This window comes from Glandiceps talaboti, chromosome 22, assembly GCF_964340395.1.
Source record: "Glandiceps talaboti chromosome 22, keGlaTala1.1, whole genome shotgun sequence".
NCBI classification, from domain to species: Eukaryota; Metazoa; Hemichordata; class Enteropneusta; family Spengelidae; genus Glandiceps; species Glandiceps talaboti.
The window spans coordinates 7,474,609-7,618,787 of NC_135570.1; the positions used below are offsets into that span (position 1 = coordinate 7,474,609).

Genomic DNA, 144,179 nt, shown 5'->3' on the forward strand with positions numbered 1-144,179 from the left:
GCCCTCACACACCACTCACTCTAGACCCGTTTTATAAAATCCTCAAAAGGTTTATTCATGAGGCTACGAAACTCAAAATTACGGGTATCAGATAGCATCACAGACAAGATAGAAACATAACAAGAATTGCTATTAGGCCTAGGTGTTATTAGGGGGACTACAAGCTCGGTAATCGTCTCTGGTAGTTTGCAAGGATTTCTTTTGTGCAAACAAGGGCCGAAGGTTACCGAGAATTCCGTGATTTGCTCTTCGGGAATCATCGGCGTTGCATGCTGTGACAAAGCAAAGACCGATGGTTCCCGAAGAGCAAAAAGGAGCAAATCACGGAATTGTCGGTAACGTTCGGCCCTTGTTTGAACAAAAGAAACTTTTGCAAACTACTAAAGCTGATTACCGAGCTTGTAATGCCCCTGTTAACATTTCGACACCATACACGTTAATGTCTTGCTTCTCTCTTGCCTGTGGTGTTATCTGATACTCGAAATTTTGTGTTTCATAGCCTCATGAATAATTTTTTGGGAAATTTTTAAAGACTCCTCAGGATTAGAGATGATGTGTGACAGTGAGGGCGCCTGATCCTAGGTACTGAGTCAATATTTCAGATCGGCAGCTGATTGGGACTGTTTGTCGGGTAAAAACGATCGACTTATTACGTAAGAGATGAAAAAATGTCAGTTTCTTTTGTATTGTCAACAGCAACAGGTGTCCATGGCCCAAGTAAATCGTATTTTGAAAGTTTTTATTGCAGAAACATAAAATTTAGGAGGGATTTTTGATAAGTTAAGGATCACAGACAAGATAGAAACATAACAAGAATTGCTATTAGGCCTAGGTGTTATTATTAATTAAGGGGGACTACAAGCTCGATAATCGTCTCTAACTGATACCCGTAATTTTGAGTTTCATAGCTTCATGAATAATTTTTTTAATAAAATTTAAAACTAGTCTAGAATGAGTGATGTGTGAGAGCGCCACATCACGGCGTACCATACAAACAGCTGTCACTATCTCGCGATCTGACGTGATGCCACGATCAAACCATCTCAAGTATGGTGTATACCGTGCTGCAGTGTCTCGCACACATCACTCACTCGAGACACATTTTAAATTTTAAATTTTTTTATTCATGAGGCTATGAAACTCAAAATTATGGTTATCAGATAGCAACACAGGCACACACACACACATATATATACATGGAAATTCAAACTGACATAAACTTAGTAAAATTGACAAAAAAAAACTTTATTTCAATAACTTATCAATAGAAATAAGAATATGGCTATTAAAGAAAAACATAGTACAATTCCTATCTAATGCCAACTACAATAAAATAATATGTGTCTATAACTAATAGTTTAGATGTGAACTACACATAAAATCATTTCTTGCCTGCCTCCAAACCAAAGTAGAAAAATATACAATAATGGAAAGGAGAAAAGTAGGATTTCATGTCTAGTGTCATACTGTATTATTGATACAAGAGTGTCACATTCCTGTTTGCTATATTTCACCATGTGAGGGCGCTGTATAGGGGATGTAACCATCAAATTTCAGCGTGACAGAGAAACCTTATATACCTGGATATTCACTGTTTGTCAGTTCTGACCCCAGATGGAATACTAGCTCTGTTATGTCTGTATAATAAAAATGGATCTAGAAATCCTCTGTTTTATACAGAGAATGTAAGATATGTCCACACCCCTCACCTTACAGACTAACAGAGACAGAGAGAAAAGACTTTATAGTGTCTATAAATTGGGTTTCTGTTACAGTTACTACCTCTTGGAGGGAAGCCCTCATATGGCAAAATGTAGTGACAGCACTAGAGTATTGTTCATTTTGAAAAATTACTTTTATCACATGAACTTAAAAAGTCTGGCACAAAATAAAAGTGAGATAACCAAACTTTGACAGTTTCCTACTTGTTGTGTTTGGCAGACTGATAAATGGCGACTTAAAAATCTTGACACCCGGCAATATATACAATTCATTTTCCCGCTAATTTTCTAGCAGACTATCAAAACGATTTCTATACGTTTCATTTCCCGCTGATTTTCAGGCAGACTATCAAAACAATTTCAATGCATTTCATTTTCCTGCTAATTTTCTAGCAGACTATCAAAACAATGTCAATACGCTTCATTTTCCCACTAGCAGACAATCATGATAAAAAACATTTTTTGTGCAAATTTATACAAAGACCAATATTCAACATTTCTTTTTAAAAAAAAAAAATGTCCCGCCTTCTTCGAGAGACGGTTAATAAGGAGTTAAAATTGGACCCCCTATCACAGTTAATAAGGAGTTGAAATTGGACCCCCTATTTTCCTAATTATAAAACTACGACCTAATGGTTTAAATGTAATCACAGTGTGGGTTATGGTTTTTTGTTTGTTTTTTGAACACATCTTAAAAACAAATTGTAAAAGATTTTGATGAGGAACTTCAATATCTACTGAAAGGACCGAACCAAAATATCGCTATGAAAGGATTTTTTTCTTTAATGTGGGTGGTGTCCTCCTAAAGAAGTGGCACGGATATACAAGTTTATCTACTTTTTCCTCTAAAGCCAATTATTAAGTATTTATATATCTTGATACTCCTTTTTTCAAAATTTAATTTGGTAATTGTTGTTCAATATTATCTATGCTATCTGTTCAAATTTTCTACTGACCATTTGCAATATTGTGAAAACTAGTGACTTTTTTCCACTACATGTAAGTAGCACCCCCCCCCCCCCCATCATGATTGTGATTGCTTGTTTTATTAACACAATGGTGACATCAATGTATTACTAATCATGATTATGCAAAGTACATACATATACACAGGTCAAAGTTGAAAGGTCATGTGACAGGTATGGTTACTATGAATGAATTTTAACTTGACAACTGATTGTTATTCGAACAAAAAGGCAGGCAGTTAACTACAATTAAAACTGAGTCTGTCTGTGTATTACGATTTGGTACATACAGTGGTCAACAAACCTACTTTTGAAATGGCATAATTTTCTTTGTACCTGAAAATAAAATGCTTGGAGAGGAGCAGTATTATGCACATACACGTAAATTGTTATTGTACGAAATGATAACATCAGTGAGCATAAAAAGAACATACCGTTCACAATCCAAAAATAGCGCCAATGGCATTGTAGCACAACTGTATTTGACTGTTGCTAGGCATACCTCAGTTCAGTTGCGCTAAAAATTAATATTGTCATAAAATTCAACCAATTTTAAAATATAAAGACATGTCTTAAACAATTTGCAGGGGAAATTACACATTGTCAATTTTTTGTACAAAACAACACAGCTGATGTCCTAAAAAAATGTCATGATGAAATATCATAGAACTCGACACTATCACATCTATGCGTGATACTAACGCATGTCTTTATATGGCAGAAATCTACAAGATGTTTGTAGGAGTCTGAATGTGAGATACAGACATCAAGATGTCATTATGGAAATCAATATGTCTGTTTACCTGAAGCTGTAAAGTTCAGATGTATCAGTCAGGTAACAAAGAAAAATGCTACCTGAGCTTTCATAAAAATCAAAATACAAAAAGTCAAAGGTTATGAAAAAACTATGTCAAAGGTTACAGAACTGGGTCAAAGGAGGTTACAGAACTGGGTCAAAGGTTAAGAACAAGGTCAAAGGTTGCAAACTGGGTCAAAGGTTTAAAACAAGGTCAAAAGGGTTACGAAAACCATGGTCAAAGGTTAAGAACAAGGTCAAAGGTTATGAAAACATGGTCAAAGGTTATGTGGAACAAGGTCAAAGGGTTACAAAAACCATGGTCAAAGGTTAAGAACAAGGTCAAAGGTTATGAAAACATGGTCAAAGGTTATGTGGAACAAGGTCAAAGGTTGTGGAAAACAAGGTCAAAGGTTATCAAAAAAGACTTGACAATATGAGCATGTACTTTAACTGTCGGTGGATGACTTTGACATGAAATGTACAACAAAAGAAGAATTTGAATATTTCGTAATTTGAATATTTGGTAATTACCTACATTTTCAAAAGTCACATAAAAAATCTCTGAAAAGCTACTCAATTCACACAACTACAATGCTTCCAGTAAAATTATCTGGAATCCCAAGCAAAAGAGGGAACTCCAGTAAAATTTAAACAATTTCCTACATATTTTAACCTTAAATTTTGGAGGGGAACCTTGGTTGAACACCTTAGATCCATAATTAATTTCGACTTACCTACTAAGTTTGTAAAAAAAAACACTGGAAAAGTCCAAAAACACTGGTTGGCAAATCTTCAATAAATACAGTATTATGCAAATTTACATGCCTTATTTGTCAATTATTCGTCTCAGTAATTCATTCCAGACTACATTTTACACCAAGCCTACAATTATGCTCTCCACTTGTTCTGTGTGTGCAGTAGACTATGATCCAACTACAGGAATTTTAAAATTTCTATCTTCTGAGAATCTTGTAAAATCTTAACTTGTCTTATAAGAAGCTTATAGTCGAGTTATTCTTAATAAAACATTAAAGACATGTATTATAGTAAATTTGTAAATTGGTTACTGGGATTTTTTTAATGTACTTGAAAAAATCCCATTTTTTCCTCCAAACTGCCCTTAAATTGGTAATATTTACATCATCAATAAAGAAACAAAGGTCATGAACTTTTGTAGATTTGCTCAGTAAAAACACTAATTACAACATTTTACTAGCACAAACCTAGTTATTGGCAATCAGATATTAGTGACTATATCACTCAGCTGCCATCACAGTCAGCTTCGAGATATTGCTGTTTTTACTTTCATATACAGATACAGCAGTGGAAACCAAGCTATCAGCTAATTAAGATTGACACAAACTAAAAGTATTGTTACGACATGTTGATGTAATCTATGGATGGACACTGATGTAATTATACACTCACAATAGAGTGGTGCATCAGATAACAAAATTTCCTCAAATGATGGCACATTCAATCTCATTTAATGTTTACAGTGAATGCCACCCTACTGTAAGTGTAATTACATCAATGTCTATTTATAGTTTAATCAACATGTTTCAACAATAATTTAAGTCTATATTTATAGCCTTTAGCTTTATTACCATTGTAGTATTAATTTCAATCCGCTCTATCATTCAAATTATATTTAAATTATCCTTAGGACAGTACAATATAGTTACTTTGGAACGATAAATTGGAAACAACATACGCTTCGATCCGTCTATATTGCACTGTCCTATTGATTCTTGGAACCATGAACAATATATTCTCTAAAATATCCTTGTTACATTATCTAAAACCGATAATTGAGAATTACAGTTACAATAGCTGACAATAATTTCATCCACTTTAGTGAGTATTTTACAATCAAAGTGTTTTCTAAATATAACCAGTAAAAATTGTAAACCTTATATACACTAAGTAAGTCTGTCACAGACTTGTCTCAAGTTGTACAGCTTTTGAACCTGACAATAAGGCTACTAAAAATCTTGATATATTTTATAACTTTGAAAAGTTTACATACTATTGTAGAGACTCACTAGATGCTTACCCCTACGGCTACATAAATTAAATACTTTGTTTGCCATCCTTGAATTTCCCCAAAACCTACCAGGCTGACGAGGGGTGGGGGGGGGGGACAAATAGAAAAAAATACAATGCTATCATGTCATGTAAAATCCACTTTTCTGTTGATTCTTTTTCTGTTTGTACCTAAATCTACTACACTGGTGAAATAGAAATGTCAAAATTCAAAGTTGATTGTCTTAAACAACAATTTAGATATATGTGTAGTTATTTGAAGATATTTAGACGGTCTTTCCTTTTATAATAGTATGGAATGCGGTTTTGCGTGGAAATTTTGAGCAAAATGAAATGTGTTTGTTTTTTCTAAATCTACTGACAAACCTACCCACATGCAGATGACAAACAAAGAATTTAATTGGTGGTGCCTAATCAAAGATGTTCTTAGAATACCCGAGTTTATCACTTTCACTATTTCTGAGAATGTTTGTATTATGGTTAATATTTGTACAACCCATAACACCAAAGTAAAGCGTTTTCTGTATGTACCATAATCATTTATAGCATCCATATCAAGTGTAAAAGTATACTGTTTCATTTGCTAATTGACCACATTAGAAAGGCCACATGCTAGGCTTGTAAATAAACCAATTGAAACAGTATACTTTTACACTTAAGTGCTTTACTGAAGCATTCTAATAAAGGTCTTCTCTACTACTTCAGATACTGCCCATTTCATATTACCATTCACTGGCTTTGTTTGATGCAGAAACCAATACGAAACTACACATTCTGTTACGATGGCAAGATCAGAATTTCTTGCTACATTTTGTCTAAATGAAATAAACCATTTAAACGTAAGGCAACTATAGATGCAGACACGCCAGTGCGAATGTTTTGACGTCTATATTTGTATGGTGGCACATTAGTTCATTTCATTCACACAAAATGTCGCAAGAAACTATTTTCATACAACCTTGCTGTCTTAAGGTGCACCATGTGCAGTCTTTTACTGGTTTCTGCGTGGTTGTATCAAACAGAGCCAGTGAACAGTAATGTGAAAAGGGCAATATTTCTACAAAAGGTTTAAGCGAGAAATACCAAAGTTTATATCCATAGGAATGAGATCATTATACAGAATAACATATTCCCTCATCCAGTTAATTTGAATATTCAAATTAGTAGACCTCATAATCTAGCCAGTACTACTCTGGCTCTCTCTTTCTCTCTTTGCAGCTGTATGTAAACAGGCTTGTAGTTGGTTGATCTATACAGGTATATTATTGGTTGATCTAAAAAGGCTTGTTATTGGTTGATTCAAACAGGCTTGTTATTGGTTAATCTATACAGGTATGTTATTGGTTGATATAAAAAGGCTTGTTATTGGTTAATCTACTGTCACATGACTGTATAATTCAAACCTTATAGTTCCACCCTGTAGAGTCCAAATGTCCCGGAAATCTCTAAAAAAAAATTGGGGAGAACACAGAAACAGAAGTGGCTCCTCAATGATTTTTTTTGCTGGATGAATTAAGCAGGTATATTAGCTAGATTGTCATTGGTTCATAAACTTAAAGATTCTATCTCTATAACCTTGATTTTCATTAGATTATTTCTATCTATAACTAAGTTAATCTAGATAATTATTGGTTGAGTATCTGTACACAATACTTTGTGATCTTGCTCTTCATTGGTCTATTTTTAATAAGATACCAACTAACTTACAATCTCATTGGTTGATTTAATAAATTTTCTAACTAAACCTAACTTCTGATTGGCCAGTTTCTAAGACAGTATTTACATATCTAGACTCTCCTTCATAAATTTGATTTTAGTTGGAGTTGCTCCTCATTGGCTTATCTCTATGAATATTAAATCAATTAATTAAGACTCCCATTGGTTAATTTTCTGAAGACAGTAGAGTTGCTCCTCATTGGCTTGAGATTGGAACAAATATTGTTATCAAGAGTCTAATTGGTCAATGTGATCAATCTATCAGTTACACCTGTTATTGGTCAATTTTATGAACTTGTTCCTGAAAAATTCATTCCTCTATTGAGAAAGTAGTAGAGCTCTATGTTACTTATTAGATATCTACATCATTAACATTAGTATTTTTTTTTAGGTATAACATCATATTATTTCATTAACCAAAATTTTATTTTCTGATTCCCATCTGCCTCCTCAGAGTCCATCTTTCTTGATGGACATATTTTGATATCATAATTATGGGAGATTGATACAAAAATAGACTTATTCTTCACGATTTTAAGAGTTTCAATAAAAATGTGTATTGTACGTCTGTTTGCCTTGTACTTCGGGGAATCACGCTTTAATTCGGTTTGTCACCTGGAAGAACATCCCTCTGTACTGCACGTTGTGTCGTCTTTAGAAGTCGACGTCCCAGCCGGACAATTCGTCAGGTGGAATATCAGTATCCTTAGGATAACTGTCAAAATTACTGAAGTCAGCTGGACCTTTGATCTGCATGGAAACCGCAAATAAGATTATTGTAAACCAAATTAATATAGTGTAGATGGCTAAAGTTGTAGATAATAGGCCATTCCAGACTGCAAACAGGAAATTGAGAGTACAGCGCCCTTGCTCAAATTGGGGTATCATCACCTCAAGTCTGAACAATAAGGAAACATACTTGATTTACACTTCTACAGAATACTAATGGACAAAGTTTTTAAGAAACAGTATTAAGAGGTGATGATACCCCCAAATTGAGTGAGGGCGCTGTATTCTCAACTTCCTCTTTACAGTCTGGAATGGCCTACAGTCTAGTAACACTTTATAGCCTCTAAAACATTAACATACAGTTCTCTGCTGGAAGTGTCTCTTTGACTATTACAATAGGAACTGCTTTATCACATCCAATACATACGTTTTGTAGAGAGCTTGTATCAGTGAAATGTCACATGTATAACAGACTTAAGACAAATACTGGTCACACATGCTTGTACATTATGCACAGAACATTCAAGATAAATTCCAGAAGAAACCATTACTCACCTTAGGTTGAATGGGTACTCCCATAGTTTGTTTGGTAAGACCATCCCAGTCAAAGCCTTGAAACCACCTATAAAATAAATGGATTAGTCCATGTGATGACTTGATCAGAATTTCATTTGAATTAGTACCAGGATGAAATATTATTTTTTTCATTTTTTTTAAATTAATGGCTAAGAATAAAGTCAGGTTTAGTATACTGAAATAATTGGGTGAAATAACCTCCTCATAATACAGGTTTGGGTTGTACAAAGTGGACATTTTTTACATGTCTCACTGTACAATGTTTTACCACCAACTCTCTCTGATTTGTACTGTCGGACATCATCTCCTTGAAGTCAGACAAATCTCACCTGTGTACAGGATTTTGTAAAAACATTTCTGACATTTGCAAAGTGTAGAATTGCCGCTGGTGAGTTTCTGAATACCCATTTTCATCGGTTATGGTATCAATAATTTATTGTACAAGGAGATAGCAATTTTAGAAATTTGTCAACAGATTTTCTTGAAAGATATGCAGAATATTTGCAACAAAACTAAGGAAAATATATATGCACCTGTTATTCTACCAAAGATGTAGATTACTCTGAATAGGTGTAACAAAAGAAATGTGCATATTAAAACTCTTCATACAAACTGACTAACAAAGTTATACTTTGACATTGAAAAGTGTTTTATTTGGAGCGCATGTTTAATTTAGTTTTAGTACATTTTTATACAACATTTAGAACTTTATTTTTGATTGGAAAGCATGCTTGTGTTGCATTTTATTTCAATTTAATTATTATGCTTAAAATGTTGAAAAGTACCGGTTTTTGAAGACGTTATAAAATAAGGAACCTCCAAGAATACCAATCAGGAAGAGTTGTGGGTAAGATATTGTACAGTGTGTCTGATGTTTATATCGTTACATATATTTGGATACACAGACATTGCTTACTTGTGTTTCTTGATGTCCAAGATTCCGTTCTTCTGATACCCCAACCTTTCTGAGGGATTATCCCGACACAGTTTCTTGATCAGATTAGTGGCATTTTTGGAAATCTTCTTAGGGAATTCAACCATGTCAATCCCCTTCAGAATTATGTTGTAGGTCTTCATCGGATCTGATCCAGAGAATGGTGGGCTAAATAAAGTAAAAAAAAAATACATGATTTTATCAGAAGTCAGTTTTTTTGGTAAGATGCTAAGAGACAAAGTGAGAAATCTATTGAAAGTTAAAATTTCCTATATATGGAAAATGGGGTCAAAATTTGGTGAAATTTCCATGGTTACCCCATTTCCATGGTTACCTGCATTTCTTCGGCATGCAATTTACAGGGAAACTCACAAATACCTGTGCAACATCTGAAAGTCCTTTTGTTATCTCATTCCCAACTGGATAGATTCCTGAGTGATTATTTCCATCAGACAATTAGTCATGAATATTCAGTGTTCATCTAATGAATATTCACATCTACTAAGACCATGATGCAATGGCGTTCCATTGAAAGAACAATTGAAGTGAAAAAAAAAGTTTCAATTTTCATGTTTCTTGGTAACCGAGCAAACATTATGTGAAATCATGAAATGACTCTCCAGAACCCAAAGGTTAAGAAAATAACAGTGATGTTTCCCTTAAACACAAAACTAATACTTACTTTCCAGTCAACAACTCAAACATTAGAATTCCTAACGACCAGTAATCGGCTGAAAGGTCATGACCCTTATTGAGGATGATTTCTGGCGCAACATATTCTGGCGTGCCACAGAACGTCCACGTCTTACGGCCACTTCCAATCTTCTTGGCAAAGCCAAAGTCAACCTACGACAAACATACATAAAGTAAATAATTGGTTCATGTATATGGCGAGTTATTAAAGACCCACTTCGGATTGAGACCCATTAGTTTTGATTATAATATAATATCAAAGTCTTGCATGACAGTAGCCTGTGCGACATTCAACAAGTCAAATCTCTGGGATACAATTCCAGCTAAGATGAGTAGTACATTAACACAGAATTCCAGCTAAGTTGAGGGGTATGATCTGCTATGACATCACTGCTGATTTTGAATTCACAGCTTAGCTGTAGTTATTGTGAATTGGATAAGGATTAGAGAGAAGTATATAAGCCATGCACTCATACCAATCTGTATTACTTGTATCGGCCATGAAGATTTTCTTATTAGTATATACCTATAGGCAATCTATATCCTAGAAAATTGTATTTCACAATTTTTTTTGAAAAGGGAAAAGCAGCTTTTGTTGTATATTCACATAAAAATGTAGTATCTATTTTCTGACAAGTATAGTAGCAACATAACCTTGGCAACAGTAGAAATGAAACAGCGCCCCCACAGGCCAGTATTACAAATGAAAACACTCCACCCACAAGGCAGAATTAGAGTAGAACTCACCAGTTTCACAAATCCCCTGTTGTCAAGGAGCAGATTTTCTGGTTTCAAATCTCTGTACACAATACCCTTACCATGGAGGTAGCTGAAGGCTTCAACGACACACGCTGTGCAAAACCTTGTAGTATTGTCATCAAACGAACCCCTAGAAGTGAAATCGATGTGAACACAGTCAGTGACAATAACAGACTGACTTCAAACAGCACTGAGTATTTGATTTACTCAATTTTTAAAAAGGTATTTTCTGACGCCGCCATGATTGTCAATACAAATCCATAGTTGCTATGTTGTATGCCTTGTAGCAGTGGACTCAATACTTTCTCATTGACAGGATCTTTATTTGCTTTCATGACCTTGCTCAGGTTGTATTTAATAGCATTGAGCAATTATACTCCTGATCACAACATACAATAGAGTTTAATTACTGGTAGCTATGAAATGAATGAGAACACTTCCATCATTTTAAGAAATTAACACTAACTGTATAACACTTAGTGACGATATCTGTTTCAAAGTTATTGTTCATCTTAATTTTGTGGTTTTTAAAGCATCATGTGTAATCCTTAAGGTCTTTCATGGTTTGATATGACCTCTTTTACTGATTCACCTTTCTTCTGTCCCACATTGCTCAGTATAAAAGCTGTGATTAAAACACCGTGGATTTTTCAAGTCATGTTTAAATTTTAGTGTCAAATTCTTGTTTGTAGGTGCCCTAAAACATATGCACGGTGGAATAAAGATACACAGTGCACAACCACTGCACATTAAGGGCCATTTCTTCTCAATCCTGGGTTAGTGTCTTGACACTTCCCAACAAGTATCAAGCCAATATTTTCACAAATACTGTCCCCAAAATGCAAGTATTTAAAAAAATACAGTGACAGATTCCTTTCCTGTATATTCATAATACCATAGTAAAACATTATATTAGGAGATAAAAAATCTGCACTACTCTGTTTCTGTTGATCTTGTTGTTTTACTGATATAAAGTAAAACTAAACCTTAAAATGGTGGTTTCATAGGTGTTCTATAAATGAGCTCTTTAAGCGTGTTACATGGTCAAAGTCATAGCATAATGAATGTCATCTTAATTCGACCCCTATTTACATGCAGATTAGAAGTTTTACATAACAAGCTAAAATAGATTAATAAGAACCACATTTTGCTGCTAGATAATATATTACTGACAATTATAGCAATTATATTATATAGACTACTCACCTATCTCTAAGTATTGTCCACAATTCACCACCAAGGCAAACTTCTATTAACATATAGACATATTTCATATCTTTAAAAGTACGATACAATCTGAAAAAAAACCAGAGAAATTAATTTAAGTGTTAAAATTATACAGAATATGATTTTGAAAAAGTCTCAATCAAAAAACCAAGTGTAACTCTATAAAATTATTGAAATTATAATTTACGACATAAAGTTTATCATACCATGTGTAAACCAAGTTGAACGTCTTGAAACAAAAAGCATGGGTTTTATACTCTGGTCGTTTCACATCACGACAATGCGTGTCTATATAAGTTGTTCTGCAGGGCTCAACTACCAGTTCAATGTCAACATTGGGTAAAATGTTTCATTTTATTTAATTACGACCTATATTTGGTAAGACTCAGAGCTTCTTAATTTAGTAGCACTACATCATCATATGTACATGAGAGTGCCAAGTTCTATGCATGCTCCAATCACAGAAACTTTGCTTGCTGTTTCGACAACACATTTACCGATATCTGGCTGCAAAATGTTTCAAATTTGCTTGAAACACCAGCTAAGGTCACTAAGACTTTGCTCAACTTGTAGGAAACCAAACACTGGACATCAAGGTTTGAGTGGACGTTTTTTGTTCTTTAAAGATGTCAGATAAGATGTCAAATGAAGGCTGGTCCACCTTATACACGTCAGGCAATGAACACGAGGAAGCTAGTGATGTTACCACACACTTATCAGTCTGTATTGTCTTTATTACGTTTGAAATAGCATTTCCATCATTACATGATGAAAACACACATTGACTTTTTTAATTAGGAGTAATTTTATCAAACAAAGACTGGGAAGGATTTTACTGGTAAAACCAAGGGTATGACCAGGTGGCAACCAACCCCTTGAGTAGTGCATTATAACACCTGTGTGTGTACATACAGTACAAGAACACATGGCATAGTATGGGGACTGGCATGACAGTGCATCCTAGAACTGGTTCACTTACTTGGCTATAAATGGAGAATTGGCATCCATCATTATTCTCTTTTCTGAGAATATATGATCTTGTTGTCTTGTATCCACTATGTGTTTCTTCTTTAGGCACTTCAAAGCATACGTAGCCTTGGCATCACCAGCTACTTGCACCTGTCAACAACAAACAAACAAACAACCAATTTTACAAACAAACAAACTCCATCATATAGACTCATCTATCCAACTTCTTTGATTAGTAATAAAGTTTGATCTAGATAACTCTGGATAAAAAATACCGTATTTCATAACCTTTCAGACACAGCCAAGTCTCTGGTCACAATATGATTCACCGATGGCATAGATATTTTGCATTGTGAAAGCCAAAATTCTGGAGGTCAAGCCACAGCGTTATGAGAGAGGGCTGAAGGAGGATGTGACCGACCAACCAACCAACCAACCAACCAACCAACAAACCAACCAACCAACCAACCAACCAACCAACCAACCAACCAACCTTGAACAAGGTCAGAAGTCACTGTAAGAAACCTTTCACCGATCTGGACCCAGACACTCCACAGTAGAGCGAGATCAAATCCAGGACAGTCGATCATGACCTTCAACAGATATTCCTACATTATAAAAAGATCATGTGACCAGGGACTCAGTTGAGTTTGAAAGCTTATGAATAAGTATGGAAATATTATCCAGAGTTACCAAGGTCAAACTTTATCACTAAATCATATCTTATCAAATCAAATCTAATGATTAAACAGAATTTAATCAAGTGAAAAGTGTATAGAACTGACCAAGTCTGGCAGCATAATAGTGAAATAAACAAGATTAGATCAGTTCAAATCAAATCAAATAGAACTTATCAAATCATATCAAGTTAAAATGAAACAGTTCACTGTTGAATCAAATCAAATAAATGGAATACAAATGATCAAATCATATCATTTTGAAATCAACAGTTGTATATTCATTTCAATCAAATTAAATCAAATCAATTCAAAGTGAACTGAACTGATCCAATCACATCAAATCAGATGGAAGTGAGCAGCTGTCTTTTAGCCCTAACGTTCCTTGATATCTAATAGTAAGCTAGGGAGTTCATGATGACTCAAAAGAGTTAACACAGTAAAGGTCCCTCAGGAGATTAAAGATTCATAATGTGGCCTTAAATTATCAAGACAACATTAAACAAGACAGCAGCATATCATTTTCACAGTTGCATGGGTAAAAGTCACACCACAGTAATAAAGACAACTATCATGGGAAAACGAAACTGTGTAATGGTATGATTAGTTGACACAAAGAATCGTGAAAATGAAAGCATCATGAAAATTAAATAGATTGCGCTGACATATTCTTAATTAGAGGACAAACAAAATACAGTGTGTGATATGTCCCCTGTGAAATTTCCACGGAAAATTAGGCTTTTCACCAGCCTTAATCCATAATTGCATTTCCGGGATCTCCTTAAGTTAATTCCATGGTGAATTACTCTTACACTGATGGCAAGAATAGGTAATTGATCAAATTCTAACTGACTTTTAGTCTGTTTGCAGAAGGAAAAACACAGCGCAGGAATGATATAACATGCCTTCAAGGTGAAGGAGACACAGAAATTACTAGTAGAGACAAATTCCAAAAACAATTGCAGTACGAGAGAGCGAAACAATAATTGCAAAAACACTTGCCCACATAGTACAAGTAGGGTACACCATCGCAGTCTATCATACCTAACAAGTACCATTGTTTTTGCAAAGGTTGGGGAACCAAGTATAAACAGGAATGGGGATAGGAATAAAAGTTGCATAGTTTCCCATACAATCTACCATTATCTTGTTTGGGAACCCTGGTAAAATGACTGGGGAACCCCGGTAGATTTTACCTGTTTACCACCATTAACAAATAGACTGAATTATGTGAATTGTGGTCACTTTTGTTGTCAGCAGAATTGCCTGAGCAGCTAGACTACCCCAGCGTGTGCTTCAACCCAGACCACATCGGGAAGAGGGGAAGTGGTTTAACCACTCAACCACACTCTATATTGTATATTTCTTTGTGTTATATACATCAATATTGACACCCCTGATAATACTGATGAGACAGCAGCGAAATCTGGAATTCGCTACCAAAACATTTTTTGGTCCTGTGAGTAGACATCTTCATTTGTAACTACAAGCTCAGAGTCCATGAACATTCTTGTACCAGTATTACGTGAAAAATGTGTCTACAGGTTATATACTCACCAATTCTACCCTGCCAAAACCACCCATACCCAAAGTGGCCACAATATCAAGGTCTTCCAACTGTAGTCCAATAAATTCATCACGGATAGCATTCTTAATTGTTGCATCTTTGATATCCTGTCCAGAACCTTGACTTGTTCTACTTTAAGTTTTGAAAAAACAAACACTTCATTTGAAATACTGAATCAAATACACAACACTTTTTTCCTTTTTTTTTCCATGTGTTTTTCATTCTCAATTTAAAACATGTACTTGTCAAAATCGACCTCCAACCATGACAAGCACATGTTTGTCATCAACATTACGTTATTATCATTAATTTTAATTAAAGGAAAAATGTAATGCTCTATGCGCTATAATGATGATGCAATGAAAATATTGATAATTTCAAATACTATATTAAAAATTATGAAAAAATGTACTGTAAACGTATATATTTTGGTGAATGAAAATTTTGGCAGAATGGAGCTTTAGTATGGCCCGCTGTATTCGGCGCAACTATTGTTGACACCTTTCACTGTAAACCTGGAAATTTCCACTAAAGAGTTATATTTCACTGGAAAACAAACACGCAAAAATAAACCGACTAAAATGCCTTCTTGTACATGAAAACAATGTACAAGTCTGGTAATTAGTAAAAATTAGTCCTTGGAAACTAGCTGAAGACTGTAAAATTGCAAAATTTTGTAGTAGCAAGAATATCTAGGTTTACAGTATAGAACAACTCATGAAGTTTGTTAGTGGGACTTATTTCCATGGAGAAAACACATATTCAGCTAAAATAAATCGAGCACCGAAAAACATACGACTACAGTGTATAGATTTATGTAATGTTTGTGAAGATGTCAACCATTTACAGAATATGTACATTAATTATACGAATACAAACATACTTATCAAATATTGAAACAAAACACATGTCAATGGTCATTGGCTGAAAAGGTATGAATATGCAAATGTAGTATTCAAATTAAAATTGTAAGCCAAGCATTGAAGATTGGCTAGATTCAATTGATTGATAATCTAGTGCACAATGCAAGGCATATAATAAGTATGCAATTATGTTAATTAGATGAACGAGTCTGATTTCTAAATCTAAATTAAATAACTTTTTGAGAATATTGAACATCAATAGGCCCCAGAACATGTACTGTAAATATAGACATACATCTCTAAGCACTAGAACATGTATTGCAAATATCGATATACACCTAGTAAACAATCTGAGGTTAATTAGCATATATTAATATTCATAACTAGGGTTCTGGTATGCAAATTTGATAACTTAAGAATTGAAAATACTTCACTGTGTTTAATATGATCATTGGTGGGAGACATACATATGCAAATTTATGCATTATTCAAATTTCATTTCTGGCCAATCACCATTGACCGGAATGACTCCTTAGAGTGATTGAAATCAGCAACTGTGACAACTGCATACACCAACTAACATGAATACAAGAATATAGAGCTAGAAGAGATTGGACTATTTCAAAGTGAACTACACACAGTGAAGCTGGAACAGAAAAGAAAAAGTGATAAGTCCTACTCGACAAGAGCAGAAAAGACAGATACTTCAGTAGCTTCTGAAATAAAGTCACGAAATAGCACTGCTTGACAAATTACAGATTAAAAAGTATGAGGTAAAGTGCCTGAAGAAGAAGAATAGCTGTCGCAAAAATGAGCACGCATATTTAGTTGTTTCTTCTTGACAAATTACGATAATCAAATTGTTAACAGTTTTCTCATTATCATTAGTTTGGTGCCCAGATGCTTTAATCATAATATGTAAATGGTGACTCAAGGTTATTACAGATGATAGGTGGATGGGAGTCATATGATATTATTCTTAGCCAATGATAATGGACTTCAAGCATATGAACATCTTGTGATAGCTATTCCAGACAATTAATTATTGAATAGCACATTACTAGCATTAACTTGCACGTTAACATGTATGTACGTTATTCTCAAGGCAGTTGGCGAGAGATTTGGACTTACTTTGATGATCTGTTGGAAGTGCTGTTCTCATCACTGTACCTAAGTGGACCAAAAAGCAAGCAAGCAGTGAGTGTAAGTGTTTTTTATTTCTTGTGGGAACATCAGCTACAAGGTGGGATGTTATTTTGTTGTTGTTAACTACGAATTAAGTGCAGGTGTTAAGCGCGCAGGCAAATATTACACACACACAAAGTCAGAGGTGGCATTTTGAAGATATCACAACATCAGCAATGCTTAGGCTAGAGGAGAAAAATAGAGAAAGATTTGGTAACAGTAGACAGAATTTGTCGGTTCTACAGAGAGAAGAAATACTAAGTAAATTTCATACAGGGACGTACAACGCTATATTTTGGGGACTGATTTTGAATACATTATGTTATCATGCTACGCATCCAGGTTTACAGAATAAAATAGCGCCAATGGCATTGTAGCACAACTGTACAGTGCCTAAAAATGTTTACCCACATGCTGATCCATGCTAGGTATAGGTGTTCATTTGCTGAATAACTTTCCAGTTGCCTATCCAGCCCTGTTGTTATCTTTGCAACATACGCAATAATTTGGCTGTTGCTATGGGTGTGGTCATGTTGCTAGACATATTTGCATACATTTTTAGAATGTTCATATGAATCCCCGATGTTATCTTTGCAATATATGTGATCATTTGGCTGCTGCTATGGGTGTGATCTTGTTGCTAGGCACATTTACATACATTTTTTGAATGTTTATTCACTTGTCTATTAATCTCTGTTGTTTAATCTTTGTGAAATAAACCACCATTTGGCTGTTGCTGTGGCCGTGGTCATGGTTGCTAGGATATTTGCATACATCTTTTGAATGTTTATTCACTTGCCTACCAGATGATGTTATTTGATCAAAATATACTGCCATTCGGTTGTTGCTAGGGATATGGCCATGGTTGCTAAGGCCAATTGTGTCAAAATATTTTGAAGGAAATCTGCAGAATAACACTTCTAGAAACATTTCACCAAGTTTCAGTCTGATTGACCAAGTACTTTTTGAGATATGAGTTTTTTGACCAAAATTCAAAGTTTTGGAATTAAAGATTTGCATATCACTGATGGGGTCATCGTGTCGTGAACAATTCTTAATCTCAAATCCCTAAGAATGTTCCAACCAAATTTCAGACAGATCTGCTCAGTAGTTTCTGAGTTTAAGTTTCTTGACCAAAAATAACATTTTTTTGACCCAAATCACTCACTGGTGATGAGATCATTTTGATTTGAACAATTTCCCAACTAGACACTCAAGGTAATACATCCACCAAATATCATGGCAATCGGTCCAGCGGTTTTTGACTTTAAGTTGTTTACACACACACACACACACACACACACACACACACACACACATCCAGACAGACAGACACTTTGCCATGCCTACAGCACTACTGAACCTTATCAGTTCAGTTGTGCTAATAAAAGTTAAAATTTTATCATGAACATCAATAGCAAGTATTCTGTTAATTGAAACTTGCTGGAAGCAACTGTCAGAAAATGAAAAAAAAAGCAGGAAATTATTGTAGTTTTGTTTTTTGCTTTGCCTGTAACTATATCTGTTATCAGTTCTGTTGTACGTTTGCAATTTTGAATTTCACGAAAAGAGAACTCCACATACCTTGTAGCTCCCCTTTGTCGGTCTCCGTAATCTTTCTTTTGAAGTTCATCTAAGTCTCCAATTAATTCTTTAAATACTCTGAATTTTAAAGATAAATATAAAAATGTCCAGAATTAGAAATTTAAAGCCCCAGAAACTGTAAGTTACTATATTTTTCACAACTTGCTTTCTTATTTTTTATTTTTTTTAATTTTTTTTTGCATTCTAATTTTTTTACTTACATTTGTTATTGCAAATGGAACTTGAAATTCCTTTGTGAATGTTAAGAGGCCATAAAACTGTTAGTATTAAAATATGAATGTTTTCTTACTTCCAGCTAAAATAAAAATCATTTTGAATATTTTGTATTTATTAAAGAAACATAGCTGCATACATATTTAAATATTCTATGAACAGAACATTTTATGAAATGGGGTCAAAAAGGGATGCTATGCTTCACTGCATGGTAATTCTTCCATTATTACAAATAATAACGATAAAGACATACTTCTGAAAAGATTTACATGAATACAAAGCAAACATAGACATGTCAAATATTCACTGATGATGCAAAATTTTGCTACACCATTCATTTCTAGTCAACTCTATTTTCAACATTTACAGGGGCAAATTGATTATCAGCTTCAGTAAATGGCACTATGCCTTTCAAATCAGTACTGTGGTCTTTCTCCAATTCTTAACTCACTTCTATTGATTGAAAGTCAGACAAATGGCATCTTTTTGACGAGTTGCCAGAACGTGACAGATTGACTGGAAATCTTTCAAAGAAAACATGCCATTTTCAATTCTCCTGTCTCTTTCTCCCCATTACAATACATTTGATGTCAGTTCTTGCAAATTACCGTAAATTACAATGTGTGGGTGAAATCACTTTCGTTAATGAAAATTGCTGACATCATCATAAAAAGACGGTAAAACAGTAATTATACTTGTCAAGATTAATCAACAAGAATAACACAACTTTCAACGCAATATACGACTTATAAATCAAATATGGTAAAAGAAAGCTCTTAAGGTTTCCACATAAAAGCCACTAGATTGATGACACAAGAAACTTACATTCTATCAATTACAAGGCACTCACAGCCACCAGCTTCAGCAATAACATTAGCAGTTCGGACATCCTCACTGTAATGAAGTAGATGTCAAAAATATCTGTCAGTAACTTAGATTTCATTATCATGTGAAGTATAGTAAAGTCATGATGGTTGAATGGTTAGAGTGGCTGGCTTGTAATCTATACATTGCTGGTTGTGGAGTCATGACTATGACTGTGCCTCAGACAACTCAGCTGTATAATTGGGGAGCTGGTAGGACAACTGTTGCATTGTGATGCTTTAATCCTAAGTGCTTACAGAGGCAGAAATAGACTGCACATTCTCCAGGGAGTTGTACGGTCAGTTGTGCTATTATGGGTCCATGCCTGGGTAATAATCGTAAAGCACTTTGAGCAGAGTGTGGCAACACAGTGTTTTAGTCAAAACTTAAGATTAGTATAGTGTTGCTTCACAGATAAAACGACTCACCTAAGTAAAGCTCTTTCACCAAAGTAATCTCCTCTTTTGAGCTTCCGAACTTCTTGAGGTTCATCATGACCTTGAACTTGTTGTGTGACCTTTACCTATAAAGTTCCAATGAAAAATATAATATAAACTTGAACTGAGTGTTACCCTGACCCTTGCTAATACAGGTGACAGAAACATGGTACACTTGATCGTGCTGTATGACTTTGAACCACACAAATGTAATGAAAGCAACTGACAATTTGTGACCTTTTTGAACTTGAACTTAATGTAAACTTGCCTTATGCAAATACAATGAAAAGCCAATGTTAAACTAGAACTCCAGTGAGCTTCATCTAGACAAATGTGGTCAAAGGCCATTATGAACTTGTGTGATCGTATGCAAATATACATGTAGAAAGTTGCAATTAAGGTAGTATGTGCCTATAGGGACCAAGTTTCTTGAAGAACAAATTTTCTCCAAACTTTGCCATATTTGCATGTTCCTGGCCTTTTGAACTGATAAAAGAATTTTTGGGGTTTCATCATCTTGTTTTCAAGGATATCAATCTTTTATAATTGGCGGCCATATTGGATTCTAAGATGGCTTACCTTTGATATCATTTTGACCATGATTTAAATAATTTGTATGGTGACCCCTCTTTTTTTTCCTTGATTTGAACTGAGAATGAGTTTGAGTTTTCTTGAACAAAGTAACAGAAAAATATGACCACTTTATTTCTGAGGTGAGTGTAACTACTTATAATGAAATTTCAACTTGTTGTGTGACTTTCAAATATGCAAATACAGCAGGTGGCCTTGTGTATAAAATTGAACTTGATGTTAGACATTGATTTATGGTGAGCAAAACCCAACTGTAGTGATAAGATTTAATTAAGACATCGAAGTTCTCAGTCACGGACATGCAACGGACATGTACCTGATATAAATTTCAAACACAAACTTTGTGATTATAACCTCTCCGATATCTAGAATTTGCGCCCAAAATATACCCCTGTTTGTCAAGGTCTAAACTGTAGCAGGCCAAGAGAACTTACAGGTGTAACCAGCAATTATATGTAAGCTTGTGGAATCCGAATTATTATGTCAATGATGCACTAATACTGAGTCTTAACTTGTTTGAAAAGAGAAATGTTTCGGGTGTTTTTAAAATATCAATGGAATACATGTATCTCTTGAGATAGCTGAAGAGTTTAGCCATGCTACATTTGGCAAGTTGAACCTACAGTGTTTAAAACTAAGTTGTCACAGAAATACATCTCCTGTGAAAATCGTTCTCTTCCAATTAACCTAGTGTGTGACTGACTCTGTGGCATGAAGTCAAACACATTAATTTGTGCACAGTGCCCTCAGGGGTAAACACATAGACTTGCTGACTTGTCCCTAAGTATCAATTCCTGTCAAAGATACTCCTGAAATCCCAGTGGCATTGTCCAAAACGATATCTCATTAACTGGTTTAACCATCATGGGAATAACCTTAACATACATGTGTTATAACTGCCATTGGATAAGCCTTTTTTTTTCAATAACAACAATCCCTAGTCATGTGTTTAAATGTCACACATTGAACATTTTCAGTCTGATATCATTAAAAATAGATTCTAAATCTCTTCTGGGATTAAATTGTGCATTTTTGTTTATTTAGATGACTGAAATGGGAATTTACAGTAATTTTTCTGCTGCTACTACGTAGTTGAGTTGCACAAAAGTGTCTGTGGTGTCATGATGGTGCTAAAATGAGACAGCCAGCCGCTGCACTCTGAGTGACTAAACATCATGTTTTTCATCTGTTGTAATTCAAGGTGAATTTCTATTCGTACTGTAACATTAATCTTACACTTGTGTTGGACCACGAGGACCACATAGTCATTAAAAGCTACCACGAGAGAGTTCTATACACATTTATCCTTGTCAGAAAGGAGTATTAAAATCAACTCTGTTCGGGGGAAAAAAAAGGTCAAAATTGGCTCTGTTCAGTAAATTTTCGTGTCTGTAATGTTTGTGGACAACACAATCTCATTAACCTTAGCTTTGACAAATAACCCTTCGTATCTATTTTGTCTGCATACCGCCTACTGTTACACTTGCTAGATGCATAAATCACATGTTCAAGCACTGCACATGTAGATCGTGGCCAATAATTTCACCAAATGCCTGGGTTTTTTGTGTGCATGTGTATTTTGCTTAAATAATAATAACAGGTTTGGAATGAGAACACAATAATAGTCATGATTATAGAAATTGCTAAAACTTTTTTGTGTGTGTGTGAAAATATAGTACAGTGTTCCTAATCATAGTATGAATGATGAACCACTGCAATATACGGAACGATAGTATCATTACCAAAGTAGGTTTTTGTCTTTGTACAAAACTTAGTAAGGTACGTCGGATCAAAAGAGTGCCACAATTGCATGCATCATTAACTGAAAACTTCCAAATTTGGCTCATTTTACAGTGATCAATGTTTGTCGTTGTTAGATATCAGATTCCGTATACCTAGTTGTGATGATGTCATCCAATAAAGAAGCTTCATTTGCAACAATGACTAATGGCTCACCCACTTGGCACCACTATCAAAGTAAACTCAGTTATTCAACTTTGCAACTAAGCAGGCAATGTTTTGACTATATACTATAGCTAAATCTACATCAGTGCATCAGGATAATTTCAGTAAGGTATGAATATGTTACAGTACTTTATCATTCATACCTAGATTGGAAGCTATCGCTCGTGAAAATACGGTGGCAGAATAAACCAAATCACTCGTGAAAATAACTTCTGTACGCCCTACAATCCATTGCGCGATCATGGGGTTCTGTCATATTATTCTGTGGCCTTAATAACATAATTTCCAAATTTTTTAACAATTCTAGAATTTATACAGTTCAATATCCTAACTCAATACATTGCAAAAGATTAATAAATGTGTAAAATGTTTTGTTACTATACGTACAATAACAAATTTTTTATTCATTTTGTCAGCTTCTTGCAATGTATTGAGTTACAAACAGACTTAGTCAATGTTTCACATTAATTTTTCAAGTGGGATGCCATGATAAAATTATTTTATAAATTAAAAATCCAAAATAAATACCCAATCCTCATCCATATTACCACTTTACGATAATTCTCTTAATAAAATATATGATATAAATCATGAATTTAAAATCTACTTACAGTTCCCTTGGCAATGATGTCAAATGTATCTCCAGTTGTCCCTTCCCTGACAATGTACTCGCCTTCATGGAAGAAATCAATTTCCAAACTATCTGCCAACTTGGATAGATTCTCAGCAGACAGGTGTTTGAGAAGTGGAACACTGCCAAAAGAAATTAAGCATTCATTCTACATCAAATTCACTAAATCTTCATCTTTTTTTAGAAAGTATGGCACAAGCTTTTATGCTGTAATCATGGAATGATTGACAGGGATCTGTAAAACCAGGTATGACTCTAGTAATCCAGCCTTCAGTTTACTAAGATAGATGCAAACTAAATCTAAAGCTCTTCAATGTGGTAGATTACACAAGTGGGAGTTATCGGTTCCTCTGTAGTGCGATTCTAATCACCATGTGATCAAGATAGTGTAAACATTGGAAGTCCACACACAGTACACTGTAAGTTCATGGAACTCTGTCACTAAAACTCTGTGAGGCCACCCTACTGAGACTATACTGAAACCAACATCCATTCAATAGCTTATAAAATCACTGTTGTATCAATATTTTGCGACAATAGTTTTAGTTTGTGTCTATCTTAGTAAACCAAAGTCTCAATTAACAGAGTAGTAACAGAAATCTAATTACAGATCTGAAGAATGAATAAAATGCTGAAAACTACGTTCTCAGCATTTTGGTATACAATATGTTACAGTAATTTGTCATTTATACTTTGATTGGAAGAACTGTAATGTGAAAGGGCACAGAACTACTCTTCAAAAATTCAAAAAACTACACGATTGATAAGGACATGAGAAAAACCTATATTTACCCATTTTAAAATGCACTTTTGTTAACAGTATAAAAAAAATTCCCTGAGTGTACTGTCGCAAGTCTACCCTATATGCAGAATTGGCTTCGTTGAGGTAAACTCAGTACATCAGCTGCTGTGCTACCTGGTTCCAACAAAAACATCAGACACACTATAGAAATTGTATTACACCCACATTACCAACCAAGATTAGACCATGGCGCCGGTTTTCCACAACTGTAAATATGAGATGTACATCAATAAAGTCTACGTGACACAAACCTTTTAAGAAATCGTATGTTTTCTTCCTGTCTTTGTAGACCTGTCTTCATCATTACCATTTGGAATACTTTTCGATCTATCGCCCAGATCTTTGAATCTGTTACAGCTGTATTTAAAGATATATTGATATCATGAAATACAGACAGACTGAGTGTATATGACTAAATAAGTGATAGGGAGGGGAGAGGGGAAGGGAGAGGGAAAACATTTTAGCAGGCAAGAGGGTGAGAGCTATACATACACACAAATATGCAGACACAGAGAAAGTGATGCCCAAACAAAATGGATAGAAAGAGAAAATAAGAGCGAAAAGAGAGCGAGAAAGATTGACAGAGACAGAGATAGAGCGAGAGAGTGAGAGATTGACAGAGAAAGAGCAAGAGAGACAAAGTGAGTGAGATTGACAGTCTCAGAGAGAGAGAGAGAGAGAGAGAGAGAGAGAGAGAGAGAGAGAGAGAGAGAGAGAGAGAGAGAGAGAGAGAGAGAGAGAGAGAGAGAGAGAGAGAGAGAGAGAGAGAGAGATGGTGTATTGAAATGTTACTGTTATCTGACAAACTGGAAAATTTATCGGCAGCAGAAATGACAGATTTAGAATGACAAAAACAGGTACAAACTTTTCCATACACAAATAGTTGTACTGGAAATAAACAAGGTGATTATATCTGTGAAAATGTCACAAACTAAATAAGACTACGTTCAACAAAAAATTGATGATTTCAAATGTTACTCATGATGCCCAGAATTTGAAGAATCCATTCAATATAATTGGATATTCTTATTTTGATTTACATTCATACCAAACTCTTTCATTTTAACCTGTCATAAACAATACTGACCTTTCACAGAAGCTGTTCTGGTACAATTATAGAGAATGGCCAATTCTCCAAATACTTTCCCAGGTCCCATTAGTCCTAAGACCTTGGTTCCTTTACTCACCTCCAGTTTTCCCTCTAAATATTTGAAAACGAGTAATTAAAACACAGAAATAGTTATCACATATCAGTTTAACCACACTCATGTGATTTTGTAGTCGTCTTGGCATTTTCATCATTCCTGAGTGAAAACATGCACCTTTTTTGAAACATATGAAAATAAATATTAATGCATGTAATTCAAAAACCAAATCATGTTTCATTTATATCACCAAATATTATGAACGACTTGCATTTTATTTTTAAATTTTTTTTTTAATTTATGACTTATTTTTTGGTAAATATCCAACAGCATTATTATACTGAACTCTTTGTTATCAGTCAATTCTACAATTACATTATCTTCACACATTCTGTAAAACCACAAATGGAGAACAGATGGTCTCAACAAAACTCAGCTCAAAAGGTTATAAAAATTCTGACCAGGTTTGAACCTGTTAAAATTGCATCATCAGGTCTGAAAAAAATGGATTCCTGTAAAAAAAAGTTTCATCAGAGTTACTGGTTCATCATGATATATTACTGTATGGGAAACTACCAGTTTTACTATATTTTGCCCTTTCAGTTATCAGGTATCCCTGACCTTAAAGTGGCACAAACTGAGTTTATAAGCTTTTTACGTAAGTCAAAATATTTACAAAAAATCTTCCATTAAACTATTCTAGTATAATCATTATTATCAATGCGTGCTGATCTATGACATTCCAATTTGTGTTCTAGCATTGGTAGTACTGTTGATTACATAGTAGACAGTTTCCGTACATTTTTTGATATGTCAGAAATTATGTCATCATATCGTTTATGAGTTATATCTTAATACCAGGTTTGAGTTCAGTTAATTGTAAGTGGTGGTTTAGTGTGTTTCAGTAGGTACAATAATGCGAGTACCTTTTAAATATGTAGTGAAATCTATGCCTAAAAATTTATAAACTCAGCTTGTGCCCCTTTAAGACTGAAAAATTTGTCATTGTAGGCACTCCACATTGCTGTTGCTTGCACAAACAACACCAAATCTTTTGCAGAAACACTTTTCATGTATGATGTTTACATAATCAGAATAGCGCCCTCACCAGCTGCAACATAGAAATGTGCTCCAGCATCGCCTTCCTTGATAACAAGCTGTCCTTTCTGGAATGTCTTGGGATACATACAATCCACAATTTCCCGGATTTGAGAAGCATCGAGATTCTTTGTAAAGTCATTATCCAGGATTGCGTCCTTTATGAGCTGCTTTGACCTGTAACAAAGACACGACAATAAGGAGATTTCAGAAAATACGTATCATGTACTACTACCTGTCGGACAGAAACGCACTATCAGGAACATTTTGAATAAGTTATCAAATTATATCAATTTTTTTTCTCAAATAATGGTAAATCTAGTTAACCATATTATCAAATAAAAAAATTTAGTTGAACAAATTTATGTTTTCCTGGAGGGATGCACAAATTTGTGTTATGGTAACTTTAATACTTTTGATCAAATTATACAAATTGAAGGAATGGAATTAAGAGATTTTTTATCAAATAATAAAATTATGGACGATTTATGATTAAATTATAACAGTATAGGGCAAGCAAAGTGAACAGGGCATATCTATACTATTGTTGGAGAATAGACAAAATTTACAAACGTTTCCTGAGCTCGATTCAATTCTCAACATTTCAGAATTGATACTTTTACTAATGGAACATAATGTAGCAATACTGTAGCAATTATGTAGCAATAATGTAGCAATACTTTTTATAGAATTGATTTCGATATTATTCCCGATCGTTTTTCTTCTTCAGGCAGTCAAGAAAATTACAAGTGACATAAGGGGCCTTGTCACTTTGAGTCAGAGACACAATAAATCACAAAATCTCATTTTCTGGCTGGAATAGGTAAATAATGAAGATCTCTCGACTCATTATGAGCACAGCATAAACAATAATTTAGACATGCATTTTCAGTATAAATACCATGTTTTCTGTTTTAACGTGTACAACTTGGTTTGTGTATGGTATAATAGAGTATAAATAATGCTTAGCATTTTGAGAGTTAGTGACAGTTTTTGAGAATTTTTGAGACTGACAAAATAAATCACATATGGAGTCATGATGTGTTAATGGTTAGATTGACATGCTTGGAATCTACAGGTTCCTGGTTCGAGTCTTGCACTGCTTGCTGTTTCTTTTCTGAATGGCTAAAGTCATTGGTAAGATTTGAACCACGATTACATCCTAGTCAGCCCAGCTGTATAACTGGGGACCTGGTAGGACAGAAGTTGCAATGTGAACATTTGAATTTCATACGCTTTCAAATAAAATATTTTGAGAACTTGCAGTTTTGATAATTCTTTAAAGAATGGTGATGAGGTTAGCAACATTTTGAAATCCTCCCCAGGGAGTTCAGCCAGTTATATAGACCTTTGTGCCACTATAGGTCTGTGCCAATGGTAATAATTGTACAGTGCTATACCTATGATATTTATTGTGGAAGGCACTTTCACAGATAACTCTACCATTAACATTAAATCATCAACATTTTGAAGATTAATGGGAAAAATTATTAACATTCGCAGAGATTGACACAAGAGATCATTACTTGGACAATCACGGATTGAAGTTTAAATTAAAAGTCACTTTTCTATCACAAATAGGGTGATTACATTGACATCCCTATCACGTTCACGCAGTCAAAATGGTGCCAGTATGAGATCCGATTACTTTGATCCCTACCGCTTGAGAACACAAAAGTGTACTTTGTGACACTCTAATTAGTTATTGCCATGGTTACATATTGATTTGTGCTCTTGTGAATGTACCTCACCACGGTCACCGTTGCCATAGAAACAAAAGTTAACAGAATCCCTATATCAATTTTCAGCAATGAAATACTCATGTAGTCATCATGAGTTGCCATGGTAATGAAAACGATCAATGTAGCAATGTCTATTTTTGAGCATACTACATTTTGTTAAAGAATTATTTCAACAGACAATAATTTTGAACCTTTACTGTTTGAAAAACTAAATTTTGAAATACTTGCTTGAGCTTTAGGTTCGGCTGAATTTCTGAATTTCATTCCATTTCGATGTGGTTTTAAATTTAAGCACCCCAACCATACCACATCATAATATTTTGCAGTTAATGAAAGGGGTATGATTTCAACAAAGTATGTAATGACAATCTTTTATTTTAAGTTATTTACACACACACACACACACACACACACACACACACACACACACACACACACACACACACACAGAGTGAGCGAGTGAGCGAGAGCAAGAGAGAGTGAGAGACAGAGAGACAGAGGAGAGAGGGAGAGAGAAAAGAGAGGGCCAGACAGATAGACAGACAGAGAGACAGACAATAAACAGATAGACAGATGCCTTCTCATGCGATGCCCATGCCTATACCACTACTGAACGTCATAAGGTTTAGTTGTGATAAAACACCTCTTGGCAGAACATTTTGGACAGCTTGCGGTTTTATGACAATGACAACAAAAATATACCATACAGTTTAGTTCAATTTGGTCGATTTTGCTTTCCCTTTTGCAATAAAGCACAAAATTCCTGATACATAATGTACATATGGCTATGCTATATGTTTTTGATATTTTCAGTACTACATCAGAATTGACAATTTTTATCTGTGTGCGAATCACTGCACACACTACTTTTTATTTATTTATGAAATCAGTTTCCATTTCACATAACATTTAATCCATCTCAGAAGCGTTATCAGATGTACCAAACTGTAAAGTCTGGTTTCCTAGCAACCACTCTATAATATCATCTTCATCTTTTGTCCTTCATTATGTAATCTCTCCCATCCAAATATCACTTGTGTATTAATTTTTAAAAAAAGATTACAAAACCCCTTTCCAATCACCTTTGAAAGAAGAATATGATAAATAAATGAAAATATTATTACGATAATAGTACATTTTTCAACATTATTTTTAAATCATTTCAGCAAAAACAAAAACATTATAGAGAGACACTGATAGTCAATTTTATTTGTTATGTTTATTTGTTCTATTTAATAATATCAAACATTATAAATTGTTTATCTAAGTTTCTCGGCTATTTTACCAGATCTAGGCTCGTTTACACTCACAATACCGTTTCAAATGAAAAAGTAACTATTTTGTTGTGTTTGCACCTATCGTTTACACCGAGATGCCAAAAACTCATATGAAAACAAACCGATTTAAAAAATGCTGTTGGTGTGTCTTTGGACACGATATCTCAAAAAATGTTGCATCAATTCTAATGATACTGAATTGCTATACAACTTTCCTATGCTAATGGCAAGAACGGATCATTTCGATATAACAGTGTACATTACTAGAGTCTCTAGACGAACTGTCCTGTAATAATGATAAATGTTTCAATTTTCCTTTTATCTTTTGGCAATAACATAATATCTGTTTACGAGCCCATAACAATTTCATCTTGACGAAAATATGTGTTCAACAACTTTCTTGCAAAGCCTAGTACATAGGTGTGAAATTGATTCCTACAGCCACTGAGAAATGATTGAACTGTGAATTATTTTTTCAATATTTGTGACCTATTAGAGAGATGGAAATTACTAACATTTCTGTTTTTCAATCATCATCTGTCATACATTATAGACATGGATGGTTATATGAGACATCTAGCCTCGAGGGATGAAGTCTGTGAAAGACTAGACTAGACGCCTCTGATGTTTCCTATACATTACAGCCAGAAACCATATTTGAAAATACATAGATGGAAACTAATGTGTTTCAAACACATAATATTTTGCTTTCCCATATTCTGTTGATAATGCTACAGGCAAAACATTTTTTCATTAACTGAATCAGTCTAAATGATAGTGCTGAACATAATGGAGATTTTTTCCTTATTTATATTCAAATAATACAAGGATTTGACATATACACAAACACATTTTGTAACGCCTCTAGCCTTACCAAATTACTTTAGTATCCAGTTGTGATAAAGAATACTTTAAAAGGCTTTATATTTGTGGAAAAGAGATATGACTGACGAGTATGTTTTGAAGATTAATATTTTAGTCCATAGACTTTATTATACTGTCTCCTTATACTAGATAATATTACTAGCTTGCAGCAAATACATTTCCAACAATGTGCAAATCGGATTATCATTTCTGTCAATTTGTATGGAGTATATACAAATTGCAAACTTGTATAGCAAATAAAATCTTTTATAATCTCTAGAAATACTATCATAGTAATCTGATGACAAACCCTGATGATGTCATCTTTAACATAATTTGCATATTTAAATTAGCAGCTGAAGAAATGTTCACTGATTCTGACAATTACGTTTCACTTATATATTGATAAAATAGTCTACTTTTTGCTTTAATTGTCTGTGTGTGTTTTCTTTTTTTGATAATATATAGATTTGTAAATATTTTATGATTTTTCTGTTCAGTCCAGATTCTAGATGGTAAGATATATGTTGTAACGTTCCACCCTCGCCTGTCTGCAGCAGTGCTCTGTGAAAGGAATTGACCAATGTGTGAGGGTGCCACATCATGGTATACCTTTAACGCCCTTACAGACCATCCACAATCGTACATATTCAAATTGATCAGCTTGTCCACAATTTATTAATTTCTATGATTGTAAGGTGGGGGGGGGGGGGAGGGGAGGGGGGGGTTTGACTAGTTGCAAGACAACTAATTTTCCTTTCCATTCCCACAATGTAGAGTTAATGTGTTTCAACATTATAGTGTATCTCTAATATATCTCTTGGAATAAAAGCTGAATAGCATAAATATTATACTACGTACACTACACCACACCACACTATACTACGACATATACACTACACTACACTACACCACACTACACTGCACCACACTACACTGCACTACACTACATTACACTGCACTACACTACACTGTACTTCACTACCACTAGACTAGACAAGACTACACTACACTGAACTACACTTCACTACCACTAGACTAGATTAGACAAGACTAGACTAGACTAGACTAGACTACACTAGACTAGACTACACTAGACTACACTATATGATGATCAAAGCGCTCACTATGTGTGTTTTATCAAATAATTATCATTCACAGTTATACCATGACGATTTATAATGAAACTGACATTATTTTATATTAGGATATATATCAAATATTATTGATTTTCACGTCATGATAGCATTCTGGAGTAACAAAAGCATGGCTGATATTACCGGTAACAGAAAGGACTCTGAAAGGTGATAAAACTACAAAGAAAGCAGCAGATTATTATCAAATACAGTTAATACAGACCAAGTACCAGGATTTCTGAGTGTGGTAATCTGACTAAAAATACACCAGGATTTAACTTGAGGTTATTTGTTGCTACGACAACATGTATTTAGGCATATGATGATGTCATTTCTACTCTTAAATGTGTAGCTTAAAAGTAAATTGGCAGGCAGGCAAATAACTAGATTTCACTGTTGCCAAAGTTACAAACTACATGTAATGGTTCTCTTGTTCATTTACACTGTGATTTTGGACAAATTTCCAATCTAGTCCAACCAATCAAAATAACAAGTTTATATTATTACCAAGGTTACACATTGATGTGTTCTTGTTAGTTCACATTGTAGAATTCAGACAAATTTCAGACGGTTTACTTGGTCAAAGTGATCAAAATAACAAGTTTGTTTTGTTGCCATAGTTACAAACTCATGTGCCCTAGTTCATTAATTGTGATTTTAAGGATAATTTCCGATGAACCTAGTTTAAACTCGGGCTACAAAACTGTTTTATTGATATATAAATTTGTTCATTTATAACCATGTCTGTTGCAAACAGCCTGACCTACTAGGGAACGCCACTCTAGGAAATAGACATTTTTAGAAACGTATGAGTTCTGGAGATCGAGTCACTTTATGATTTTACATTACCTACAATTACTAGTACAAAGGTGTGTTTAGTTATACATTCAGAATGCAAACGTGAAAGACAGTGGAATGTGCACAGGAGCATTGGTATCTTCTGTCCAGTAGACAACACACACATGACTTTGTTTTCTAAACATGTTGGTATTTTTGCCATTTTTCTTGCAAATTTACCCAAACGAAAAACCGAACAATTAGTTTACAGTTATGCTTTCGAGCTTTGATATAAATAACACAACATTTAATAGAAGAAAAATGACAACACATATTTACAGATATGTGTAGACCACCATTTTGACATAGCATCACCTGATAGAGAACATGTGGGTTGCTTCAAATCATGACACTATGATGCTACACGTATAAAACACACGTACATATACATGTGCATCTAAACCTCTCTAATATGCTGTCATTCGATACTGGTAAGTTTTCCCAACAATATTAATCTCATAAAAAGGAATGTATATATATATCCTAGTGACACACCAAATATATTTCATCACTATGGTAACATAGATGGATGAAAACAAAAATAGCATGAGTCCTTATTTGCATAATCATATTCTCCTGACTGTTGATTGGTCCTTATTTGCATAATCATATTTTTCAGAGTGTTGACACGAATAATGGACAACTTTGAACCTTTTTTTTGGTATCAATGTGATAAAAATACTTCTGACTCATAATTCTGAAAAATACTCTAGAGTTTCACATCTACTACATTTCTGCAGTGCATTATTAGTCTAAACAGTTCAAAATATCAACAAAAATTGAAAACATGTTATACTGCTCTGAAAAATGTAAATAAATTTCAAAATTGTTGTCATTCATGAACTACGTGTCAAGAGCTGTCCATAATCTCTTCTCAAATAAGTCCCCCTCGCAATTGATGTGAAAATTCAGCAGTTTAACCCCAAAGTAGGAAAATTCTATGTGAGTTCACCATATATCCTACCAAAGTTCCCCACAAAACTACATGTTTGCATGGTCAGATTATAGAAATCTGTTCAAGGTTACCACTCCCATCCTCAACCCCATCCTCAACTCCAACCTCGGCAAAAATGCCAAACCTTCAGAAATATACAGCATTTGACTCACATACTCTATGAATTTGAACAACATCCAAAAATGAGACAAACTTACGAAACGGAAGATAAGAAATATAATTACATATTATTTCCACAATATTTTTTCTTTGTTCTGACAAGGAAAATAAGAGTGACCTAAGGGGCCTTATCACTACGAGTCGCTTTTTTTCTCTCTCTCGAATTTTTCACAAATTACGCTTGTAGAGGTATAACTTTATTATTTCTCAATATTTTTTCTCATATTTCAAACACTGCAGAACCAGGACGTTAAAGTAATAGGCACAGATTATCATGGTATAGAATGACCAGGGTATACAATCCATATTTTCTGTTCAAAGACAATAACTTGACTTGTGCACGGTATAATATGTACGATTTATAGTGTGTTCAAGAATCTGTCATCAAATTTAATATTATGTATATAGTCAAAATTCAATTTTTAATATTGTTAATTTTTAAGTCACACATACAAAATGTCATGACATTTGATGTCTTCTTATAGTATTCACAAAAGACATAACCACAAAACTGTCATTGTGAGACTGGCGTTCTCTATAGTATTATCCTGTTGTCATGGAAATGTTATTCACTGTAACAACAGTGAAATTAAATTGCTACTTTATGATCGACTTCATCTCTCATCATTATTGAAGTGGAAAAGTATCGTTATTTTCCGTTTGTGCTTGAAATTGGTAATTTTACGCTTATGATAGCTGACAATGAAATTATGCATTCTGTTAATGTGTACTACATGATAGTACAGCGATATCTCCTTTTTTCTACGGTTTGATTGGTAACAAAGCAATAAATTGGCTTATTCACAAATTTTCACTGATATTCAAAAAATTTACAGTCTAGGTGTCAAGTAAGTTCGCTTATATCTCATTTTTTTATACCTCAAACGATAAAAAAGAATATATAGTCACTGAATAAATAATGTCATAGTGTGGGCAATAATTCCAGAAAGAACTGCATAAACAATTCTAATGAAGAAATATTACATAGAGAGATAAATATTATCAACAAAACTCATCATGGAATATTTATACTGTACTGGAGATTGTCAGGTATATAAATTATTTGTAACCTTTGTACTCACAAGCATTACTGTGCTTGCTAAAAAATGTATCTTTCTAGAAACCATACAATTTCAAATGACATCGTACACCGTTTTTTTATCTTAATCTTGAGAAATTATATACATATCTAGTTTTAATGTCAATTCAAATATTAGAAGCATCAACTGATGATCACGCAATGTCATACAAGCTCAATCTGGGTCTGGCTTCAATGCGATTGATGAACTTTATTTTCGCACTTAAACCCAATTTTGAAAACTTTCATACTTTCAATGATAACAGTTTCTGTATTTACTACTGAGATGTTGATAAATTTATTAAAATTTACTTCTAATGTGATATATAGTGCTGGGTTTCTGGGAGTATTTTAAAGTCCTGGTTTGTAACTCAATAAATTGTAGAAGATTAATAAATATGTAAAATCTGTGTTATTGTACAGACAAGAAACTTTTTACACATATTTTTTTTTAGCTTTTTTGCAATGTATTGAGCTACAAACCCAGACTTTGCATATGTTGTGGCACATTATTTTTAAAGTCGGACGCGATGATAAAATTGTTTTGTAAATTAAAAATCCAAAATAAATACCTAATCCCCATCCATATGACCACTTTAATACATAGTTGAAGTACATGTACGTCACTGTCAATTAGTCTCTCAAAGGGTATTATTTTTTTGTCTCTATATAATGCTGCAAATAGAATCAGTCAACTGAAATCCTTTTCAATATCAAATCTCAACAATTTCCACAGGAATGATAGGGATATGTGTGATAGATGGGTACTAATACACCTGGATATTCTGACTATTTTCACATTGGATTTTCATTTATTTAAGGAAAATGATTGAAATTCTAAAAACTGAAATGTCATATTTGATGGTTGAGATGAATTGTCCATAAATGATAAGTATGCAATTATAATTTCCAAATTTCATCTTTTCTGACATCATCATTTAAACGTATTACCATGGTAATTCGATTACACTCATTGACATTGAGTTGATTGATCTAAATCACAGATTTAATAAGAAGTGAGGTGCTACTGATGAAGCTGTGTGAGAAATAATTGTGTCAAGGGAAAGCAACAGATTTAATGAGATTGGGAGATAATGAGCAACGAGCTGTCAACGAATATTGACAATTACCATATAATCTATATCTTGGATGGACGTGACTGTTGCTTCAGACCATGCACTCTGTCAACAATCAATTTTCTGGTTTCGCAGCTGCACTGTGATACAACGCTGATGTTGTTACATGATCTATGCTTGTTTTGTCTTTATTGCGTTTGAAATAACACTTTCATAATGAAATGATGGAAAGACATGCTGACCTCTTTAATTGTGAGTGATAAAACAGAGACTATACGACATCAATGACAGAGAGGGATTTTATGTATAAAACTAAGGGTATGGTCAGGTGACAACCATCCCCCTCAATAGTATGTGCAAATCCCCTATGCAGCATAATGACATTGATGGGGAGACAAGTAATGGAACTTGGAACTGGCAACAGGTGTAGTCACAAGACAGCAAACATTCTTAGAGTATGATAACAGTATGACAGTTGCTATAAATATTAACTTTTAACCTCTGCAACCATGATGAGATCATGTTTTCATAACAGAAATTGAAAATGTCAAACTATATTGTATTAATGAATTAATAGATTAATTAATAAATTATTTTTGACACAATTATGCACATTCACATGCAATTATATATGCAAATATATTCACTTCATCTGTCACATGATACTCACACATTCAAATAGTAAAAGCAAAGGTGGATATTTTTCCAGTCGACTAATTTAATTACCAAGTGTCATCAAATTCACATGACGTTCCGTTCTCTAACAGCAAAATGTGCTAGATGATGAATACCGCTATATGCATGTAATTAGGATAATCATAATCAACAAGATACAAATATAGTGTTGTGCTTTGTTGTATATTGTGCAAATTTTACAATATTCTTTCAGGTAGGACTGTCTTGCCTTGTTGCCGTGGCAATGGGATGAGGCAATTACCAGGATGTGTGCGGAAATTACTGTCGGAATAGAGATGAGTTTTCAGTGTAAGTGTCTCAAGACGACGTATTAGAGAAGCATAATTGTCTACGAGTTGTGGAAGATACTCTACGATAATAAAACCCCGTACTTATTCTCATTATCTCTGTATGTCTTGCGTGTTCACTCTATCCTATTACAGGTCTTAAAGCCAATGCAAATCCCCTTTTTCATCAAACTTGATACATTTAATGGAACACCTGTATAAATATACCTGTATGAATGTACTATAATGCTGTAAGTTTAGTCTGCAGACACCAGCATGCACCTTATCAGGTTATACCACTTTACAATGCAGAAGTCTGATCAGGGTTGAATGACAGTCAAATAATCTTCACTCAAAAAGATATATTGGTTGTTTTATCTAGACCTAATATTCAATGCTTTTGGAAGGTATGCATGGTAATCCATGAATAAAAAGTATTTTCAAGGGGATTTCAGCAAAAACAATGAAAATAAATTGCAAATAAAAATTTAGTATTTCACAGTATATCTTGCAGTCCACTGCATCTTAGAAGCAAAATATTTAATGTAAAACAGCTTTGACTATCTCATATAATCTATTTTAGTGGCCTGACCTTGCCAGATTGTGTACATACACATATAATTCATTTTCATTGTTAATTTTCTCATATTATCTTTCTTGAAATAGTAAATTAATTATTGAATTACTTGAGATGTATATCATGTTACTCAGGAGTAGAATACAGAAACACATCATTGTAAAATCGGCATAGCCTTCAGGTTTACTGAGATAGCCGCCCACTAAATCTATTGTTCTTCGATGTGGTACATTACACAAGTGGGTGAAACTGATAGCGTATCCTCTTTTGTGTGATTGTAATCATCCCGTGATCAACATAGCATAAACATTGGAAGTCCCAAAACAACACCGCAAGTTTATGGAACTCTAAATAAACTAGTTTTCAGTGACGCCTCCCAACTGAGATTATAAGTAAACCAACGGCTATTCAATAGCTTATCACTGTTGTATCAACATGTTGCAACAATAGTTATAGTTTGTGTCTATCTTAGAAAACAGCTCATGACTATCAGGATAATATTAGTGCCTTTACACAGACACATTACTCTGTCTTGTACGAATGACAGAGACAGAAATGTTATATTATTGTCTTGGAAGAGACTACACTTATTTATACATGTAAAGAAATGAAAACAATGGTATTAATTTCACACTGTAATATATATATTTTGTCCTAATCCTGGTTTTATATAAATTTGATATTGATTTCTTCATAATTGCAATTATATCAAATTTCAAATGAGGAAACAAAAATTTGATTAAAGTGGTCATATAGATGAAGATTGGGTATTTATTTCGGATTTTTAATTTATAAAACAATTTTATCATGGCTTCCTAAATAAACATGTAACATGTTTATTATTGTACGTACAATATCAAACATTTTACACACTTTTTTTTAGCTTTTTTTGCAATGTATTGAGTTACAAACACAAACTTGGTCAATGTTGTTTTACATTAATTTTGCAAGTAGGACATCATGATAAAATTGTTTTATAAATTAAAAATCCAAAATAAATACCCAATCTTCATCTATACAGCCACTGTAAACAATTCTACATCAAAGAATACTTTCAAATTATGTAAACCTGCACTAGCTGTAACTTAGAACATTATTATGTCGATGACGCAACAATTTTTTCACTGAAATTTGCTAAAATACAATAATTTGACACTACGTACATGTTAATTAGAGGTCAGTTGTATCTATAAGTGGTATATTAACATGTTGAAATTGTGATCACATTTGGGTGCTGATTTTTGGGTACGGACCCAAAATTCAATTTGATTGGATTTCCTTCACCATACTGTGTGTACAGCTACACAAGTACAGGTTATTCAATATTGTTCAGAGACTGAGTGTATGATATTATGAGGAAAAAAAAGTTTCAAAAAATGTTCCAGTTGCAACTAGAGCAAATTTTCACTATTTGGCTTTTTCTTTCGCATTTGCGTCAGTGATGAATGGATAGTGCGAGTCAAAATGTTTGTTTTCTTCTATGAATTAGAAGTAAACAGAACAGTTTTAATATGAATATATCAGGTTATTATTACCTTGCAAAAATAGAAATGTTAGGTATGTGCAAAGAATGTCATATTGGATATGATATCAATCTACATGAAATGAGTTCACGGCAGATTGTACATATCGTTAATAATCCTTCACAGAGAAAATCAGCAGAGACCTATAATTCCATATATCCATATTAAACGAAGTAGGCGGCTGACTGAACAAATCATTAAAAGTTCAAAATCTATCTATAAATGTTATCCACGTGGTCATATTCTCATTCCCTCTATTGATGCCTAGTGAAGTGAATTGCATATATGCAGTATGAAAAAATTTCATTTATTTTTGCCTTTCGGGCTAAAATCTGAAAACAAACCACAGGAACATGTCCAACACAAAGAGTTGTCTCTACCTTTATATAAGCATGTAACTAGTCTTGTTTTGCATAATTGCTGACACTGCCTGACAGCCGCCAATCAACCTGTGGCTATTGAAATTTTCACAATACCGCTGATTACAGTATCATTGTACTAAAAAAACTTTAGAATTTGATATTCTATTTTGATATAAACTGATGATAATAAACGGGCAAATTATGCGAACAAAAACCCCTTAAATTTTCAAACTGTGCTTACTGACTGTAGACATTATCAAACTCTCTGTAATTATCCTTAAAATGTTAAACACATTCATCAGGTTGGTAAAACAGCAGTGAAGCCAGCAAACGGACAGTTTGACAGAGCCTGTCGATCTGAACAGGCGAAACGTTCATTGTAAATAATAAGAACTGTAGCTATAGTGGTCAAAGAACGTATTTCAAAAAATATGTGTTACTATTGTAATTATGGTCCAAATTCATCGTTTTTATCTCTCTTTGTGTTATAGTACACACAATAACATTGACTAACTTGTGTATGAAAACAAGTATAATTCTGCATTTGAAACTTCATATATGTGTTCAAAAACAAGTCTTCTGTGTATGAAACTAGTGTAAAAAACCTATTTTACTCTTTGTTTGAATCTATGTGTACAAAAACAAGTATTCTACATTTGAAACTATTATATGTATCAAGATCAAAATTTTAAAGAATATAAAATCACCATGATCTCTCACAAAAATGAGGCGTGAGCCAAAATTCAACAAATTCTGAAAAAAAAAAACCATGATAAAAAAAATATGATTATTTATGATGTTTACTTTCTTCTCTTACCCAAGGCCCTGCAGTTATAAAAATTGATTATCACATGGCAATTAACTGTGTTGGGTCTTAGGGGATTTGTTTTGATAGACAATTACCTGTCAGTAATAGATGATGAATACCAAGGTCTGGACAAATACATCATTTCAGGTCATTAAACACAATATTTTGTACTGCATGAAATTACAACTTTGGCAAAAAGTCAAATTGTAAGACTCTACAAGAAAATTCTTTCGGAGAAATATTGTTAATAGCTTTTGGGAGTGAAATCAATAATCAATGTAGGATAAAAGAATCAATTCTTTTAGTTTGGTCATATTTTACGACATCGTCACTTAATTATTTAGCACTTTCATAGATTTCAATCCAAACATCATAATTAATGCAGTGGTGATACAAATCATTCTCAAGCATAAACTCATCTAAAATTCCCATTAGATTTCAAAAATACAGTTTTCACAAACCCGTTATTTATTTCTCTTCAATCTCACGTTTAAAATGAATTACTGTTGTATTGATACAAATGTCCTATCACAACGATTTGAAAGAATTGGAATGCTAAGGCTCCTTATGTTACTCATAGATATTCAAAGTAACAAGACCCCTTATGTCACCCAATATCTACTTATACCAGTACAAGTTAGAAAACATTGCGTTGATATGGGATGTAACATTTATCTGACCCATTCATTTCGAGAATCATGAAATTAAAAGAATGGGTGAAAATTAGAATGATAAAGTATTAGTAATAAGATTTTATATTTCTCATTTTCTACGTGAAAAAATATTGCACAAATACGCAATTGAGATTGTCCATAGGGGAAGAAAGATTATAAGTATATGGATGTACCACACTAAATACTTAATCTGTAAGTTGCCAGTATGATCCCAACACTGTTTTTGAACAGCTCAAGCATTTGGGCAAAGCTTGAACCATCCTTCATCTTTATAAATGGGGACCTATGACATGTTAAATCTATGCTTCTCACACAAGCTGCATAGATTGTTACAGTACATTACCCATGGAGTAAACAAAAAGTTAAAGACGTGTGCATAGATTAAAATACCATGAGTACTGTAGTCTATGTTTGTCAGTGCTGTATTTACTTTAGTAAATATGCAAAAAAGCTTTTTTTCATGGAAATAAGTCCCACTAACATACATTAGGAGTTGTCATATTTCTATATTCAGATCTTGTGAAGACTATCACCAACATTTGCAATGAGTACAATGGACAGACTAGATAAGTAATGTACAAGTAGTATCTCCTTTCTCCTCTCAATGTCCGTCAAATTACAAGTGCACCTGACACGTCCTAAATTGCTGTTTGGCCAAATTTTGTTCTGCCAAATAAATGCGTTAACAGTAGGTATGACACACTTTGAACTTGACTAGCAGAGGTTTAAATATACTCACATAAAATATAGTACACACACTATATTTTTATCATTTAATTGTTTGATTTATAAATTTCATTATACCACGCCAAGTTGGGGAAAAAAATGGAATATATACTCTTTCTGCGTCACAACAACATGTGTCTATGTCATGACAATGCATGTCTACGTCACTGGTTCTGCTGTGTTAGAAATATGAGTCAAAATGTTCAAAACTGCTAATACTTTCCCCGATTTTCTTTGATATTACTGCCGCTGATATAATTATGTTATTCTCCAATATTTTCCTTCATTCAGCTGGAAAATACTCATGACCTAAGGGTTGTTACTACTCACCTATCAACTCATAGTGACAAGGCCCCTTAGGTTACTCGTATTTGCCTTGACTAAATGAAGAAAAATATTGGGGAATAACATCCAATTATTGAAGTATTTTAGACAGTACTGTAACCAACGAGCACACCCTGTGATTGTATATATCCAACATGCCTGTAAATTAACTGTGAATAATACTGGAGTTAGAATCATCCAAATATAAGATTGTAACTCCACAGCATACAAACCAGCTGGTAAAAGACTTTTGTTAATTCCAACGTTAATACAATACCCTGATATCTAACACGTCACAGCTGTACCATAAACGTGATGATAGAACTTGATTGTATGCATCAAAGACATGATTGCGTGTCGTATGAATGAAATGTCGATATCTTCAACACTGAGGCAGCATTGTGTGTTATTCGATCATTGTCATGGCAACAGAGATATGTATTTTAATATTTGGTTTCTATGAATGATACATGAATTATTGACATCAACTAAATCGAGACTAATTTCTAACACAATATTAACTTATATTTTAGCAATATCATTATTAATAATCTGATAATATAGGAAGGTATTAAAGTACACAGGTAAATCTTACATGCATTCCCAGGACTATAAAATACTAATTTTCATTTTGAAATTTTACTTTCGTTATTTTCACTTGGGTGTGTTTATATTACACTACAATTATTTCAAAAATATATTTTCATTACACATGTGCGCACCTGGAAATTCCCTAAATAAACCAATCAATTTTTCTTTTCAGTGAAAATTAAATTCCTTAGTATTCCACAGCATTTTACAGGGTTCCTAAACAGAAATATGGTACCAAAAAGTGTCACGGCATGGATGGAACTGGAAATGTAAGTTCTAGCACTGGTTTCCAATTTTTGCTACTGGTGTTTTTAGCTATCGGTGTTCACAAACCTTTAGCAAAAATACTGCAAATACACAAGCTTATTCTTTCCACTCCAAACAATGATATGATTGATAGAATGTATGCTGCAACATATTTTCATTTATTTTTAGTTTCAAAGATTCAATATAAGAAATGCAAGTACCTTTCATTACTGAGTGTGTCTGACAGCTCAATAGTAGTTCTAAGTATCTGGTAAAAATGCTTGTACAGTTGACCCTCGCTACATCGCAACCCTTACACACATGTACATTGGGGATCAGCCATTTCTCTTCATGTGAAAGTATTAATTATGATTTTGTCATTAAAAGATTACTAAAGCTGAAGGATGGTAAAACACTTTTGAAGTACAGTAGAAACCTGCCAAGCATGGCGACCTAGACGCACTAGGACGGTGTGTTTGCATTGTGCTTTCTTTCTATACAGTCCGGGAGAATACTAGGATCTCATTCCCATTGTACTAAAGTCACATATTACAAAGAAATATAAAGAGATTCGATTTCAGTATACATGTCAGAAATGTAAAATGACACCAGCAGTTTAGTTGAAATATAGTATGTGTCTATTAGTATTACGTGTGCATATAAAAAGTCTTGGAATACTTCTCAATTCTTATCCCCATAATAGAGTCAGATGATGAAACAAAATCTGGTTGAAATGAAATAACAACTATTTGCCACCAACAATCTGCCTACAAACATTAGTTTTCACTTTAATATGTTTCGCTTTTTAGTATTTAGCTTTTCTTACCTATCAAAAATCTCCAGAGAGGATTGAAAAACTCATTGACTTTTGTAATAGTACGTCTAACCAACACCCTCACAGACTTCCGTATATTCCTATGCATTCTACTCACATGTTACATTTTGCCCAGCAGAGACCAGCCTATCTGAGTTGATATACTAACTGACTCAATAGACTTTCTGGTGAATGACTTTGTCGGATCAAATAGCCAAGTCTCTTAGCCATGTTACCTTTATTAGTCTAGATTTTATCCATGGCTTTGAATCTCAAGAACTCTTTTCACTCTGTCTAGCTCAATGAAAAATCATCAACTAAAAAGTTGTTTATGCAAATAAGTAAACCCCTAATCATTAGAATAATATAAACATTTGTATAAACAACATTCTGATGACAAATATACCATATTTGGACATTATGTAAATGACCCCAATAAACACTCAATTTTATGATTGGGCAGAATTCTGTGGTTGACTAACAAAGACACAATGACTGAATTTGAAATTTCATCTCAGGACCTCATTGAGCTAGACATGAAAAGAGATTCACAGGCACAGATAGCCTCTAGACTAAGTAGTAAGGAGAGAATACAACATTTGGTCCTGCGATTCAATTCTTGTGATTTGTAAGTTTAAGAATCCAATTATCAGGTTATCCAAAGATACAAAAATGTACAATACCCTACTGTCATAATTATATAATAATCATTAAAAAAAAAAAAACTTTTTCATTCAGCATGACAACACTTGTAACAATCACACCTTAACTTCAATAAAATGATGATGATTCTGTAAATATATTGAAACCCAAAACCAAAATTCATCAGCAAAAAATTTGAATGATAATATTGATGAGTGATCCCCTCAGATTGGATTTGTCATCAATGAAGACAAATTCTAATAATTTTGAAGGTTGGAAGAGAAATTGATTGAACCAATATAGATTTTTATCCTCCTCTGATCTGGTTGGTTGACATCCATTATAAGTACTTGACCTTTGACCTTACATAATCAGTCTTAGCATCGAGAGGGTTTTTATCTTTAGATTTTAACCAGGTAAGTGTTTTGTAAATGCAAGGTGCCTCTCCTTAGCACTTTCCACATCCATGACTACTACTCACAGCACTTAAATAATTGTGTATACATAGTTGTTTCTTTGTAACCTAGCAACAGTAATCATTGAAGCTGCTAGATGCTAGAAAGCTACAACAAGAGTACCTGACGACAATAATTACGATAGCTAAAATCTTGACATGCTAATTTCTAAGCAATATAGAAGATCTAAGCCCCTTAGCAGCATTGTTACAAATGAACAGCGCTGTTGTTAACTTATATTATACAATGTACGTACAATCAATAAACAATGCACGTCTGGCAAAGATAAGACGTTTTTGGTTTTGCCCAGGCTTTGCGCTGCCTCGGTAGGCCCAATCCATAATACTTAGCAATTAACACTTATGTCTAGTCATGTGACGTAAATTGTAATCTGTATCTAGGTCTATCATGTGACCTAAATCGTAATCAGGACTTTAACGCTAGTCATGTGACCTTAATCGTAATCTGAGCAGGTACAAGTGTTCTGGATAATGGTCCTACTAGCTGAGGCAGTTCATGAAGTCTACATGAAATGACTTGGCCAGAAACACCTATTACCTTTTATTGTATATGATCAAATGAAACTGCTTACTGTGTGTGTATCTATATGTATGAATTTATTTCGTTTTATTTGTGATTTTGGGTTATGATCTTTTCATTTATAGTAACTTTAATAATCCCCAGGATTAATTATGTATACTAAATCAAATAAATAAATAAATAAATAAAAATAAATCTTACTACCCTGATTAATTCTACTATCCTAGGAGATACTTGGGGATTATATTTACTTTGTCTGCCAATACAATCCTGGTAAAATGATAATAAACAATGAATCTTATCTGTTTATTGTATGGTTATGGTGGTTTGTTAACTTATGTGAGAATATGTTTAATCCGGGCAGATTCACATGTTTGAAAGTTATTTCCATGACAATAGAGTAATGTTTACTTAAGACTATGATTCAGACAATGGAAAAGGGCCTGTTGCTAATCTGTTCCTTACTTGTCTGTGGTTTTGCCAACAGGGCATCCCAATCATGTCATAAACACCAGACTGCTGACTTCCTGCCAAGAATTCACTCCCCTTCCCCCCTCCCATCATTAACACCTCCCCCATCATTCACACCTTCCCCTCTATCCAGACAGCGTACTATTATCCAGTGCACTACCCATCTGTAGTCTAGAGGTCATCTGTGGCTTTAATGATCTCTCTTTTACCCTGACGATGACTGACAATGTGCTATGATATTTTTCACTTCTGTTCACTATACAAAGAAGCACCCCGACACATACCACAGATGTAAACGACACCTTCAATTTATCCAGATTGGCAACTTCCTGATAACAACCACCTGAATACTCTGCCAGGGGTCCTTGTTTTACTTTCTGTTCAAATTTATGCCTCCTGGAAAGTTAAGCCCACAATTGGAAATAATATTTCAGAGGGTTAACAAATTCTTTTGTAGTATACAATGCACTTAGTATATCAACAACATTTGAAGTCAGCCAAGGTCATGTTTTGATCATTAACGGATGATAATGTTAAGAGTCGTGACCAGTTGGTTGTGAGTACAAGAAGAAAATGTGACTCACTGGGTGAAGTGCGGATTCATCATCAATGCTGATCAATAATACAATAGTTAGTATAATGTGTATATGTTTTCATTTGTGAGATAACTACTCATTTTGAGTTACTGCATTATTGCAAAATATGATTGATGTGTTTATAAGATCTGGCCTACATGTAAACTCAGACTAGCACTACTCCATTTGTTATGCTATGACATTTTAATTTTCGCTGTCTCTCCTCATGATCATCTACGATAATAATTGTGTCCCACTGGTCTTGAATGGTATTCCCAAATAAACCGTTATTGGTTGAATGTATAATAAGACATATTTAAATTGTGCTACCAAGTCACATGATGAATCCATAATTAAGAGAAAATGCGACCGCACTCTACGTATGTTGCATTCTATTCAAATGTCACTAATATTTTACATGTTATAGGTGTGATGCCGGAAATGGCTTCTAGACCAGTGGAACACTGCTATCATCGTAGGCGAACAAGGACAGCGAAATCAAAATGTCAGTTAGGATATCAAATAGTGTGGTAGCGCTAATCCTTGGAGTCTACATGTTGGCTCAGACTGTGTTGGCTAAAAAAGATCTTAAGCTTTGTGTTTTCTAATCTGGCACCAAGAAAGTATTTGATGTGTGTGTGTCTTTTCATTTCTTAAAATTACATATGGTAACCATGTATGTGAAGTTATTACGAAATTAAAAAGATTTTATTTAAGTTGATGGCAGTAGTTTCCTCTCATTTTATTTCCAATGTGAAAACTTACGAATTTAGCTATACTCGTTCGAATACTAAATAATTGATACAAACATACGAAAAATAAAACTACAAGTATTAAAATTGTACAACATCAATAATGCTACCCAGCTAAATACTGTAAACATGGAAATGTCCGCGTAAGATTTATTTTCGCTAATTTCGCTACTAACCAAAAACGCGAAAATTAGTAGCGAAAATATATATTTCTGCATAATGCAATGTACCAGTATGGTTATTAGTGAAAATTAATCTTTGTGAACTACATGAAGACTGTAAAATCGCAAAATTTTCTAGTCGTGAAAATATGCAGGTTTACAGTATAATATCAAATTGTACAACTATTTCTCTTTACTGTTTAAGTGTAATTATCTCCTTGAAAAGCGTTTTATGGAACTTTACTGGAGTGTGTATCTGTACAGTTTAAAAGCAATCATTAAATACTACCTAATCATGTTATCAGCAATGAAAAGTTTGGAAAAATACAAAAGAATTTGCCATGAAATAATACTGTGATATATCGTCTTTTGAAAATCTGAACCATAACATTTCCAGACAAATATTCATCATAACCATTTACATTTCTAGACACATATTCATCATAATTATTCTATTTGTAGACAGGTTTTCGTCATAAATATTACATTTCTAAACAGGTATTCATCCAAACTCCTATGCATCAGTGTACACGTAACACCACTGCCTTCAATGGCAGCCACTTTCACCATATCAAAGAGTTTACGTCACACATTTGCTACTTTTTTGAAATGCATATTTAACACAAAACATTTGTGGTGTTAATAATTTACTGATAATATAGGTAATCATTATAATTGTTACACTTTTGGTCAAATATTCATCATAATTTTGACATTTCTGGTCAGGTATTCATCATAACTATTACAGGTATTCATTATAATTGTTACATTTTTAGTCAAATATTCATCATAATTGTGACATTTCCGGTCAGGTATTCATCATAACTATTACATTTCTAGACAGGCAATCATTATAATTATTACACTTTTAGTCAAATATTCATCATAATTTTGACATTTCCAGTCAGGTATTCATCATAACTATTACATTTCTAGACAGATATCAATCATAATTATTACATTTTTAGTTATTAATTCAGACTTTCTACACATCCTAGTGATACAATCAAGCAACTAGTTCTACAGACTGTGTTTACACTTAGCATATTTACACCTGTGATGACTTATTGCTGATGTTAATTAGCCATACTTCACACCATGAATGTGATACTTCCTCAGTATTGTCAGTACCCTCCCATCCTCTCCAGCGTCCACGCTTCAACCGCTTTCTAGACGTTTCGGCACCTGGTCATTTCATCCCCAGTCATTTCGGCACCACTTTCTTGGTACCCTGGACGTCCCGTTTTCCCTTATTTTAGTGTAAATTTGTTACAGTTAACCCTAACCAAACCCAAACTGAAACGTCCAGGGTACTTGTGCCGAAACGCCAAGGGTACCGAGAAAGTGGTGCCGAAATGACTGGGGATGAAATGGTCAGGTGCCGAAATGACCAGTTACGCTTCAACCAAGTACAAGTATTGTGCCTTTCTTCCTTTTGCCAATACTAGTACTTGCTATACCTGTAGATATTGGAGTCTCTCTCTCCAACATCTATCAGACGATCACAACGCGATGTTTTATCTACTGTATCATATATATTTCAAAGATAGATTTTAAGTAGATCCCAGTGTAATTGCACTTAGTCCTTTACAAATTACCTAAAGTATATTTTGAATTAATTCTTGGTGAAATTTGATGGTAAAGAGGGGAGTAAGTATGCCAAAATATGCTTTTGTATTCATTTACAATAAACTTACTGGTAACCAGGATTCTGGTCAAAAACAGCTCGCTCAAACATTGTACATATGCATGTTTGATGATGAGCAATACAAAACAGTGATGTCATCACGTTATCTCTGGTAAGCTTCTCTAGTATACATGCTATCACCAGCTGATAAAAACAGTAAACACAGCCTAACACTACTGCTAAACTGACCAACTCCTGTAAGTGTACACGATATGGATCATGATAACACAAGATATGATGTTACCCATCATCATAATTTTTAACAATTTTTCCCATTTCTGTGTCTTGTAAACGAGAGTCACTAATGCCCCACAGTGATGTACATTACTATATCATCGGCTTTTCTATAACATCATCTCCAGCAGTGAGCCATGTGAATAGGAAAGGTAGTCCTTGGTTGTATGTCTCTATCTCCATGGCAACACACCACAAAGTCATAAGGCTGATATCACCAACCACCAACAATGACACAACCTATCTCTCAAATTAATGTATCATTTACTGCACAAATATCAGTGGGGCTACCTCATTAGGTCTATATTACCATGGCTCTATTATTGAGATAATGGATCCATGATATTACACACATTAATACTAATCAAGTGTCCATGCACGGTTTTTTTTCAGGGGCAATGCTTTACTGTTATTGTTTATAATGTATGTTCAAATAACGTCAACAACCCTCTTCAACAATGAGAGATCTTATTTTGACCATTCCCTTTGACTTCAATTCTATGTCTTCTCTCTAAAATTAGAATCAAAAGTCTGCGTAAACATTTTTCTTGAGCAGTGTGGTAACCAAACATCGCCAGCACTGTGTAACCTTTTATATGTATTTGAAGCCATAAAAAACAAAGTGTTTACTATTTCTGGTGTGGCCGCAGAGTACGTTTCTTGTCAGTACCATGAAGTTTTTGGCGGGGTTAAAATTTAGCGGAGACTCGCTTTAAAACAACTGGTTAACCTTCAGTGTCGACTGAAACCGTTTGCGTTGCGTTGTTAGCTGCGTGAAATATTTAGCGTACACAATGAACCAAGGATCGCTTTTGTTAGATACAACATCAGTTGTATTGTTTCCGTTCCATTCATCACTGTATTGTTCCCAAAATACTATGTGTTATAGACTTTAGACAGTCTACGTTATGTATAAACACTATCGTGTTGTTTTATCGCTTTTTCAAACGATAGACATCATCTCAACAACAAAAGTACAAGCTGACAAAAGCTAAAACAGCACAAATGCATACAAAACCGTTTGTAACACACGTCGAGCGATAAAACATGGTTGACACATCACACTTAGGCGATAGCCAACAACTATATCCGACCAAACATATATCGGATATTGGCAATCTATTGCGGCTATTTGGTACGTAATTTAGGGTCGTAAAGTCGATTTCGACACCTCTTTGACAGGATCTATGTACACAAGTGTACCTCGGTAAGCGTGTCTAGATAAGCGTGGCTAACTATTAACGTTAACGGGCATGTTATTCTTGGATTTTAACATTAACGATAAATTGAACCAAGGACGTTACTCGCGATTCCTATTTCTCGCTTAGCAACAGCGAGCGATACGTTTGGGGTTATTCATTGCATAAGTTACATGATACAGGCGATGGCATCGATACAGTTTTCACTGGTATCGGGTAAAACAAACAAAAACAAGTTGGCTCTGTAACATATATCGAGGGTATTAAATTTTAGCATGTCATTTTCAGGACAACTCATAAACAAACCTGACCTAGAAAGTTGTACAGTTTGTATGATCGATATTTCCAAGATAACAAAACAGACTGCCAAAGGTTTGAAAACATGAAAATATACACTAACCTGAAATCTTTAGGATGTCGTTCGAGATTAGTTGCATTCACGTTTAGCGTCTGTAGACCGCTTTCTCCGGAGACACCCTGTTTTTTGTTGCGATCTTTGTTACTTGATGACCCTGCCATCCCACTGTCTTCGTGGATCGTTGACAAAATATCGGGGATGCCATTTCTCGTTTGATGTGTCGCTTGTAACACTGATTTTAGTTTATGTACCTCTTCTTTCAATCTTGAAATTTCACCGTCCCGGTCGTCGATGCTCACACTGCGAGCTTTGAGTTCCTTTAGATATTTTTCGATTACAAGGTCCTTTTCCTTTAACTCTTTCCGTAATTCGGTGACGGTGTTCTGTAAACGATGGGGGTCGAATAATTCGCCGTCGACGACGACATGATCTGATTTAGAGGCGCTAGCGCCATTACCCATCTTGGACTTGAACGTCCCCGTTCCCGTACTTGGCGATCTTCCTTTCGCCACGGCAGCAGGCTTGTTAGCACTGCTGCCTGTTGGAGATTTCAGCGGCATTGAAACGACTTCCGCTTACGTCACAACACGTCGAATTAGTTGAAGTGGATATATATATGACACAATGCACTCCACCGACAGCACAGCGTACGGCGGCGTTAAATTACTAACCAAACTACTCCACTTTTCTGTACCTTGTAAATATTTCAAAACTAATGATACTCAAAAAATATCAGCAAGTGTGTATATTTACGGAGATTCTCTAGTTTTTTTGTACTTAATATCAAACACTACACATAAATTTTCCTTTTCAATTGGGGTATCACAGATAGCACTGGCACGGTTGGTTACACTTGACAGTCTCTCTACCGTATCCAAGAACAGCGCCTGGAAAACAAGAAAATAGATTTGGAAAACAATTATAATGATATCCTCCTTGTTAATATTTGATTCCCCGGATTATATATTCCCAGTTTGCAAGTTAACTTTGTTTTGTTTTGTTTTTTTTCATTCTCGCTCGCTCATCAGTAAATCTGAACTTTGCGAGTAGAATATCGTGAGGGATATTGGTAAAATAAACCTAGCTGTATTATCCATATGATCAAAGAATCGAAAAAAATGACCGAAACAAAAATAAGAAAGAAAGAAAAAAATAATGAAAATACATGGTTGCCATTAAATTATCTACGTTTATATTTTTTATTTTCCAGAAATTAAATCGAAATCGGTTCAGAAATTTCAAATTACACAACTGTTGATAGAATACACTTTAAATAAGAGATGGGCAGCTCAGAGCAAAGGGCGTCACAATGAAATGTTTTAATTTCAACCAGATCTCACATGAACAAAAATGAAAAAAAACAACCAACAACTTCGCATTGAACGGACAAACACGACTGTGGTCAGATTCCCCTGTTACGATGTGTGGGGGCGCTATTGCAGAAGCGCCACATGGTATTGTAACCCCGGGATTGCAACGTACGAAATATTACGATACATTAGTTAAACTACCGTAGAAGTCCTGAAAGTAAGTCTATACTGATGTTCAGTCTATTAAAAGTCAGGGTACTTCACCATCATTATAGAAATTGTGCTGATTTTTTTTCTTTTCAGAATGTATTACACCAGGGGGGGGGGGGATTCTTTTGGTGAAACAGAACAGAGATGGGACTTGATTTTAAACAGTGATTCACCAACAAGGCTGCAAATTACCTAACAAAATGTTGGTTTGCAGTTAGATGTAATCTCACTTTTAGTCATAGAATAACACTGGAAGTGATTTGATGTGACCTTCAATGTAATATCAATAATATTTTTTATCCGTTTTGAATGAAGTAATCGAAAGTGTCCATATAGATTAATATTATGATTCTCAGTTGACACGTCCATTTGGTCACTACCAGCTACTTTTACTCTCACAGAACTCAGCTACGAGCCCTAGTTGGCAAGTGCGGGCGTGGAATTGAAGAGCGCCCTCAATGGCCAAACTATAAAATGGCTTTTGTTTTTCGCTGACTTTTTTGTCCAACACCTGTATCATGAGCAAGTACATACCATTCGTTCATTGAGAATCTACACTTTCCTAGATTATGAACTGCATATTGGGGATTCACTTATCCATATTTCCTACAAAGTAACAAATCTCTCAAATTTTTCTTGGCTAAATTTACAGTTCCTCTAATTTGTCAACTTCCATATTTTGCACTAAATCAATGTCAGCGTATTGTTGTTTATGATTTCAGACAGGCCATGAGAGAGTGACATGGAGTTTAATTTAGGCAAGATTTTAGACAGAGACTTGGGACATGAAATTGAACAGAAAGAGATGAGGACACAAACAGAGACAGAAATACAAATAGATAGAGAGATAGCCAGACAGTCAGCCAGCCAGCCAGACAGACAGACAGACAGACAGACAGACAGACAGACAGACAGACAGACAGACAGACACAACAATGCTTGAAATAAAATATTTCATAAAAAATAATAATGTATACAACCAGACAGACATAGATACATACAGACCGACAGTCAGACTGACAGACAGACAGACAGACAGACAGACAGACAGACAGACAGACAGACAGACAGACAGACAGACAGGCAGACAGACAGACAGATGGTTGGAGTAAAATGTTTCATAAAAAATAATGATTGTTTGATTTCTATTCATATTGCTGTCATTACAAATTTCTAAAACCACCAAACACTTTTTTTTCTGAGCATTCAACTAAGATAATTCGGACTCTCTATACTATATATGCACAAAACAATTAATACTCATCATCTCCATGGCAACAGAGGAGAATGCAAATTGGAGACAATTAATGATCTGGTTACCATGGCAACTATGAAGGCCATCACAATATTGTGCAATTTCCATCATTCATATCCCAGGTGGTGTTATAACTATAACAAGACATAAGGGAATTTCTTCTACATCCAAGCAAGACAGATAAAATATAACAAAACATTGATGTCATTTTCTCATGGTCGCTTTATCAAAATCAAAATGTTTTCATCACAGATTTATTGTACCTCACATGTTGATGTTAAATTCAAATAAACACACAAGTTGTTTCAATTGGTACTGAAATTTCTACTCACAGAGTCAAACTATTTCTTGTAAGCGAATCCTAATTTTCATTACCATGTACGAACCTAGAGGTCCATGAACATCATTCTCGCATTATTTCAACTGATTTGTCAACCTTAGGGCAGCCATACTTTAATTGCATCTTTCTCATGACCTGACCGATCCTATCTTTCTTTAATCTGCTGAAATAATAGCAAAAATTGACACCCTCTATGTCTGACACTCACAAGGTCACTGATTGTACAATAGTGATCCCATGAGCACATATCTGAGTGAAAAGTATCGTTTATTGCTAAAAGTTTAGAACTTTTAAATAAAAAAAACAACTTTCCTTCTGACTTTAATTGTCACTTCTAAGTCATTCACGCTACGTCATGTACCAGCTTGTTACAAAATGGATTCTTTTGTGAATAATTTTCACGACATGACACCCACAGATGTGACAATTTGTGTGATGTATTGGTACCTCAAATTATCTCCTAACAAATGTACTTCAACACTAAATATGACACAAAAAGCAGATAATACCCTTTTTTTTTTACAGAAGTGAAAATCTAGTTAATCTGACACCCCATTGTTACCTATAGGTAAAATTTGTCGAAATTTTAATAAATAAAAAAAAATGAAATTTCATTTAAAATGAAATATTAATAATCATAATCTGGCATTCTTGTTGAAAATTTTTAATTGAGATGTCACGCATTTGGTGAGTGTGACTCGGCAGAAACAGTTCCTTATATGGAAAATAGATTCACATATGTACTATCAGTGTTACTACTGAGGAAAGTATACTTTCGACAATACAGATACGTATTTACATTATTCTATCCAAGGGATTGGATTGCATCAAGATATTAGACATTCTAGGCAAAGCCTATAAGGTCGCACGCAGGGTAGATTCATTTGTGACTGGCTGCCGCACAATGATTCCGCATAAAGAATGTGCATAGTATATAGAATGTGCATGTGTAGTCATTGCGCCGCAATGCATCCTTGGGTAAAACCACCAAAAAAAATCGCATAGTATATAGGACACACATGCGTACTAGTCATTGAGCCACTACGTGACCACCTTGCAGCTGCTGTGTGAGCTATTACCATAGCAGTATGTGATAATTTACATGTAATTTGCATGTAATAATGTAAATTTAACATATGGTGTTTGAGAACAACTTTTGGGGGTGTGGCTACCTGAGTCATTTTAAACTACTGCACACCTGGAAATTTTCACTAAAGATTGATTTTCCCATATTTCGTCAGAAAACAAATAAATGGTGACTAAAATGTCTTCTTGTACATTAACATAATGTACTAGCCTGGTTATAAGTGAACGTTACTCTTTGATAACTAGTTGAAAACAGAAATTTAGAATTTAGTATGTCTATGGTAACCTTTCTACAGTAGTACATCAGAATTTAGTATGTCTATAGTAACCTTTCTACAGTAGTACATCAGAATTTAGTATGTCTATAGTAACCTTTCTACAGTAGTGCATCAGAATTTAGTATGTCTATAGTAACCTTTCTACAGTAGTGCTTTAGAATTTAGTATGTCTATGGTAACCTTTCTACAGTAGTGCTTTAGAATTTAGTATGTCTATGGTAACCTTTCTACAGTAGTGCATCAGAATTTAGTATGTCTATAGTAACCTTTCTACAGTAGTACATCAGAATTTAGTATGTCTATGGTAACCTTTCTACAGTAGTGCATCAGAATTTAGTATGTCTATAGTAACCTTTCTACAGTAGTACATCAGAATTTAGTATGTCTATAGTAACCTTTCTACAGTAGTGCATCAGAATTTAGTATGTCTATAGTAACCTTTCTACAGTAGTGCTTTAGAATTTAGTATGTCTATGGTAACCTTTCTACAGTAGTACATCAGAATTTAGTATGTCTATAGTAACCTTTCTACAGTTGTACATCAGAATTTAGTATGTCTATAGTAATTTCCTTTCTACAGTTGTACATCAGAATTTAGTATGTCTATGGTAACCTTTCTACAGTAGTACATCAGAATTTAGTATGTCTATAGTAACCTTTCTACAGTAGTGCTTTAGAATTTAGTATGTCTATAGTAACCTTTCTACAGTAGTGCTTTAGAATTTAGTATGTCTATGGTAACCTTTCTACAGTAGTACATCAGAATTTAGTATGTCTATAGTAACCTTTCTACAGTAGTACATCAGAATTTAGTATGTCTATAGTAACCTTTCTACAGTAGTACATTAGAATTTAGTATGTCTATAGTAACCTTTCTACAGTAGTGCATTAGAATTTAGTATGTCTATGGTAACCTTTCTACAGTAGTACATCAGAATTTAGTATGTCTATAGTAACCTTTCTACAGTAGTACATTAGAATTTAGTATGTCTATAGTAACCTTTCTACAGTAGTACATCAGAATTTAGTATGTCTATAGTAACCTTTCTACAGTAGTACATCAGAATTTAGTATGTCTATGGTAACCTTTCTACAGTAGTACATCAGAATTTAGTATGTCTATGGTAACCTTTCTACAGTTGTACATCAGAATTTAGTATGTCTATAGTAACCTTTCTACAGTAGTACATTAGAATTTAGTATGTCTATAGTAACCTTTCTACAGTAGTGCATTAGAATTTAGTATGTCTATAGTAACCTTTCTACAGTAGTACATCAGAATTTAGTATGTCTATAGTAACCTTTCTACAGTAGTACATCAGAATTTAGTATGTCTATAGTAACCTTTCTACAGTAGTGCATTAGAATTTAGTATGTCTATAGTAACCTTTCTACAGTAGTGCATTAGAATTTAGTATGTCTATGGTAACCTTTCCACAGCAGTAAATCGAGAGCGGTTCATGTTACAAGCTCTCAACTCATCAAATTATAACATACATTTGATAGCGTCATCCGATCATACTTAAACAGCCAACCTTATACGATCTAAAAACCCTTACAGACAATACCAGGATTTGTGAGAAAATGAAAATTTTATTGGTTACTATGGTAACAATATCCGAGGCATTAAAGATGATACCATTACTGATTCACAATGGATACTGTGATGAGCGTAAAAGGGTGCTTTATTTAAAAACCGAATTTAAGGCTGTAGAACTCATTCAGTCATGCATGCGTCAATGACTTCCCTATGGGATCTATTAGAATGATAGCCATGAGAAAAATAGTAACTATTAACATCAAAGTCTCAGTTCAAACTTAAATTCTGTAAACATCACCAATGCCATTCTGTTGCCATGACAGAACAATAAAACATAACATAACAGTATCTAAACGATAATAATTGACTAAGTATATCATGTTTCCATGGTAACTGAAAGCAAACTCTTTTTCTTTCTTCTGTTCATGAAGGTCTATGTAGTCTTGTCATGCCCTACAGCTATACATCGCAAAATAAAATTCCAACCTTCGACAATACCAAAGAGAGATTATGGGTTTCATAAGAACGCTGTGGGCAGTACATGATAATTGATATACTGCATACACCCTTGTTGATATAATATGTTACATTTGATCATCAGAAAAAATGCAAAATATGGCACAAAAATGTATTTTTTTAACCTATATTTAAATGTGTTGTTGTATGTGTCCATTTTCATGGAGAGAGAGAGAGAGAGAGAGAGAGAGAGAGAGAGAGAGAGAGAGAGAGAGAGAGAGAGAGAGAGAGAGAGAGAGAGAGAGAGAGAATGAGAGAAAGAGAGAGAATGAGAGAAATTGACAGACAGGATACAGAGACAGAGACAGACAGACAGACAGACAGACAGACAGACAGAGACAGACAGACAGAAAAGCAGAGATACAGACAGACAGAGGAAGAGAAGCGAGACATAGAGAAACACAGACAGAGACAGTGAGAGATAGCGAGAGAGATAGAGACAGAGAGAGACAGAGACAAAGAGATCAAGAGACACACACAGACAGAATTTGCAACTGTAGTTGTACTATAAAACTGACTGACAAAATATGACAACTATTCATTGAGAAATTAGAGAAAATCTTTTTAAATCACAAAAGAATTTGAAAAGATTAAAATAGTCAATTTTTTTCAAAGATAAAAACAACTTCAGAAGCACTGATACTAAACGCTTAGAGGTAGTATTAAGAAAGTTACAAATTAATTTCAAAACTTTCTTTAAAAAAATGAAATTCTCTAACTCAATAGGTCAGATTAATAAGACATGTACCTGGAATATAAACATAATTATAAAACATTAATCTGCATTCAAGTGGTACGGTAGATTAGCCTCTTCAACCTTTAAAGATTGAATTGTTAGACATAAACCAAATCAAGACACATTAAAAGCAAGAATTATAAAACTCAAGGGTTTCACTTTCAGATGCTAGAGGCAATCTACGACTTGACAACCAACAGAAGACATAGCCTTGAAGGCAACTATCAAATACTCGTAAGTCATGAATATCTTTTTCTTTTCATCTTTGAAGGGATTTATTTTGTTATTAAACTACCTACCGTAGTGTATTTGTAGAATATTACTTTTAAAGATTTAGTGGGTGGGGGTGTGGAGAAAACGTTTATTAAAAACGTATATTTCACTCACATTTTTTGAAATAACATATCCACTGAAGATGGACTGTCTCTGATATATTTTGAAAAGTGTGTGAGAGAGAGAGAGAGAGAGAGAGAGAGAGAGAGAGAGAGAGAGAGAGAGAGAGAGAGAGAGAGAGAGAGAGAGAGAGAGAGAGAGAGAGAGAGAGAGAGAGGTAAAGTAAGAAAGTTGTCTGGAAGTGCTCCATTTTTGTTCACTTACTTATTCATTTATTTATCTTCATTTTAACAAGCATCCAAAGATTCCATCAATAACAGTATATGCTATGACGCATTTTACTTTTAAGAAAACAGTCATTTGTAACTTTATGCCTCTGTTTAGCATTGTGATTGGATTCTCTCTTGAACAGAATTGAATCCCCTGTGTGTAAACATACTTGTCTAGATGTATACACAAAGTATAATGCAATAAATCCAATAAAAAATATATATTTTTGGGTCCGTACCAACACAATCGACCCAATCAGTATGCCCTCTAAGCCAATTTGACGTACCACTGATGCACACAATTTCTAGTGACGCAACAAAATTTGGTGTTCCCCAATCTCTTTCTGTGTAGTGCCTCACAAGAAATGCCAGTTTTTATCATTTTGACTCACAACAACACAAATTGGCTATCATTAGGGGGTACACTGGACCCAACACAATCACAATTTCAACCTGTTACTGTACTACCTGTGCCACAGTGGATAAAAATCAACCTCAAATCATCATATAATTATTGATATTTTAACAGTTTTTAGTGAATATAAAATTGTTGATCGAAAAATGAATACTCTAGTTTCAGCTTTATGTGTTACTTTCTAAACATTTTCCTTACGGGGTAACATAGGTATTCTTACAATGATGACCAAACTGAAAATTGCCGGCTTCTAATCAATCGTTAGAATGATATCCTTGACAAGAAGGTCAAATCTCTTGTAAACCGAGTATAGTAATTGGCCCAACATATAGATACATATTAAAGTCTAATACCTTTTCTCCTCTTTCAAATGTACTGGTACTACGGCGACGAAAAAAGAAAACATCAAATGAACCGAACTTGAAATCTGGCAAACTATGGAGTCAGAGTGCTATAACACGTACTTCATCCACTTTCTCACTTTAATAAATATGCAGGTACTACTTGGCAACTTCACCTCTGTACTACTTGACAACTTCATCTCTGTACTGCTTGTTGTTTTGAAGTCTATGAATACATTTTTTAGGTTAAAGGGGCCATATGGATGAGGATTTGGAATTTATTTTGGAATTTTAATTTATAGAACTATTTTATCATGGCTTCCTACTTGAAAAATCCGTGTGAAACAACATTGACAAAGTCCTTGTTTGTAAATTAACAAATTGCAAAAGATTAATAAATGTGTAAAATGTTTGTTATTGTACATTCAATAATAAACTTTTTACACAAATTTTAGCTTATTGCAATATATTGAGTTACAAACACAGACTTATCAAGATTAAATTATTCTAGCCATTTAATCTGTTTTTAGTTTTTACATATTTATAACTAGGTTCTTATCTCTTTCTTTACTTTTTTCAATTATTCAGAAAATGTACAAAAAGTATTTAGAACATGCAATCATGAAAAAAAAATTCCTGACGAAAATAATTTGCATATCGCAAGAATTTTTCACCAAAATACTGTCCTAAATGAAATGCTGAAGCATAACTATCTATTTTTTGAACATTTTCTGAATAATTGAAAAAAGTAAAGAAAGAGATAAGAAGCTAGTTATAAATATGTAAAAACTAAAAGCAGATTAAATGGCTAGAATAATTTATTTGTTCATGACTTTCAAATGCAATAAAACTATAATCTTAAATGTAAGTCAACAATCTAATAAAAAATTCAACACTTTGCCTTATTTACATGCAGTAGTCTATCAATCGCTGGAGAAATGAATTAAGAGACAAACAAACATCATTTACAAGTCACAAATTGAGATATTGCCATTATTAGGTGTCTTCGGATCTGACGCTATCTGACACTGAATCTGACGCTCAATATGATGCTAGCTGAATCTGAATCTGAATCTGACGCCAACTTTATACTCGTAATTGAGAAAGTAGTTTTCCAGTCTTCCAGTGGCACAAAAAGTCGACTTACGATGTCGCTGTGATGTGTATGTGTAGAAGATTCCTGACAACGGAAACAATCAATAAATATTCATACTATTGGCATTGATCTCTCTAGAGATCCTAACATCACAGGTTTTATAGCTTACATCTGACTACCTTTTATATTGCTGATCAATATCTTAGAGTGGGGTCTCGTCAGAGGTGGTATCTCTGAGAGATATCTTGTCATTGATGTATGACTCTGGGAGATGAGATGAGTCAAGTGTCTGTCTGTCTGTCTGTCTGTCTGTCTGTCTGTGACATCACAAGACAAACTCAAACTGTTCAATTAGAATTCGTTGTGGATTAAAATAGGTGGAACATGTCCTTGAACTATGCATATTAAGAACAAATCACTTAAATGTAAATTGTATGTGAATCTTGTAAATAACAATGATACCCAAGATGACGATGACAATGATGATGATGATGATGATGATGATGATGATGATGATGATGATGATGATGATGGTGGTGGTGGTGGTGGTGGTGGTGGTGGTGGTGGTGGTGGTGGTGGTGGTGGTGGTGGTGGTGGTGGTGGTGGTGGTGGTGATGATGATGGTGGTGGTGGTGGTGGTGGTGATGATGATGATGATGATGATGATGATGATGGTGGTGGTGGTGGTGGTGGTGGTGGTGGTGATGACGAATTGATACTTGAATTGAATTGAAAATTAGCTATTAAACTTGTCTTTAAGAGCAAGTAGAAATTTTCACTTTAGCACTGCTCCTCTATAAAATGTGCAAAACATGTTTTTTCAACATGTACGTATTGTGTGTGTATGTGTGTGTGTGTGTGTGGGGGGGGGGGGTTATTCTAAACACTGTATGTATGTCACTGGCCAAGCATGAAATCTCTTAGTCATCAATTGCATCTACAATGTAACGTCAGACTTCATAAATGACTTCACCCATAAAACAATATTCAAATAACATGCAAATGTTTATACAATAACAGTACATTAAAAGCTATTGATAACATATTGGTCAGGATAGTTTATTGGCATTTATATATATTTGTTCAAGCTGCTCTAGCTTCATCTCAAACATTTGTCGAAACTGTTTTACAACTTAGACTCAAAACATCCATTAAAGCTGTATGTATTAGCTATAATACGAATATTATGATTTTTTTTATTACATAACCAACAATATCTTCTCTGAAAATTGTTAAAATACCACTAATTAGACATTGTACTTTGTAAGTAGTACAGTTATAAGCATCATTGTAAACCGCAGTAAACTTTTATGGCACCATCCAAGATGCACTGCCAAAAGGCTGTTGTTCCATTTACGTAAAAATTGGTTATTCCTGTCATTATTTTGTACATCAACACTACAACCAATCAGATTGCCTCATGCATACCATGTGATATACTCTGCCTTGGCATGATAGTACACCACACAAAATTCAATTTCAGCAACAAGAACTCGGCTTGTCAAAATCAGGTTAATAACCTGACTTGGACAAGCTGAGTTCTTAATTGTTGCCAAAATTGAATTTTGTCATCCTACGGAGAAGTTTGGAATTATATGAACAGAAAATAACAATTTACAAATCTTGCCTGGAAGTATCAATTTGGGTTTGTGAGAGCATGGATTTTACTGATGCTGTGTACCATCAGATATGATTGCGAGTTCGTAGAAAGTTACACAACGGCCATACAATTACAAGTAGGGTATAATACAACAAGCTGATATCTACCAATTCATGCAAGTTCACTCAAATAACGTGATTCGTTCACAACTTGTGGTTGCGGCAGTGTTGTTTACGATAATTTTCTTAATTTTACAAGGGCCTGAATCTGGGCTGAACGCTGATAAGCACGACCTTTTAGCACATTATGGTCTCCGGGCACAGGACTCCGAAACTCCAGGACTGTGTTCATGGCACCCAGTGCACTGCCCGTATATTAGCATTAAAATTAAAATTTACATTTTACAATTTGGTGGTCATAGTGGTTTTGAATGAAACTAGTAACTTTTACACATGTCTTTCGAATTGCCTGTTCATGTACACATTCACTCTGTGCATGAAGAAGGACTGTTCACGTTATGTCTGCCTGTTGGACTCACTGTAAACAGTCAGAAAATACTGTTGTTTCAAGGGAATGGCCCTGTAAACAGGCATATTTAGTCACATTGACATTCATTCACAGTGACAACTCAGGTATAAGTCAGTGTATAAGTATAAACAGTTGCCGATCAGTGTTAAATACACATTTACAATGAACATGCTTGACTACAAAACATACAGATCATTATGACATCATTACTCATGAATATTCATTAAGCTGAAATAACCACACTTTCATAGAAAGAAACCAAAGCTTTATTTCGCCGTGTCAGCTAAATAGAAATAACAGTTCTGGTTTATGAGAATGAGTTATAAGTTGAATTGTGATTCAAATGGTGCTGATTTTTGGGTGTGGACCTAATAATCAATTTGATTGTATATGTGTGTATGTACTGCTACACAAACATAAATTTTAAATATAGTTTACCCACAGGTGACTCAATACTGCTAAGGGTATATATACATATTGTCAGATATTTTAATTACTTATCTGATATAAGTAAAACAATTTTCTTGATTAAATATTTTACACATATATACAGAGAGCTATTATAATCTCCTTTTAGTTTTGATTGCATTATAAATTTTAAATTGCTCTTTTCTACACTATTGAATTCTGAATTGATATTATAAATGACATTAAATAACTTATCTCTTTGCTTTGTCTATAGTTTATAATATATCAAATGATGTTCTTTGTCTTCTATTGTATTATTAAAGTGTGACATAACATCTTAAATCTATCAGTGAAACCATATTGATTAGGCCAACAAAAAAAAAGAATTGTTTCTGGTCAGGGCATTTTGTCTGAAGTGGTGCGACAATGCAAGGTTTTTGTTTTGTTTTGTTTTTGTTAATTTTCAACAAACCTGTCACTCAATCGACTATTTATGGCAGTTACTGTTCTTTTTTTAATTTAGTACTTTAGAGCACTTTAGAGCAAGTGTAAATGTGAGGCAGATGTCATTTGCTTGTTCATGATTGGCTCGATCTGCAGTTGTCTTCACTGAAGTAGCAATTAATATAGGGAGGGTTATTTTTGTGTTTTCCCCCAGTTCTGTAGACTGCATGGGCTGGACAAACACACACACAAAAATGATCTAAATGGTGGTATTAAGTGATGCAAGCACTGACCAGAAACAATTCTTCTTCAAATAGAATAAACCACAAAGCTAGCATGTCATGTAAAATTCACTTTTCTGGTGATTCATTTCCTGTTTGTACCTGAATCTACTGTATTCTGGTGAAATGTAAAAGTCAAAATTATTGCAACAGGTTCCATTGGGAGAAGAGTGCTAATGCACTGAAATGGTGTCCGTACATGAAAGATTAATAAATAAGTAAATCAATAAATAAATAAATAAAAATCAACAGTTTGATTGTCTTAAAACAACTATTTACAAATATTTATCTATTCTGAAGATATTTGTGCTGTATTTTCATTCTCAATAGTATAAAATACAGTCTTCCGTGGAAATTTTGAGCAAAATGAAATTGGTATATTTTTTCTAAATGTAACAACAAACCTCCTGCACACCGACGACAAACAAAGAATGTAACTGATCAACTGATCACACCTTGAATGATAATAACACATTTGACAAATTGGCTGAGATACTAGTAGTTAGTTTGGCTAGAAACACCTGTATGTCTGTCAATATACATGATATGTGTTTTCTCTCTGAGTGTAGAGGTTCCTGTAGGCATCGATGACAGATTATCACTTTTAACTAATGGAAAGATAACTATCTGTTCATACTTCTCTTCATATTTATAACTTAAAGATCTACCCAGTTACCTAGTTACCCAGTTCACTGAACACATACATGTTACTTGAGAACGACACTATCACTTTCCAAAAAAATCACGAACTAGCTGCCAGAAATGACTACATGTATATCATCCATTAGTGCTTACCTGTCATATATCAAGTTAATGCACATTCATCTAGCAACAATATGTGGACAGATCGAGACTTTCCAGGGGCTGAGAGCGGTAAAAATCTTGCTGATAGTATGAACCTTAGCCAGTACACTGGCAATCATTCACAGAATGCACCCAGTCTATTCTTACAACTGTTCTACCCATGAGATAATGGTACAGTCTTAGGAAATTTGTATTACAACAGAGTAACTTGTTACTATACAAATTTAAACTCATTTTGAGTTTGTAACCAAATCACAAGGTGGCACATCCTCTAAATGCCCTCGAGTGTACAATATTATTTGGCAACAACACACTATATCTCAGAGCCAGCTATACAAAAATGACTTACACTAGACATAAACGAGGGAATTCCAGTGATATTTCTATAAATAAACTGACACTAGGTGTTTCTTTTCTCTATGAGCAACTCTAAATGAAATTATCAAATCTTACTCAAATTATCATATCTTAACCAAATTATCAAATCTTACTCAAATTATCATATCTTAACCAAATTATCAAATCTTACTCAAATTATCATATCTTAACCAAATTATCAAATCTCCATTCAAATTATCATATCTTAACCAAAATATCAAATCTTCATTCAAATTATCATACTTAACCAAAATATTAAATCTTCATTCAAATTATCAAACCTTACCCAAAATATCAAATCTTCATTCAAATTATATCTTAACCAAATTATCATATCTTCATTAAATAATAAAATCTGTCATATAATAAAATCTTAGTCAAATTATCAAATCTCATCAAATTCTAATCAAATTATCAAATGACTCATCAAATTATCAAATTTTAATCAAATTATCAAATGACTTTTAATATCAAGTTATCAACATTTTTATTCAAATTCTCAAATATGAGTCAAATTATCAAATTCTATTGAAATTATCAAATGACGTTATCAAATCTTCATCAAATTATCAAATCTCAGTCAATGCTAATTTCAAACAGTCTAACCTAGTTGAATGAAGTGATGAAAAACTAGCTGACAAAATATCTAAAAAAAGATATGTCGTTAATCTCTAAAGTTCACATTTTTTTAAAAATAAGTGTTTGGCGACCTCTATAAAACCAATACATTCTTTTCTACAAAGTTCAAACTCTTAAATTCAAACAAATCTGTCGTTGTACAGTAATGACAGCAGTTTTATCTTAATTATCAACTATAAAAACTGACAAACACACCTGTTTTAAAAGACCAATTTGTCAGTTGTAAATCACATGTCCAAATAAAGTAGTAATTAATGTCCATATTTATGTACTTTCACAGGATCTTTTGAACGCACTCCTGTCAGATCTGTGTTTTGGATTGAGCATATGGAGGACAATATAATATTCAGACATAGTGATATTTTTACTGTGCAATACCAAAAACATCATTACAATACCTGCATGCAAATGATATGCAAATGAGGATGCGATCATTCACTACACACGAAATTGCATGATTGCACTGTATGATTTTTATGGAAATTTGCTGTTTCGGATAAACATGTGTAATAATAACAGAACCCCATGCCATGTAAGTTCCAGTTTGGGCACTAAAGCGTATTTGCACGAGTGCTTGCAGTGTTTTCTGATGTACTTTAAATTGCTACGCTCGTCAAAGTACGGCACAGAGAACAGTGCAAAGACTTGCGCAAATACCCTAAGTACGCCACACTTGAACTCACATGGTATAGGGTTCTGTCATAGTATTATTTTCTCATTCCACACAAATTAACAGATGTATCAATATATTACCCCTTGCATTTTCTTTTTTCCAAAAAGTGAAAGCCTTTTGTGGAGAAAAATACAAAATGCTGTTTTTCATTGAGAATTGACTTTGTATAACTGCGATCTGTGATTTTGCGCTTCACTGTCTCAAAAACCGCTTGTAATGCGAGTAACGGCAACAATTCATTTAGCCATGCTCCCAATGGCAGTTAGGCAAAGAAAAGAAGAAGAAAGAATTGTTTCTGGTCAGCGCACGCATCACTTAAATACCTTGCATCGGTCTTTTTTGTGCGACAGCGAATCATGAATCAAAAACACAGCTCATGATATAAACAGGTTTGTGCAATAGCAAATAAAAAACAGATTGTGATGTCAACAGGCTATACTGTATACGTCATGTACAATCAGTATGCAGAACGTAAAGATGTCTTTGAGTACCATGCCTTATTAAACACACAGCTATTACAGAGGATAAAGAATTAACAGGGGGCCAATATAAACGTACACTGACTGTAACATGCTATACATTTTAAAATGGCTGGTACGAAAACTAGGTCTCAGAATATTCAGCAATCCAATGTCTGTGTTAAAGTGATCATATGGATGAGGATTGTATTCACAATGCCATGAAAATATTTCAAATTTTGTAATACCCACAATAATCATCACAATATTTTTCATTTGTTTGTACCTTTGAAAAACATTTTGTAAGATTGAACAGCATGAATGATTTTGACAAAAACAGGAAATGTTTCAAGTTTGTATATATGCTTGTAACTATAGTTACAATAACTGAAACCTACATGAAGTTTTTGAATATTAAACTGTGTGATTATAAAAATAATTTATTGTATCTAGACAAAATCTAATACATTTCCATCAGTTTGGTAGCAATAAACATTACGATAAAATATTAAGTAATTAGTTGAGTGACAAAGTACGTAAACATAAACATCAATATATATATATATTGTTATAGTATAAAGATTTATGTTACATTTGGTAATTGAATAGTTATTTTGAAAAAGTGGCTTAATTAGGCAAAATAAAATAAAAAATTGTGTGTTTCCTGTAAACCCAACCGACCATACTTTAAGTCACCAATCCTAAACATGTTATTTTTCACATTCGAAAAATACATAAACTGGTAAGAATTTACATCTATTTCTGTGTACATTTTCTTCCCAAAATAGCTTTGGTCAATTCTTTTTTAAAATCCCATGCCAGGGGAATCAAGTCTTTCAAAAATGCAAGTTGAATTTATTCAGTACAGACTGTATATTGCGTTCATTGACTTCACATTTAATTGTCATCATGTACTTTGTTTACACCTAATCAAACTAGTATTGTGTCCAATGAGTATCTTGTCTATACGTCAAAATTATTCACACACACACACACACACACACACACACACACACACACACACACAAAAATGAAAAAAAAATGAATACATAAAACTCAGACCTACCTACTCTATTTTTTGGAAGTCATGTACAAACTTTTTTTGTTATTTTCGTCATTAAATAGTTTGGTATTACTCATTAGGAATAAAAACCTTTGGAATACAAGTGTACGCGATCATTTATCGATGTCTGTACTAATTTGGAAGAAAAACAAGGAGGAGATAGCTTTATATTTCTGATGGAAACGTTTTACCATCTTTGTATTTGCTAACGCTTTTTGACAGTTAGTTTCATATTTGCAACATTGCATTAAGAAAAGTATTTCTTTTTCATTATGAAGATATTGAAAACACATTTAATTGTGTGCATGATAGCGTTGTATACTACACACTGGTTTTACGAAGTAAAAAAATGTTCTTACCTAGAATAAATTCATTCATTGTTACAAGAAATTTTACGATTGACAGAATTAAAACTAAAAAGGAATATATCACACAGATCATGATCCACATGGCTTTTAATAAATTTTATAAATGAAACGGTCTGATAGAATCAGATCAAAACTTTTGATGTAAATTTCAGGAAATGAAAGATTCCTTATCTGTGAAATTAAGTTCTACCGAGCGGTGATTGAGAGTGTCCTGACACTGTCAATCATCGTTTGGTGGGGCAATGCCACAGTTGATGACCGGAAACGTCTCAATCGAATCGTTAACACTGCCAGTAGCATCATTGGATGTCAACTTCCTTTTCTTAATGAGTTGTACAACGCTCAAGTAAAGAAAAGAGCTCAGTCAATTGTAAAAGACGATTTCCATCCAGCACGTAATTTATTCCAACTTATGCGCTCAGGCGAGCGGTACCGTTCGATCAAATCAGGTTCTAATCGCACATTGTTTAGCTTTTACCCAACTGCAGTCCGCACTCTTAATGAATCAATTTAAGTTCTCTATTGACGCATCAATTTCGTGTTAGGAGTCCTCTACAGAATATTGTTTTTGTAAATTTTTCATTACACGCAAAATCAATGCACATTTCATTATATATGTATCAGTATATATATATGACAATAAAACACATATCATATCATATATATAAATCCATCCTTGATGCAATCAATGTCACAAAAACAGCAAATTCTTTCTGGACAACTGTTAGGTCAATATGATCTGACTTAATGTATAAAAAATGGGCAGGAAACTCTAAAAAGACGTAAAGCATTACAAAAGACTTCCTTCATGACAACTAATAAATATAATGTTCAAACCAAAATAAAGGTTTAATATTACTGTATGTAGTTGCTTCAATAACTAGATTCTAATATTAAAGGTAACTTCATTATTACTATGACAGTATGTGTTAAGCTTATAAAAAAATATCGGTAGACAATTTTAAGCTTGCCTCTCTTGAATATCGGATAGTGTTGCTTAGATAAACTTGAGAAAGAGTTAGCAAATCCTACACTATCATGGTAGTCTATATAGAGACTGGCTTTAAAGTCTTCTCCAAGGATTCAGAGCCGAGGATAGCCTCTGGACTATTGAAGACCTTGGTGAACCCAGGCTTCACCAAGAGATTATGTATATTAGTATTAGACGATTACTGTAATTGATTTGTGAAAACCTGGCAAGTACACTTGGATGTAGATAAAAGGTAGGGCAGAAAATGAATCTCATTCCTAGATCATTATCGCCTATTTTTCACAATTTACCAACTACTTTAATTTACAGTTAGCTACAGTAGTAATTCCATGCAGTATTGTTGAAGGTTATATCATAACACAAAAGCACTACATACTCATTCAATTGGAATCCACTACATGTCAAATTATAGTACGTTGACCCAGAATTATTGTATTTTGGACATTCATGAATTTGACAGGCTTTTAGTTGACACATCATGACTAATGAATTGTGCTGTACGTCATTACCTAACAAATCATGCTGACCTTCAAATAGGCTATTGTCCAATCATTATCTACTTGAACTTTAGAATAGGCAAAGATTGTAACAGCAGCTACTTGAAATTAACATATCTCAATTGTCCACGATTACTAGCTTACGGTGTAGTACCGTACGTTGCTTAGAAGCTGTGAATTTTAAAGGGGCACGATACACAAAGAACTTTTTTCTGTGAAGTTCTCGATTGTTAAAGATCATTATTATTTTGTTCAGGAGCTGTTATGAATTTTAAAGGGGCACATACCGGCGATACGTAGAGAACTTTTTTCTGTGAAGTTCACTAGCTTGTAACACAGGTATTATCTCAGTTGTTGAAGATCACTGCTATTTTGCTCACAAGCTGTTTTTCGTGAATTTTAAAGGGGCCCAACACATACAGAACTTTTTCTGTGCAGTTCACTAGCTTAATTGTAACACAGGTATATATCTCAGTTGTTGAAGCTCACTGCTATTTTGTTTAGAAGCTGTTTATACACTTTGTGAATTTTAAAGGGGCCTAACACATGAACTTCTTCCTGTGAACTCCTTCATTAACATGTTGCTAAAAAACTGTGAAATTTAAAGGCACACATATAAAATGAACAGAGCTGATCGAGTCTCAGTGTTCCTCAGAAGGTATTATCAGTCAAAAATAATTAAGGTACATAGAACTGGATTTTTGAGAGCTTCACTACACTGTACAAACTAAGCACATGTACTTGACATATCTGAGTTGTCCAGAAACGTCTATGTGTTAACTTCAAAGGCTAACGTTGTCACAACGAGTGAATTTTTTAGTAGCACAATATACATACAATACATGTAGAACATTAGAACAGAGAATTTCACTAGATTTTAGCTCTGAAATATTTGAAATGTTGAGGAATACTTGACAAAGTGTTGATCCAAACTAAGGCACATGCAATCACACAATGTCCCACAAGTTCAATAAAGGAACTTCATTCATTTAGGGTGGGGAGGGGGTCGACGTCTGGTGTCAATGCAATTGCTGAACTTCATTTTCGCACTCCTAACCAAAATTTGAAACTTTCACACCTTTAATGATAACAGCTTTTGTATTCACTACTGAGATGTTGATAAGTTGATTAAAATTTACTTCTAATGTGATATACAGTGCTGGGTTGCCGGTAGTATTTTAATGTGTTTACCATCACGTTTTTACATTGCATCCTCAGATCGTAATAGTGGTGTGACCACTACAATTTTCATCATGGTTTACATCATATATAAACTTACATAAAAGATATATAAATAATATAAAATGTATAAAAATAACATTTCTAATTAGTTTTCAAAACTTTAAAGATTATTTTTAGCAATTCTATTTATTTCTTAGTTTTAGATGTGATGAAGGAGATCTTCAGATTCAAAACCAAGGAATAGCCTCTAGACTAAAGCTTCTTATCCTTGGAGTATAAAGCATCGTGTGTGTTTAAGTTTTTCTCAACAGCCTACTAACTCATAAATTGTCTTCAAGATCTCAACAAAAAAAAACATGCTAAGTACTTTGTTTAAGAATTAACCAGGCATTTATCGCTGGTCTCAGAATATCTTGACCTTATAAATAATGGTCGAGTTAAAATTTCATTTATTCTTTCCTTTCTGTTTACCGGTTATAATCTCTGTACCTGGGTGTCAGTCTGCCATTGTACTAAGCACTATTTAATGTAATTGTAGGTGTTTACATTTATTATGTATTTTATCTGTAGATTTTGCAGGTCATCTTTTATTTCTATGTATATTTGTTTTGGGGTTGACGTTTATAGGTGTTCATCAATGCTGTGGACTTTTGTCAAAGTTAAATAAATAAATAAAAAATAAATAAATAAATAAATAAATAAATAAATAAATAAATAAATAAATAAATAAATAAATAAATAAATTCATCATTTGGGAACGAATTTCAATTCTCTTACTATAAAATTCTACAGGCAAAGCATTCCTTGCTTTGTAACAGTTACTGGGGCACAAGCTGAGTTTATCCATATTTGGGCATAGTTTATCCATATTTGGACGTAGTTTTTGCTGCATATTTAAAAAGTACTCATATTGTACTTACTGAAGTATACTTAACCACCACTCACAATTTACTGAACTAAAACCTAGTATTAGGATTTAACTTATAAATGATCCAATGACATAATTTATCACATGATACGTATAAAAAAATGTGAAGGAAATCTCAACTTTGCAATCAAATGTTCTATACGCCAGAAGACAACCATAATGTCCTAGAAGACATACATCAACATTAACATTATACTGGAATGTGGTTTTATTTAAAAATATTTTCACTTGAGTAAAAACCTTATAAACTTAGCTTGTGCCACTTAAAAAAATGTGGTATTATTTGAAAAGTTGTACATTATGTATTCTGGTACTTTTTGTTGTACACCCTTGATGATGGTGATGAGATGTCAGAAAAAAAACAACTTGGGCTTCACTTCCAAGAATTTTTTGACTCTGAGAGTAGAAATTTGCATTACTAGGCACTTTTTAGTTTAGTTTATTATGTTTCAAGTCAAGGCCATCAGCCCAAATGCAGTCATGTTTACCGAAAAAACAACAAAGTAAATTACAGATTCATATAACTTGAGAAACTTTGAAAGGAAGACAATTACGATGGTGATCCGTTACAATTATTTCGGTCTTTTGTTTTTGTACCAAAAACCTTTTTTTTTAAACCTAAACCTGAGTCAAATTAACACATCAAACTGGTAAGCTTTGATCATTTTGGCAAACACCATATTAGGTTAGCGGCTTTTCATTTGACAATGATTCTAAGTTATTCAATTTGATAATTTTACCAATATTAAGTTAGGCTAAATAAAAAAAATAATGTGTTTATGATAACCTGACCAACCCTAGTTTAAGCCTCTGACCCTAAAACTTTTTTTTTTTGCATACAAAAAGGTAAATAGTAATAATTTACTTCTATTTCTGTGAACATCTTCATGCCTTTGCTTCCACTGTAGTCACTTTAAAAAAAAAAAATATTATATTCCAAAAAAACCCCAGGTTTTTTTTAATACTATAACAGTACAGTCTGCATAACACGTTCATCTACTTAACTTACAAATCATCTCCATTTACTTCTTTTACACCTCATCAAACTCTCATGGAAGTATCGTGACCGACGAGTATATTATCTTGGGGTCAACTATTTAAAAAAATTTAAAGTAAAATAAAATTCTGACCTACCTACCCTATTTTCTGAAGTCATGCTATCAGAAACAAACAATTTTTTTCTATTTTATCTTATGAATCAGAAATTTGATAAACAGGTACTTGTGTTCTTTTGAAGAAAATTCAAAGTCCTTTTTCGTTCTAACGCTAAATTAATCTAACGTTACAACTCACTTTCAACGTGGCATACTGAGAAGAAAATTACCATACTTTACTTGGTAAATAACGGATACATAAATTATGGTCCAATAAAAGTTATTACTTGTGACACACAGCATGCTGAGTTCACATAATTATCTCATATATCACACAAAGAAAACATGAAATGGTTGGTTTTTTGAAAACAGAGGAAAATAAAAGGTGTACAGTATAAAGTAAACACTATAATGCCAAGTTCAACTTGGCACATTTTCCAAAAAGGAGTAGTCCGTAGTGCCTGTGCACTTTGCTGTTGAGATACATCATTAGCTGTTCATACCGCCTGATTATGAGGGCTAGGAGGTATGACCAGCTAACAATGGATGTATCTCAACAGCGCAATGGACAGGCCACACAGTCTGTAACTTCATGGATTTGGGTAGCTTACAGCAACTGAAACATGTTGAACCATGTCCTGTGACTGGTAAAACTCTAGCCAGGTATTTATAGATAGTTGGTATGAAATATAAAAAGCCACCGTGACGTAATTTCTGGGACAAGAATGATGTGTGATAGCTCAGTAACTATAGAAACACACAACAACAACAACAATATGACCTTCAATTAGAACAAAAATACTGAAAATGTGACACCAATTACAGCTGTATTTTACAAAGAAAACAAATTAACACAAATTATAATCCATCTTGACATTAGTGTTGCATACTTTTTGAAGACAAACTGTAAATGACTCACTAGAAAGTGTTAAAAGATAAAATTTGTGAATTTGACTCGATAAAATATTGCCCGATGTCTGAACAAATTGTCTCTTGTGACATTTATTGGTGTAAGGGAAACATCAAATGAATGCTTGTTATAACATTTTTTTAGCAATAATTCATGATCTAAAGGTACATGAATAACACTTTTTAATGTTGTCATAAAGTACTGGTTTCTGTGTGGTTGCATTACATGTATTAAAGGGAGAACAATCGGCAGCATGCTGTATTTTAACATTGACTTTACCTTCAAGTACATTGTGCAGTTTCTTATTGGTTTCTGAGCAATTGTAAAGTATCAAACAAAGTGAACAGTAACTGGCAACATGCTATATTTTAACATCGAGTTTACCTCAAGTACATGTGCAATTTCTTATTCTTATTGGTTTCTGTGTGACACAGAGCGTGAACAGTATCTGGCAATATGCTATATTTCAATACCGAGTTTACCTTCAAATACATGTGCAGTTTCTTATAGTTCCTGTGCAACTGTATCAAACAGAAAGAGTGAACACTATTCTGCAACACGCTGTATCATAATATCCATATTTACCTCAAAGTTCAGTTGTCCATCTCAGTCTTAATCATTTATGAGTACCACTACAAGCATGTTACATTTTATCACAATAGAAGGGTACGAAAAAAAACTATAAAATTCCTGTAAAACTTATAATACTCAGGAAGGTACACTTTGTATTCTTCAGAGTCTTATAATCTGGCAGTGGTGACTACATGACAATGCTCTACCTGATTTTACAATCCTTTTGATTTATTTGTACTTTTTAAGTCATCATATTCTATCGACGACATGGTCTTTAACCACTGACTGTCTATGCTTTAACTAAGCGTACTTTAAGGGGTCATCATTTCATACGATTAAAGTACGGTTTACAGCTATCTTTCAATAATACATGCCCACCTCTATTCAGAGTCATTGAAGCGTACCACTATTTGATAACAATAGGAGTGATCAAAACATTGCTGGGTATAAACTGTACATATAGGCAGTTCTGATTAACATTTCAGGGTTTTTGTATACTACCTTGAATTCACAAAAAGATGACCATGAGAAAATTCATCATTATTTACCTCGTTTCATAAACTATAAAAAAGAAGTTTATATTATCTTGTTGGTGGCTTTTTTGACTGACCTTGAATACGGTGCCTTTATTGTACCAGTATGTTTACAAATCTGAACATCCAAGACTTTGAACATATGCATGTATAGTCGTTACATTGATCAACTAACAGTTAAAAAAACTTACAAACTAATTCAAAAGAAGGACAAAATGATGAAAAATTAGCATTTGTACTTACAGAATTGTCAGTTTACATTCCAAGTTATGTGTCGTAGTTCCACAGCTCATAGGCAGTAAATTTCAACACAGTTAGTTGTTGCCAGCCTACTTGGCAACTGAAGTTGACCTAATGCCACTCTCGGGTCATCACTACGTGACTCTGTCTGTGCTTAGGACCTCCTCCGCAGCAAAGTGATAAAGGGGTCTTAACAAAAACCACAAAATAGTGGTATCAACTCCTCTTTTACGTTCACAATACACGCTTAATAATCACTTATGGTTTTCATTCCTGTACACCCATCCTCACAGTAACGAGTTGAAATTTTCTACACAGGGTTGGCATGTGACGCAATGTACAACTTAACCTTTGCTCTGTCAAGTACCAAATAACTACAAAGTTGAAAACTCTCCACATAACAGTCATTGAAGCCGTTAGCACAACTGTAAAATAGCTGCCAGTCATTTTAGGAAAATGTCCAAGTAATTGGTCTGTGCAAACAACATAGAGTTGATACATAACAGGGGATGGCGGTAGGCATTTTAGCTGGTATTAAAGTACTATTGAACGTTAGTCGCCGCGTTAGCACCCCGGGTAAACCACCTGTGTTGAGATATTTTTTAGCTTTACAGGCAATGACAATGTACTGTTTTTATCATAGCATGAACAAGACAGAGAGTTTGTATATTTAGCCGAAAGACTTGGCTATCTGGTTTGACAGTTGTTCACTAGATAAGCCTGGATTGAAGTCAAATAATCAAGAAGGCAAAGTCTCCAGGCTATTTGCAGTTGAAAGCTCTCAGATTATAATATTCAATTCTGTGTATTGGTAGAATTCCTAGTTTTTATGTTTTCAAAGTTATATAATGTATTTTTATTTTTTTGCAGAAACAGAATGAGTTTATTTTAGTAGTAATAACAAGAAGAAAGTATATTTATTAATCATGATAATTAGATAATTTTGTATGCAAATGACTGTCCTCACATAATAATTAAAATTTCCAATTTTTTTTATCAGAAATCTCCTATGACTTACTCTTGCATGTAAATACAATTTTAACCGTTAACAGAAAAAAAGTGAAAATAAATGTCATTATATTATAAATTAGGCATGAGAATATCAAACTGTGTCATAGAAAAAAAATCAATAACAAGGTAGGAATGCATGGTAAAAACCTGTGAAGATTTCCATACATTTTATTGCATCCCATAATCAGTTTGGTGGGGATCTCTTGATAGATAGATTTTGCTTACTTTCTACAAGCCTTGGAGTCAAGAAAAACACTGATAGTGATAAAGGCATTTAAAAATACATCAAAAATGAATCAATGACATACAATGTTATACGGAACAAATAAAGTGTAAATATTTGACAAGAATTCAATTGACAAACATGTCTGACTCATCTTCTATTACAAATGGTTCCTATACCTACTGTCACTGTGCAGATAACAGTACTTGCAAAAGACTACAATTCGTCTGTAAAGGTTTGAAATAAAATGGAAACTTTGTCTAGGTTTTGGAATGAAAATTGAAAACTTTGTCTGGAAAATAGCTCAAGTCAACTGGAAGAATCCTGAAATAACGCGCTTTACAAGAATCAGTAAGAGGAATTTGGGTCTCACAATGGTGAGGACACTAATGTAATGTTTTCCACTTAACTGACTACTGCCATGACATACCTAACTAAGCAAAAATGAAGAAAAATAGGATACAAAGACCGATTGCTCAGATGACTGAATGACATCATTGTAATGCTTCCAATTTGAATCTACAATATTGTCCTTCTTGTTTTGCACCTTCTTATTTCAATACATGATTCTCAGGTACACATTTAATCCTTAATTTTCATATTCTGTAACTTTGCATATTCATCACTTAAATTTACATATCTATCCTGTAACTTGGCATATGCATAACTTATAGCTAGCCAGGAAATTTGCATATTTCTTGCTAATATTTGCATATCTATCCTACAACATTGCATATTTATCACTTTAATTTGCATATCTATCCTACAACTTTGCATATTCATCACTTAAATTTGCATATTTCTCCTACAACTTTGCATGTTTATCACTTAAATTTGCATATTTATCCTACAACTTTGCATATTGATCACTAAAATTTGTATATTTTTTCTACAACTTTGCATATTTATCACTTAAATTTGCATATTTTTCCTACAACTTGGCAGAACCATAACCTATATTTCCATACGTATCCTGGCTTATGGAAGTATGCCTGAAAACACTATCAATGTCGTGGGTTGCATCGATAGATTTAGGATTTATCTATGGATAGTTTACTGCTGTGTGACTTCTACACAAGTACTCGGCAAATGAGACAGTCTGTCTGTCTGCAAAAGGTTAATAGAGGTGAAGAATCACTCACCATAGCGTTGGTATAAGTGAGAGGAAACAGTCTCTTATAGAATGGTACCATATAACATCTTATATTTGATAGCAAAGATTTGAGCTTCAATCTTCCCTCCCGAAGCAGAAAATGTCATCCCATAAATAAATCGAACCATATATGATGAAAATAAGGTTTAGATTACTCTGCCCAGACATGTGAAAATTGAAGATTGAATCTATGTCGCCATTGAATTACTATGATTTTATCATGTCATCAATATTTTTGAAGTGAAAGAAATCTAAAAACTTAATATGTAACATTACAGCTGCATTTACTGAAACTGATATATTATTTTTGTCAATCAGGCAATCAACGATGTATTCACTAATGATTGTTAAAATATCAATAATTAGACACATGTCAATTAGAGGTCAATTTGATCTATAAACAGTGTACAGTAACAGATTAACATCGTGATCGAAGAGGGAGCGCTTATTTTAGGGTACATGTCACCATATATAAACTCAGTATATGTAAAAAATGTCTATGCTGGAGTAAACAGCTAGTGCTCAATACATATATATGTAGCCACTCTAAATAACACAGTATCAAGCAAGATACATTACACAGTGTTTCACGCTGTTGTGATCATCAGGCGAATAACAGATATACCAGTAATCGGTACTACCGTTATTCATCTGATGATCGCAACAGCGTGAAACACTGTGTAATGGTTCCTGCGTATCTTGCTTGATACTCTACGTGTTATATATATATATATTATATTCTGAGTATAAAATCATTATAGCCAATATAACAGTTTTTTAAAAAATGTTCCAGTTGCAGCCAGTGCAGCCGTAAAGAGGAAAATGATAGTATATTTATCCCCATCACATATTGCCCCTGATTTTAAAGTAAAGAAACCCTGCCTACAACTATATATAAACCTGTAATATATGAAACCTTAAAAAAAGAAAAATAAAGCAATTTTTTTCCATGTGAAGGTTTACTAACTTTTTTGATGTGATTCGTGTAATCAAATCTGTAACTATAAACCTGTAACATGAAACCTTTAAAAAAGTAAATCAGAATAAAATTGTCTCTGTAACAGCCTGTTGGCTCTTTTCATTTTTTTATGGTGTGATTTGGAGTCAAGTAATCCAGTCTACATAGAAACCTGTAATGTGAAACCTTAAGAAGAAAATTGTTGTCCATATGATATACAGTGGCTCTTCTTAGCTGTTTAAGTATGCACTGTAGAATGTTAGTTAGAAGAAAAAGTCAATGGTTCATAGTCTTACGCAAAATTCTAAATGACAAAATAGGCATCAACTCAGAAAACTACGCCAGGTCTACGCGAAGTAGAAGAACCCACAGCTAACAACTTGAAAATGTACCACTACACATCAACCCCCTTCATTCATTCCTTCTTTCCGGAAGCCATGAAATTATGGAACAGCTTACCACAAAGTACTGTTGACATTCAATCTTGTGAGACATTCAAAATCCACATAAGAAACCAGCACCCCCCAAGGTCCATCTAAACGCCCACCACCACTCTCGTCAGAACCTTCAAGTTATAGTCTCTGTTGGACCAATTTTAGAAGTGAAGACTACAAAGTACAAGGTATTATTGGGTTTGCAATTTTAATAGACTGTGCAATGACTTAATTTTACTGTAACAAATAATAAGCTGAATCCAAGGTTAGGCCCGTTTAGGCCAAACAAAAAAAAAATTGTGTGTTTCTGATAACCTTACAACTCCTACACATTTTTTTTAAACATTTAACAGAAAATGATAAGAATTCTTTGTCTTCTTGACCTTCATGTATGTCTGTTTTCTTTCCCCAGTGATGTCTGTACATATTTCTTAAAACTATCACAGAAGGGGTATTCTAAGTGACATATCGTTTGGTTTTGGATCGAAGCAATTTTTTTCAAAAATAAAAACAAAAAGGTCAAATAAAATCCCAACCTACTGACCCTATTTTCTGAGGCCATGTTATCGGAGAGACACAATTATTATTATATTTTTGCCTTTAATTCATGATGCCATTTTCAAATAAAAAGGATCTATTTTCTTTATCAGCATGTTTGATTTTATACCATTCTCTGATATCTCTCTGAAACTACATGTATGTGAAGTTTAGGTTTGGCAGAGAAAAACTGGATATAAAGGTAATCAAAATCACATTTGTTTATCAAGATATGTTCTGAGTTAAATTTTAAATTAACAAGCAAAAGGTATCAGATTGCAAGGTACTCAGATACAGATATATACACTACATTTTTTGACCAATGCATTGAAAAAGGGAACAACTTTCCACAGATTTGCATGCAGGTACAAAATGTACAAAATGTTTTATTTTCACCGAGCAGACTGAGAGACTGCAGTAATAGTCGCCGTAAGGCATTTTATAGTCTTGATAAAAGTCATCCACTCAAAGCTGCATAATGGAAAGTCAGTGTCCATACACAACCATTAAAGACTTTAATACCAGAATCCAATTTTCCAATGCATAAACACATGCTATTACAAGGCTGGAAATCTTGAACGTACAATAACACTAGCCGATACTGTTACCATAGCTGTTTTTGTTATTAAAGCTGCACTGGTTATAACTGGAAGATTTTTTTTAAAAACTGTTTTGTTAGGTATAATAACTTACTCATAATTTTATACTGCATGAACAGCATTGCAATTATTACCCCTGACACAGATCTATAGCAGCACAATGGTCCTTTATACATCTTCAACTCCCTGGGGAGCATACAATCCATTGCCTCCACTATTAAAGCACATAGGATTAAAGCATTCACATTGCAACCTCTATCCCACCAGGTTCCCAATTACACAGCTGGGTTGGCTGAGGCACAGTCGTGGTTCAAATCTTCCCCAAGGACTTCAGACACTCTGGAACAAAAGGCAGTGACAGGGCTCAAACCTGCAACGTGCAGATTCAAAGCCAGCCATCCTAACCATTCACACATCATGACTCCACAATTCAGCTGATGTTGCTGTAATTTTATCAGTGTGGTTCTAGTTTGATCTTTACATTAGATCATGAAGCAATATGATGACCTACAAGGTAGGTTAATATAATGTTCGACATCTGGCAGACACGGCTATCAAAAAATCCCTTTATCATGATGTAGATGTCATAGAGTACAATCAAACTGAAAATGCAAGAATTTATTTGCTAGTTGTTCACAATGTTGAGACATCATTTTACCTAAAGGAGGCTTGTCAGTGTTTTCATTACACAGAAATCTGAAAACACTCTTCAGCTAAATAAAACTTAAAAGGAAACATTGTTAGTTGCCTAAATTAACTAACAGGTCCTAAATCTAATTGTTGATACATTCATTAATATAACATTTTTTGTTCTTAACCTATTAGCATTTGTTAATCATTTTCATACCCAGTACAATTAAAGTATACATTTCTAGCCATTCTGACTTTCAGAAATTTATTCCCCCTATCTTGTTTTAGGTTAACACATTTTAGCAGAAAGAAATGTTGGAAAGATGTGAAAAGGATGGATCAGCCACTCACAAAGCTGTACTTGTAAAAACCGGGAAAATTGGAGGGGTGGGGTGGGGGTAGGGGGGTATTCAGCAGTTGATATGTTGACAAATAAAACAAGATAAACATCTTTAAGAATTAGAACATTTCTAAAGTTTGGTTGTTCAAGTCTTTTCCAACTTGTCAGTAACTATCTAACTTGGCGAGAAAATCTTTAGGGAATCCATCTACAGTCATTTTTATTAGCATAAAGAAAGTGTTAATTTATCATAATGGATTTTTTATCTCTTCAAATCTCTCAAACGCGTTTCATGAATTCCAACGTCGTATAAAAGAACGTAATTTCACACATGAATGGTCACTGTCAAATATGACAGATTTGATGACAATATTGAAAAAAATATTGCCTGAAGAGGAATATTTATCATGATATTAATCTGAAATTGTCTTAAATTATGACAGAAAATGTAGCGATGATTGATTGTATTCACAGAAAATATGAATTATGATTTATCTACACGGTGATTCAATATGAATGATAAACAAGGTAAATATTAATGAAAATCGATGTACGTGTACATTGGGAGCCATATTAGGCGTAAAAAAATATGATTGTTTGGTTCCAGTTACCCGACCCCACCTAGTTTTTCACTAGGTGTCAACCCTGAACTTCTTTTTACATATTTGAGAAAAATCGCAAAAACTGTGAAGTCTCATGAGAAATAGTGGATGTGACAATATAAAACTGTTCTTCCAATCTGTAATGGCTGTACATCTGATAGAATGAAATAAATAACACAGAGACCATATGGAAAATAATGGAAAACCTGAACTAGACACTCACACAGAAAAAAAAAATCATAAAATAAAATAAAAAATCTACCTACCCCACCTATTCTAAAATTGAGTGTAATCAGAACCCACACAATTTTTTTTATTAGGCCTTTATTCACATTTGCAAATTAACAAAAATTCCAATGCCCTTACAATTTGGGTTGATAAATGTTTGAAACTTTAACGAGCAAAATAACACAAATATTTTGGTCTTTTCTAATTTCTTGAAACTTAAAACCGATTCAGATTAAAACCTTGGTCTGAAAATCTGTTGTTTGGCAGAGCTATAGAAAAAGCTGGTCCAAATCAAGGGATCAAGAATGTAATCCTTAATAAGATAAAACTAATGCCTTGGATTAAAACATTGGCCTTATGTTAAAATTTGTGTTGGTATTTCAATTTAACATTGCAAAAAATAAGACATAATCGTTGTTCAAAGGAAGACATACAAAAATCAATTTATCAAAATCAAACACTTGCAGACTATTATTCTACACTTGTCATAAACAAACATACCTTGATTTTAACATTTGACCTTTCAGATGAAGGTCAAGGTCAACATCAAATAAGAAACTGCCTTGTTGGAATAGGAGGAACACTTGACCTTGCAGGTGAAAGTAAAGATGAAAAGTAATACTTTTACATCAAACTGAACCATAAGAATACACAACTGGCGAATATAGAGCAGTGAATTTGCTTGCTTGAAGTGAGCTTCAGTCGCAACAATTTAGGTAAAGACAGCAAGATAACTATAACTAAGATATCAAAACGTGTTCAGTTAATTATTGTGAAAAAATTTGAACAAAAGCTACACATATTAGTAAAAAGTTAAAGGACATTTACGAACAACTTTGGGACAAATTTGAATGAAAGCTACCAAAATCTTCGTGAGAAATTTCAAACGAAAACTACAAACATCTTTGTGACAAATTGAATGAACACAACAAAAACATTATGTATTGCAACAAATTTGAACAAAAGCTAAACATGTCTTTGCGACGTATTTGAATGAAAGCGACAAAAATTTCTGCATTTAACAAATATGAAACAAAAAGCTACAAATATCTCTGTTCCAAATTAGAACAAAAGGTACAAAAAATTCAGTGTTGTAACACATTTGAACAAAAAGCTACATGTCACATCATGACATCTTTGTGACAAATATGAATGACAGTTATAAAAGCATCTTTTTGTCAGAAATTTGATTGACAGTTACACTAATTATACATAACCAGGAAATGAACATGATACTTCTACTGCATGAGTTAAACTCTCATGCAAAGGAACACGAAATGAACAACGTTCAACCTCCTCCTACTGGGCTATTAAAACTGCATCTTTTATATATGCATGACAATATTATTGATTTTGTAAAGATAAAAGCATCGTATCATTGCAATCTTTGAAGTGTGGGGATCATGTTACATGCTTTTTAAGTTGAAATGACACTTCAAGATACAATAATCCATCAATCAAATTGTGTGATGATAATGGATAATAAATGAATGATTGCAGTGTTGCTATTAAAGGCTAAGTGTGTTTTTAATGGATCTCTGCCATAGCTTTCTCTTCACAAGCTGTAAACTATGTCAAGGACTTGAACTTTGCTTCAAAAAAAAAAGATTATGTGCGTAACATTGCATTAATGTACAACATTTTTTTTTAATTGGAGTTCAATATTTTTATTTTCTCATAAAACTGCAATATTATCGGTGGACAATCTTTAAAGGGATGAAAACAATTTTGGTTTCCATGGCGCAGGGACAGACATTTGACAAGAGAAACCAAGCTATTACTTGAATTTTACAGACAATATTATTATCTCAGCACAACAGTATAATAATTCTACAAGTACAGCAATTTTTTTTCTTCTGTATTTTTCTTAATGCAAGAGGACCATTTAATTTTTTTGTGTGTTATACTCGGCAAAGGTATTCAACATTTTTTATTATCTGTTTATTCATACAAAGTAAATATTTTTTGTGTTGCATTGCTTCTCTGTTTTTTACAGTGACTTTAATCAATTTTGAATATTTTTGGCCAAACACAATCCAATCAATCAATCAATCAATCAATCAATCAATCAATCAATCAATTATTCTTTTCTGCACATTGACATCTTTTACATACCTGGATAAATAGGTATTGCCAAAGCAACAAAAGATAATGTTCAAATTACTGAGTGAGATTTTATAAAATGGAAAAACAAAATAAGAAAATAGATCCCTGATAAATTCCAATTACAGAAGCGATTAGCATGTGACCTTTATATAAAAGATAAAAAAAATTGATATCTTTGTATAGATCTTGAGGCATGTGATTATGTAGTGTGTGTTTTTTACAGATTGTGTTGATGATTTATAATGCTCAAAGCGATCTATTCGATGAAATATGAACAAAATGAAGAATGATTCATGTTATTCATTGATAAGATTAATAAAAAGACCCAGTAAATTCATTTAGCTATTAAATTTGGCAGGTAGACAGACAAACAGACAGACAGACAGACAGACAGACAGACAGACAGACAGACAGACAGACAGACAGACAGGCAGGCAGGCAGACAGACAGACAGGTAGACAGACAGACACACAGACACACAGACACACACAAAGACAGATGGTATCCAACTGTAAAATTGGACAAATTCATTTTTTCACCTACCTTAAATGTAACAAATACAGTGATATCGGCCTAAATCAATATTCGTACTTCGATTTGCTCATCAATACTTATACTGTTTCACTTTTTTATTTATCTATTTATTAATCTTTCATATACAGACACCATATTTCAGTGCTTAAAGTACTGTTTTCCCAATGGAACCTGTTGCAAGATTACGTACACAGAAAAACAAACAAATAAGGGACAAACTAGGAGAAAAAGTTACAGAGGCACAGTGTACTTTGAAAAGATATCCAATTACATAATACCAGACTACATTCTTAAGATCGCTTTTTAAAAAATGAATGGGTTCGGAGTCGATCTTATGGATAGGGGTAGATTGTTCTATAGAACAGCATCACTTTAGTGAAATGCCCGTTTCCCATATAAACACAGAACAAAATACTAATTAGTTTCAAAAATCTGCACAAACTTCATTTTGAGGCAATGTGAGGTAAACAAGACGACAACTGTAGATGCTTATGGACATACTACGAAACAAAATGACTTGAGGGGTTGAATCTAACTGTGCAACAACCGTTCACTCAGCTCTAGAGAGTCTATAAAATGTAAATAATGAATGAAATGTGTATTGCTTACTGGATAAATAAATGAAGTAAGACTTCAAGCTAATTTCACCATGTCCCAGCAGAGTTCACTCAATTGAAGAATTAGATTCCAAATGAAAAGTAAATATGCTGATGTATCCTTTTTAGACTTTTCAAGAAATCCTTCCTCTGACATAATCCCAATCTTTCTATTTAATTTTTAAAACCTATTTTAATGAAAGCGTCATCTTAGAACCAGCTCTTGTGCTGCAATGAGAAGAAGAGAGCGATGTGGATGCGCAAAGTTGAATCTGTTGTTTAGGACCATTTTTCGTCAGCGTGAAAACAAAATGCCACTACCGCCATGTTTTCTAATAACATTTTCAACAAAATCTATAAAAAGTATTAGTCTTTGATATCAGATTTGATATATTATGATGACCAATGAAAAACTGTCGTCAGAAAATTACTCTTGGAAATGCAAACCACAAGATAGTGTGAATTCGTGAAACGTGACGACCAATGCAAACTGTAGTGCAAACATGGCTACTGGAAATATAAAACATACGGAATCAATGAATTTTTAAATGTGCTAAATGTGTGAAAAACAAATATAAACTGTCATGCAAAATAACTCTCAGACTTGGAAATGCAAAACACAAGGAAGGGTATTGATTTACGTGTCGTGTGTTTGCATTTCCCCCATGAATACACACCGATCTGGACAGGATGATTTGTGCACAGCCTTTAAGTCCTTACTCACTCAATAATTCACAAACTTTGATTACATTTTTATGCTGTAATGTTAGGTGTAAGTCTTTCAATGTTACTTGTAAGTCTTTCAAGTACCTAGTTTCTTTATTTATGTGTTGTTACAGATGCCTATACCTCCAGGGCCTAGTTACTTACTCTGCACCTGGGGTATGAATTGATGTGGGTAATGACTGGGGTATGGTTTGACGTAGGCAATGACAAGGGTATGGTTTGACGTGGGTAATGACTGGAGTATGGGTTGATGTGGGGAATGACTGGGGTATAGTTTGACGTGGGCAATGACTGAGGTATGGATTGATGTGGGCAATGACTGGGGTATAGTTTGACATGGGCAATGACTGGGGACGATTTGATGTTGGCAATGCTTGGGGTATGGATTGATGTGAGCAATGACTGGAGTATGGATTGATGTGAGCAATGACTGGGGGAATGTTTGATGTGGGCAATGACTGGGGTATTGATGTCGGTAATGACAAGGGTATGGATTGACGTGGGTGATGACTGGGATGTGGTATACAAATTGACATGGGCAATGACTCATGCTGCCAATGACGACCTTCAATGAGTTTGAAACATCTACATACTGTATATCTATATACTGATTGTTTTGGGAATCACATTAAAAACTTGATATGAAAAATATTGTTTTTGTACAGCTGAATTCCCAGGTGTTCCAGTGTGGATTGATGACAGTGGACAATATGACTGTGGGGTTTGTCAACATCTCTATACAAATGCAAGGTGATTGTTTTTATGAGTGTACCAACTTAAATACAGTTAAAAATTATGTTTTTGTGTAACTTCTCCCACTTTAAATGATATCGGAACTCAAGATATGCTTGTTAACACATTTTTATAGGACATTACAAAATGGATGATTTGCAATATTGTTGCAATAGTCTAGTCTGAAAGGTACGCTGTGACGGGGTGCCCTCGCAGATCGGTCAACCCCTCCTGCGTCAGTGAGAAGAGACTGGTGAGGGCAGAACGACACAACATATCTTTACACTCTACAATAACCTTTGCGTATCTTACCAAAAATGCCCCTAAACAGTGATAAATTACTTTTAAATTGCTTCAATACCTTTGGCTTCTTCACACATCAGTGCAAGCACATTACAAGCACTTGTAAGATTACAAGACCAACTCAGTCATACGTTTCAAATACCTGTTTTAAGTCCTGAGGGAGAGATTTGTAGCGGGCAACACAAACGAAAGCACGATTCTTATTCATTTCTCATTACATGCTACAGGTATATAGTTCTTTCACCAATCCCATTCCCACACGAAAACAATTTTCAAAAAGTCCTTTTGTTATGCGTAACCAGTACAATTAGTTATTCATACATGTTGGAAAACGTGTTTGAACACAACTGAATCTCAAAATATTGAAATCAAAACAAAGCATTGCTAAGATGTTAAAAACTGTTGTTCTGTTTGTAGTTGCATGTCCTTATCTCAGGTGATCAAACAGATATAGCCTTATTGCAAAGGTCTGGGTAACCAAGACTAGATTATTTGGGGATTGTGGTAATACCTAATCTGAGGTGATTGGAAGGCAATAGCTTTCTCACAAGGGTCTGGGTAACTAGAGAAAATCACAAAATGACAAATAAGACAAAGATGGAATGGAATGAATATCTTCTGACCTTGAAATGTCAATCTGACTTTCTAGGATGAAATTACATGGACCGCTAATCCAGGAAATGAAGGCATTTTCATTAACTCTGGGTTTTGGAAAGTCATGTATGTCATTTTTACATCACCTACATTACATGCAATGTCAGAGAAATATCAAGTTGAGGTTTGGGGATCTTTACTGTGGGCCACATTGCATCATGGGAGCAATCTTTATGCAATAGTTGAACAATGAATATTAACGATGTTTTCACTAATACAGGTCAGTTTATTCAACTGGCTAGTACTTCATAATGTTTTGCAGGTTGCTTTTTTAGGAATTTGTTTAAAAATTATCTGTTTCAACCAGTATATTTTATTCCATTATATAGTGGGCAGATTCGTAGGGCTTGTTTTGTAGATTATACTACCTACTTTTCATATTTGAGCAGCTATTTTTTAAATTAGCCACACCTCTATAGGCTAGTATCTTATTAAACAATTTCACCAAATACATTTTGAGAGAGAAAGAGAGAGAGAGAGAGAGAGAGAGAGAGAGAGAGAGAGAGAGAGAGAGAGAGAGAGAGAGAGAGAGAGAGAGAGAGAGAGAGAGAGAGAGAGAGTGTGTGTGTGTGTGTATGTACAATAACGAACTTTTTGCACATTTTTTCAGCTTTCAATGTATTGAGTTACAAACAAAGACTTGGCATATGTTGTTACACATTGATTTTATAAGTAGGACGCCATGATAAAATTGTTTCATAAAAATTAAATATCCAAAATAAATACCCAATCCTCATCCATATGGCCACTTTAAAGTGACCATATGGATGAAGATTGGGTATTTATTTTGGATTTTTAATTTACATGACAAACAATGTTATCATGGCGTCCTACTTGAAATATCAATATGAAACAACATATCCAAAATACTTGGTGGCAACTCAATATATTGCAGGAGATTGATAAATATGTAAAATCTTTGTTATTGTACGTACAATAACAAACTTTTTACACACTTTTGAGCTTTCTGCACTGAATTGAGCAACAAACACAGACTTGGTCTATGTTGTTTCACATTGATTTTACATGTACGAAGCCATGATAAAACTGTTTTGTAAATAAAAAATCCAATACAAATACCCAATCCTCATCCATATGGCCACTTTAAAGAGAGAGACTAAGTTTATTTGACCCATAGACCCTTCACCAACTATGACTGACCTGTACTTTGTAATAAAACCTAAACTGTCAGTAAATGGACACCCAGACTACTGGTAAACACTTAGTGCCTGTTATCATAACCATTGCTATGTAAACTTCAGATTAGTATCTTAAGCCAATATTTCAATAGTCTATATACTAAACAATTAACTTGACATTTTTTTAATCTGACTTTTAATTAACAATTTCTGTAATCAATAGTTAGGTAAGAAATGATGCAATCTAGGATAAATAATTGTGTTTGTATTCTGGTTCAAGTTGAAAGATGGTAGAGATACTACATGTATATGCTTCGATGGAAGCATGGTGGTATCTCCCCCTATACCTCCATGATGGAAGTATCACAGGTAATACCTCCATATGATACTTCCATGATGTATCAGAAAGAAATGATCAATGGAAAGGTGGAACTGGATATTTTAGGCTGTATTTAGTGACAATTTCCAATAGAAAAATCTAAAATCAATATATTGTGGAGTTTTTTGTTTTAGTGCATTTTCATGTGTTTACACAATAGGACATGGCACTAAAGACATAAAAGACAAATTGAAAACAAAATTGTTGCAAATGCAAACATGGTCTTATCACATGCGTTAGTATTTATTCAGGAGGTATTTGTGCATTTTCAAATTTTTGCATTTTTTGTTTCTTTACACGCGTCCATCTTTTTAATCTATTCAATTTTCGACAATTTAATATGCACTCCATTTTCAAATGAAAACGGATCATTTTGAAACCAACTCACTTTTGGCAGCATTTTCAAATCGTTGCATTTTCATGTGTTTTTTGATGTCACTATGTGCAAATGTAACAAAATAGTTACGTTTTCATTTGAAAATGTCATAATGTAGTGAGTCCTTGAGCATAACTGCCAAGTATTAGAAATGAAGTTACATCCATCTCAAAGAGGTAATTTAATTATCTCCACATTGGGGCAATCAGTAAAAATTTCATTGGCAGGATATACCAGTGACCGCCTTCAACAAGTTGCCATCATTAACAGGACACAAAGAGTTGGAATTTAGTTATCACAACACTTTTGTAAAGTAAAGGGAGAGTTAAGTTTAAACATAACAATGTAGACAGGATGAATAAAAGGAACCTTGGGTAGTCAATTAGTTAACTTAATCCCTGTGCTAGACTATATTAGTTACAAAATAAACAATGTTGTATGACATGAAAACAGCAACGTAATTCAATGCCATCACCACATACTGTATGCACACCACCCTTTGTTGACAGCCTAATTGGGGATTAGTATAAAAAAACACATATTTCTACAAATATCTTTCACACTACCTTGTTATTATGTAACAGTATAATTGTTGATCTTTGGAATGACAACTACTGGTACACACTCCCCAAGGACAATAATGCTCAACCATCAAATGTACATAGAGACTGTAGACTCATTACCCTGGAGGCAGTGACTCCACTCACGTTTGACTTCATTTAGATGTACTACCCTTTAGGGTGTTGTTTTTCAGCTTGTTTGTCTAACTAAGGTACTTGTTTCTGGTGGTAGAACTCTTGGGGAAGAACTAAGTCTTATGATAGAGTTAAACTCTATTCTCAGTTATACTTGCTTCCTGGATTACATATTTACATTTACTTATTGTGCTAATAATTTTTTCATGAGATCGTACATAATTTTCAAATAGAAATTCATCTGTGTCATGTGGGTCAATCTGTTGACAAAAACTGAAGTGTGTGGTCAAAAATTTCAGGTACAATTTTCAAAATTTGAGCTGGGAATTGCTCTCAGCGATATTCTGTTATGTATACATATACACACAAACACACTTTATAATGTTATTTTTAGACTAGCTGAGAATATTTCAAGCATTTTTTATTTGATTTATATCAGATCCAATTTAGGCTGGTAGGCTTTACTTTACAAAGTATTTGTTTGCTGCGTTTTCAAACCACCTGTTGATCTACACAAGTGGAATCACATAATTAATTATTCACCAGATATAAAAATATTGGTTGAACATTTAATTCACTTACAGCTGCCTCTAGCTGCAATTGGAACATTTTCTGAAACAGTTTTGTGAGATATAATGACTTAATCATAATATTGTACACTCTGTACAGTATTGAATACCCTATGACTTACACATTTGTGTAGCTGTACACATAGGGGTACACCATTTGATTTCGGGGGAGGGGAGCTGGAGGATTTTCGAAAAAAGAAATTTGTCACTGGCCAAAAGTAGGGAAAAAAAATATATGCTGACCAACTCAAGACAGAAAAAAAAATTATTTCCAGGGTATGAGCTAAAAAAAAATTGTTGTGTTGCAAGTGCAGAAACTAGATATAAATGTTGAATTCCGAGGTACATGTGTTTCAAGCACCACCACCTACGGCAGCAGCACCTAAACTTTTAAAGTCTCTTGTTAAAGGTTTATAACTGTTGGCAAATGTTGAAACAAACCAAAACACTACCATCAAATCAAATTACTAAGCATACTGACCTGACTTAGTACCTTGAATGAATCCTGTAATTTTTCATCATGATAAAATAATTTTAAATGGTATGGCATGCAACAATATATTTTGAGGATTTTTCTTGGATTCTGGGCTACGTCATTGGGGTTCCAATTGGATTATACAGCTACCTAGCTGTTGGTGGTGGTGGGAATTTAAAAGTCAGCATGGAATGTACATACATTTATTTGACTGGATGAGGAGAGAGAGAGATCGAAGAGAATCAATACAAGAGATTTAGGTTCATGATTAATAGCCACAATGATACTGTAGGTCACGATGGCATATATTATACAATAACGATAACATCGACAAAAACAAAGATTCTTACCTCTGAGATCAGATATTGTTTGTTACGGCGTGATTGGGTCTCGTGAGTACCATTAACTGGTATCTATAACAACAACAAAACAAAGATTTCTTAGTATGATGATGCCACTTGTCAAAGAAATGAGTGCAATGTCAAAGTTCATACAAAACAAAGATTTCTGAATTAGAAAGTAGTCACAATACTGTGTATACTGATTGGCAGTGTTTTTGCTTAATTAGACATTATTTCCTAATATTTTTCTTCGTGCAGCCAAGGACAATACGAGTGACCTAAGGAGGCGTTGTCACTACGAGTCAACCCTTAGGTCAAGAGTATTTTCCAGCTGAATGAAGAAAAATATTAAAGAATAACATAATTATACCAGCACAAGTAATTTCAAAGAAAAATCGAGGGGAAAGTAACAGTAATTTTGAACATTTTGTCTCATGTTTTGAACATAGAAGAACGAGTGATGTAGACACACGTTGTCATGACATAGATTTGCATTGTCATGATGTAGAACGATCAGAGTATATATTTCATATTTTTGGTTCAACTTGGCTTCGTGCATGATGATCTGTGGAGTATACAATTAAGACAAATCCAAAAGATACTTGTACTGTTCACGCTCACGAAAAGGGAAACAATCAGTGCAACTTTAAAGAATACAAAATGGAGATTTCTTTACCGTTAAAATACAGAGCCTTTCCCAGTGAAAGCAATGTTGCTGGGAGTATCAATAGTACAAAGATAGGAAAGTGCAGTACTCTCAACATCCACACTACACTGATCCTGATGTATTGTGCGTGAGTGAACGATCTCCGAATGAGTGCATTACTGTCATGTTGATAAGTACTATGTAATTCAGACACAAATCTACCTTGTTGAACTCTTAAAAAGGAGAAAATCATCTCTCTAGACCTGTGCATTCTTGGAAGTAGGATATTTATCCCCCATAGTAAAAAACCATTGACATCGTTTTCTGTTATTCCATCACTCTTTTTCAGTAAGTACAAGAAGATTCACTAAGTCAGCAAACCAGAATGGTGACAAATATTTGCTGTCCCTTTCAGCTCTGAAATTTACTCACGTACAAGACAAAATGTCAAGAATGTTATCAGAATACAGGTCGGTTCACTGCTAAGTAGCACGGATGAATAACACTCAAAATAACATACCCAAAATAACAAGTAAAAAGCCTTGTCAAACAAGACTGTAAAACAATGAATTATCTTTATTCAGACCACCAGAGTAACAGGCGAGAATCATTGCTTGTTCTTTGTTCTCAAGTTTCTCTTCGGATATCCTATACAACGGCACAACGAAATGAATAGAAATTATATAGTCATGTCACTCACGATAATAAGATAAGATATCGCTATATTACAACCGTATACAAAATTGACAATTCTATTTGGGTATACAGGTGGAATAAAGTTTTCAAAGAACACTACAACGAAATAGGCTAATGTTATAAATATATAAGTAAAACAATTTTCATGATTAATATTTTTACATGAGTTTAGATACATACAGAGAGTTATTATAACTTCTTTTTGTTTTGATTGCATTATAAATTTAAATCGCTCTTTCTTTTTTTACTATTGAATTCTGAATTGATATTATAAATTACACTAAATAATTTATCTCTTTGCTTTGTATATAAGTTTGTAATGTATCAAATGATGACAGAACCTGCCTGAGTGTAAATGTAGACATCCTGGCTGTGTGTGCGTACTTGCAATATTCTGTAGTTGTTTGCCTGAGTGCAAGTGTGGTATATTCTGGCTGTTTGTAGGCATGCAATATTCTGTATTTATTTGCCTGTGTGCAAGTGTGGCATATTCTGGCTGTTTGTACGAGGGCATGCAATATTCTGTAGTTATTTGCCTGAGTGTAAGTGTGGCATATTCTGGGTGCTTGTATGAGGGCATGCAATAATGTTTAATTGCAGTATCTTTATATATTTCATTCAGACGCAATGTAGCAAGAAACTTTGCTATCTTGAAGTGTAGGATTTGCAGTTTGTTACTGGTTTCTGCGTGGTTGTATCAAACAGAGAGAAAGAATGAACAGTATTCTGCAATGCACCGTAAAACCCTTAACGTCTAGTACACTTCTAGTTGCATGATACATTTATCATCCCTGAATTATGTTATTAGCTATAATAACTGTAACATAATTTATTATTTGCATTAATATTCGTCAACTGAAAAATCAATCAACACTTTCACATTAAATTTTTCAGTAGTAAATTAATAATGGCGGATTTCATTTTCTTGACGTCAGATGCAAAAAAATACACTAATAGTTCAAAAATGAAGTAATTTAATTCATTAAAAAAATTTAATAACGTTTGATTTAACATGACGAAAATTGTTATGAAATAATCAGGTAAACTAAGGTATATGCTTAATACTCTGCCCCCAAGTCTTCCGTGATTATCTTGCCGTCCCTGTACAATGTATCATGATTTCAATTACTTCTCACAAGCCACAAGGAACGAAGTACATGTATTCAAACCCTGTCGCAACTTCAAAAAATGTTAAAAGAATATTAAAATCAATACTAATTGCATAATTCAAAAGATATTATATATGACGTTGTATTTGGGAACTTTCAGACATTAAATCTTGCTGCTAATTGTGCCTCAAGCTAAATCGTTATTGAATTACGTCATTAAAATGAGCATACCAAGTAAACTCAATATTACGCCAACAATACAGTTACCGTTGCCATGGTTTCCATCAGCCGCCAGAAATATAGGACAGGGTTTATATATAAAGTTAACTATGTTATCAAAACAGTATTATGATAACATGAACCTTTACTAAACTAACCAAAAATTTCATTTAGTTAGGTTTGCCAATTAGGTTTTTTGTAACTTAATGACAATGTGTTTGTTTTCTGTGACCGATGCCTTAACCCACAGGGTGAGAGTTCTACCGATTCAATGGGTAAGTTTTATCACTCAGCTGTGTCTCATTCAGAAGACAAATGCGAATTTGGAGGAACTCCTGGACTTGGTCAGTCAGGGAAGATTACTCAACACGGAGCCCACAGGTGATATGCATTGCTGGGTTTGGGTGACTCTGGGATAGCCTGTGAACTGATTGGGAAAGCCTTGAAAGTTCTGCAGTGATGTGATATACAGCATGCAACATACCCCTGTCATGTAGTTGCAAAGCTAAATGGATCGAATTCTGAAGAAATATGTGATATTTGTATATAATGTGTACATGTGTCTGTATAAAAAATCACTGGGAGCATCTCTCAGCACAAAAATATCATACCAGAGGGTCAACATATAGTATTTTACCTCATACTAGAGGTTCAACATTATACCTCATGCTAGAGGGTCAAGATATAGTATTTTACCTCATGCTAGAGGTTCAACATTATACCTCATGCTAGAGGGTCAAGATATAGTATTTTACCTCATGCTAGAGGTTCAATATTATACCTCATGCTAGAGGGTCAAGATATAGTATTTTACCTCATGCTAGAGGTTCAACATTATACCTCATGCTAGAGGGTCAAGATATAGTATTTTACCTCATGCTAAAGGTTCAACATTATACCTCATGCTAGAGGGTCAACATAGAACAAGATTACGTTTGACTTATTCTTATGTGCGCCTATAGTAATGCATATGTACCATGTGGAGTGGAAGTTGATGGTGTCATAGAGGATATCATGACTGATCGTTCTTTTCATGACACACCTAGCCAATAAATTCTATTTCAGGTACCGAGAATTTAACCTAATGGAACAAATTTAATAAAGAATTTGTTTGATTGGAATAAAATAGGCATTAAAAAAGTAACAGAACAAAATACTTCAATAATGACAAAGTACAAATGTAAGATCTCCTTAAGTAACCTCAATAAAATACATTTACTGTACCACTATGACATTAACTTGAAATGTATTTTGCCATTGAAGAGAGCAGCTGAATCCGTGAAGTGTGTAACGACGCAACACATATATGATTTATATGTAAATACAACTGGAAATATATGAGTAACTGTGCCAAGTACAGAATTAATTTACACAAAGTTCATTTGACTATCAATTAATTTTGACAGGTGTAAAGTGATTGACCAGTCACAATACAAACTCAATTTACCAGGAAATTAGTTGAGCATTGAATAATCTTGGCAGGTGTAAGGTGATTGACCAGAAAACCATATCCAGAGGATATATCAATGATAAATCACTTTGTCACTAATTTTTAGCACTTTTCTGCACCTGTGAACATTGTATCTTGTTTTGGTGTTATATAAAATACTGCAAAACACTTTAGGATGACCCTATTTTTTGCTGTTTCTTATTACCCGACCCACATTTTCAGCTCCGATATCAAAGTAATTTTTTTTCCTGCCCTCCCTTAATATTTTGCCGAACAGCACCCTCTCTGGCAAGAATAAGCAAGTGTCTGGTCTGTTACGTCATCTACAGCAACGACACTTGTTCTTGAATAAAGCATTTCTTTCATGAGGGAAGTTATCAAGTAGAGGTCTAAGAACTTGCCAATTGTGTAGAAAAGCTAGGAAAGGGCTTGCAACCAGGAATCAAATAAAAACAAGATACAGATAAGGAAAACGAGCAGAAAAACATGAAGACGTTTTTTTACTTTTTTACTTTTTTTTTTAAATTGACCAACCAAGTTGCTATGAACAAGTAATGAGAAACATAAAAAAAAATAGGGTCACCCTAATACTGTTTGAATGATATAAGAGTGTAGGTGAAATGGTGGGTACTACATACTGTACATTTGTATAGCTGCAGGCTGATGGAGACAAGAAGCCATATCTGTGTACTTACATGTATATGGCTTCATGCAGGTTATCAAGTGCAGCAAATGATGCATAACATGACATAATGTTTGGCTTCACATTCCGACAAAAATAACATTGAATTTCCCTTTTATCGATATCCCTTATGCATGTTTCAGAACATTCTCGCACACGAGAGCTGTTATTTCTTCCGCTACACTTCAAAATAATCTGTTCTTTCTGCATGTTTCGATCGTGACATAAAAGAGGCCGTGGTTTGCAATGATGGTTTCAGAAAAAAATGTTAAAATTTTGATAACTGGGGTCACAAAATAATGTAACATCGTGTCAATAATAATTGATTTATTGTTTAAAGACCATTACACAACACATGTCTTAACGGTCTGCATATAACAAATCACAAAATTTAAAAACATGATTCAGAGAAAAAATTCATAAAAACTGCCAAGCACACCACATCATAAATTCACAACAGTTTGATTAAAAACAACAAATGAAACAATACAGGACACACCAGAAACTCATAAAAATTAAGACCCAACCACTTCAACTATAACATTGACAAAATATGAACGTTTTAAGATTTGCCTTGAATAATTCAACTTCTCTATCAACAGAAGACTAGAATGGAAGATGAATCCACAGTTTTGGTGCATATACAATACTCTCTAACTCACATTACCTGATTATTACATTTCATTGCATCTGCATCAAAGATGCTCTCAAACTGGCTAATAGTAATAATCCGATCCATCAGGTTAGTTACAAGCCAGCAAAATGGACAGTTTGACAACTTGAAGTGCCGCCATATGGATAAGGATTGGGTATTTATTTTGGATTTTTAATTTATAAAACAATTTCATCCTGGCTTCCTACATGAAAATAAATGTGAAATAACATATCCCAAGTCATCTGTAACTCATTACATTGCAACAGATTAATAAATGTGTAAAATCTTTATTATGTATGTAAAATAACAAACTTTTTTTATCTTTTGGCTATTTATTGAGATACAAACACGAACTTTGTCAATGTAGTTTCACATCGATTTTTCAAGTAGGAAGTCATATTTTATAAATTAAAAATTAAAAATAAATACCTATAAATCCTCATCCATATGGCCATTTTAACTGAAGTCTGTCACCCCAAACAAGCAAAACCTTACTCATATGTGTATAATCAGAGCTCATGATTGTGATGCAAAAAGACATCTTTATCATATAAATATAAATACAGACGCCAATTATCACATAAAATAATAAAGAGCTACAAACAATCAATTTATGGTAATTATCATTAGCTGTAATTTATACAATACATACTATAAGTAATTATGAATTGCTTGCACATGAACAAAAAATGAATACCGACTACATACAACTGCCGACATCAGACCATGGACAAATGGAACCTGTTAGAAAGAAACAAGGAAAGTATACAACTGAATTGGATTACCGGTAATAACACTTGGCACAGTATGTTGGAACAGCAGAGACTTGTATTACATTTCATCATTTGATAAGAACAGTTTTATGGCCACTTTACAATGTTAGTAGTTCACATTCATATTTCTAGTTCCCTTGGCATTTGATGTACATGTAGAAGACGCCATAAAACTGTTCTTATCAAACCTGTGAAATGTAATACATGTCTCCTAAGTTCCAACAAGCTGAGCCAAGTGTTAAAAATCTGATTCAGTGGTTTACTTTCCCTGTTTTTAACAGCTAGGTTCTGTTCATCAATAGTTAAATGTCGGCAGTTGTATAACCAGGACAAATCTAATATTCACTATCAATGTACAACGGCAATGATCATGAATACAGACAACATATATCAGGTATAAATGGCTAATTTACGACTGTAACACACATATAAATTATAACAAACCTCACAGACTAGACTACAAAGTACAGGTACAAGTACAACGAAGCAAATATAAAGAAGTAGTCAAATAAGGACTATCGCATACATTTTTGTATAAATTACCTAGAATATATTACTCTATAAAGATCAAGGTACGAGTGCAATGAAGGAAAAATTTTCATAAATGATCCAGTAAAGATTGTGACAAAGATTTTTGAATAAATTATCAGGAATGTCTGTAATGATCAAGGTATGAATGCAATGAAACAAGCTCTTCGATAAAATAATGACTGCAACATATTTTTTGTATACATTACCTTGACAATAACGATAAAGACATAAATGCAACAAATCAAAATCTTTCATAAACGATTGAATAATGAGCGTGATACATTTTTGCATAAATTACCTCTAGCATATATATATAACGATAAAGACACAAATGCAACAAATTAAAATCTTTGATAAACGATTGAATAACTGCAACACATTTTGCATAAATTACCTCTAGCGTATATATAACGATAAAGACACAAATGCAATGACTTAAAATTTTCAATGAATGATCAAATAGTAACTTTGACACAGATTTCTAGCACAAACTATCTGAAATGTCTATAACGATAGACGCACAAATGCAACAAATGAAAAACCTTATATTTTAATAACATATAAATTTATGACTGCAACAAAATACCTGTATTATACATAAAAGCCATCCCCGCAAACCAACAAAACAAGCTAAGTATCAGCTATAAGGCAGAATAAAACCAGACAACATAGAGAATTTATAGCCGCAATGGATTCTGACAATCCCAACCCGCTTTTTATGGCTATGACCAAAGTTGCAGAGGGAAATAGAGTAAAAATGTTCAGTATACACCTTTACCATTTAACCTTTAGCTTGTGCTTGTCTGTGTAAATAGTACTTTAATACATCAGTATATTACAACTGCTGTGATGGGCAGATATTGTTGTACGACCATGAAGTTGACAACATTATGTGATTATAATTTTCTCTCAACACAGCTAAATATTTAGCTGCAAACCTGTACATTTTCTATGCTCGGTGCCATTTTGGAATTTAAAACCCTGATTACTGCTGTATTTAAGTCATTAATAGACTGTAAGATACGTCATGATGTTATGTTAGGGGTTGGCCGATGTGTGAGGGCGCCCTGCACGGCGTACCTTACAGACTAAGTCATAAATTGACAAAATTTCTTTCGATGACAGCAGATATTTTTAATCCATATGCACTTAAAAATTGATGTACTGTTATGAAGCTACAACAAATCCTCTTTAAGGTTCGTCGCAGAAATTTAGAGCTAAAACACTTTTTCTGATTGACGTATATGTTTTTAAGTTTTACGAAAATCTTCATTTTAAGAATGCAGAGTTTAGGAGCTAGCATTAAATTCTCTCACATCACATCAACATTTGGACAATGTTATTTGATCGATGCCAGTTTTCAGAACAGGAAAATGATATATTATTCGATATGATCACAGCAAACTTTTAGAGTCATAAAGTGACAAATTTTGACAGTTGACTGCAGATTAATCGGGAATACGAGACGTTATTTGGATTAGGCAGACAAGTGTCACCTCTGTGCAGACTATCACTACGATTTCTCACAAAAATGATACAAATTACATCTTTGCATCTTTGTAGTTATCACAGCCTTCATCTAGCAATGTTGTCAAGGCTAAGAGCCACTGGATCATTTACATAGATAAAGTTGGTCCAGCAGCTTGGCCACTCACTCTATTTCTTATGTTTCTCTCTCTCTCCGACATTTTTGCTCCAAGCTACCAAGTAGACCAAACACAAAATTGTGTAATGCTATGAAACCATCAAACACATTTTTCTATCATTTTGGTATTATATTGTGTAACAATTCTGCCTTTTTTGTTTTCATTTGAAATTTTCCATCACAATTTTGTTGATTACTGAGTAATCTTTTCCAATAATATGTACTAAGATGTTTATCAGGCCAGTACAAACAAAGAAGTAAATAATTCTGATAACAAAATAGAGAGATTACCTGGGTGAGTAAAGATATTGTCAACTGTGTTTATCTTCACCATGGTTTCAGCCCCCCCCCTCCCTATTTCAACCCCCACCCCCTGAACAACACAGAATATGCCTTAGAGCAATTATAGTATATATGATATTAAAAGTCACCGAATTCTCAAAATATCAATAATAAACAAGAACACTATCAGAGTTAAGCCTGAAGCTATGGTAAACTTAACTGCAGATAAGATGAAATTCTACAAAGAAAATAACATATTCCATTGTACTATTACACCATGCACACGCCAGGTTCAATAAAAATTATGGAATATGTACTCTGGTCGTTCTACATCACAACAACATGTGTCTATGTCACATCAACATGTGTCTATGTCACTGGTTCTGTTGTGTTCCAAATATCAGTCAAAATGTTCAAAATTGCCATTACTTTCCCCGATTTTTCATTGATATTACTAGCGCTGATATAATTATGTTATTCTCCAATATTTTTCTTCATTCAGCGGGAAAATACTCATGACATAAGGGTTGTCACTACTTGTCTAGTAACGCGTAGTGACAAAGGCCCCTAAGGTCACTCATATATGTTCTTTGCTTAAAAATGAAGACAAATATTGGAAAAAAAAATCTGATTATAACAAATTGTCTATTAAAAGACAGATATTGTCCTAAGCTCACAGAGTGTTATCAGGTTTCACATGCCTGCCAACAACTCAGCAATCAAATCCAGGGTCCATGTCATACTTGTTTTGAGTCAAAAGAAATTTCATAAACTCCTTTTTACATATTTTGTCACTATGTTTATAATTCAAACCTTTTTTGGACTTAGGTTTGGAATGAGAAACAAACAAAACCAATATAGTGGCCCTCTTATCAATTTTTTTTCTTTTTCCTAGGAATACATGTACAGTTCACCCTAAGATGAATATTACATCCTGGAGTTACACTGCCAGAAGGTTGGTTTTTGATGAGACTTTCATGTTCTGCAAGCAAACTAAAAATACATGAACCGGTGAGTAAGAAACGTGATGTTCATACAGTATGTAAATCGAAAAGATTTGGATATTATAAAACATGTGTATGAACATAATAACCCTACAGTTTTCCCGTAGAATTGCACAGGTTGCGACATCGCACTGCACACAGGAAAAAGCAACATAGATTTAGTCAAATAAAAGACATTTTCAACTGAATTATTTTTGTTTCCAAGAACACATAAAAACATAAAATTCAAGTTTTTGAATAAAGAAATAACGCCAATGACGTTCGGCACAACTGATATTAAAATCCAAACTGCTATTTTATATTAAAAGAAGGTATTCCTCTTTTAATAAGCAGACCTGCTAAGTTGTTTAGGAGATTTTGTTTTACCAAAATGGAGTAAAAAAATATGCATATCAATGATTGTATAAACATTTTGAAGTTGCCGCACTATTGCTCCATTATTTAATTTCATGATGGAAATTGTAGAGCTTCAATTCTCAGTACTTGCAACTAAGCATTTTACCTCGTGCTAAAGGGTCAAAATAGAACAAGATGGTCGACTTATTTTCACATGTGCCATGTGAAGTGCATGAAATGGAAGTTACGGTGTTGACCAGGAAATCATTATTTTTAGGGTACCAAGAATTATAAATTACTCACTAATTGAAAATAAAAACTTTCTTGAACGTATGGTTGCAATATTAAACTCCTTTTCTTTTTTAATTCAACTGTATGATGTCAAATAAAATATCTTTCTACAGAAGTACAACAACTATTACACCATGTACAAGCCAAGTTGAACAACAAATATGGAATATATACTCTGGTCATTCTGTGTCGAGACAACATGCGTCTACATCACTGGTTCTGCTGTGTTCAAAATATGAGTCAAAACATACAAAATTGTCATTACTTTCCCCAATTTTTCTTTGATATTTCTGGCGCTGGTGTAATTATGTTATTCTCCAATATTTTTATTCATTCAGCTACAAAATACTCATAACTTAAGAGTTGTCACTACTCATCTAGCGACGCATAGTGACAAAGGCCCCTTAGGTCATTCATATTTTCCTTAGCTTTAAAGAAAAATATTGGGGAATAACATCTAATTATGAAATATTTCATGAACATTTCATTAAATATTCAGTGTTTCTTTGGATTTGTCACTTTTCTAATTGCCTAAAAATACTTTTTTTAAAAAGATTTTTGACAAATTTGTGATATAAAAATTTCATTCCAAGTTCGGTGTTGATTGGATTTCTCACTGTTTTCTAATTACCTGTACATTTTATTTTTTCAGAATTTGATAAATCAGTGATAAAAATTTCCTTACAAATTCTGTATTGTTTAGTGATACTGATCCTCTCAGTTTTCAATTACTAAATACTTTCTCTCATTTTTTTTAGTGATACGTCTATTTCTATCTACACAAAAACAGACAAAGAAGTACAAAAAACATTCACCGTCAGTATTTTTTATAAGATTACAGAAACAAGTACACTATTACATGACTGAATTCTAAAGGTTCTCCACCAGGGTTTTATCTAAAAATTACGAGTAACTTCAGAAAGGTACAATTATGTAGTTTTATCAAAATTTGTCGATCCTCTCTGAGTTAAACCAGGGTTATATTGCCTTTAGGGAGAATGTTACAGTACTAACAATGGATGAAGGCTTCTAATAGTTACACTGACTAACAATGATTTCTGTTTAACTTCCCTGGATAGAATAACATAGTCTAGCAGGCATACTGTCATGCTATGCACAATAAATAGCACATCATTATTGATAATCACAGAGTAGATTTCCTGAAATGTATAGTTTGGCTAAAATGGTGCGACAATGCAATTCTTTTTTAATTTTTTTTTATTCTCAACAAACCTGTCACTCAGTCTACTATTTATGGCAGTTACTGTTCTTTTTATTTATTAAAATTTTTTACAGTATTTAGAGCAAGTGTTTATGTGGGGCAGATGTCATTTGCTTGTTCATGATTGGCTCTGTCTTCATGTAGTAGGGAGGGTTATTTTTGTATTTCCCCTCAGATCTGCAGACTGCATAGGCTGGACAAACAAGAAAAATAAGACCGACGCAAGAGTATTTAAGTGATGCATGCACTGACCAGAAACTATTCTCTTTTTTTCTTTTTTTTCTTTTTTTTTCTCCTTTTTTTTTGGGGGGGGGGGGGCCTTACAGACAGAATACAACATGCACACAGGTTAGACAGGTTAGTTGCCAAATTGTTGCCAAATTAAAGTACATCACCCTTTTATCATTTTGTCAGCAAGATCGACCTTGTCATGCATTCAAAGTGCACATAAAGTTATGATGCATATTGTAAAATTTAACAACACATTTGGCTGCCATTCAGCCATAATATTTGATTCAGTTGCGAAACAAAAGTGACATGCATATGTCTCACATAGTATTGTTAGCTTTGTGCCAGGTTTGGTTGAAATCAGTTGGTGCATGCCAGAGATATGAGGTGCACAGACAGACAGACAGACAGACAGACAGACAGACAGACAGACAGACAGATGGATGAAGAGACACTGGATTTTTACCCATTGTAATAGCACCCAACACGCACCACCCATTGAGGAGCTAAACAATCACCAGTTGTTGTACAGGAAACAGGACTTGAGGGATTTATACATGTGTATGTATATATTGGCATCATGTATTATACGTAGTTTTAGAGTCTAACTTGAGCAACATTAAATCACCAGTTTCATAGTCTATCAGCCACATTAAATTACCCCATAGGAAGTCAGTAGCAGTGATACTATCAATCAATGACTGCATTTACATATAACACAGTTTTCACAGCAGCTGCCTAACAGCGCTGATTAAACTCCTAGTGTTAGGAAGAATAGTTACAGCAACACCAGTTGAATTTCTATTAAAGTAGCACACACAATTACAAATGTCATATGTGAATATTTGCATTCAAATTCTGAGAATATTACATTGTGTGAACAATGTATAGATGGCAAAATCAGCTTGAAAAGTGACTTGTTTTAACATTGTCACTGCACTAACCATTTAATAAGCTGTTAAACCTATTGCAAAAATGAATATTTCCCGGTGTGGTATCATAATTATTCCAATATTACAATATAACTTAATTTAGTTCATCAATTGATGGCAGTGATAGACAGTGTTATTCACTTCAAATTTTGATTTTACTTCACTTATAAAAAAATATCTTAACTAAAGTTTTGTCAATGATATCCATAATTGATCATATATTATCAAAAAAGAAGCAAATCAAAACCCAGTCAAAAGGAACATGGACATTAGGTTTTCACATAATTAATATGTAAGTCAGATAGTCAGATTATGATCTTGCGATAGATGTTCCATACAGATGTTTGAAGAAGAACGAGCACAGGAAATTAACAGTTTTATGCAAACATTAAACATTAACTTGTGTACCTTGTCAGGTCATTTCAAGTACAAAATTATCTAGTTCATATATCTAGTCATTGAAAGATGATTAATATCACATTTTACAGGTCAAAGAAAACATGACCATATTCAGTTCCTGCGAAATTGTTAGGTCTACCCATGTAATAATATGCCAGAACCCCATGATAAGTTAGTGCAAGTGTGGTGTACTCGGGGTATTTGCACAAGTGCTTGCAGTGTTCTCTATGCATGTACTTTCACGAACATAGCGAGCAAGAGCACAAATACCCTGAGTACCCACACTGGGACTGATGGCATGAGGTTCTGTTATTATTATGTATGTTAATCTGAAACAGCAAACTTCCATAAAAATCATAAAATCATATAGCGTGATCACATGATTTCGTGTATAGTGAACAATTGTACCACTCTATCTAAAGGTAATAAGCACGTAGGAGCCATGAGTTATAAATATTCAATGTGCATCTAATAAATATCTGCTGAGTCCCATGGACAATGTCACATGATAGCAGTAAAATAGAATTTGAATTTCATGTTTCTTGGTAATGATGCAAGACTTATGTGATGTAAAATCAAGAACTGCCTCTAGAACCCAAAGCTTATGAAAATACCTTTCTTTCCTGGGTAGTGTTCCAATTTAATAGTAATAATAATAATGAAAAAATAAATGCAACAGTCAATGTACTATCTATGACTTGGCGTTGGAACAATCCTTTCATTGATTTTTCTTGCGACGCAATATCCTGTATATGTACAGAAAATCGTGCAAAGACTTCTTTAATTTTGGAATGCTTACAGCAATAGGATGTTTCATTCTTACAAACTACTGCTCTTCTCACAGTGAATAAGCTTGAAGCCATGTTCCTGATTATCAGTGAGCGGAAAGTGTAAGCTTGATTGTTTTTCCTTGGGAATCAAAGTCAGCCTTATGTGTACTTATCAAGAGAAAGATGATTCCAAATTGAAACCTACATCAGGCTTGCTCTGTCACTCTTTATAGACTATTTACTTATAAAATGTAAATAATAAGCAATTAAAAATTAAAAAAGAGAATTTGGAAATTTTAGAGGAACTGAATTATCCTCATTTGATGGCTATATATCTTAAGTAAAATGTATACATGTATAGTTAGTGCTCAGTACAATTTAAGGACATTGTAGCATGTAATTTGTCAAAGCTTTTAGGGACATCATCAGAGCTGTACATTAGATGGAGTTAACAGACATTGAGGCATCCATGACTAGACCAGACATAAACTGAATGCCTTCATTAGGGTAAAGCCTTTAGATCGTTATTACTCCCATACATTAATTGTTGGAATACAACTATTCAACTATAGCTATCAAACATGATACACCACTTAATTGGAGAATTTAAATAATGCCAAACTATATCAAATTTGAAGCTTGCATAAAGATATTGCCTAATTATCCAAAATCATAAATTATGCAAATCACACTTTTAAAACCCAGGGTTAAAAGCAACATCAACAAGCAAGGCACATATGCACTCTATTAATATCAGTCATCCATACCGGGCCTAAAAGTACAATATGTACCAAATTTTGTTTGAATTAAGCCAGCTGTTTAAGAAAATGGTGACACAGACAGACAGACAGACAGACAGACAGACAGACAGACAGACAGACAGACAGACAGACACATGTGCATGTACATGCACATGCACACACACACACACACACACACACACACACACACAAGTGCGTATGTGTACACACATGCACACGCACACGCACACACACACACACACTCACATACACATACACACATATTATCCATCTCATTTTATGGTAGGGAAAAATGGACTAAAAATCAATAATAGAATTATGTTGCATTAGACCACAATGCAGCTAAAGAGACTGTTATTATAGACAAATGATAAACACAGTGTTTTCATCATAGAGGGGTCTGGGATTAATAAAATACATATAAATGCATGCACACAGTAGATACAAATTAACATATATGTGAAGCAGGGGGCATCTTGATAATTGCATTGCTTTCAGTGATGGTCGCTGCCTTGTATGTTTTAAAGAGAGACTGTCTAAGATTGTCATGGAAACGCTAGAAGGAAAGTTTTGTTCATCTCTAATAGCGTAGACCTGACCCTTTGACTAAACATCCATGTTTTACAGAACTGCAGATACTTCATCACTCTCAAACTTTCTGGCATGATTTTGTGATATTATGCCAATGCGATAGAAAACAAAGATCACTGTTTATTTTATTTATTTTACTTTTAGAATCCTGATGAAGACTTATCAGGGAAAAATTGAAACATTGGTTATTGTTTATAAAGAGCCCATTTATTGGAACCAGGTGTGTCATCTTGTATTATTTCCCAACTCAATCCATGTCATTCAAGACAAGGTTTCCAATTCTTTTGGGTTTTCGTCATATTCTAGTTGGACAGGTCCTTGTTTATTTAACAAACTTAAAACAGTCAGTTTTATCAGATTTCTTAAACCTTTGTTTTAAACATAAAAACGTCAATAAAGTATATATTTAGATTAGTAAGGTTCATGAAAAGAATGAAATTATACAATTAACCAGCCTATAACAACAACAACAACAACATCAGCAACAACAACATCGACAATTTTATGCTTAACTCATTATCATCTGACCCACCAAAAGAATATTACTTTATTACATGTGTTACTAGTTCAACAAGCATTGTTATTAAACAATAAAAATGAAAAAAAAAAAAAAAGCATGAAAAAATGAAACTGTACAAGTCTATAACAACAAATCAGCCTGAGCAAGAACTTTCACGATAAAGTCATCAAATGTATCAAAAGAAAGCCATGTAACGATTATGAATTAGCAAGTCTGTATTCTATTATCCCAGCATGCAGTCACATCAAATTTGTTTCAAATTGATCATGTCTGTCAAAGAAATAGCTGGTGGCAGTCAAATGGCATATATTTAATTTGGTAATCACCATGGATAAATATCATGCATGCTGTGATGATATGCAAAAATTTTCCATCAATGACCTCATGGTGACCTTATAAGCCCACATGGTGAAATACTCGTGTTTCACTCAGCTGTTTTACATGACTTTAAAGTGTTTTTTTTTCTCTAGAATTATCAACATTCTGTTCAATTAGCTTTTGAACAACGAAGGCTTAACATGTCTCCGTAGAACATATTGTCTACTTCATGTACAACCAATACATGTACATGTACAAAGTACGGCAACAATATTGCATTGTGTTTGACCACCATTCGGCAATTATCACAAAGTAAAGTGCTCTATGCCAACTATAGTATCAGACATTTGTGCTAAGTTTGGTTGAAATCGGCTCATGCATTTCAGAGATGCAACGTTAGACAAGACACACACACACAGAAGGATGGACAGCCAGACCCCAACATAGATCCCCCTACCTCGGGCTTCACCCATTTTGAACTTAAACAAGTCCAAAATTCCAATCTCCATTTGTACAGAATTTGGATGCTGTATTTTTGAATAACAATTGATTAACAGTGCAATGAAAACATATGGTTCACAGATGCAATTTTTTCCTTTAAACATTGATATGAATACAATGTAATTATTACACAGTGATATGGCTAATTTTAAAACGGAAATACTTGTGGTCATGGTCTCCGCAGACTGTTGCCATTTTGTTTTGTTTTTGCTGGCAGCAAGTACATAGCACTCTTTGACAAGCTTTTAGCAGCAATCAACAAATCTAACTGGCATGACGTCGCTTCAAAATGGCAGCACCACCAAATTTCATGTAATTACAGCGATTCTGCTTATTTTATGGTGGTGCGGAAAACGATATTACAATGCATCTGTTCAAACAACATGGTTTTGTTCCTGGCTCCTTTGAAGACCATATTATGGGGTATACCATACTATATTAAATATCGCAAGCCATAGCACATCCTTGTGGTCAGCTGTCACTGGTAAAAAGTACATCGGTAAAAATTAAAACATTTTGATCCTTGCGGTCAAGCTGGCAGTTGATTGCTGATTGTAAAAAACACTTTTCAGTCCATAGCGCATGACACAATTTGTTGCCAGCAATCTGATGAACACTGTGCCGTGCCAGTAGCTATCGCAAGTAACAATTTCCGTAGTGCTACATGCTAATAAGCAGCTTTTATCTACATGCATCCATGTTATAGCACTTAAGCAAGACTGTACTCATCATGCTTATTTATTTCATACATGTATGTAAGACATTTACATATACACGTACCTTAACCCCTTCAATACTGAAAATATTCCCGCCAAAATTGTTTGGACAAAATTCTTGTTTTATGTAAGTTTTTGGCATATATCAACTTCATTTTAGCCTGGAATTAAAGAAATGTTACTTCCTAATGAAGTAATATTATTGTAATTATGAAAATATTCATATAAATTGGGTCCCCATATTATTTAAAACTCGTCTCTAGTCATGAAAGGGTTAATCACAATAACCTCATAAAGCTAATAAAATGACTAATTCTGTGTGACATATATAGCTTAGGATGAATAATAATCTATAACCTCATACTCTCATAGAGTTCACAAAACAATACATTTTTATCTGAGTCAGTGACTTGCATTACAACAATTTGCACTGTCTGAAACCCAACAAAAACATTCATGCCATTTTCAAGTAACCTTCACACCCACCCCCTTCTATGACACCAGATAATCACCTGGCTTAAACTAGAATATCCAACAACCCCCCAATCCCACCCACTCCACCCCCTAACCTGAGTGCCGGAGTGTTTGTGAATGCAAACTTAAAATCCTAGTTCTATCTGTGATTAAAAAATATCGAAAAATGAAATGAAACATTTAATACCAAATTTAATATTTAAATAGTCAGGATATTTTGGGAGCTACAATCTTTTCAAATACAGTGAACTGTTATATGTGACAAATTACAGAAATTACATCCTTCTGGGCTTTTGTTATCAGTGATAATACATCTCTAGACAGTTCACTTCAATGACACCGAATCATTTGAATTATGTAATCTTATATGAAACTGAAATTCTAATCAGATTTCCTTCCTGGTACATCATCAAAACACTTTCATTAAAAGTATCGACAGTAATTTAGTATTTATGAAATGTACATGAAATTTTTATCAGACTTTCCATTCTGACTGTGTAACATAAAAAAGCTTCATGAAAATTATCGGCATTATCCTTTTTTCATAACGTATATGTGAAACTTACAACTATCATTAGATTTCATTTGCGCACACCTACATAAAAGTATCAACATTATTCAAATTTCATTAAGCATTGGTGAAATACGAATGAAAATGACATTTTTATCAGATTTTCCCTTAATATGAAATTGTTCAGAAACACAATTTTTTTATTCAATATTGATGAAAAGAACATATTTAATATTTTAATATTTAAAAATATTACCAGGTTTTCTGCTTGATATCAAACGCGACAGATATTTGAAAACCTTCATGAAAATACTAATTTTCTTCACTTAAAGTGGCGATATGGACGACGATTGGGTATTTACTTTAGATTGTTAATCTATACGGCAATTTCATCATGGCTTCCTACTTGAAAAATCTATGTGAAAAAAACATATGCCAAGTCCTTGTTTGCAACTCAATAAATTGCAAAATCATGCTAAATGTCTAAAAATGTTTGTTATTGTAATGTACAATAACAGACTTTTTACAAATTTTTTTTTTAGCTTTTTTGCAATGTATTGAGTTACAAACACAATGTATTGAGTTACAAACACAGACTTTGACAATATTGCGTCACATTGATTTAAAAGTGTTCATCACATTCCCAACCCCACCACCAAATATCAAGAGTTTTGGAAATCTTATCAAATGCAATTTGTTACTAGTCAATGCTGATATAAAATTACACGAATGTTATCAGATTTCCTACTCAATATCAAAAGTGTTTAAAAAATCTTGATAAAAACACAATCTTGCTTTTGTTTAGTATCAGGGAAAAGTACAAAAAACTTTCAAATGTTATCAGATTTTCTGCTTAACATCAAATTCTTTTTGAAAACTACATAAAAACACCAACTGTATCAGTTTTTCCTGTCGTTTCTTAGTCTCCATTACACTGGAAATCACGACATGGGCAGCATGATAAAAGGGTAACAGCAATAGTTGAGAGATAATCATATGAAGTATTAAAAGCCGTGAACGTAGTCAAGTTACGCTAGACATGAATAAACCATGACAAGACGGTATGCAATTACATGTCATGTTAGATTCAGTTCTGATTATTTACAATGTAAGCAGTATTTGATGGCTTGATCCCTATTTGATTCCTTCACTGCTCATTGCATTTTAATATCGGTTCACACAGTAATTGCAGTCGACACAGTTGCGTGTCCTATGATATAGTTACTGCCCAGTAAACATTGCTCACTTGATTTATTTTTAATATTTTTAAAAATAGATAGTTCTTCAATACCAGCTAACACAATATGATATTTGATAAAAGATTCATATTTCATTTTAAAAGAAATTCAGAGACCCATAAATTGACACATGTATTACTTTATGGGCTATCACAATGACACTAATGCTAAACATTGCTCACTTAGGGATGCAGCCTAAGGCCGGTAGCCGGCAACATTAACCGCCTACTCTGCAATGTTTTGACAGCTACTTTTTCAGGTATTTATTTACAAATTTGCAATTCCATCATTCATGGATAGATTCATGGGTCTCGTTCTTAGATATAATCATCGTCTACTTTCCATATTATACCAACTACTTTTAAAATTAGCAACATCCCTGACTATGGTTTTTATAAACAGACTTTGCATTCTTCAATGCCAGCTAGTACAGTGTGATATTGGGTGAAAGGTGCACCATTTATTTTAGATCAGTTTAAGTGGCCATATGGACGAAGATTGCGTTATTATTTTGGATTTTTAATTTATAAAGCAATTTTATCATGGCTTCATTGAAAAATCAATGTGAAACAACATATGCCAAGTAACTCAATAAATTGCAAAAGACTCATAAATGTGTAAAATGTTTTTTATTTTATGTAAAATATCAAACTTTTAAACTTATTTTTAGCTTTTTGCAATGTACTGAGTTCCAACACAGACTTAGTCTATGTTATTTCACATTGATTTTTCAAGTAGGAAGCCATGATAAAATTGTTTTATACATTAAAAATCCAAAATAATAACACAATCATCATCCATATGACCACTTTAAGATAACCATAAAGCAACCTGGGTTGGAACATGTCCATGTAGTTGCGTATTATATAGCCTAGTCTTAGCACCCATGGTATCAAATAATATTTCTTAATTTTCTAGCTCAATGAGAAATCATGAACCAAAAGTTGTTCATGCAAATGAGCAAACCCCCAACTGTTAGAATGCTGTAAATAATGTATAAATACTGTAGTGTCCTGAGCTGACAAATATACCATTAAGACATTATGTAACTGCCCAATAAACATCAACTTATCATTGGGCAGAATTCTGTGATGGATCAACAGAGACATAGTCTGGGTGACCAGACTGTGGTTTGACCACAGTCTGGTCAAATTCCCTCAATCAACGCACATGTTCCCTCCTACTGTGATCATATAAACATGATTATGTTGTTGCGTCCCCTTGTGATTTATCATTTAGTTAAATGGACTGGTGGTGGAGTCCTGGTTGGACATCATCAAAACAGCTGTACCAAATGAATATTTAATGAACGGTGATGACAGCCCGTTATACTAGTAACATGCGCTTTTAGCACTTCGCTCACCATTGGGTTGAACCATAATTAACACCTTTCGTCAGGGCCTTGACTATACTGTGAGTGAAGGTAATATAAATTGTATCGATACTGTATAGGAACAAGACAAACAGAGACACAATGCTAATGACTAGGAGGCTTCAGCAGAATTTGAAAGTTCATCTCAGGACTTCATTGAGTTAGACATAATGAAGGAAGCAGGCCCGTTGCCCTCCGTCCTTGCTTTTGGCCAAATAAAAAAAATTGTGTGATTCCGATAACGCCCAATTTCAAAATTTATTTATTCATTTATTTTTATTTTTTTACAACTCTTTTTTGGTCTGGTTCAGGTTATATTTTTCCTTGCTTATATATCTACAGCCCTTCAATGTGGTATTTGTGTTATGGGTCACATGAGGCAATGACATCTTCAAATCTCACTATTTCTCACTTTGCAAGACTTTACAAATTTTTCAATTTTTTGATAATTTGTTTTTGAATTACCTAAAAAAAAGAGTTTAGGGTGGGCAGTAAAATACTAGATTGGGTCGGGTTACCGAAACCAAACATTTTTTTGACCTTATTTGAAAAACTACTTAAAAGATTGCTGAAATTTGTATTTCCAGATACAACAAAATAATTGAATCAATGATTACGTAGATTTGACGTATTACCGTAACTGTATAATATACTATGATCAACGAGGTAATATACTGTGCTATACAACTGGGAATATCTGGTCAAATAGACAAAGCTTCACACCATTACCTATAATAACCAAATCAGCGTCTTTTCGGTGACAATTTACTTGAATAGATTCATACACACATTTCATCAACACAGCTCTCATATTTTATTTATTGATCATGAGAAGGAAGAAAGAAATTGCCCATTGCCATGAGATAAATTGCACATTAAAATTTCATGTTCTATTAACTTATCGATTGAAATCAAAAGATCAATCAGGACTTTGAGTATCAAATAACTGGTTGACTTGCAAATTTAATTATCTTTTATCCACTGTAATCACAATTGGAAGATTACAAAATCAGTTCTATATCACGTATCAGTTGCAAACGGACATTATAAATGGGCCGGCCGTGATAGCTTACTTTGCCATGTGATACGGTGAACATAATTGGTACTAAATTTTCAGCACATGCCAACTTTTCACATTTTTAATCCACTTTTGGCAGACAAACATTTTTTGTCAACATTGTACTTACAGCTACGTAAGGCAAAAAAAAAAGAATTGTTTCTGGTCAGCACGCATCACTTAAATACCCCTGCGTCAGTCTTTTTGTGTGTGTGTGTTTGTCCAGCCTATGCACTCTGCAGATCGGTGGGGAAACACAAAATAATCTTCCCTACTTGACAGTGAAGACAACTCCTGAGCCAATCATGAACAAGCAAATGACATCTGCCCCACACACATACTTATTCTAAAGTACTAAATAAAATGAACAGTAACTGCCATAAATAGAGAATTAAAAAAATGCATCGTTGCACCATTTTTTAGACAAACTGTCCTTCCTAATCAGAAACAATTCTTTTTTTTTCTTGGCCTAAAATCACTTTTAATTTAAATCTGCCATTTTTTATTACTTATAATTCTAAATTTACACATGAACGTGATTCCGTGTTCATCCTGCTTTTTTTTTGACAAACACTAGTGACATCACTTCCAGTAAAAAAAAGTGCATTTCCCGGAACTTATCAATGTCCTGACATCAATCATAGTAGAAATGTTGCAATTTCTCCAATTTTACTATTCAATTTCTAAAAGGGGTGACATACTTAGAAAAATAATAACATTTGATATAATGATTATAATGATATAATATAGACCCCTGAAGACGCTGGTAAAATGTCAGCTAACAGTAGGGATTCACATCAAAAAATATATTTCACTCTGCGAGAAAAAATTTTCGTCTTAGAAATTCCATCTATTTCACTCAATAGTTTACCAATCTTATATCATGCACAAGCTAAGTTATAGTCTTTGAACAGAAAATATGGATTTACTACATGTACCTTGGTCAGTCATCATCACGACAGGCTGTATCTACATCACTGGTTCTGCAGTACTTCAATATGAGTAAAAAAATTTATTTTATCTGATTTTTCATAAATTATGCTTGAGGAGGTATAATTATATTATTCCCCAATATTTTTCTTCAATCAACCAGAAATGAATTACTTGAGACTTGAGGGTTTCGTCACTACTCATCTAGCAGCTCATAGTGACAAGACCCCTTAGGTCACTCATATTTTCTTTAATAGCTGAACAAAGAAAAATATTTAGGAATAATATGTAATTGTCTGAAAATTATTTCCATAGGCTAACTCAATTTTGTAGTTTTCTAATTAGCATAATTTGTATTTCTAAATGTGATTTGCAGGATGGACCTAGAGTTATATTATTTCGCATCTCAATAACATGCAGAGTAAGACTTGGTTACTTTCTGCAGTCTCAACTCAACCACTCCGTGGTGCCCCATACAATGTACAAAAACAAAAGTAGCAATCTAAACCATAATGAATGAAGATACTGCAATGATTAGACAAGACTGCACATAAGCACTCATATTTCATATATAACAAAACATATCCGTTTAATTTCCTATTTAGTTGGAATACCGGATAAGCATCGGCAGTGACTTCAGCTTAAGAGAAAGAAGTGCTGCAGGGTATAATTTATGCGCACTTTACTGAAAGGTATCATATTTGAGTACCGGTACTTGGTTTCCGTACAAGAATCCTACAAATTTCAAAATGGAATTATGCATGGTTTTGAAGTGGTTCTTTGAGGGAGAAAATAAGTATTTTTCACTACAGACAGCATGCAGTGTTTTGCTTAAGGGCAGTATCATAGGTAAAATCTACATGAGCTTCCCCAGTTAGGCATTTTACTGGAGTTCCATACCACTGTACAAGTGTTTTGTTATGAGTACGTACATTGTAAAAACTACCTGAGTCCCCCCCCCCCCCCCCCAGTCATTTTTACCAGTAGGGTTCCCTACCAGTGTTTTCGTAATGGCTAGTAAGTAGGTAAAATCTACCTGAGTTTCCCCAGTCATTTTACTATGGTTCGCTACCAAAATTACCATATGTGGTATGGTAATTTTATAATTTTACCAGATTTCCCTCCTGTATTGCCAGGGTTTCCAGACCTTAGGAAAAACACTCACAACATGGAATAAATTGATCATGCTTATTTTAAGACATCACATGTCTTTTCATAGTATACGGTTCGAGGAATCTAATTCAGTTGTTTATTTTTTTCTGTTTTTAACAGGTTCCGTTCATCAATGGTCTGATGTTGACAGCTGTAATTGTCTGAGAATGAAGAATTCACACTTATGAAAATAAACACACTATTAAAGTTGTAAAAAAAAATTGTCAAAGACAAAAATAATTTCATATTTTTTTTACAAATTGAGGGAAAAAAAGTCATGTTTTTAGAGATTTAAGTTGTAATTACCTTGGAGGAAGTCATGGTTAATACTACTTACAATATTTTTCTTCATTCAATTGAAAAATACTTTGACCTAGGGTTTACAACCTCGTCTTTGACTTGTAATGACAAGGCCACTTAGGGTACTAGTATTTTCCATGGCAGAACGAAAACAAAAACATTGAGGAATGCTATAAGGCAAAATAAAAAAATGTTTGTTTTCGATATGACTTCAGAAAATAGGGTACTAGCTAGGTTGGAATTTTATTTTATTTCACTTTAATTTTTTTTAAATTACTTTGACCCAAGATAAGGCACTCGTCGGCCACATTTTTTTTCGAGAGTTTGATGAGGTGTAAAAAAAGCAAATGAAGACAATTATAAGATGAATAGATGAATATATTATGCAAACTGTACTCTTATAGTCTGAAAAGACCTGGTTTCTCTCTGGAATACAATTTTAAAAAAACGTGGCTACAGATGAGGCCGAGGCATGGAGGTATACATGGAAATAGAAATAAATTGTTACCATTTTACCTTTTTGGATGCAAAACTAATGTTTAGAGTCGGGGGCTTAAACTAGGGTCAGTTGGGTTATCAGAAACACATCATTTTTTTTATTTGGCCTTATCTAACTGTCAGGTGTACAAGTAGCGACAAAACATGTGAAAAGAAGCAAAGATGACAAATCTTGTGGGTCTAACAATGTTTTGTTGTCGATGTCAACCGTTATAATTAGCCAGCCTGGGAGTGCTTATTAAGTACGGATGTACGAAATACGACAACTCGTTCAGGTTTGAATAATTGGTTCTTGCAATCCATTCCCTTACCAGGATAGGTTATTAGATCTCAGTGGAGCTTATCTTTTGAAACTTGACTGATAACATTCTCAGAAACATACAGATTAAAAGTTTGACACATCGCAAGGTCAAATAGGTCGATGGAAGCGAAATGTCTGAAAACATCAGTTCTAGCAAACTTATCTCAGATAAGAATGGCGTTATATTTTCCTCTGTTTCTCACATCTATAATGTAGACACAGTCTGATTTTTGTGCGACAAAATTTTTCTTCTCAAAATTTCTGTCACCCTAAAAATATATAGCTACGACAGTAGCATCTATGGTATGAATAGACAATCGTAATAAGTCTAAAAACTAAAATGTTTCAATTGAGAAAATAAATCCTTTCATCCATTCTATTTATTTTATCTTAAAGCTTCAGTAGGTGCAACTGAAACGTTTTTTGTTGTTTTTTTAAAATGTTTTGTGAGGTATAATAATTTACTAACAATATCATACAACGTGAACAATATTGCATCACCTGTGGGTAAATATATTTTTTGTAGCTGTGTACACATTTTGCTATTGAATATACATGTATTCTGCTCTGATTATTTGGTAAGGGACAGACTGAGAGCTGCGAGAGATTTCACCATTTGGTATACGCATTATAACAGTTACATCATTTTGCTGTTGAATATACAATACAGTGTACAAGATAAAGACAAGTGAGGCTAATTAAAATTTGACTGAAAATTTCAATCTAAAAGCCATTAATGTCACATGATTTAACTGTCTCAATTCAATGGTTATATTACCTTATTCTTGCAGTAACACACTGTGGCAGTTAATATATAATGTGAGAAGGGTGGCTGATAATGTGGTAAAACAAGCCGTGAAAAGGATGGCTGATCCAGTGTGACATACAAGACGTGAAATGGGTGGCTGATAGTATATGACACATACAACCAGATCAGAGAAAGGTGCCTGATCCAATGTGACAATTAATTAAGATGTGAGGGGGTGGCTGAAAGTAACATGCTACAAACAAGATACTAGGCATGGCTGATAATGTGACATGGCTATCTTATTACAGAAAGGAATGACATTCTTTCTTATAGTCACATCATCCTACACCCCTGAACAATACCATATGATGGCAACCGATCAACTTTGTTCAGAGCTGACTAAATTTGGGAGTTTAGCACAACTGAATAACATACATGTAAGGCCTTGGAATTGAAAACTTACATACATGTATGTTTACTGATTCAGGGAGAAGGGGGTATTTTATTATGCAGTACTGATTACGTAGTAAATAATTCATAAATATCCTCCTAAAGGAAATGTACAAGTCGTCATGGTAAATTACATCATACCTAATCTTCCTTTTACACTGTACATGTCTGACGCAGTTCAATTTATGAACCATAGAGTAAATAGGTTCATCTTTACATTTTATGAAAAATAATGGCCATTCGGTCGTACAGTGAACATTTTGATAAATTAATTTTATGTGTATAGAGAAAATGGTACTTTTTAACAGATTATATAAGCAATATCGGTGATTACAAAATATTTTATTATGAACGTAAAATTGCAGTTTTTGCAATCATCATTTTTAAGTTGTACAGCTTACAAAAAATAATAGAGATGATAACACGTTACGAAAATACTCCTTGCCAACTCACAGTATAATGACTGCATTTCATTGACGTCTGCAATATACTTTAATTTGTGCCTCTGAAACAAGAGAAATGTTAGTGACTGAATTTCACCACTTTGATGGTAATCAGTAAGTGCAAATGAGAAGTGGTAAATGTGTGTTCCCTTCACTTTGCTTAATGGAATTCTGTGTAATATCGACTGAGTCTTCAGATTGACAAGGAAGTGTACATGACAGTACTCATTAACACATTCTATACATGTACAAACTTCACACATTCAGCACGATGAGAGATTTTTATGATATGATATGATATGTGTTTTATTGTCATATATATACTGATACATATATAATGAAATGTGCATTGATTTTGCGTGTAATGAAAAATTTACAAAAACAATATTCTGTAGAGGACTCCTAACACGAAATTGATGCGTCAATAGAGAACTTAAATTGATTCATTAAGAGTGCGGACTGCAGTTGGGTAAAAGCTAAACAATGTGCGATTAGAACCTGATTTGATCAAACGGTACCGCTCGCCTGAGCGCATAAGTTGGAATAAATTACGTGCTGGATGGAAATTGTCTTTTACAATTGACTGAGCTCTTTTCTTTACTTGAGCGTTGTACAACTCATTAAGAAAAGGAAGTTGACATCCAATGATGCTACTGGCAGTGTTAACGATTCGATTGAGACGTTTCCGGTCATCAACTGTGGCATTGCCCCACCAAACGATGATTGACAGTGTCAGGACACTCTCAATCACCGCTCGGTAGAACTTAATCAACAGTCCCTGGCTGACACGGAAACTTCTCAATCGTCTTAAGAAGAACAGTCTTTTCTGTGCTTTCTTCACAATATGATCAGTATTGATTTCCCATTTCAGATCGGCTGAGAGGTAAACACCGAGAAACTTAAAATACTGCACTATTTCAACCTCTGAGTTGTTGATGACTAGAGGAACGATATCAGATGGATTCCTTCGAAAGTCCACAATAATCTCTTTGGTCTTTTTGACATTCAGTTCAAGATTGTTTTCAGAGCACCATGTTATGATAGAGTTCACTTCATTACGATATGATGTTTCATCGTTTTTTATTAATCCGCCCACGGTGGTGTCATCAGCAAATTTGATGATAAAATTATTATCAGACACAGTAACGCAATCATGGGTAAATAATGAGTATAACATTGGCGACAAATTACAACCTTGAGGTGTACCAGTATTAAGAACTAGAGATTTCGAATAATTATTTCCAATTTTAACAACTTGTGATCGATCTAATAAAAAATGTAACACCCATTTACATATACTAGCAGTAAGTCCTAGCGATATTAGTTTGTCATATAATCTAAAGGGTGAAATTGTATTGAAAGCTGAGCTGTAATCGATGAATAAAAGTCTGGAATAGTTAGGTATTTTCTGGTCAAGGAAGCTCGTTACATTGAATAATGCTAATGAAATTGCATCCTCAACTGATCTGTTCTTTCTATAAGCAAATTGGTATGGATCAAGAGACGGTGGGAGTTTAGATCTAATGTACTGACTTACTAGAGTCTCTTTCCTTCTGATTCTGACTCTTGTGATATCCTACTTTGGCCAAGTAAAAGAAAATTTATGTTTCTGATGCTCAAACCCTACCTAGATATTTCTCAACTGATCATCGTAACATTTTCATTTTGTATATTAAAACACTTTCTATCATTTCACAAGATAAATATTTGGTATGAAGCATTTACAAAAGAGCAGAGAAAATTTGTGTTGTCATAAGAAAATGTGTACAAAAAGCGTGATGTCATAAGAAGTGTGTAAAACAAGCAAAGTGTGATGAAAATGTACAAAGGAGTACAGAATCTTAAGCATAAAAGTATAACAGGAAATTTTATGAAGGAGAAATATTTTTATCGAGAATATCTATCTCAAAATGATGTTCAGTTACAGTAGAATGAAATGAAACTAAAAGTGTTTCCTCCCACTCAAAAACTCAGAGTTCATGAACATTCTCACAGATCTAATATCCTGTATGGCGTATTATCTGAGATAATATCTCAATGAGCTGAGTTCCACACATTTCTTCTATTCGGTTGTAGAACAGAAATTTCATAGTCAATCCAAGGAAGTGTTGAAAACAAGCACTTCCAGTAATAGGAAACTGGAGGTGTAAAGTGTTGAACACACGTCTGATACTTGTACTGCTTTTAAAAGAAATTTACACCTGCTTAAAAGTCATGAGATGTCCGGTGCATAGAATGATATGTTTGTATGTGGTGGGCAATAACCACCACTGACCAGCTTAGGCATATAGTTCCCTACATGTATGATGTCTTTTTGTGGTGATTGTCAGCAGTAATCTGACCACTGACAAGTGCAGGTAGTTCCGTGCATACATTGCTGTCTACAAGGTGGTTGGCAATTGACCAATGCCGGTGGTTGCATAATTGCTGTCTGTGCTGTTGGGCACTACATCAGTTATAACCACCACTGACCGATGTACAGGTAGTCAATTTAACACTACACAGCAAAGAACATCTGTAGCAACACATGCAAATAACAAAGTCACTCAAAAGATATCGCCATATTATGTTTCCAGAAAAATAAACAAATCTGTCACATAAAAGAGACAAAATGCCAAATTAGTTAGTATATATCTCAGATCTGAGTCACACTACTATGTAAGATATTATTTCCATTACCTAAATTGGAGAAATGTTACTGGTTCACACTTACACATGCATTACTGTCTGTATCACTCTGTAACAATTCTCTGATTTGAAAGCCTTGTATTTACTAAGTGGCGTATTTGCTAATTTCCCATCAAGCCTCTGACATCTCGTGTGTCCACTAAGCTTGGCTCTCTTTACAGGAATATGCATTTCTCAAATGAAAATCATCTATTATCACTCTACCAAAGTAAACTTAAAATTTGAGTAATTTGAACCAATAATTTAAAACAAATTTTTTGAAACTTTAAAAATAGACCAATGCCATGTTTGTAACTCAATAATTGCAAAAATTTAACTCAATAATTGCAAAAATTTTAAAAATTATAAAAAAGTTTGTTAACACAGACTTGGTCTATGTTGTTTCACATTGATTTTTTCAAGTAGGAAGCCATGACAAATTGTTTTGTAAATTAAAAATCCAAATAACGGTCCAATCCTCATCCATATGACCACTTTAATGGTGTGTCATATAGTTTGCATATGACATTGCATTTTCTAACGAGAGGTTTACAAAGTTCCTTGTATCCTATATATTAGATCATAGACGTACCAACGTCAATGATTAGATTGACTACAGACTGTAGTTATCTTAATTTGCCAAAAGTAAATACTACTTTATCTTGTCTTATGGATTACAAGTTCAAACTAATCCAATTTTAGTGATCATATTGGTTTCATTATGTTCTTGTCTTCGATAGTGAACACTTTTAAACTTTGATAAACAATGCTCTTGTTTTTCATTAAATTTGGATTTGTTTTAATCAGTATCAAAGTTTAACAACAAAGGCCATTTAGTTTTGAGGTCATAGGTTTGAGAGTAGCTCGTTAGTTAATTTTTCAGTTCCACAACTAGCCTGTTTACGGCGTTGTGGAGATACATTGTTAGCTGGTATACCTCCCTAGCATTTGTGAAAATGAAGGCTAGGGAGGTACATTTGTACAACCAGCTATAATGTATCTATCTCCACAGTGAGTAGAAGTGATCATAAATGTAATGTTCACTGGCATTGATCAAAAGTCAATAACAGTTTAAGGAGAACAGATGAGAAAGCTTTTGTAAACAGAAGTATCCAGGGTAAGATTCTTGAATTTATCAACCACAGATGATAAATATTTCAAGTGGCAAACTGTTCCATATGCACTGAGCTGCTTCAGCAAATGTAGCCTTGAATCTTAGCATGTTGACTTTAATGCTTTCCATCCTCTAGGAGAAGGAGAGCATTGAAGTTACCATACTTAGATTCAAGGTTATGTATGTACAAATGCATTGCTTACGACAAAATTAAAGCTCTTGACCTAATCTTTGTGATGAAGTGAATAACTAATGGTTATTTTGACTGTCACATGACCAGCTGAGCAGAGATATAACAAAGAATATCAGATACATTTATGAATCATCATTTCTGAACAAATAGGTATCCGCTTCTGTTGTGATGGCGAAGAGGGTATGTGCAAAGTCTTCTGTTCCCGGATGACGGATCTGCTGACATTATCAGACACTTGCTGAGATTTTCGAGCGAAAGTATAACGTGAGCCAAAATAGGCCACTTCACCTTTACATGTAGAAAACGGTCAACTGTAAAAATCGATATTAATGCGTCATCAAAGCGTGAAAGAGATACGCTAAAGAGCACCCCAATTATACCCAAGCAGTTGGGCCTCAATGAAGCGTCACTTGACAGCTACTGTATAATCATATATATTTTGGCGTATTAAACATTTGGCAGATGGTGTGTCAGGTGCACTTTATTTTGGCAGACATCAGTCTAAGAGAAACTAGACACTTAAATCATGAATACTAGTATTAACTCATTCACCATATCTAAAACAACACAACAACAATGAAATACACAAATAAACAAATACCATAAACACAATACTTGAAAGAATCAAATGACAGATGAAAAGATCAATATAAACACAGGCATCACAGAGCATTAATTCTGGACTATGTCTTAACTTTACCCATAACTTAAATTTTCACAAGCAGAAATATATACTGAATCTTTTAATACCCAAACCAGGATAATACAAAACTTATAACACTAAAAGTGTACACCCCTTTTAATATAATATGTTAGTGGGAACTACAGGTATTTCCGTGGACAAACTTTCGTGTGCATTCAGCTAAAAGTTTAACAGCATAGAAATCAATATGTTCACTGTGACAGTATATCCAAAGTGCTACTTCAGTAATTATGTCCATTGATGAGAATGTTTCAGGACAGCTGCACTTGCATTACTAAATTGTCACTTGAAAGATAAAGATGGATGACATGGAAAGGCAAAACAACGGTTTGAAAAAACCTCCTAGCTGAATATCATTTTGGGAGAATGCCAACTACAGAAGGAAAAATAAACACAAATTCTTGTGAGACTGCATATTAATGTTTCAGAGGAAATCCTGAGATTAAACGGATACTAATAATTTATGAACGGGGAAAGTAGATTTCAGGATAAGAAGAGCTGAGTGAGAATTACAGGAGCATGACTTGGTGCATCAAACTAGAAATTTTCATTTATGTGACAAACAGACAGTTACAGGAGTATGATTGCCTCATCACAAGAATTAATTGAATATACTTAACGCTCTATTAACTATAACGACACTGACAGACCTTTGGCATCCATGTTATTTATGTACTAAGTATACTTGCCAAAAGTCTGTCAGTCTTTCAACCTTGTACAGTTGATCCCTGGTTATACCTCCAGGCTACATGGATAGTACAGCTTTAAATTGGCCATATAGATGAGAAAAGAGGTTTGGACTGGTCAACTACCTCTAATGCCCTTCTGTTATCATGTAATAATATGTTATTACCATATATCTTATATATATTTATATTTCTTCGAATAAATTATGAATCACATTATTATTTTTGATTTCAATTTGTTCCCTATGCAATACACCATCCTTTCACTGTTGCTATGAGCATGGTCTTGTTGCTAGATACATGTGTGTTCCTTTTTTGAACGTTTGTCAACCTGCTTATCCATCCTCTTGTTACCATTGCCATTTACACTATCATTTCACTGTTGCTATGGGCATGGTGTTATTTCTAGGCATATCTGCTCATTTTTTGAATGTTTTAACCAGTGCCTATCCATCCCTGATTGTTGCCATCTAAACCATCATTTAGCTGTTGCTATGGGCTTGTTGCTAGGCATATCTGTTGCTTTTTTGAATGTTTATCAACCTTCCTATTCATCCCTCTTGTTATTGTTGCCATCTAAACCATCATTTGGCTGTCACTATGGGCATGGTCATGTTGCTATTGAACCTTATAGTTCAGTCATACTAAAATTCCAAAAAAATACCCGATTCTCAGATGTAAATATATCAAATCACATCGCTATAAACAACAGTCTCTTTTATGGCACCATCCAAGACACATTGCACCATCAAGAAAACTATTTCGCAGTAGTGCAAAAGAAATATCACCTCTGGTTCATGAAAATGATGAATTTACAGAGATTACAGTCATCGAACTCAACCACTTACATAATGTACAAAGTTGGTTGAGGTGGATAATTGCAACCTCGTACAGCTGACCAATGGGTAGATACAGGGATATACAATACAGTGCAGCTGTTTTTAATAGCTTCAGTAATATCTCAGTTACACACACATTTAGGAAAATAAAATTCCACCTGCACCTCCATTGTCAAGTTCAATTTACGGAGTACAATACTGTAAACTTATACAATTTTCATCAAGAGAGAGTTTGCTTATTGAATGGAAGAAATGAAAATGAAAAAAAAATGGTCAGATATGCAAATTTCTACTCACAGAGTCAGAAAATTCTTAAGAAGCAAATCCCATTCAAATTTTAGCTGATGTCTCGTTAGCATTAAATTCTGTTATCAACATGACTTTTGTTATACCATATGGTATAAATGCAAAAATATCAGACTCAATAATATGTATAAGTCAATTTAGTCTTTGAGAATCGATTGTAAACTGGAAATTATGAGGATGTAGGAAAAATATCATAACTTACTATAATACGTTAGTGAGGGGAATACACATGGTTATCTCACTTTTCTCCCATTTTAAGGAGTCTTAACGCTACAGTTTCTTTTATCGATTTTTCAGAATTTCTAATCATGTATTTGACCATTAATGGTCACCGTTTTGATATGAAATTACATATTAATATTTGATATTAAACCAATATTATTATAATACATTCTTCATCCTTGTGATATTTTACCTACACTGGAAATATGGTAAAAATACATCGGAATTTCATGCATGAAAATATCCACATCAGTGTGACCTCTAAGCCAATTTGACGTGCCACTGACGCGCATACAATTTCTAGTGACGCACCAAAATTTGATGTTCCCCTATATCTTACTATTTCACAAGAAATGCCAATTTTTATCATTTTGACTCACAACAACAAAATTTGGCTATCATTAGAGGGCACCCTGATTCACCTCAAATGTTTCACTCAAATGAATACAACACTGCCAACTATACACATAGCTTATCGGTTTTAAAAGTTATAGCCAGCAGCTAGTAGGTAATATAAGAACCGACATATCTACTAAGTTCCTTACTGATAAATACAGCTTATCATGGCAGACATCAAATTCATTTCTCTGTGTATGCGTGTGTAGGATCAGAGATCAACAACAACTCTCAATTCCACTCCTTCACCATTTTGTTTTTTCTTTATATTTTTCTCTCTCGTTTCTGTCTTTATTGTTTGTTTTCTAAAGTGGTCATATGGATAAGGATTGGGTTTTTATTTTGGATTTTTGATTTATGAAACAATTTTATCATGGCTTCCTACTTGAAAAATCAAAATGAAACAACATATATCAAGTCCTTGTTTGTAACTCAATAAATTGCAAAAGATTAATAGCTGTGTAAAATGTTTGTTATTGTATTTGTACGTACAATAACAAACTTTTTTACCCATTTTTTAGCATTTTCCAATGTAATGAGTTACAACAAAGAATTGGTCTATGTTGTTTCATGTTGATTTTTCAAGTAGGAAGTCATGATAAACATATTTTATAAAATAAAAATCTCAAAATAAATACCAAATCCTCATCCACATATGGCCACTTTAATCTACTCCAAAGTAAAAAATGTGGGTGTGGCTATATTTCCAGTTTTATATGTTATTATTTTATGCATAGTGTGTGAAACACAAAATGAATACATTTGTACATATTTGTTTCTCATTACCTCATGCCCAACCTTGAATCTGACAAAATCTTTAAAATAATAATGGGTGAATCAGGAAAAACAACATTGACAAAGTCTGTGTTTGAAAATCAATACATTGCAAAAAGCTCACAAATGTATATATAAAAAAAATGTGTTATTATACGTACAATAACAAACATTTTACACATTTATTAATCTTTTGCAATTTATTGAGATACAAACAAGGGCTTGACATATGTTCTTTTACATGCCATGATAAATTCATTTTATAAACTAAAAATCCAAAATAAATGACCAATCCTCACCTACATGGCCATTTTAAAATTAATCCCTATATAGACAAATTTGACAACAATTACAATAGGAAGGAACACCCACGAAATTAAACATTCAGTAGTTGAAATAAATCAATAAATATAGCATTGCTATCAAGGACTTCTGTTCTATTCTGGACTCAAAAGGACCACATACACAATATAGCTTCTGAAGAAATGGCTTAAGGTGGAATCTGGCCTTTCCTGGAATATTTTTTTTTTACAACTCCCCCACTGACCTCCAAGTATGCATGCAATAAAGAATACCATTTCCCTCAAATACTTTCATTGTAATTTGTATGTGACAGACTAGCGATAGTTGACACTGACAAAATATACAAATTACAAGTATATCTTTTCAAAGACAATAGAGGGGTTTAGATACACGCATACGTGCACGGGAACATTATCGTGCATGCGTACACGTAATGTCGCATACAAAATTGTGTTTAGTCAAGCGTTCGCATGAAAAAAAGTGGAATGTGTGCGCACGTTGGCACGTGACTTCAATTTCTAAACATATTGGTATTTACGTGCAACTACCCAAACGAAAGACAGACCAATTAATTTACAGTTATACTTCTGAACTTTGATATAAAAAGTACAACGTTTAATATCAGAAAAATGACGAAAACTTATTTACAGTTACGTGTAGACTGCCATTTTGACATAGCATCGTCTGATACAGAACGCCTGGGTTTCTTTGATTCACATGATAATGACGTATAAAACCTCTCTAATAATATTACCTTCATACTTGTAACTGCATACAGATGGAGTAAGTTAGGACTTAATTCTCATAATGTCCCTAAATACCTGTCCTTCTCTGATGTCTAGGGACATTGTCCCAATCAAGTTCTGTACTCCGTCTGCAAGCAGGACTACTTAATTTACACTCTAATGTTGAAAGAATTAATTGGATATTTAGTATTTAAAAATTATGCACATTGGTTTGTTTTTTATCTATCAATCGTTCTTGATTTGTTCAATGCTTTGCTTCATACTTTCACTGCACACACCATTTGGGCAGACTTTCTTAACTCTATGTTTCTCATGACCCGACCGACTGTTTTATTTCTTCACTCTGGTGAATTTATTTTTCAAATTGACGCCCTCTATGGTAGATTTAGAATTACACAATATAACTGTCAGATAGCAACCCAATCTGATTAAAATCCGATGTAATTTGTACACTTCGTGATTCCTTTTTAGCTGTTATGTTCACTGTCATTAATGATTTGTTCTTTTGTGAACCCTTGTTACATACATCTAACACAACACCATCGACATTCCCGTACCAAATCTCGTACTTACGAGTAGCCAATCAAAATCCATCTTACAATATAACACTCAACTTTCAAAATTGAAAGAAAGAGAACCACCAAACAATAAAGGTTTCCTTCTGACTTTAATTGTGATTTCTCTAACATTCAGACTGTTATAGTACAATTATGAATTGAAGGTATAATCAACATGTACTCATACACTTACTTTTTTAACTGTGTTTTTTAACCAACTGACCAATCATTTTGAAGGTAATACAACTAGAAACACAGAGGTATGGGCACCCTTGTGTTCATGATCTTATTTGTTAAGTAAGAAATAGCATTTTGATATATTTGCAAACATTTTCAGTGTTTTTATTAAGGGTGGTAAGTTGGTAAAATTTACCTGAGTTCCCAAGTCATTTTACCACGGTTCCCCACCCAAATTATATTACAATGTATGGGAACTACGCCAGTTTTACCAAATTTACCCCTATCTCTTATCAGGGTTCCCACACCTTAGCAAAAACACTGATTTTCAACACACAACATTGGATTTTTTTTCTTGCTCTAGTTAGTTTGACGACAAATGTGTACATTAGTTCATATAGATATGAATGTAAAATGCTGGTTGTATCCAATGGGTAATGATGCATATACTGTTACGGAGTCGTACGTGGAATATTTTATGGGAATTACATATTGCCAATATAACGGTTAAAATAGCCTAAAGCAATCTGTCAATTTGAAAATAGAAAATATCGAGTGATGACTCTATATAACAGTATACGAGTGTGCTGTTGTGAACGCGAACGGGACGCTTGTTTGAGTTTGAGGTATATAGGCTAGTCGGTCCTGCTTGCTTGCAGACGACGCACGCGTTTCGCTCAACAGCTTACTAACTCCGTATGCAAGCAGGACTACGTGTGCCTACATTTGTAAGTTGTTATTTAAAAAAATCCTACCTTAATAAATAATTGGGGTGGCACTCCGGCCGACATATTTCATACGTAAATATGTACACGCGTACGTCTGCGAAATTTCATTTTAATATTTGACAGGTACCCGCTAAAATAATAAGAATTACCCAGGTACTTTAATTAAACATGTAATGTTATTGACTCAATAAAAGTTTTTTAACTAGTTAATTCACACTTGGTTGTTACGTGGTTAAAACCATTCATGACGCCAAATATCAGCAAACTATCAAAAACTGTACAAATTTACACTTATTTGAGGTTATTTGCAAGCAGTCGCCAATTTTTGACACGTTCTAAATAACTAAATATAAGAACAAGGGAAGGGGGGGGGGACATTTTCCAAAATGTGCTCTTTTCAAATTATTTGAGACGACCCCCTCTAGCTCTGTTGAAATATTAGACCTACCTGGTGTTTGATGAAACAGAATCGATATCATTCGACGCAGAAGGAACAAACTAAAACACCGGAGACAGTGCTCGATCAACGCAACGGAGATCGTTCAAGTCAGTCGGTTCCTAGGCTAAGGGTATAATAACTTCAGGAAACTGTACGTGTTGTTGGCTCGTCCGAGTCGAGTCACTGAATCACACATGACACGTTGTATTGGTCGCTACCTGCGAGTGAATACGATCTGTTTACACACTGATAATATACTACACAATGTGCCCGGATTGCATGCGTAAACATCGAGTTCGGATCATCAGCTGAGCAACAGTAGGTAGGGGCTATCGTCTCTGCATAACTCAAAACACAGGTAGCAAAGTCATCGATACGTTCGTTCACAAGACGTGACATGCAAATCACGGAAATTTGCATACCAAATTATCGTCTGCAACCCTGGACTGGAAGACACCATTATTATGAGTGGGTACGGGTGGGTACAAGGTCGTGCACGTTCGGCATGGCCAATGTCACGTTTTCCCCAATGTCTTGTAAACACGGGCAGTTAATTCAGTTGTTGACACAAGAACTCATTGGTGCTGCTAGACTCCAAATTCAATCAAAACTAAACAAAGAAATTACAAAAAAATCAAGCCAACATGACGCCGAATATATGTTCTGTAAGTTACAGTAGACGCTTTTATAAACAGTGTTCTACATAGAAGTTTTTAATTTTTCGACCAAAGCTATTTTATTTTTGGTTATTTTGGCGTATTTATATGAGTAACGTGACTAGCTTTTCTTGTAGTGTTCATCTGATTCCGTTTGTTGCATTCGTGATCACTCATGTATGCAATATCATATAAGCTTATAAGCGTACACGCAAATTTCACCACAAGTTGTTAAAAATTACTAAGTCTTCAATGATGTCAGTGCAAACAGACATGCCTGTGGCCTTTAGTCAAGTCTAATTATTTCACAAGTATTGTGTTCAAGATCGGCACGACCGGTGACCATCGAGCTCGGCTCTGATATTCTCTCCCCTATACGTTAAGCCCAGTAGTGCAATGTCGTGTTCGTTCTTGCGTAAATGTGTGTATTCATAACATTTCAAGCAATGGTATTTCATTTCACGTGCGTCAAAGCTCTGGCATCATTTTACACGAAAGTGTATTGTAACACCAGTAAGCAGAAAAGAGCGAAGTAAGCCGCTTACCACAGACACTTGTGGTATGTTGAAGACGTTAATGAATATTAATTTATAAACTTCTCTCCATAGTGATTCGTACTTGATATGGACAGAACTTACTGTTTTGTACGTCTTTATATTGTTCGGATAAGTCAATATCACCGATGACGTCATCGTTACTTACATCCAATCGCATAGAAGATATATTATGACATCATTGTTTAATAACAGAAATGGAAACACTTTCGTAGGAGTTTGGATAATAAAGTCCACTAAGGATTTAGAAAAAAGGGGATGCCGTCACGCGTCACTGTTGGGGTGGTAACTGGCGAATCATAAATCTATGAACTATTCCTGTGCGCGCGTGTGATCCGGTACAACTGTAGTGCTGCTTGCATATACCATGTATACAGAGTAATTCGGGACTCGATTCTGAAAATTGAGGGTCATGTCAGTGATATATAACTAGACCCGTGTACCGTCTGCAAGCAGGACTAGTACAAGTGTAACTAGAATATGTAGTGTGTGATTAGCTTACTTTTTAGACTTTTCAAACATCAGTAGACCTAATTATATGAAAGATGTTTACGGATAAATACTTGCTCTCTGAGAACTCAATATATGTCCTCCAGTCCCACGCCGGAGTTCTTGAAGCGCAAATTTCCAGAGCTAAAAGCCGTGATATACCTATTGACTGGAATTAGCTGGAAAGAGTCAGCGCCAACAAAGTCGATGAATAATTCTCGACGATGATCTAATACTTAGCAACCTCAGGCAGAACATGTTCGTAATTCCTTGCCTGGCGCCTGTTCGTGTCAAAATTCACAGTATATTCAACAGACCGAATGAAGCACACCTAATATAATTCCTAAACGAGAACTAAATTTTCTTCTGTTTTAATTGACGCCTAAGAGTAAATTCCGAAATTGCTTTTGTCTACAAAGTCTATACAGACAAATACCATGAACAGAGTTTCTTGTAAACGTTAGTTGAGGTTCACTCGTCTGTGAACATTTAAATTCCCAGACATCTCTCATTCGGAGTTAAGAATTTCCATTACACGTACGGTAATTATACTATATAGACCACTTACGTATACACATAGATCTGGCGATGACTGTCGCTGGTACACGGGGATTTGTTTGTTCTGGTTACTAGGTACAAACATCTAAATCAACAACAATTCACTGAGTCACCATTCATTGATACAAAGAAAGCGATTCAACACAACATCACAATACCCCACTACGCTAATCTATCAAAGCACTCGAAGCAAGTCAAGAAATTGGAAGAACCATAGACCCTAGACCGTACACACACGTATGTAGGGTCTATGGAAGCACTACAGAATAGCAAGTGTTTTCATAGAGGCGTTTGTCCGCCCAAATGTAAAGAGTTCGTGTTTTTAAATGGGCGTATCGATCGCGATACTCAATACGTACTTTATTTATCTTTCCGTATGAACCGAGTCAAATACTATCTAAACTAAAGGATCAATGAATTTTTTGAAAAAAAGCTATGCAATGTATATGTTATGCTTCGACACAATAGCTTTTGAAGAGATCAAATCATTGAAAGCCTTTTTTTTCAAGGTTATTTATTCTGACACTGGGAACGGAAATCAAAGGATTCTATGATTTAACAAAACGTGGAATTTCCAGGTCAATGGAACTATTTGGCGAAATTTGCAGAGCTTTCTCTTTCTGGAAACTTTTGAAAATAGAGAAAGCATGGATGCACAATAATTACAGAAGTACAGAGCAAACACAGATGATTAAAGAAATATAATAGTCAGTCCTATAGTATAAAGTTCGACTATGAACTACACTGTTACCTTTCAACGCGAAAAGCATGCATTTAGAAATAAGACATCGGTAGCCAAGATTAGTAAGCGAAAGTCATACACCCCTATCTAAGTCGTAACCATGGTGATACGATTGAAACATTTTAGGCCAATACAAAGAAACATCAAATAAGTTTTAAGTGGATTATTTCAGGATTTTTGATCTCGTCGATAAAAAGACGCACATAGTAAGACAGTTTTTTGAAAAGTATCGTGTGTAAGAGAAACTCCCAATTTCTGATCCGCGAAGTTCTACTGTCAAATTATTCATTGAATTGTAACGGTTGCAGGTCGCCGTTTACAGCTACCAGTACTTAGTTTATCAATAGTTGTTTTTTTGTTTGAAAGGGTTCAGTATCTGGCTTGTATTTTTAATAGTGTAAAGTGCGTGCGACCCACTCACGTTCCGATGAATTAGTGTCAGTCTCCTTTGAACTAAATTGTTACTGCATGCCTACTAGAAATGTCTACCAAACAAACATTAGTATACAAAAGATAGTTCCACACAATGTGGAAACGAATGGTCATTATATATATGTATATGTATATATATATATATGTGTGTATGTGTGTGTGTGTGTGTGTGTGTGTGTGTGTGTGTGTGTGTGTGTGTGTGCAATATAATGGTTTTAATGTGCTCTACCCATGTAATGATATCGCGCGCTGAGTGATTAGAATAGAACACTGCGATATAAATCGCCTCTTCCCACCCCCACCACCACCCCAGCTACATCTAAGGTACAAGGAGATATCTATATGTGAATTTAATTAAGCAATTGTAAAACATGTATAATTGTACGGTACACTAAATTAAGTAACATCGGCAATCAACTTTGGGCCAGGCTCCGTACATAATTTCTTTATTAGAAACAGATGAAGGCTTCGCAAAGATTTAATCTCCTACATTTGGAGATGCGGTTACGGTTACATTTACAGAGATACGTGTACTCAGTCAACAGGGTGTTCCCTTTACAATTTAGACTTTTGAGAAAAATAGTATCACCATCTGATGGGCATGGCTAATGGGGAGGGTATAGGAGGAGAGGGGTAGGAGTGTCTCTCTCCTCACGGTGAGTACTTTGTTCATAAAAAAAATAAGAACAGTCATGTAAGAGAAGCTATTTAGAGGCGTAAAATATCAAATTATATCCCATAAGTTAAAGTTTGACAAATAATGTATAGGAAAATAAAATCTGATTGATTATCCAAAACACCACGCGACACTGCACAGGCGTTATGATATTATTAGTCAAATCCCAAGTGAACTCGTTACCCATCGGTGTTGACAATCATGATAGAGTGAAAACTTATTTCGAAATTGGCCCGTGTGATGTAATCATAATTGTGTCACGGTGTATTGCCATGGTAACACCCTGATCATGCCGATCTCATTGCCAACGATTTAAAATAAAGTGAAAAATGAAAGCTGGAATTAAAACACAAAATCAAAACAGAAATATCAGCATATAAAGTATGATAATACTGTCTGCTGGTGGTGATGGTGTATACAGTAACCAGGTATTGTGTAAAGCAAAACCCACAAGTGCTGTATACCTATATAGTAGTAACTATAGCAAAGAAAATGGATTTGACGGAGCAATACAAATCAAACGACATAAAAGATAGTCTCGGTTACCCAGACTCTCGCCGCTGGGGGCTCTGTCTACGAGACCACTCCTCGCTTCTACATAACCAAAAACAAAAATCTTGTCTGAAAGACTGCACGCGGGCGTAATTTCTTCATCAACGACTGAAACAAATTACTAGTAGAGTAGTAACTCGAAAACAGACTCAATTACTGAGTATTACGGACATATATGCAATAGTCTGTGGACTCTGCTCATGTGATTGTAATTTAAAAAAAAAATATTTATTATATTTACATTTATTTAAACAGTCTATGTAATAAAGTGTGCATCTGTTGCCATAACAACAGCGAGTCAAGTAGGATAGATTGTTATTATCTGCTGGTACACTTGTCTGAAAATATAACTTTCTTACTACTGCGTGTTTGCCTTCCTTGTTTAACATTTTAGCTATTATAGGAGTAAATTTATGAAAATAATGTGAACTAGTGATATTAATTTCCATTTGAACTTCAAAATTAGCTAGGTTTATTTTGCAATTTGGACTTCGAATCAGGTGTTCTCGTATTTCCTCGCGATCGTATTCTCTCGTTATTCTCGTAAACCTTCCGTCGATATACATTCCGATATCCTCCGACAACACAGCCGGAGTCTCGTGGCTTGAATTTCTGTCCACCAATAAACCCATATGATGTGAACGGGTTAGTCGGTGATAAGATTGCACGGACTCTATCTTGGCATTTTTCTGTCACATTCTGGTTTTCAAGACCACATATTTTACTTGCTTGCAATTGGTGGCAATTTTCACGCTCAGAGCTCACCTCACACAATGAGAGTGTTTTAGCATGTCCACATTCCTGGATTGTCTTTATCATGGCGTCTATTTCAACCTCTTGTCGCAATTCGACATTTCTGATATCTTCAGTGAGGGAACGTATGGCGTCATCATGTGACGTCACAATTTTCTTCAGTTCTGTAATTTCTTTGAATAGACTGGAAACATCAGCTTGACTGTCGTGTATATTTTCTTCTACTGTTTCGTTCATGGTGGCAGTACCTTCCAAAGCCGTAAACGAGACATTGGAGAGAATCATAGACAAGACGCCAGTATACCACTACCTCCGAGTTAAGATTTACGTCTACGTATACAGTCCAGCTAATCTGTTCTGATGATCGCAATTGTCTGCTTCCGTCAAGTGGACCCCGGGCTGATGAAATTTAGCAAAGCGACATTCATTATTTTATATTTAAAGTATTGAGTATAGTATAGATTGTCTATAAACAGTAATATTGCAGTCGGTCCTTTTAGACTTTGAACGACGAACTTCGTGTAAATATTGCTATGAAAGTTGAGGAACTCATCAATGAACTCCTTTGTAAAACTTCATCTGTTGATAAAAAATGTAATTGTTATTACCAAGCGTGCTGTTATACCAAGCGTGTAATACAGGAAGGAGAGAGAGAGAGAGAGAGAGAGAGAGAGAGAGAGAGAGAGAGAGAGAGAGAGAGAGAGAGAGAGAGAGAGAGAGAGAGAGAGAGAGAGAGAGAGAGAGAGAGAGAGAGAGAGAGAGAGAGGGGGGAGAGGGAGAGAGAGAGGGAGGGAGAGACAGACAGACAGACAGACAGACAGACAGACAGACAGACAGACAGACAGACCGAGGGAGAGAGAGACAGGAAAATAGAGAAGAATGAATATCAACTCGGAGGCCATAAAAAAGACCTGATTGAGGTCCATGTCCTATACAAATTACACAATTAGTCTTTACTCAAAACGAAGTACGATACTAACCATTCAAATTTTCGTTCGGTATTCAAAGACAACGCTGAAGATGTTGAACTTACATTGTAAATAAGTTCTAGTAGATTTGTTCAGGCTGCGTAACACCGTTATACACATTCGAATACATCGTGTACGTGTATGCTTTTGTTGTCATAGTGATAAACGTTCGATACTTTTATGTATACACTTTGATATCGTGTCCTTTTTCTTTACGACTATTAAAAATGGGTATCCGTGGAAACACTTTGCACAAAGACTGAGTTCTATTATCTTTGTTGCTGAGGACATCTCGGGGCACAGGGGAATGTATTATTGCTTAGATTGCCGTTTTCTTAGGAAAATATCGTACGAATCCTGCTGCTACAAATGTATCAATCTCTATACTAGTAGAAATATTTTCTCCTTACAGGTAGGAATCAGATAGTTAATAGGTTGTTATATTTAGTAGACCTGGAAAACAAAAAACTATGAAATATTAAACGCCTCTATGTCTCAGGGTATGGCCAACATACCCATGGCATGGTACTACAGATGTGTGTGATGTGTAATTTTTCAACGTTGGTGGCTCGCATCTGATAGCTCGAGATTGTCGGATGATACATTGTTCCATTTGATTACTAAGTAGGACGCGGAGCGCGCTAGCTTATGTCACTCACTATTTATTTACACATTGTTACACAGGTATGCAATCCAAGAATATACTTTTTACCTTTCGCACATTCAGAAGCAAACATTCCGTTCATAAATTTCTCAAATCATCGGCACTATCTTTACTGAGAAGTAAGTAACAAATTGAATCTTAATAATAGCTAAATTTCATATAATTCGATTACTGTTCTCTCCTCTTACTGCATTCAGTTTCAATCTGGTTTTAATATATAATGAAAATCAGGATGACTGCGACTGTCGACAGTCTGTATTTCGAGACTTGTATTTCGAAACAGAAATGAAAATAAATATCCGGCCAGTGACGCGTGCATCAAATTACAAAAACATTTTGATACAATGTATCACACAGTATCATATATGAACATAGTTCGCGCGTGCTTTTGCACGCGATTACAACCGGCAAACTTGCCTCAACAGTTCATTGCTAAAAATGGCTAAAATGACTGTGGCTATATAGACTGGTTGCACATGTGAACTGGTCGGAAGAGCAGACAACTAGAGTCTTGTGAAAAGGGGACCTACAGACGTTGGGTAACGAACATTCCGAAGACGATTGCCTACGTTATTTTATCAACACACTCATTCCCCGGCCCCATAACGATGAAGACCGACAGCTTGAGGAAACCACGAGCCGGACGGCCACACAAATTGATCTTCGACACAACCGTGCAAGAGCGAAAACCGACCAAAAGTTACGTACAGATGGTGGTAGAAGTATTGACAGAAAATGAAGCAGGTGAAATGTACCCAAGTGAAATCTACGACGCTCTGCAGTAAGTAAATCAACTCCGCCCCCCCCCCCCCAGTTTGTTGCATGTCATAGAAATACATATGGTAGAACTAGATCATTTAATTCTTTATTCTCGTTATACGAATGAAAGAAATTACTTCCTTAAATGACAAAAGTACATTTTTGCATATTTTGACCTAGACGATAAACTTCCTCTTGGATCGAAAATTAAACAGCCCTCCAGCGGTTGACTAATTCACATATTCATGCATACTGTTTTCGTATGCTTTACCATGGTTGCTATGGCACGTTGTTATGCAATAAAGACTTGCTATTGCTTACTATAATACGCTCTACAACACACTGAGCAAGTAAAAAGTAACATTAACAGGGAGTTTCATTTTGTCAATTCTTTTTTTTTCAGGATGAAGTATTCCTACTACAGGAAGATGTCACCAAAGACAAAGAAGAGTTGGATGGTGAGATAATGTCCTATTTCAAATATGATTTCAATGATATGGAGGGCTGCAGTATGTTGTGGTGTGGGGTTCAGGTGGGCAAAGGGATGGAGTAGGTGTGTATTTACTGATGATGTGGACATTCATGTCTTAGATTATGTTCAAATGAAATTTCATCTATGTTGGTGAAAATACTGTACATGTGTAGAAAATGTAGCCTTCCCCCACTGTCTTAGTTCTACTTGCAGATGAAGTAAGTCATCCCTTTCTGGTGTTGAGTGAAATGTGTGCACCGTCTGCAAGCAAGACTACCAGTGTCTACGATGTTGCAAAGTAAACTTGGTGTTGAAAGTTGACAGTGTGAAGAAACTTATCTTTAAAAGGGAGACTGAAATACTACTAAAGACGATTAAAACACCAATAGATCAACATGTCAGCAAATTAGAAGTCTTCCAGCATTACCACACTGAAGTGTTAGTTTTATAAGAGACCTAAATCAAAATGAAAACTGAAAATAATCTTGTAATTAACATTTCAATATACGAGACGACAAGTGTATGGATGAGGATTGGGTATTTACTTTGGAAATTTAATTTATAAAATAATTTTATCATGGCGTCCTACTTGAAAAAAATAGCTTTTTGCAATGGATTGGGTTACCAACACAGACTTGGTCTTGTTTCACATTGATTTTTCAAGTAGGAAGCATTATAAAATTGTTTTATAAATCAAGAATCCAAAATAAATACCCAATCCTCATCCATATGGCTTATTTTACATTAGAGTTTTTATTACACTTTACATTAAACTTGCCTGAATACTTCTTTACTTGTTTTTTTTTTGTTTATCATAATAAAAGTCAGTTGCAAACGTCACAGTATTATTTCCTGTTTGTGTCATGCAGAGTTCCATACGTCATGCTCTCCTACATCCAGCTTTTGAGTCCAGACTAGGGAGCCCTGAATGCAGAAAACGTGGCAAGATTTGGTCTTTGAATGAGAACTACAACTACAATCAAAGGGAATTCCATACACCTGATAAAACACTATTAGGAAAGAGGAAATCTCCTCCATTGCAGGAGATTGCGAAGACAACAGACCAGACACGATACGGGACTAATACTGAGTACGGTTGTGAAGAACTGGTAAAGTACCCTAAGTATAACGTTTATCCTCCTACATATGATGCTTTCAACCCTTTGTCAATATCGTACAACCCTTGTACTAATCCAGGAGTACCTCACAATCATGTTGTTACTGGGATCCCATCATCATCAGTTCTGTACAGAAATTACTATAATACTGACAATGCAATACCAATACAGCCAATGCTTGGTCCTGGTGTGAAATATTTAACACCAGGGAGGTCAGCTGAAGCCAATGCTGTTCATTCTTCTGTTGTGTCCGGCTCCCTTTTGTCCAGCAATCCCATTGCTCCAACAAAGTCACCTTCTCAAGGTTGTCACTTACCAGTTGTTGCTATGGATACCAATTTGAAGAAATCTGAATCAGAAACAAAACAGCAAAGTTTTCCACCGATGACACAATCCCAAAACTGTACTCTACCTGCGACTGTTATGTCTCCTAGACACCCATTAATGACCAATGTATGTATGTATGGTGAATCACAGATGCCATGTTGTAGTAGCACTCTCACTGGAACAACAACAACAACTCCGACAACAACATCATCAAATCTAGGGGATGGCTTGATTAATTCAAGCTCCGGTTTCAGTCCTGAAGCAAGAAAGGAGCAACTAGCACCTACTACTGCCAGCAGTTATCAAGTCCCAATTGACATATCATTGGCCATGGCAACAGCTACTGCTACTCTACCAATTGCGCCACTACAGCAACCACCACCACCACAACGTCCAACACTACTATCAGCAGCTCAGACAACCACAACTACTTTACCAACACCTTCACCACTTCCCATAGCACCATCATTCTCAGTAGCAGCAATACCAACCAGAACCCGTTCATATGGTGACCAACTGAGCACTGGAATACCAGCTGCAGTACAGAGCAATGGACTGACCACCAGCAGTAGATACCCAATGCTACAGGTCAGACCAATGGGATATGCTACTGCGTGTCCTCCTAATGCTCTTGGTGGTGTTCAATTCCTTCATATTCCACCTCAAGCTACCAACAACCAAAATGTCTGTGTTCCCCAACCACCCCAAACATGTGCCTGCTGTGTTATGTACTGCACATCCCCACCCCCACGACCACCCCTACCACTACCATGTCAGGAAAGAACAAGGCTAAACACCATGGGAAATAATGGCATATTTTGTCAGGAATATACAGGTGAGCTTCATTTTCAAAAGTACTAAAATCTAGCTGGCCAGAAGAAATGGACTCATTATTATTTTACATGTTATCTTCACATTACATCTAGTCAATGCTGTTACTCTAGGCATTAAATGTGGTTAAGCCCCATGTAACGTAACTAGACGTAAACGTGTGAAGATAACGTAGTGTAAAATCGGAATACGGTCGTCAGGAACTAGACTATCTTGGTTCGAACCTGCCCACAATTTGCTGGGTTTGAATAAAAATTATCTAGATCAATTTGTCAAAAAGATGGTGCTCGGTTTGATGTTATCGAACAATGCAGGTTTTACCCATGGCAGGTACTCTTGTTTCCTCCTGCTAGGCTACCTAGATGCATGCTACACAAGTACTAACTAATGGTATTTGAATTTCCCATATTTGATTTGAATAAATGAAATAAATTTTGAATTTATCATAATTACCAAAAACTTGTGTACAATCCCCCTTGCAGATTCTGGAACTACAATGAAGGCAGAACAGGAAGCTAAAAGTAATATGGAGAAAGAAGAGCTACGCAAGATTATTCGTAAATCCCTTGACCTCACAAGTAGTGGTGAGGGTGAAAGTAATACTGAGAATAGCTGGGTTAATGAATGGACATCGTTTATGACCAACAGCATGATGGGAGCAATGGGGCAGCCTGCATCTAAGGTATTACCTGTTGAATATCAAATGAATGATGACACATCACAGATAACATGTTAATATGCCATGGTTTTAGTATTCTACTAGAGAAAATGAGAGTTATAAAACTGTTCAATATGTATGGACAACATAAGAAGCAGTCACGGAACTGGGTGAAAATGAAATTCATTAGCTCCATTAACGTGAAAATGGATATAAAAAAAATAAACCAGCTCACCAAGAATGTCATCAAAATTTGCTAAGAAACATTGGGAAAGGGTACTTTTGAATGTATGCTACAGTACCCAGACCAAACATCTAGCCAAAATCTGCTATCGAATAGCACCCCCAGTGGCCAAATTATAAAATCTTTTGTCTTTACTGTCATAGCCTACTTCACACTGTACTGACATTTCAATGGAGTAGTTTCATCATCTTTATAGTTCAACCATCTGATCTGACTTTTATTGTCATAATTATACAGACACTTTACAACTTAGTATCATTGTGGATTATCTTTGTTACTGTTTAAGTTTAAATGAAATCTTTTTCAAGATGTAACAACGATTTAGTGTACATACATCATTTGATAATTCAGAACAATTTTTTTTTGAAGTTCATGTTTATATACAAATTGTATCGTTATAGCAACATATTGAGTTCAGAACAAATCGTTACATTTCTGAAACACTATATTTATATGACATTGTTAGTGCTGAAGGCAACTACTTTATTTAAGTGTTCTTTGACTGGAATAAACATTTCAAAATGACTGCTAGTCTACAGTTTCCTTTTGTACTGATAACAATATTTGGCTGTGAACCAGTTGGATGTACTTTGAAATGTTGTCAAAATCAAACCACTGAAAATAAAGCGTTTAAAAAAAAACAATTTTTATTTATGTAAAACAAGTCAAACGTGGTACCAGTACAAGTAATTGTCTGGGGAAAGTATTCTTGAAAGCCAGAGCATGCCGGGTGGAGGGGGAGGGGGGGCTTGCTATTTGGCTAGGTAGAAGGGTACAGGTGTACCATGGGGAATTCAAATCACAGGTACAAATGCTACAAAATTCAAATGCTAGGGGTCAAATGTCTACATTTCAGGCAGCACAAACTAAGGGTCCAATGTCTACATTTCGGGCAGCAGAAACTAAGGGTCCAATGTCTACATTTCAGGCAGCAGAAACTAAGGGTCCAATGTCTACATTTCAGGCAGCACAAACTAAGGGTCCAATGTCTACATTTCAGGCAGCAGAAACTAAGGGTCCAATGTCTACATTTCTGGCGGCAGAAACTAAGGGTCCAATGTCTACATTTCAGGCAGCAGAAACTAAGGGTCCAATGTCTACATTTCAGGCAGCAGAAACTAAGGGTCCGATGTCTACATTTCAGGCAGCAGAAACTAAGGGTCTAATGTCTACATTTCAGGCAGTAAAAACTAAGGGTCCAATGTCTACATTTCAGGCAGTAAAAACTAAGGGTCCAATGTCTACATTTCAGGCAGCAGAAACTAAGGGTCCAATGTCTACATTTCAGGCAGCAGAAACTAAGGGTCTAATGTCTACATTTCAGGCAGCACAAACTAAGGGTCCAATGTCTACATTTCAGGCAGCAGAAACTAAGGGTCAAATGTCTACATTTCAGGCAGCAGAAACTAAGGGTCCAATGTCTACATTTCAGGCAGCACAAACTAAGGGTCCAATGTCTACATTTCAGGCAGCAGAAACTAAGGGTCCAATGTCTACATTTCAGGCAGCACAAACTAAGGGTCCAGTGTCTACATTTCAGGTAGCAGAAACTAAGGGTCCAATGTCTACATTTCAGGCAGCAGAAACTAAGGGTCCGATGTCTACATTTCAGGCAGAAGAAACTAAGGGTCCAATGTCTACATTTCAGGCAGAAGAAACTAAGGGTCCAATGTCTACATTTCAGGCAGCAGAAACTAAGGGTCCAATGTCTACATTTCAGGCAGCAGAAACTAAGGGTCTAATGTCTACATTTCAGGCAGCAGAAACTAAGGGTCCGATGTCTACATTTCAGGCAGAAACTAAGGGTCTAATGTCTACATTTCAGGCAGCAGAAACTAAGGGTCTAATGTCTACATTTCAGGCAGCAGAAACTAAGGGTCCGATGTCTACATTTCAGGCAGCAGAAACTAAGGGTCCAGTGTCTACATTTCAGGCAGCAGAAACTAAGGGTCCAATGTGTGCATTTCAGGCAGCAGAAACTAAGGGTCCAATGTCTACATTTCAGGCAGCAGAAACTAAGGGTCCAATGTCTACATTTCAGGCAGCAGAAACTAAGGGTCCGATGTCTACATTTCAGGCAGAAACTAAGGGTCTAATGTCTACATTTCAGGCAGCAGAAACTAAGGGTCCGATGTATACATTTCAGGCAGCAGAAACTAAGGGTCCAATGTCTACATTTTGTTTCACTGCTGTTGCAACAAGGCCTGTGGTTTTACGATGATGGAAATACCTGGAAATATAAAAGTCACTGACACTCATACAAGATACTGTCTTTATAAAGAACGAATCTTTATTTTAATTGAAAGGACACTACAGGGAGTACATCTCAGGGCAAGATTACTTCAAAATCTACATAAATAAAATCATCAAAAAATTGTCTCTGTAATTCTTAAAATATGTCAAAGAAGTCTCAAAAAAAATCACAACTTCTTTGATTCTGTACTTTTTTTATCTACACATCAAAAAGTTCAAAAGGTCACATCTGTATGAAAGCCTCTATGATGTTCTAGTCTGCAAATATAGATTTCTTTTCAATCCTACTACAAATTTGATTCATCTAAACCATCTAATATAAACTCGTCATCCACAGTGTCCATTCAGTAATAATAGTACATTGTGGACAACAAGAAGATAAAATAAAAATACAATCAAGCTGAGAATGAACAGCTTGAAATGTAAATTTGAAAGTCTATACTTTATTGCTACACTGTATCCATAAGTATGTACATAATTTAGAATTCAAATAAGTGAAATACGATAAATATTTCCCCTTGGGTGAGTCAATAAAACTAATATTCTGAGCTCGGGTAAAAACCGTCATGGGGGTTCAGCATTTTAAGTATCATCCCAGGCAAGGTAATCAATACTTTGCCTGCTAAAATAAATCTTACAAGGGAACATTGCACTGCATCTGGCAGGGTACAACTACAATTTCAAAATGGTTTCCATGGTTTGAGAACGTTCTGGGTACACATTCACCCTCCCATCTTCAAGAAATTTTTTAAAACAATAGACTACATATGTAAATTGTTAAAAACATCTATATCAATGCAACAGACATTTGGTCTATTGTTGATCAAACAAAGGCTCCCACTTTTCTAAACAATATTTACCCCATCCAGTGTCACAAAAACAGTTTTGTGTCATGCAATATCCACCAATACCTTGCAAAGTAATATATTGTACTAAAGGAGATATTTGCATGATATGGAGTAGCTTCACTAATACTATCAAAATGAGGAAAATTGTAATACATATGTGACTACCCATATCACACCATCCTGACCTGTACCATGTAATATCACTTTGGCTAGTACCCTTATCACATTTCATTGACCTGTACCATGTAATACCACTGTGACTAGTACCCTTATCACACCATAGTGACCTGTACCATGTAATAACACTGTCACTAGTATCCATATCACACCATAGTGACCTGTACCATGTAATAAGTCACTAGTACCCTTATCACACCATATTGACCTGTACTAACCCTGTGACTAGTACCCTTATCATATCACACTGACCTGTACCATGTAATAACACTGTCACTAGTACCCATATCACACCACACTGCCTTGTACCATGTAATAACCCTGTGACTAGTACCCATATCACACCACACTGACCTGTACCATGTAATAACACCAGTGGCCAACACCTGTCATTTTTGTGGCAGTGATATTAGCAGATTACTGACCTTACACTAAATGGTTCTTACAAAAATAGTTTCCCAAATATAGTAATATTTCATTTAATAATTTGTTCGAAGTTTTTTCGAAAGATAAAATGGCTAACACCCATCGTGACAACCAAATAAAAGTACTAAAAATATCCCTTTTTCATTCAATGTCTTGGGTAAACACCAACTGACAAAGTGTTA

General features: G+C 34.3%; 1 protein-coding gene across 2 annotated transcripts; it reads right to left on the reverse strand.

Moving 5' to 3' along the window:
• Positions 1–1,285: 1,285 nt before the first annotated feature.
• Positions 1,286–51,298, reverse strand: LOC144451960 (cGMP-dependent protein kinase 1-like). Of its 2 annotated transcripts, XM_078142887.1 has the most exons (17): positions 50,625–51,298; positions 26,788–26,954; positions 25,622–25,735; positions 24,786–24,891; positions 23,713–23,854; positions 20,537–20,631; positions 20,070–20,138; positions 19,011–19,088; positions 17,373–17,411; positions 15,369–15,510; positions 13,145–13,284; positions 12,145–12,234; positions 10,927–11,068; positions 10,169–10,332; positions 9,469–9,654; positions 8,532–8,598; positions 1,286–7,997 (listed from the first exon to the last, which is right to left on the reverse strand). In XM_078142887.1, the coding sequence occupies exons 1-17, from the start codon at positions 51,140–51,142 to the stop codon at positions 7,902–7,904; spliced, it is 2,355 nt and encodes a 784-aa protein (XP_077999013.1). In that variant the 5' UTR covers positions 51,143–51,298; the 3' UTR covers positions 1,286–7,901. The 2 variants fall into 2 exon arrangements, with proteins under 2 accessions (XP_077999013.1, XP_077999014.1); XM_078142888.1 differs by lacking the exon at positions 17,373–17,411.
• Between the last annotated feature and the right edge of the window lie 92,881 nt (positions 51,299–144,179).

Excerpts from the sequence above, each read along its gene's own strand:
- LOC144451960 (XM_078142887.1), bottom strand. The coding sequence starts at position 51,142 with ATGCCGCTGAAATCTCCAACAGGCAGCAGTGCTAACAAGCCTGCTGCC. Across the intron at positions 20,139-20,536 it reads GGTGAAAGAGCTTTACTTAG|TGAGGATGTCCGAACTGCTA; the intron begins GTGAGTCGTTTT and ends ACTTCATTACAG. Across the intron at positions 17,412-19,010 it reads CGACAAAGGGGAGCTACAAG|GTACAGTGATGAGAACAGCA; the intron begins GTATGTGGAGTT and ends TGGTCCACTTAG.